This window comes from Schistocerca serialis, chromosome 11, assembly GCF_023864345.2.
Source record: "Schistocerca serialis cubense isolate TAMUIC-IGC-003099 chromosome 11, iqSchSeri2.2, whole genome shotgun sequence".
In the NCBI taxonomy this organism is placed as follows: domain Eukaryota; kingdom Metazoa; phylum Arthropoda; class Insecta; order Orthoptera; family Acrididae; genus Schistocerca; species Schistocerca serialis.
The window spans coordinates 188,214,835-188,338,225 of record NC_064648.1 but is presented as its reverse complement, the minus strand read 5'-3'; the positions used below and the strand labels follow the sequence as shown (position 1 = coordinate 188,338,225).

The 123,391-nt window shown below is 42.8% G+C and overlaps 1 protein-coding gene across 1 annotated transcript; it reads right to left on the bottom strand.

Moving 5' to 3' along the window:
- Positions 1–41,544: 41,544 nt before the first annotated feature.
- Positions 41,545–101,732, bottom strand: LOC126426789 (ankyrin-3-like). Its single transcript, XM_050088785.1, has 6 exons — positions 101,634–101,732; positions 89,510–89,644; positions 89,341–89,388; positions 69,213–69,774; positions 63,227–63,376; positions 41,545–42,207 (listed from the first exon to the last, which is right to left on the bottom strand). The coding sequence occupies exons 2-6, from the start codon at positions 89,595–89,597 to the stop codon at positions 41,700–41,702; spliced, it is 1,356 nt and encodes a 451-aa protein (XP_049944742.1). The 5' UTR covers positions 89,598–89,644; positions 101,634–101,732; the 3' UTR covers positions 41,545–41,699.
- Positions 101,733–123,391: the final 21,659 nt, after the last annotated feature.

Here is a 123,391-nt window from a genome sequence, read left to right as displayed (position 1 = left end):
CATAAAGCAAATGAGCAGCGTTTTAACAGAAAAATATATTGAAATAAGAAGGATTAATAATTTGCAATTAATTTGAATTTTTTATTTTTATTGTTTTCTTATAAAAAGCCATAACTTATATTCTAACCATGCAATTAATCTGAAACTTTTATTGTAGTGTTCTAAGAAGGTTATAAGACCATTGAACCGCAGTTATTAATCTATGGCACAAACTGTGTCATTAAGAAAGTTTTTAATCTTGCACATCCAAAATTAACTTTTTCTACATATAATCATCTAAAATTACGAATGTATTTGGAGGATCTCGAATTTTTTAGTTCCGAGGAGACAGCAGTACGTGGCGAACACTTCACGAAAATTTCAAAGCATTAGAGCATATACTTTTTGATAAAAGGCTTCTAATAAAGTAAAAATTGTGAAACAGAGGAAATGATGTTCAACGTTTATCTTCTCATATTTAAACATGCAATAATCTTACCTCAATTTTAAAATCCTCCATACTGATATTCCTCATCCTTCAGGTTTCTCTTCTCTCCTCTTCGAATCTGCCTGGCCTGCATTTGCAGCTAAGACACTGATCTGTTAGCTTTCTCGATGGTGTAAAATGCTTTTCTTGTAAACACATCAAGATATATACCAACACTCTTCAGAACTTCAATTCTGCCATTATTTCCGTTATTGTGACATATAACTGCATAATAGACACCTATTTTGAGTACTTCAAGTCCACAGAATGTCCCTTTTGAGCATCTAATCCAAATTAAATAATTGAGGCTTTCATTTTCATTTTGTGTCTCTCCATGAAGACACTTCCTAAATAAAGAAGGTTTTACAACAAACCTGAATGTGGGTTTAAATGCATTCATAACATGTTCTGGTTATCAGTGTTTACGTAAATACGTCTCATTTCTGTTGTTTAACTTACACCAATCGCCTTTCGGACACAGATTGTGCATTGGTGCTTGGTCAGTGGATAAGCTGAGAGCTTATATTCTTCATTTCTAGCTATTTATTCTTTTTTGTTGGTGAACCGATTTCCATGAAACTTCCATCAGCTAAACACAATTTTTCCGCCACCCATTGTGCATAAATCTAGACTTCCACATAAAGGTTTGCGAATTCAACTTTCCACCTACTAATATGTGTTAGTATTGTCAAAACGTAAATAAACCACATAAAACCAAGTTTTCAGGCAAAGATATAGATGTCAACCAAAGATATCGAAAGAAAATAGCTTCAACACTGACAAAAATTCCGCTGAAGCCACCAATTCCCCAATTGTCGGGAGAGGTGGGAGTGGCCTGCAGTGCAGATTTAATCAGTTTAACAGTATAAAGGCATTTCTAAAACTGCTATCACGATAAAATTCGCACACAACATAGATTAAAGTGTGTAGATCAACAGAATGATATTTTTGAAAAATCGATTTTTTGGACCAAAATCTCCCCTTAAAACTTCCCTATTTGCTAGTACAAAAAGCCCCAGAAGGAATAGAGACCTCTTATCGTTAGTCTCTTTCTACAATTATTTGCTCAGAATATCAAAATGGAGATCTATCAGATTACTAAGAGCGTCAGAAAGTACTGAATTCGTAATTTATTCAACACAAAGTTCCGATTTCTAAAGTTATTTAAGAAAAAAATGATATTTTACGCCTGAAATCTGTATCACACTGTCCTTAACCGCCAATCCAGCATGTTTCTCTGCAGGAACTGATACCCACAGGGGATCAACTAACTGCTATCACAGTCTGGAATGACTTTCTAGAAACATTACATCAAGGTGGCGGCATTGCTGGATGGCAGCTTCTGACATAGTCCAATATCACAACACACAACGTCGTGTACAGTAGTGGCATTGTTACACCCCATACCCCCACCCACAATGCATAAAATTAAATTTCGTGAGGGATAAAGACAAATGTGTCTATCTGTGTTTCGATAACAATACTAAATTATTTAAAAAAAACGTCGCGCTTATTCTTACTGCTTCATAAAAGTATAATAGTTATTACATAGGTTACCATTAATAAACTTTTACTTTCAAATAATAGCATTAACGAATGACACAATGTGGTGAAGATAGAGCTAGTCAAATGAATGTATGAACCTCATCTTCCACACATAATCCTCCTGTTATACAGAATAGTTTGTACTTTTTACCATGCACCTGTGATAGATAAATCGAGACATATAAATCATGTATGCTTAAATATCTCATAAAGGTTCTTGCAATACACCAGAAATTTCTTCATTTCTCACTTCATCCGAAAAGCATTGGCAAGTTGAAATCGTTCGATTTCTAACAGTTCAGAAGTAAGGTTTCCCGCAATCATGTGCTTTAGAAGCAGTAAGTATAGTGCGCGGATTTTAGCTTCATCCATTTTAAGTAAGGCTGCAGCGAGAGGGTGAAGCAACTGTCATGAGAGAGAGAAGTGGTGTAGAGGAAACATGTTTTCTAACAAGTGTATACCGTCAGTGCAGACCGTTAGTTAACTTTCGTTTTTGAGGAGTAGTAAATGCAGTGAGAAAGGCTACATCAGTCTATGAAAAATGGTTGTTACAAATAAGAAGTGCAAATTGTGTCATTGACTCATTAGTCTGAGGTTTAATAAAGCGTCTACAAAAGCTGAGTATAATTTATGTTTCATCATTTGGGAAACAAAAATTACCAAAGAAAATATTCTTCGTTGTAAAGTTCAGTTAATCGGTAAAGATGATGATTTGGTGTGTGTGTATGTGTTTGCAAGTCCTAGCTAGTATCTGGTTGCACTATGGTACTATGGTTGGAAGCTATTACTGCAGGGCGATATGTCAGGGCCAGTTATGGAGAATATGCCACCTTTTCAACTAACATATTTGCCATCATTTCATAACTGATGTCATGCTACCACATTGTTCCAGGTGGTATTGATAACTAATCTTTCTTGATATAAGTTCTTTATTACACGGTATAATTAGTGCTGAAGATAGTCATAGTTCCAGTTACTACATTAGACGATCAGGTTGATCCTTTAAATGACATGTTAAATGATTATTATTTATTGCAGTTATTTTGTATCAACTAGCTCTGAGAATCCTGAGAAACAAGAAAGCACAAGGGAAAGACAACATTCCTGCTGAATTTCTCGAACCCGGAGGAATCGAAATCAGAAGTGTGTTATATACTCCTAAGTGTAACATATGTGAAGAGGGAAAACTGTCCTTAGATTCTAGAGAAACATCATAATATTAATCCTAAAAGGAGGAATGTCTTAAAATACTAAAATTGCCGAAGTCTTAGCTTAGTGGTAAGTGCCTCATAAAATAAAGGCTTCCATTGTCATCGAATCTTCGAACAGTTGACATAATATTATCAGAGTCAGTTTGGATTCAGGAAAACCCGAAGTATCGAAGGAGGAATAATATCTTTAAACTTAATTTTAAAATGTAAATAGGCAGCTTATTTAGGTATGCAGAAAATGTTTCATAACGTAAAATGGCTAAATAAACTTTGAGTTATAGAAGAATGTAGGAATATGCACAGACACTGATATGTTCTGTGGAAGCTGTATACAAAAAGAAAGGACTTTTATTGGTGTGCGCTCTACACAGGTTATACACATGTTCAGAAATGAGTCTAGCGAGGAAGTGTGCTATAAACAATTATTCTTAATCTATTCAACGAATAGGTAGAAAGTGAGAGTGGTTTTACATGTACAAGTAAGCATGACACAGCTGTTTTATCTGAAAGTGAATCCAATCGAGGCCCACGCCAGTTGAATCTGAGTGCCCCAGAGCCAGAATGCAGTCTCCAAAGTGCTTCTCGAGGACATCAAACGCTCTACTGCTTCGATATGGGTCGAGCCCATTCTTGCACAAATCACATCTCGTCGAAATCACTGGCACTTTCGATAATGGGGATGAAATAATTTTTCAACACCTCCATGTATCATTCCGTAGTCACCAAAGGAATATCCACCGATTATTCGGTGAATGGAAATTGCAAACCACACAATCTCCTGTTGAGAGTGAAGAAACTTTTCGACCGCCAAATGTAGACTCTCAGTCACCCAATTGCGCCAATTACGCTTATTGACGAATCCACCCAACTGGAAGTGAGCTTAGCCGCTAAACCAGACTGTATTCACATCAAAGCACTGTTCGTTAATTCTGTAGACAATCGTGTTGGCGAAACATAACGGCTGTCCAATGGCCCTGGGACCTAAAAATGGCTGATAGGTCTGAATTTTATATGGGAAGAAATGCACGTCTTCAACAACAATTTCTTTCAGTATGTCCCAGTTGATTCAAAGCTGTTACGCAGCTCGTTTCACCGATTTCCTGGGGCTAGTTTGAAACAATGCAAGCGTCTTCTTGGTGTTTTCAGGCGTTTTCATCCTATTTCGACGACCGACATTGCGAACTCAGTCAGCACGAACGCTACCCGTCTCTCAAACTTGCGAATCATATTCTCGATCGTTAGCACACTTGGACCGGTTGTCTTCAGCTTGAACTCGGTCGCAACACTTCCTCTGAGCCGCAGTTGGGCTGTTATTGCTAGCACAGCAGGCCTTCACAAGCGCTCCATGTTCAGGTACGCTGTACCGTGACGTTTTCTCGCGCAAATAGACGACAACAAAAAGGCGCGCGCGCATACACGTACCAATTACAATCACGCCCCGCGGCTAACCGTACAGTTTGAACGTCATAACGCAAAGCATTCAGAAGCTATGACGATTTCTTTTCAAGGTTCAAATGGCTCTGAGCACTATGGGACTTAACATCTGTGGTCATCAGTCCCCTAGAGCTTAGAACTACTTAAACCTAACTAACCTAAGGAAATCACACACATCCATGCCCGAGGCAGGATTCGAACATGCGACCGTAGCAGTTGCGCGGTTCCGGAGTGAGCGCCTAGAACCGCGAGACCACCGCGGCTGGCTTCTTTTCATGTAGATCAAAAATTGTCATCCGGTATGAATAACGTAAATTCCTGATTTCCATCATAAACATGTTGCTGCTGTTGTTGTGGTCTCCAGTCCGGAGACTGCTTTGATGCAGCTCTCCATAATACTCTATCCTGAGCAAGTTTCTTCATCTCCAACTACCTACCGCAAACTACTATATTGGTGATGCCTTGATGCCTGAGAACATGTCCTACCAACCGATCCCTTATTCTAGTCAAGTTGTGTCATAAATTTCTCTTCTCAACAATTCTATTCAGTACCTCCTCATTAGTCACGTGATCTATCTAATCTTCAGCATTCTTCTGTAGCACCACATTTCGACACCTTCTATTCTCTTCTTGTCTAAAATATTTATTACCATGTTTCACCTCCATACATTGCTACACTCCATACAAATACTTTCAGAAACGACTCCCTGACACTTAAATCTGTACTCGATGTTAACAAATTTCTCTTCTTCAGAAACGCTTTCGTCTCCACCGCCAGTGTACATTTTATATCCTCTCGACCATCATCAGTTATTTTGCTCCCCAAGTTACAAACTAATTTACTACTTTAAGTGTCTCATTCCCTAATCTAATTCCCTCAGCATCACCCGATTTATTCGACTACATTCCATTATTCTCGGTTTGATTTTCTTGAGGTTCATCTTATATCCTCCTTCAAGACACTGTGAATTCCATTCAACTGCTCTTTCAGGTCCTTTGCTGTCTCTGACAGAATTAGAATGTGATCGGCAAACCTCAAAGTTTTTATTTCTTCTCCATGGATTTTCATTCCTACTCCGAATTTTTCTTTTGTTTTCTTTACTGCTTGCTCAATATATAGATTGAATGACATCGGGGATAGGCTGCAACCCTGTCTCGCTCCCCTCGTCACCACTGTTTCCCTTTTATGCCCTGGAGTTCTATAACTGGCATCTGGTTTCTGTACAAATTGTAAATAGCCTTTCGCTCCCTGTATTTGACCCCTGCCAGGTTCAGAATTTGAAGGAGAGTATGCCAGCCAACATAGTCTAGAGCTTTCTCTAAGTCTACAAATGCTAGAAACGTAGGTTTTGCCTTTCGTTAATAAACCATATAATCATAAACATACGCCAGTGTCTTGCTCTTACATCATTCACCTTAGGGAAATACACTTTCTTCAACTTTGGAAGGCAAGACACAACTATAAATGAAAAACGAACGTAGGGTTGTGAGTGCAGGACAGGAGACCATAAGTCTGCCGGAAAAACAGGTTACCACAACTACCCAGTGGTAGCAGGAGCAGCCTTGACGCAACCATTGTCTGTCTTACTTCCATGGATAGTGTTCCTTTGTTAACTACAGAGCTATCGCATACAGATACCTTTGAAACAGGCTCACAGAATTGACAGCCAGGGTGTAGTTCGTAAGAAACACAAGGGGTGAGGGAGGCAGATCGTGTCACTACCTGTGGGTCCTTTTGGAGGGAGCCACCTGGCTTGCAATGGCGATGCCTGGAACCTAGAACAAATGGGCGATGGAAGGATGCATGGGGCTGGTCGTTAATTCTTGCTGCTGCAAGGTCCATGTCTACATCAAAATTTGCGTGATTACTATGCTACTCACAACAAACTGCCTGGCAGAGGATTCAATGAACCACCTTCAAGCTGTCTCTCTCCCGTTCCACTCTCGAAAGGCGCGGGGGAAAAACGAGCACTTAAATTTCTCTGTGCAAGCCATGATTTATCTTATTTTATCTTGATGATAATTTCTCCCTATGTAGGTGGGCACCAACAGAATGTTTTAGCAATCGGGGGAGAAAACTGATGACTGAAATTTCATGAGATCCCGTCGCAACAAAAAACGCCTTTGATTTAATGATTGCCACTCCAATTCACGTATCACGTCTGTGACACTATCTCCCCTATTTCTCGATAATACAAACCAAACTGTCCTTCTATGAACTTTTTCGATGTTATCCGTCAGTTCCACCTGATGTCCAACCCACACAACACAGCAATACTCCAGAACAGGGGGGACAATCGTGGTGTAAGCAGTCTCTTTAGTAGACCTATTGCAATTTCTAAGTGTTCTGCCAATGAATGGCAGTCTTTGGTTTGCTCTACTCACAACATTATCTATGTCATCGTTCCAATTTAGGTTATTTGTAATTTTAATCACTAAGTATTTAGTTGAATTTACTTACTTGAGTTTTGTGTGACTTATCGCGTAATCGAAATTTAGCGGATTTCTTTTAGTACTCATGTAAATAACTTCACTCTTCTTTATTCAGGGTCAATTGTCACTTTTCACACCATACAGCTATCTTATCTAAATCATTTTGCAATTCGCTTTGGTCATCTGATAACTTTACAAGACGGTAAATGACAGTATCATCTGCAAATAATCTAAAGACGGCTACTCGGACTGTCTCCTAAATCGTTAATATAGATCAGAAACAATAGAGGGCTTATAACACTTCCTTGGGGAACGCCAGGTATAACTTCTGTTTTACTCGATGACTTTCAGTCTATTACTACGAACTGTTACCTTTCTGACAGGAAATCAAGAAACCAGTAGCACAACTCAGGAGATATTCCATAAGCATGTAGTTTGGTTAGAAGACACTTACGAGGAATGCTACCGAAAGTCTTCTGGAAATCTAAAAGTATAGAATCAATTTGCCATCCCCTGTCACTTGCCCCCATTACTCATTACTTCATGAGTATAAAGAGCTAGTTGTGTTTCATAAGAACAATATTGTCAGAATCCAAGGTGACTATGTGTCAATAAATCGTTTTCTTTGAGATAATTCATAATGTTCGAACACATATATGTTCCAAAACCCTACTGGAAATCGACGTTACTGATATGGTCCTGTAATTCAACGGATTACTCCTACTTCCGTTTTGGGGTATTGGTGTGACCTGAGCAATTTTCCAGCTTTTCGGTACGGAACTCCCTGTGAAAGAGAGGCTGTATATAATTCCTAAATATGGAGGAATAGCATGAGCATAATCTGATGGGAACCTGACTGCTATACAATCTGGACCGGAAGCCTTGCATTTATTAATTAATTTAAGCTGCTTTGCTACAACCTGGATGTCTACTTCTATGTTTATCATCTTGGCAGTTGTTATTTATTGGAATTCAGGAATATTTACTTCGTCTTCTTTGGTGAAGTTTCGGAAAACCGTGTTTAATAACTCCGCTTTAGTGGCACTGTCATCAATGACATCCCCGTTGTTATCGTGCAGTGAAGGTATTGATTACGTCTCGCCACTGGCGTGCTTTATGTATGACCTGTCGCTGTCCTTGATCACCGTCAACTGTCTTCAGTGCCAACGATTGGCCGCACTGCTGCTGGAGGAACACCTGTTTCTGGAGCTGATCCGTGCGCGAAGTCTACGACCATGGAAAGGGGTTGCTTGGACGAAATATGCACTCGCGTCTACCTGTCGCTAAAGGGTTAATAAAGGTGGTGTTTGGACATTTAAGCTGCTGATTCAGAACAGCTTATACCATGGACTTCCTTTTCACATATAGGCAATTTTGAAACAGGTATACAGAATCACTGCATACACACATACACATCTTTCGTGCATTGCCTGTTAGCTTTTCCTTTCACACATTTGTAACCACACGCAGAACGTTTATATTTTGTGTTCTGTCAAACATTTAGGTGGTTATGTCACTTTGTACGAATATCCACACACAACGGACAGTGCCTAGTCATTAAATGTTATTCTCTTATGTCTCCCTACGGCCGCCACACCTACAGGACAGGTGATACACTACTCCCTACTGAGAACGTGGATCTATAGTGCACCACGATCGTCGTATTGCATGTCAAAACAATTTGGTCGCCGCGGAATCAAGGTTGGAGAGTTGTTTTGCTCTCTATGCAAGTCTGTCTGGAGACTACAGATCGTGTTCCTCGATGCTCAAAATGCACTCACAATTCTTCTCTTACGTTCCTCCTTTGGGGTTTCTGCACCGGGGGGGGGGGTCAGCACAGATCAGGCGATTGCATCAGTCTACGCCTTTCATTCGTCAGTGAACACTATATTGTTATATGCATTTTATTAATTCTCTAGGATTTATCTATAATATCTGGTCTCATTCCTGAATAACGACGGATGTCTCTGCTGTATACATATTACCTCTGTTTGTTGCCAGATTTTTCTGACACAATGTTAAGGATTTCTGACACAGAATTTAAAGATTAATAGGATTAACGTTACTTGTATAGGCATTTAAGTATTTAGGAACCATGTCTAGATTTTTATATATTTTACGTACTGCACCATCGTAATTGTACCTCAAAGTGGACTACCCCTGTCGCTACAAACTTTCTTTTCGCCTCTATGCATCCACACTTCAGCACCTGACCTACTGACCACAGGAAGGTACATTTTTAATGACTTGCTTGTGCCATCCGTACTTGCAAATGCTAACAGGTATAAAAACATACGCTCTGTAACAGCTATAATTATAAGTCTGCAAATGGTGTAAGTACTGATATAGTATTGTTTAGTAGACTGTTCTCACTCACCGACAGAAATATCTGTACTTATACACCTTGCACGATGTGTGTCTGTCTATATGTAGGAAGTTAAATGGCTCTGAGCACTATGCGATTTAACTTCTGAGGTCATCAGTCGCCTAGAACTTAGAACTAATTAAACCTAACTAACCTAAGGACATCACACACATCCATGCCCGAGGCAGGATTCGAACCTGCGACCGTAGCGATCGCTCGGTTCCAGACTATAGAGCCTAGAACCGCACGGCCACTCCGGCCGGCTGTAGGAAGTTATATGATTTGGACGTATAACTAACTACACACACTAAGCATTTGCATGTTATATACACTGAAGAACCAAAGGAATTTCGTATAGCGCCCCCCCCTCCCGCCCCCCTCCCGATCATGCAGGAGTGCCGCAAGACAAGACGACGTGGCACGGCCTCGACTAATGTCTGAAGTAGTGCTGGAGGGTACTGACACCATGAATCCTGCAGGGCTGTCCATAAGTCCGTAAGAGTACGAAGGGGTTGGAGACCTCTTCTGAAAAGCACAATGCAAGGTATCCCAGATATGCTCAGTAATGTTCATGTCTGGTGAGTCTGGTGACCAGTGGAAGTGATTAAATTCTGAAGACTGCTCCTGGAGCCACTCTGTAGCAATTCTGGACGTGTGGCGTGGTGCATTGTCCTGCTGGAATTGCCCAAGTCCGTCGGAATGCACAGTGGACACGAATGGATGCAGGTGATCAGGCAGCATGCTTATGTTTGCGTCATCTGTCGGAGTCGTATCTGGACGGATCAGGGGACCCATATCACTCCAACAGCATACGCCCCACACCATTACAGAGCCTTCACCAGGTTGACCCGTCTCCTGCCGACATGCAGCATCCACAGATTGATGAGGTTGTTTCCATACTCGTACTCCTCCATCCACTCGATACAATTTGAAACGACTCACCCGGCCCGGCAATATGTTTCCAGTCATCAACAGTCCAACGTCAGTGTTGACGGGCCCAGGCGAGGCGTGAAGATTTGGGTCATGCAGCCATCAAGGGTACACGAGTGGGCCTTCGGCTCCGAAAGCCGATATCGATGATGTTTCCTTGAATGGTTTGCATCCTGATTCTTGTTGATGGCCCAGCATTAAAATATATAGCAATTTGCGGAAGCGTTGCACTTCTGTCACTTTCAACGAAATGGTTGTACGGGAAAGTCCCCACTTCATCGCTACTTCGGAGATGCTGTGTCCTGTCGCTCCTGAGCCGACAGTAACACCACGTTCAGACTGATTTACCTCTTGATAACCTGCCATTGTAGCAGTAGGAACCGATTTATCAAGTGTGCCAGACACTTGTTGCCTTTGTAGGCGTTGCCGACCACATCGTCGTGTTCTGCCAGTTTATATGTCTCTGTATTAGATTACGCAGGACTATATCAATTTCTTTGGTACTCCAGTACGTTCTTTGCGTATTGCCCGTTGGCTTTTCCTTTCATACACTTGTAACAACGCGAAAAACGTTCCGGTGGTTATGTAGCTTCGTATTTATATCCAGACATAACTTACCAGGCTTAGTCATTAAATGTTCTTCTCATATGTCTTCCTGTGAACACACACGTACTCCTTTAAAAGTACTGATCACAGACAATCGTCTTCTTTTCATATTTATCGTTTGATATACACAGACCAACGCAATACTTTTATTTCAGCCACGTTAATTACTTAAGACTGAATTTTCGAGTTATACCGAGTACTGGGCATGTGATTCATGCCGCTCAAAACAGAGGAAGTATTTCTGTTTAAATTCTGTGCAGTCAAATATTTTGGTCACTGAATTTTTTCTCCTTTTCTGTCTGGTGCACACACGAATAAATCAGAACACATTCCAACGTCTCATCAGGCCACCTGCAGCATTTGAGAAGCATGGATTCGCCAAAATTTAGTACTCAGACTTGTAGCGAACATCCCTGTGCTTTGTTGGTGGTCTCTGAAAATGTGAGACGCATCGGGAACAGCAAACCTTTCAGCTTGAACGGCATATCTGCTGGGATCATTGGGATGCGTCGTAGCAGTATATCTTTTCCTGCCATGCTCCCATTTAACATAGTGGCTTCAATGATATTATCATCGTTTTTTGCAGAAAACGTGGTGCCGCAGCAAAATCGTAGTTTCTTTATGTTTCGAAGAGGAATGACAGCCAAGCAAATTTTCAGATTTAAGCCGTGCAGCGAAAGGCCTGGCAAATCAATAAATTCAGGAACTTGATTGAATTTTTAAGAACTTAATTCTGATTCATTGCAGTATCAATACATAGAAATACAGTCGCTTCGCCTGATACTTTGTTTTAAACGCGGAAGTTGACGGCACTGACATCGATGAATAGGTATGTTTAGGGATCCGTAGTTCATGAAAGAACTAGTTAAAATGAACTATTCTGAGAAAGGATCTGTTAGAAGTGTCCTTTCTCTTACTAACATGTAGTTCGTTTACTTCTGCCTTCCCCTACATATTGGAAATTAGAATCCGTGAGAACGAATTTCCCCTCCCTCGATACTGAGCGCAGCCGACTCCCAGGACCTAGGTGTCCTTAGTCCTGACATCCTAATGGTGGACTGTGCGGACGGCATCTGACTGGAAGACTGAAACCATTCCGTCAGTTTGCAATCTCACCCCTCCTTTCCCTTTCCCTTTCCATTTATTATCCACATTAAGCAAAGTTTTTTATCAGGAGTTGAGACGTGCGTAGTTTACAATAATCTTTCTAGTATGCTTAGCGTGCCATGTTGAGTTGGCTCCAGTTCTTCTTGTCTTGGGGTCTGATTCTTTAAGATGTAAATGTCAAATCAGATCCTCTCGGTTGGTTTAAACCAAATAAATTTGAATATTGTTGTTGGAAAAATTTTTGTATGTAGATGTATTTTCTCACATTTAAGTATATCATACAGTATTTTGAGTTTTCGCCTTAACAAAGCCGAAATTAAATTGTTCGCACAAAAATACCTCCCATCACGTCATAGGCATGCTTACGACTCTCTTACCCTGAGGAAATAACAATATTTCAAATGTTTTACTACTTTTCTTAACAAATGAATCCCTTGTAGTTTTATTTACATTATTAATTTGTATTATTATTTCATAAATGAATCCAGAAACAAATACAGTAAAAAGTACAGGGCTATGTAATTAAGTATAGAAATTTTAAGTGTGCCAATAATTATCAATTTGAAGTGTTTGCAAAAAAATTATTTTAACTATATATCCAGAAGTAGTACGTATCGGTTATAACATCGAAACTAAAATATCGTATGAAAATAGTTACTTTTCGTAAATTTTAGCTCGAAATATAACATACTGTATATAAAATTATCTGAAAGTTTTCAGAAAACCAACTGAGATAATACTGACCTGTCCTAAATTCGGAAAATAATACTGGTATCGACAAATACTGTTGAGGAAAACGAAATGCTAGAGGAGGACACGGTTAGAAGTTCTGTTACTTAAGTTCAGGCTCCATTTCCGAACTGTGCCAACTGTGTAGGATAGAAGAGAGAAACTGTTCCCTTAGTTCACTTAGTTCACCTCAGTCTACAGTACCTGTATGTAAACATTTCTTTCCTGTGTTAAGACTTATATATTTAATAAGAGCTAGTTTTTTCTATTTCTAGGGCTTGTTAGATAAGAAAATTAGAAAGCAGATACTCACTCTTGGTGGCAAGGAGAATACTTCCATCTTCAATGCCTCCCACATCCCCGGTTCCCAAGTAAAGGCCTAGGTTAAAACTAAAAACGCTCAGCCATGTGTGTGAAAAAGATTGCATGTAAAAAAGTCGTAGAAATGTGCACTCTGGTTTGTTTCTGAAAGTCATTCAGTTTGGTACCCCGCCTCTATCGCTGAGTTCGGCTCGCGCAGCCGTGTGATGCGGACGTCTGCTCGCGCCCCGCCTGTTCTGGAGTGCACACGCGCCATTTCCTTGTTTACCTCTTGCCGCGGTTTCGAGTACTGCGTCCCTCTTATGGGCGAGCCATGGCGCACACATAACACTGGGTAGCGATCAAAATAACATTTCAAGTTGAATATGCATAATTACGACCTTTTGAATCGAGAACTTTGCTCGGGATGATGTTTGCCTGGACCCACGGGACGTGACTGGCATTCACTTTCCCATTATCGGAAACGTTGTAGGTATCATAATTGTGTACCGATATTGAGAATCAGCACGTGCAACACCTCAACCTGACGGACATGTAGAGGCCTCCATTCGATCAGTGTCTTTGACCTTCCATTTGAGGTCCCACCAGACATCGTCATGTTGGTTTCCAAGTCATATGCCAATGTACTCAATCACCAGGTCGACAAATGGAAAATCTTTGATACCTATACTTCTCTCTATAGTGTCCATTAACTGAAAACTGAATTAGTGAAACATGTGCCATTATACCTGGTTATAGGACGACGGAGGGTCATCATCACATATGATAGGCTGTAACTAGGAAGGACATTCCGCCATAACTGTCTCTGACGCCAGCTTAGAGAGACACCACTCAACGACTCTGCCCCCATTGCGACGTCCACTGTCCATCCCGCGACCTATGCCGTGGTCACCACACGATCTTCAGCACAACTTACGTGATCCATTACAAACAAAGACTGCCATCACAGTGACTGATCCGGCACTTGTAACATCACTGTTACCAGAGTTTTCAATGAGGGGAGAACTCTCCTGCCTAGTACTGATGGCAACAATACAGAAAGAGCACCTAGTGTTGTAGCGACTTCTGCCTTCCTTCCATTGGGCAATGAGTCAACAAACAATTGCTACCATTTTAAATCTGAGCTGCATGTTCGAAACAAAGGTTGCCATGGAAGCGCCAGAAGTGGAAACGTGACACTTAGATGATTACCTTCAACAAATGGCTGTATGATGGCAATAAAATGTTCGATGACGCAAATTCCTCTGTCACCTTGGCCCACAAATGCTTCATGTAATAGTAACACAGTGGCTCATCCCACATGACTTCCGTCTTGTGACACCAACTCCACTTGTGTGTACAGTAGACGACCCACCAAACGACAGAATATCTGTACTAATGAGCTTCTGGGCATATAAGGTATAGGATGACACCATACTACCACCTTGTACCACAAAAGATAATGTCCTGAAGGAGGTACTGGGCAGAGCAACGACAGAGTTACTGACCACACTGTGGATGCCACAGCTGGTACACCCGAGACAGCTACTGACAGAGTGCATTATCACATTCCAGGTAGACATGGGAACTCAGCAGTACCGACAGGCCATGCTCAACGTCAATAACATCCATGTGGAGCATAAACTGACGAGGTTACATAATACACTGAACACAGCAGATATAGACATAGCCATCCTTCAGGAGGTATATGTCAGGGATTTTATAGAGCGTTTCGAATACGACACACACATCACCCACACATCTGGCACTGGCAGTGGCATGGGGTTCTTCTATTGATGGCTTAAGTGCCAAATACATCACTATTCTCCTTGGCAGGAGCATCATTGCGTACACTCTTCATAGCACCAAATCCATAAACATCTACACACCCTCCGGATTAGGCCATCATGGAGAATGGTCTCCTTATTTCAGGATGCCTTCATGCCACTCTTGATGGGTGTCAGGATTTCATTTTCGGTGGTGATTTTAACTACATCCAGGTAGCTAAGGGCCAACTGCCACACTACACTCTATGTGTAGCCCTCTCCACCATCGGAATCACCCTACAATTCACTGATGTGTGTGAAAATGTACATGTCGATAGGGAGGGTTTCACACACCATATCAGCCACTCCTCCAGCCACATAGATCGTAACTATCTCACATGCTCCAATGTTTGGGGCAAACAAGTCACTTAAACATGGCTCATTGGCTTTTCCTATCATGCAGCCTGTATAGGTACTTTCACCTTTCAGTGCCAGATGGTATGGCATGGGCGAGGCCACTGGAACTTGAATGTGTCTCAACTACATTTTCTTGAATGTCAACAGCTAATGGGAGCCTAGTGGACATCCTGCATCCTCCTGGCTTCCTTTTAGGGTTGCTTGATTCTGTTGATAAACCAAACAGAGGATCTAGTGTCAGTGACTATTGGCTCTGTCTTCCATGAACTCTGACATGAAGATCTTCACTGGCCTTTGGCAGCCAATTTGAAAAGTGTTACCTGCTTAGTGGTACACCACAACTAGGCATCATCATGAGGTAATTACAACTTCTGGACTTCTTTAAGTCGATACTGTGACAGGACTGCATTTATGCAGACATGGTGCATGATGGTACTCTCGGCCTCATTTTACTCCAGCGAGGACTTTGATGGGGTTGATCACTCTTATCTGGCAGTGAAGATCCAGAACATGGAATTCCCAGACAGCTCTGGGATACGACATCTTGGATTATGTACCATGGTCGTCGGTCGTCTTATACCATCTATCCTGGTCCAAGGACTGGTATGGAATGGATGCCCTGTTTCCCCAGTCCTGTACGTTGGCACCATAGATCTGTTACTTTGCTGCGTCTGCCGACACTTTATTGACTCTTGGCACCGACACTTCTCGTTCCATGGCCTAGGGGGGTGGCCTGGTCGTCCACCTACGCAACAGCAACGTTGTTGAAGCAGCAATGGGGTGGGTGGGGAGGTATCATACTCCTTCAGTAGCGTCATTACATTCACCAAATCTTGTGCACTACCTATAGTACATGGGCTGCCTACTGATTGTGTCACACCCGTGCAGGTCTGTGGCATGACAACATATCTAGGTATTGATCTATGGACCTTAACAGTAGGCATGTATTATGTTAGATCCGGCCAGAGCTCTTTGACCATCAACTCTGAACTGTGGGCTTGCTGCAAAGGACGTGCTATGCAAACATTTATGTCACATTACAAATCCTGCACATGGCCCAGACTTTCCAATTCTGCCATCAATTGTGAGTCGAGGCATGTTGTTTAAGGTCAGCTATGAGTTCCTCATACTTGTGAAGGGCAAAGGAGGCCTCAATATCTGTCAGCTCCTAGATCAAAGAACAATCTTGCATGTCAAGATGCGGCTACGTATTCTGACTTGCCTCACCAGTCTATTGAGAGGACCCTTACCCCAATCTCTCTCATTGCTACAGAGCCACTGACAGATGTCGCAGCACCTTTTTCCTACTTATGCTATTTCTTTCTTGAATACAGCTACATCCAGATCCTGCTTCCCCCTCCACAGCCTAGCGTAGTGTATGCGTTGCTGCAATCGCACCTTTCACCAAATATACCTGAGAAAACATATGACCTCTTCTGGTGGAATTCAGTGTGGAGGAAAGTGCAGACCCCTATGCTCATGTCAGATGTTCAGTCCACCTGATACATGACTGTCAGTGGAAAGCAAGTATGAAAGACGCGTCTCTACCAGATACATCTGGTAGCATCGCCATTATGTACCACATGTGGAGTACAACGACGGCCATCTAAGCGAGGCGAGTGATGTTTAGCCTTTGGTCCACCAGATGTTGATATCATCTCATGCATGAATCTTGACATCATTACAGCACAAATGATTCTCATCCCTGGCACGGACTATTATTTGTGGACTAAGATCTACTCAGTAATTTGGATTCGTGGACACACTGTCCACTACCTGTCAGGTGGTGGTGAAAAATGATCTCTCAGTATCTGGAAATACCTTAACGACCAACAGTGTGAAGTTTTGAACAACCGTAAGTACCAACGATATTAATCGAAATTTCTTCAGAGCACTTCCTGCAACAACCCTTGTAGCTGGATCACCCATACTACAAGCATCTGACATACCTTTCTTTCCTCCATTGTACAGAGATTCCCACAGCAGTTATTTATACACACTTGTGAAGAGATAAGCATCAGTGACCTATAAATACATCTCCCAGTGATGTTCAAGGTGATGTCTTTGTGAGGATGTGTTGGTGCGACAGAGATGACTAAAAAAAAGAGATGGTAGATGTTAATGGTGTCTTACTGATTGGGGCCTACACATGAAGTGGTGGATATTATTTGGTTTTGGGGGGGGGGATGCTTCTTATTAAGTTTAAGGTAACAGTGGCGATACCATTGGCTTCTTTTCCTTTGTAGGCCTAGGTGTAGTAAGGAATGTGAGGAATGTGGTAAAAAATGTGGTCAGTACAGCGTAGCTGATATTTTCTCCACTCAGAGATTGGTTGTTGTGTTGACTTCACCATCATTTCATCCACATTGACACGCAGTCGCCAAAGTGGCTTCAGCTGAAATACCTTGCAACAAGTCGCTGTACTCTGCCAAGTGGGTCTCCTGGCCTGGCCACATGCATCATCATTTTATTCAGTTTTGTAGGCAATGAAATTATTAAATTTTGCTTTCAAATTATTAGTTTGTAGGCATTTATTAGTGCTCTTGTTTCTTGACCCCTTTACATAAAAATTAATTATGTAACTAATTTGAAATGGTTGATCGAACTAATTCAATAGGAAGAAATATCTCTAAAGGAGTATTTGCGTACAAAATGTCTAACGATCTTTTTAAAATTCTGTGGGATATTTCGAGAAATTGGAGGATCATTTTGTATGTGATTGCTCTGACTTTGTGGACGTTTGTTGGCAATGTGATACAGTGTGATGATTTATCGGTTGTTATTCTCCCATTCCAAATATAAAACAACTGTGCAGCACAACGTTCAACAAATGCATCATGTTGCAGTCGCTCATTCATATTCATCTCCAAAGTCAGATTTGTACCTCTTGCCGTAATACTGATGGTTGAGAAGTGCTTTCACTTCATCAGTGGCTGCTGAATACGGTAACATTTAGAAATGTTTCACCAAACGTCTTGTCTCGCCCACCTCTTACAGAACTGTCATTTTGCCAATTGACTGTTGCACAATTAACATCTACTTCAGCAATGAGAGTATGACTTGGAAACTTATGTACTAGTGAACTTAGGTTTTCTCTATAACTTTTTGGTTGCATCTGGAGTAAGTCTAGAAAATGATACAAGGACCAGATTCGAAATTAATACCCGCCCTTGATACTTTCTCAGACAGAGAAGTTAAAAAATGGTCACTACTCAGTTACTGACGAACACTGTTTCAACTCCCTCACTTGAAAGTCGAATCGAAGACATTACTCGTACCGACCGCCGTGTGACTGTGGAAACTATAGTCGATGAGGTTCCAGTTACTACTGGTACAGTTCATAACATTATCGGTAACAAGCTGAAGTACCGTAAAACATGTGCAAGATGGGCCCCAGAGGAGTTGACGCGGCTACGCAAGAAAACAAGGTTGAGAGTGTGGACAGAGCTAAAGGAACGTTATGAAAGAGAAGGTGAGCACTTCCTCAACAAAGTTTTAACTTGTGATGAAACTTGGGTTCACTGTTGTGAGCCAGAATCAAAAAGACAAAGCACGGATTGGAAGAACATCAACTCACCTGTCAAGAAAAAATTAAAAACCAAAGCATCAGCAGGAAAAGTCGTGTTGACGGAGTTTTGGGATGCTGAAGGTCCAGTTTTTTGTGATTATCTCAACGATTAGCGTACAATCAACAGCTAATACTACTCGGATTTGCTTTTAAATGAGGTGAAGCCAGCCATGAGAGAGAGAGGTCGTGGATCTCAAAGGAGAGGTGTGATTCTCCAGTAAGACAACGCACGTCCTCATATTGCTCAACTAACACATGAAACCATCGACAAAATAGGCTGGGAAGTACAGCCTCACCCCCCTTACAGTTCTGATTTAGGACCTAGTGATTAGTGATTTCCATTTGTTGGGTGCACTGAATCAGGCATTACATGGGAAGATGTTCGAGGACAACGAGGACATGAAAAAGTTTTTGGGAGATTGGTTGAAACATGTAGGTAAATAGTTCTTGGGAGCCGGCATGAAAAAGCTTGTAGCCCAATGGCACATGTGCTTAGATTTTCTAGGGAATTATATTTGAAAAGTAGAAAAAGTATTGTTGCGAAAAAATAAACGTTATTTTCTCCAGACCAATTTGTCTCTATAATTATTGAATGACCCTCGTTTAATGCGTCGTCAAAAGAAACTGTTGTTTTGTCACATATGGCTGGACTGACTATATTTATTGCTAGATTGGGATTGCGATCTATAGCAGTCTAGCTACATGTGGTGATTTATGGTGAGGTTTGTGGTGGTACTGCGCACCCGATAATAATATCCGATCTATTTGCGTATTTAATTACATTCTCAAAGTGTTTTACTACACTTGCACCTTCCAAAACTGAATAAAATGCAGAGTATGATGAGCTATTCCTGCCAAATAAAGAGACTCAAGCACAGAAAATTGTTATGAAAATTGAATTTTGTAAATAAAAACTATAGCCTCTGCACTGTAACTGACACTATTGGATGATACGGAAAGTCATCCTGCTGCATGACCATTATTACTGAACGGTATTCTCCTTCTTATTCTCGTCCATTATCTAGCCTTTCCAATCGCCATGTAGGGCACTATGAAGATAGTCTTCAGTTGAATGGTGGGTTAGAGCGTAAGGACTGATTGCTTTAAACTAACGTTGACATTTGTAGCAAGTACTGTGCATTGCGTGTTACAAGCTTGGTGACAGTTTTTGTGACTTTATGCCAACACATGAAACATATGTTTTCCAAAGTGCTTACTTCAGTTACTTAGTGAATCTAAATCCGACATGTGAAACAAACCTACAGCAGATCAACACTCAATATTATACAGTTTTATGACACGAATGCTTCAGTTGATTTTTCTACATCTTTTCTTGACCGAATTAATGTTCGTCGCCCTAGACGAGAGACTGTATTTGTGGAACGCACAGGCCTAAATAAGCACAGTTACAGGAAGCTTAATACAGCCACCATGCCACAGGTTACCATCCACATGTCTAAAGTGGTCCTATTGCTTCAGTTGTTTCTTTCATATAATCAGGAAAATTTTTTATGGGGGGGGGGGGGGGGGTGCCATCAGTCTTCTGACTGCTTTGATGCGGCCGTCACGAATTCCTCTCCTCTGCAACCGTTTTATCTCAGAGTAGCACTTGCAACCTACGTCTGGGCGTATTCCAGTCTCTGGCTTCCTCTACAGTTTTTGCTCTTCACAGTACCATGGAAGTCATTCCTTCATGTCTTAACGGATGTCCTATAATCCCGTCCTCTCTTTTTGTCAGTGTTTTCTACCTATTCCTTTCCTCTCCGATTTTGCGCAGAACCTCCTCTTTTCTTACCCTATCAGTCTACCTAATTTTCAACATTCGTCTGTAGCACCACATCTGAAATGCTTCGATTCTCTTCTGTTCCGGTTTTCCCAAAGTCAATCTTTCAGTACCATACAGTGCTGTGCTTCAGACATACATTCTCAAAAATTTCTTCCTCAAATGAAGGCATATGCTTGATACCAGTAGACTTCACTTAGCCAGGAATGCCCCTTTTGCCAGTGCTGGTCTGCTTTTGATGTCCTCCTTGCTAGAGCCATCATTGGTTATTTTGCTGCCTAGCTAACAGATTTCCTTAACTTCATCAGCTTCATCAATCCTGATGTTAAGTTTCACGCTGTTCCCTTTTCTGCTGTTTGTCATTACTTTCGTTTTTCTTCGATTTACTCTCAGTCTATATTCTGTACTCATCAGATTGTTCATTGCATTCAGCATACCTTGTAATTCTTCTTCAATTTCACTGAGGGTAGCAGTGTCGTCAGCGATTCGTGTCGTCGATACCCTTTCACACTGAATTTTAATACCACTCCTCAACCCTTCTTTTATTTTCATCATTGCTTCTTCGATGTACAGATTGAACAGTCGTGGGGCAAGTCTACATCCCTGTCTTACATCCGTTTCGGTTAGAACGCTTCGTTCTTGTTCGTCCACTCTAATTTTTCCCTCTTGGCTCTTTTATATATTGTATATTACCCGTCTCTCCCTATACCTTACCCCAATTTTTCTCAGAATTTCCCACATCTTGCACCATTTTACATTGTCGAACGCTTTTTATAGGTCGACAAATCCTATGAATGTGTCTTGATATTCCTTTAATCTTCCTTCCAGAACCAATCGCAATGTCAGAATTACCTGTCATTTACCTTTACCTTTTACAAGGCCAAATAGATCGTCATTTAGCGCATGCTCAATTTTCTTTTCCATTCTTCTATGTACTATCCTTGTTAGCAACTTGGATGCATGAGCTGTTAGGCTGATCGTACGATAATTCTCACACTTGTCAGCTCTTGCTGTCTTCGAAATTATGTGTATGATGTTTTTCCGAAAGCCAGATGGCATGTCCCCACACTCATACATTCTGCACACCAACGTCAAGAGTCGTTTTGTTGATGGTGATTTTAGAAATTCTGATGGAATGTTATCTACCCTTTCTACCTTAGCTCTCTTAAATTCTTTTTCTGGTACTGGATCCCCTATCTCTTCTAAATCGACTCCTGATTCTTCTTCTATCACATCAGACGAATCTTTCCCCTCTGCATTTAACTGTGGAATTCTCATTGCACTGTTAAATGCAGAGGGGAAAGATTCGTCTAATGTGATAGAAGAAGAATCAGGAGTCGATTTAGAAGAGATAGGGGATTCTCATTGCCCCGTGTGGAGTTTGCTGGTCTCCCATCGGGCGCCTCCCCAGGTGGCGGATAGGGGAATGCTCACCAGATATGGTGGGTACCGGGGAAATAAAATACCCGGGGTGGACCAAAACTAGCAACTGCTGCCTTGTAGTATGATATTGGCTTATCAAAGGCTAAAGGAAGAAAACCTTGAGTAAAAATTACCTGGTCCTCTGGGTTGGGGGTTGTGCAGTGGGCCAGCTCCTCACTCACATAAAAACATAAAAATGCTAAAAAACCTAATAATATGCCTCGGAAAAATTGGAACTTTGGACGACGAACTGGCGATGAGAAACGGAAAATTATGTTTGGATGCTGGAATGTGCAAATGTTTCCACTAAAATAAATTTACTACTTGCAGAACTTGACATGTTCAACATGGATGTTGTCGTACTCTCTGAAACAAAGAAGAAAGGCCAAGGAGAAGAAGAACTGGATAATTATTTACATATCTGGAGTGAGGTATCAAAAGCAGTAAGAGCCAAAGCAGGAGTCTCCATTATGATAAAGAAATCATGGAAAGAAAGAATCACAAATTGGACATTCATCAATCAACGTATTATAACCGTTGAAATGGCATTATTTGCTAGGGAAGTTGTGATTATTGGCGTATATGCACCCACGAACGACACAAAAGATAAGGAGAAAGATACATTTTGGGACACCCTCAGGGAGACTATTGAAAAAATCCCAAGAAGAAAGGAACTGATTATCATGGGAGATCTGAATGGAAGGGTAGGAATTAGAGAATCTTGTAGAATAGTAGGAAAACATGGAGAGGACGAATGTAATGACAATGGGGAACGATTGATTGCAATTTGTGAACAATTTGATCTAAAAATTACCAACACATTTTTCAAACATAAGGACATTCATAAATATACTTGGCAACAGAACACCAAAGACCTTCGTTCTATAATAGATTATATTATCATTAGGCAAACAAGTAGTTTCAAAGCAGTAGACGTCAGATCTTATAGGGGAGCCCAGTGTGGATCAGACCACTATCTAGTTAAAATGAAGTCTTTCTGGCCATGGAAGAATGCAAGGAGTGACACAAGTAACATAAATAAAACAAACCACATTGAGAAAGATGAAAATTTACCTTTTAATATTGACAGCCTACAAGACGAAAGTATCAGAACACTCTTTGCGGCCAGGATGGAAAGGAAACTGGTTGAATCATTTGAAGGAAGTACAGAGGAAATATATGACTATATAAAAGCTAATGTGAAAATCATAGCAACGGAGGTGTTGGGTAAAAAAGATAGCAACCACAACCGTGCAGCATAGTGGTGGTCAGAGGAACTAGAGGTCCTAGTTAGAGAAAAACGAAATGCGTTCCTTCAGTGGTTGAATGATAAATCAGAAGAAACAAGATCAATATACAAGGAAAAGAAGAATGAAGTGATGAAAAAAATAAGGATGGCAAAAAATGAAGCATGGGAAAGAACATGTGCCAAGGTGAATAGCAAATTAGGATTTGGGAGAGCAAAAGAAGCGTGGTCAGTATTGAAAGGGCTTCGACAGGATACAAAAAGCAAAACTAATCTCCAACTGATAACACAAAAGGAATGGGAAGAGTATTTCCAAAAATTATTAAATGAGGACAGAGAAGAATATCTAGGAGAAGGAACAGGGGAAGATAAAGGACATGAAGATGATGAGATCCAGATTTTAGAAAGTGAAGTACTTCAGGCGTTGAGAACAGGAAAGAATGGTAAATCACCGGGACCAGGCAATATCAATCTGGAGTGTCTGAAATATGGTGGTGACAAAATTGTGAAACTGATAACACAGCTCTTCAACAAAATGATACATGGAGATTCAATACCCAACGAGATAAAGCTAGGTTACATTAATACAATATTTAAGAAAGGGGATCGCAAAATTTGTTCAAACTATCGAGGAATTTGTGTTACAAACACATTAATGAGAATTTTTGCGAAAGTAATTAAAAACAAACTGGAAAAAAATTTTAGAACCCAAGAAGAACAATGTGGATTCACGGCTGGGAGATCATGTGTAGACCATATTTTCACATTACGACAGATTTTGGAGAAACATAGGGAAAAATCAAAAAATATAGGATTAATTTTCATAGATCTAGAAAAAGCATATGATACTGTTCCAAGAAAATTACTTTGGAGAGCACTACATATGGCAAACATAAACCCTCCCTTGATTAAAATAATACAACAGATGTATAAAGATAACATTTGCCAAATGAAAGTTGGTAATAAACTTTCACAGAAATTTAGAACAAGCAAAGGCCTTTTACAAGGCTGTCCCATGTCACCATCATTATTTAAAATCTATATAGATATTAGCCTTAGAACATGGTCTCGTAAATGTAATAGTATGGGATTAGAAATAAGAGATGGAGTTTACCTACATCATTTATTATTTGCTGATGATCAAGTAGTCGTAGCACAAGATGGGGAGGATGCTAACTATATGTGCAATCAACTAGCAGTAGCATACAAAACTTGGGGTTTGAAGATTAATTACGAAAAAACAGAATACTTGACTAATGATTCAGATGAGCTATACATTGAAGGAAAGAAAATCAAAAAGATAAACACTTTCTGTTATTTAGGATCCATTTTAGAAATCGAGGGAAAATCAGAGTCAGAAATCAATAAAAGAATTAGTAGCGGACGGAGGGTCATTGGGATGCTTAACTCAGTCTTATGGAGCAGGAATGTAATGAGCAGAACTAAAAAACTAATATACAAATCCATATTAGAGAGTGTGGTTCTGTACGGAATGGAGACCTGGACAATTAACATGAAGCACATTAAAAAATTACAAGCTCTAGAGATGGACTTTTGGAGAAGATCGGCAAGAATCTCCAGGAAAGAAAAGATAAAGAACACCGAAGTAATAAGGAGAATGGAAATAAAAGAAAGAATATATGACGTAATGGATAGGAAGAAATTACAGTTGTACGGGCATATACGACGAATGGAGAAAACCAGAATACCAAAATTGATACTGGAGTGGGAACCGGAGGGGAGAAGAAGAAGAGGACGACCTATGACAGCCTGGCTCCAAAATCTACAAATGGGCGCAGAGGAAGAGGACGCACAAGATCGAAACACCTGGAGAAATATTTTGAGATTATAGTTTAAGAACGTTTATTGTTTGTGTTGTAATTTCCAAGTAAATTATTATGTTGGAGATAAGCCTCTGTAATGAGGAAAAGCTCAAAATAATAATAATTCTCATTGCACTCTTTATGCTATCACCCTTGCTTTTAAGGTCACCGAAAGTTGTTTTGATGTTCCTACATTCTGAGTTAGTCCTTCCAACAACCATTTCTTTTTCGATTTCTTCGCATTTTTCATGCATCCATTTCGTCTTAACTTTCCTGGACTTTCTGTTTATTTCATTCCTCAGCAACTTGTATTTCTGTATTCTTGAATTTTTCTGAACATTTTTGTACTTCCTTCTTTCATGAAGTATTTTCTCTGTTACCCATGGTTTCTTCGCACTTACCTTCTTTGAATCTACATTTTTCATTCCAACTTCTGTGCTTATCCGTTTTAGAGACGTGCATCCGTGTTCAACTGTACTGCCTACTGAGCTATTCCTTATTGCTGTATCTGTAGTCTTAAAGAACTTCAAGAGTGTTTCGTCATCCCTTAGTACTTCCGTATCCCACTTCTTGGTGTATTGGTTCTTCCTTACTAATCTCTTGAACTTCAGCTTCCTCTTAATCACTAGTATACTGTGATCTAGTCTATATCTGCGCCTGGGTACGCCTTACAATCCAGTATCTGACTTCGGAATCTCTGTCTATGATGCAATCTAGCTGAAATATTCCTGTATCACACATTCTTTTCCAAGTACACTGCCTCCTCCTGTGGTTATTGGACATAGTATTCGCTATTACTAGCTGAAATTTAATACAGATGTCAGTTTGTCTTCCCACCCCCTCATTATTTGTCCCAAGTCCCTATTCTCCTTTAACCTTTTCTTCTACTCCTTCCCCTACAACTGAATTCCAGTCCCCAATGACTATTATATTTCCATCTCCGTGTATATACTGCATTACACTTTCAGAATCTTCATATCTTACTCTATCTTCATCTTCAACTTGCGATGTCGGCATGTATACCTCAACTATCGTTGTCAATATTCGTTTGCTATCGATTCTGATAAGAACAGCCCTATCACTGATATGTTGATTGTAACACACTCTTTCCCATACCTTCCTACTCATAACAGATCCTACTCCCGTTATACCATTTGTTGCTGGTGATATTGCTCTATACCCATCTGACCAGAAATTCTTGTCTTCTTTCCATTTAACTTCACTGATACCATCTATATCTAGATTGAGACTTTATATTTCCCTTTTCTGATTTTCTAGCATTCTACCACAATAAAGCTCCTGACATTCCTTTCCAAGCCTCGTGGAACGTTATCGTTTACTTGCTTATTCAGTATTTCCCTCATAGTCACCTCCCCCTTGGCAGTCCGCCTCCCCTCCCTTACTTACTACTTACTTACTACTCGTGTTGGCGTATTAGTCCCGCCACGTTAGACGAGTAACCGCCGAGGACATTTTAGTTCGGGTCCTCTACCGCACATCTCATACTGCCTGAGTCGCCCGTTGCCCTGGATAAACGCGATACCCAGGGATGAGGTAGAAAACAAGCAGTTTTACGGGTAACTGCCGTGCGGTCTGCCAAGGGGCTCATCGTATCTCCCGTAGGAGAACTCGGATACTAGTTCACGCGTGAACCGACACCTCAGACGACTACCCCAGCAGCTACCCCATAGCTCCCCTTTAAAGGGTACTCGTTTCAACAAGATTTCTCTTGTCACATTGACGAGTTACTGTCCGAGGTCGCTTCGCGATCGCGAAACTCTACCACACCTCTCCTACATACCAGAGAGCGCCCGTTGCCCGTGGGTTCTACCTTTTGAGGCGCGGGATTGGGTAGCTTCCGGCAGTTTTGTGAGTAAACGCCGTGTGGTCTGCCAAGGGACATCGCCGTTACCACACAGGGTTCGGATACTAGTTCACGCCACCACGTGAACCGACACCTCAGACGGCTATCCCAGCGTTTACCGCTTGTTCGCATGGTATTTTACCACCACGCTACTCGTGTTAGCAAGACTCCTCTTGCAGCGCGTGACGAGTTACCGCCGAGGTCGCCGACGCGATCCTCTACTGCACTGACGATCTGCCAGTCTCGCCCGTTACGACCTAACTCATGTGAGCTAGGGATTGGGTAGAAACATGACAGTTCTAAGGGTAGTTGCCATGCAGTTGACAGGGTAACATCGTGGCCAAAAGGCTCTCGGTTACTAGTGATTCCCACGTTAAAGAACGTGGCCCGACCCCTCTGACGATGGCCCTGGCCAACAACCCTCTTTACCATGGACTATTCCGGCACCACCTATTCAGCATATTCGGTAGCAACCCTCCACTACAGAGGGCCCCATAACAGTCACTTATTCAGTATATTCCCCACACCCCCGTCCTAGAGATCCAAATGGGGGACTATTATGAATTATTTTGCCAATGGAGAGATCATCACGACACTTTATCAATTACAGTTCACAAGTTCTATACCTTCTGCATCCTCATGCCGTTGATCATTGCTGATTGTTCCGCCTTTAGGGGCAGTTTCCCACATCAAGGACAAGAGAGTACCATGAACCTCTGTCCACTCCTGCGCCCTCTTTGACAAGGCCGTTGGCAGAATGAGGTTGACTTCTTATGCCAGAAGTCTTTGGCCGCCAATGCTGATCATTAATCAAAACTAGAGTGATGGCGTGTTTCTAACCAGGGACCGACGACAGTTTGATTACTAATCATAGATGCTATCCCAAGAGTATGGGTGCATCAGTATACATACTAATCTCTTTCCATAACTTGTCTGATATCCTCATCACATGGTCTGTTCTCTTTTTCTGTCTACAACAACACCTCATCAAACATATCATTTGTACTGAGTGGACCCTTTCTTTTATTCACATTGTCAGTGTCCATTCTTCTGCCTTGTGTGTCACAATGTTTTGTACAAATAACTGGTACAGCCACTTCCTTGGAATTTTGGATGTATTTTCACTTCCCACCTTTCAAATTTTTAGTCGTCAAAACTGTGACACTACTTTGGGCTGCAAATTAATGTCACACTATCTGTTATCAACTTCGTCATTGTATACACACCATGCGGCGTGGGTCGATTACGTTTGTTTGGAAGGTTCCTTCAAAGTGTTGTGCATATCAATAATAATTCGCATACAACAGACTATTGCAACCTAGCCCGCCGATGTGGCCAAGTGGTTCTAGGCACTGCTGCTATGGTCGCAGGTTCGAATCCTGCCTCAGGCATGGATATGTGTGACGTCCTTAGGTTAGTTAGATTCAAGTAGTTCTAAGTCTAGGGGACTGATGACCTCAGATGTTAAGTCCCATAGTGCTTAGAGCCATTTGAACTATTTGAACTGCAACTTACTCGTATTCTAGGGCAGTGAACCACTGGTTGGAGTCATTATCAGGCAGACGTGTCGGTAGGCAGGAAACGAGTTTTAGGGAAGTTCGATGGCACTATTTGTAAAAAAATCCGCAGTTCTTGGTGTTAACGTTGCTGTCCTTGGATCACGGAGTCTTGGGTTCGATTCCCAGCCAGGTCGGGGATTTTCTTTGGCCCGGTACTGGTTGTTTGTGTTGTCCTCATCATTTCATCATCATCCGGGAAATAGCGCGACCAAACAGCGAAAAGATTGGGCGCTCATAGCTATGCCGTTGAGAACCTCACTACACAAATTTTCCGTAAACCCAATTTGGATAAATATAAAAACCGGTATTGAAGGTAAATTGTGCTACACTTCATGTGGCTGCTTTCTTTATCAGTGCAGAGATCCCTGGAATACGATAGTGGGACTATTTTCTTTTTGCTGTCCTCTCATGATACCGGTAGTAAAGGCTACTGCAGTTACAGCATGATAAACTGATAGTAACCATACAATAACGCTGATACGTCTGCTAAATATGCTGTCAGATAATTGTTACTCAGAAGTGGAAGACAATTGGAAAATTGCGTCAGATAATAATTCACATCTAGTACAACCGACCGGTATTACTCCAAGAGCACTAATGGAATATAATTAAAACCAAGAGACAGTGATAGAAATACGATAATTTATGGTTGTCAAACCTCTCTGACGTATGCAAAAATAATTATAATAATGTATTCTAGTTAATATTTACCTGTAATTCTAGGAGCATTGTACCAAAACTATGTACCAGGTACTTGCAGATAATCTGACGATAGCTATTTATCATAGCAGGCCTATTGTGACGAATAAAACGATCTCCTGTAGCATCGCTTTTAGAAATATAATTACATATTGTCCTTGAATGACATACTCAATGCAGCAGGTACAAAAGGCTATAAATTGAATCAGTACTTGTATGGTGTTTTACTATACATTGTGCTTTTGGGATTATCAACATTTCTCCAGCAATATCCGCACTCTAAAAAATGTTGAACTACATGGCAGTATATGCTTCCCATTGTACGACATCGTGCGGCCGTTAATCCATTGCTGTCGGGGTATTCTGGGAGAAATGCGTGATGGAAATCCGTTCTGGTTGCCATGTATGAGGTCTTACTTCGTTGATAATCATTCAATGAGAATACACTGAGGCGACAAGTGTCATGGGATAGCGATATGCATATATTAGGTGGCGGTAGTATCGCGTACACAAAGTACACTATGTGATCAAAAGTATCCGGACACCTAGCTGAAAATGACTTAAAAGTTAGTGGATCCCTCCATCGGTAATGCTGGAATTCAATATGGTATTGCACCAACCTTAGCCTTGATGACACCTTCCACTGTTCAATCAGGTGCTGGAAGGTTACTTCGGGAATGGTAGCCTATTCTTCATGGAGTGCTGCACTGGGCAGAGGTCGGTGGGTGAGGCCTGGCACGAAGTCGGCTTTCCAAACCATCCCAATGGTGTTCTATAGGGTTCAGGTCAGGACTCTGTGCAGGCCACTCAATTACGGGGATGTTTCTTGGTGTAATCACTCCGACACAGGCCGTGCGTTAGGAACAGGTGCTCAATCGTGTTGAAAGGTGCAATCGCCATCCCCGAATTTCTCTTTAACAGTGGGAAACAAGAAGGTACTTAAAACACCAATCTGGAAAAGTGCTATGGTAGTGCCACGCAAAATAAGAAGGTGTGCAAACGCCATCCATGAAATTCACGACCACACCATATCAGCACCACCTCCAAATTTTACTGTTGGCACTACAGATGATGCAGATGTTCACTGAGGCATCCGCCATACCCACACCCTGCCATCGGACTATCACATCGGAAAAAGTGGACCTAGGGATAATTGGGAGTGTGGAACTCCCGCTTACAGACGTATGACACAAGTGACAGCCAATCACCTGACCACGTTCGAAGTCTGTGAGTTTCGCGGGGCGCCCCATTCTGCTCTCTCACGATGTCTAATGACTACTGAGGTCGCTGATATGGAGTACCTGGCAGTAGGTGGCAGCACAATGCGCCTAATATGAAAAACGATTGGTTTTGGGGGTGTCCGGACACATATGATCACACAGTGTATGACAGGACAGCGCATTGTCAGAGCTGTCTTTTATACTCAGGTGATTCATGTGGAAAGGTTCTTGTCGTGATTGGCCCCACGGCGTTAATTAACAGACTTTGAATGCGGAATAGTAGTTGCAGCTAGAGTCATGGGACATTATATTTCGGAAATCGTTAGGTGATTCAATATGGCGAAATCCAAATCGTCAAGACTGGGCCGAGAATACCAAATTTTAGGCATTATCTCTCACCACGGACAACGCAGTGGTCGCGGCCTTCACTTAACGACCGAGAACAACAGCGTTTGTCAGCAGCAGCCTAGAGTTGTCAGTATTATCAGCCAAGCTAACCTGCGTTAAACGACTGCAGAAGTCATTGTGAGACGTACGATGAACGTATCTGTTAGGACAGGGGAGCAGAATTTAGCGTGAATGGGCTGTACCAGTAGACGACCGACGCAGGTACCTCTGTAAACAACTCGATATCGCCTGCACCACCTCTGTTGGAATATTGACATTAGACTTCTGGAAATCCGCGAATTGATCACATGAGTCCAGATTTCAGTTGCTAAGAGCGAACCCTACGTAATTATGGGCCCAGGTTGACAGCAAGCCGCTGTCCAAGTCGGGGACGGCTCCACAATGTTGTGGGCTGTGTTTGCATAGAGCGTATTGGCTCCTCTCGTCCAACTGAGCCGATCGTTGCCTGGAAACTGCTATGTTGTGCTGTTTGCAGACCATTTGCAGCCATTCACGAACTTCATGTTGCCTAACAACAACGGAATTTTTATGGATGACGGTGTCCCATGTCACCGGGCCACAAAAGTTCACGACTGGTTTTAAGAATTTTCTGCACAGTTCGCGCGATTAACTGCCCTCCCAGATCGGCCGACATGAGTGGAAAAAAATATGGAACATAATCGAGACGTCACTTTGTCATAAAATCTTCCAATGGCAACATTTCTGAAGTTTGTAACGTATATTCAACTAATATATGTAACGTAGCTATAGCCAAAATTGCCTATGTTCATCTGTGAAACTGGACTCGGTAAGCAACGTGGGCTATCAGTAAGCGGAATCTAACCTTCATTACGCTGTGTGCGTGTTGTATGAGTGTCATATTCACTGTCATATCAGCCCTCAGCAGATCGTTACATAAAACCTTAAAACTAACATTTGGATAAGCTATCTGTATGCGTATTTTAATATGAAAAACTACAGGAACAAATGAACCTGAAACAGTACCCAAATTATCTGACTGCGTTTTTGAACCAGAATTTACAGGTGATACAGAATCTGACTTGTGCAACGGAACTCACTGGATTAGAGTACATGACATGTTGTGGTGAGTCAGTGTCTCTGTTTTGGCCCTAAGTTCTGCACTCACCTCTTTAGATGACTGTCTTTTTCCATGTCGTTTACAGCAATTCTCAGCAGTATGCAGCAGCAGCGGCTAAAGCTTATTGTTACTAAGAGTAAATTTAATAAAAAGTAGTTTGCTCGGGCCCTGTTGACTACTAAATAACTTGTGAGAACAGATTTTATCAATTAACTCTATTGTAAACTTCAGAATCATCATGAACAAGTATTAATAGTGACAATGACAAATGACGTATGTGTCAATAATGGCTGAGTGCCAGATTAACTAATTATTTCAGTTTCATAATTGCGTTAACATTTAGTAACCACAGCATATTATTTATATGTGGAGAATATTTATTATTATTTGGAAGATAAGGAGCCTTCTTTCACTGACAAGCGAAACATGGGATTATTGCAAACTCGGACTAACAATCACGAGTCTAACCTTGTAATTGCTTTTGCGCTAGGCTTGCGAATTTTACCTGGAATTCCATCTCCAAGCATAGTTAAGCCATCTAAATCTCTCCTGGCTGTATAAATGACATCAGGCCTCGAGTTTGGTGAGATCCGCCGTCACAGCCATGAGGGCACCGTGACACGCCTTCTGTCTCCGAGGTCTCGACCGACACCACTGCTTCCACTCCTGCAGACACACCTCGTCCCACAACAATGCGCTCCCATCTTTCGTCCTCATATTGTTACTACCGATATCTGAGTGCTTACACAATGGGAAGAATAGCGTTGAGTTGGATATATTGTTTCTTGTAGTGGAGAGTTCTGACCCACTCCTTACAAGTTAGTGACGGCTGTAGAGGGAGCATGGTTCAGTATTTCGGCAGGGGCCTTCCAGCGACTTGTTGAGTCAATGCGACGTCGAGTTGCTACGCGCCGGCGAGCAAATGGTGGTTTGACACGGTATTAGCAGGTATCTCAAGACTTTTGTTACCTCATAGTGTTAAATCGTGTAAAAGTGTACATTCTGTCCTAGTGACCTGTACACTGTAGGTACAAAATATTGGATGTAGAACGTAAACCATTAAGAGGTTAAGCCTTAGGTCTGTTCAGTCTGGGCAACTTATGCCTACAAATCAGACTGATGAGCTGTCTATGACCGTGGTCCTTGTCATCGCCATACAGCCAATAATTCCACCTGCTACTGCCACAGATGTATCCTGATGGTATCACCAGTTCTTCATTCGAGCAGCTACTCCACTGGCCCCACAGGGCTGGGTGGAACCTTCTCCAGACTTCCTGGCCGCATAGAAAAGATGAGGTGGTTCCAGAATTCGAACTCTCGTCCTCCCACACTGAAGGCAATGACGATAACTATTCGGCTATGCTGGCGGCCAAAAAAAAAAAAAAAAAAAAATTCTAACTCGTCTACGCTAAAACAACTCATGTGTAGGTTTTAAATGAAATCGCACTGAGGATTGAATATGCAGCAGGATTTTGGAACATGTATTGTATTCGAACATTATGAATTACCTCGAAGCAAAGAGTCTATTGACACACAGTCAACAATGATTTACAAAACATCGTTCTTGTTAAACACAACTAGCTCTTTATTGGCATGAAGAGGTGAGTGCTATTCACAAGGGATTTGAGATTGATTCCCTATTTCTGGATTTCCGGAAGGCTTTTGACACTGTACCACACAAGCGGCTCGTAGTAAAATTGCGTGCTTAGGGAATATCGTCTCAGTTATGTGACTGGATTTGTGATTTTCTGTCAAAGAGGTCACCGTTCGTAGTAACTGACGGAAAGTCATCGAGTAAAACAGAAGTGATATCTGGCGTTCCCCAAGGTAGTGTTATAGACCCTTTGCTGTTCCTTATCTATATAGACATTTGGGAGATAATCTGAGCAGGCATGCTAGGTTGTTTGCAGACGACGCTGTCGTTTATCGACTAATAAAGTCATCAGAAGATCAACACAAATCGCAAAACACTTTAGAAGAAACATCTGAATGCTTCGAAAATTGGCAGTTGACCCTAAATAAAGAAAAGTGGGAAGTTATCCACATGAGTGCTAAAAGAAATCCGTTAAACTTCGGTTACACGATAAATCAGTGAAATCTAAAGGCCGTAAATTCAGCTAAATATCTAGGAATTACAATTACGAAAAACTGAAATTGCAAGGAACATACAGAAAATATTGTGGGGAAGGCTAACTGAAGACTGCGTTTTATTGGCAGGACACTTAGAAAATGTAACAGACCTACTAAGGAGACGGCCTACACTACGCTTGTCCGTCCCCTTTTAGAACACTGCTGCACGGTGTTGGATCCTTACCAGATAGGATTGATGGAGTACATCGAAACAATTGAAAGAAGGACAGCACGTTTTATATTACACTCCTGGAAATGGAAAAAAGAACACATTGACACCGGTGTGTCAGACCCACCATACTTGCTCCGGACACTGCGAGAGGGCTGTACAAGCAATGATCACACGCACGGCACAGCAGACACACCAGGAACCGCGGTGTTGGCCGTCGAATGGCGCTAGCTGCGCAGCATTTGTGCACCGCCGCCGTCAGTGTCAGCCAGTTTGCCGTGGCATACGGAGCTCCATCGCAGTCTTTAACACTGGTAGCATGCCGCGACAGCGTGGACGTGAACCGTATGTGCAGTTGACGGACTTTGAGCGAGGGCGTATAGTGGGCATGCGGGAGGCCGGGTGGACGTACCGCCGAATTGCTCAACACGTGGGGCGTGAGGTCTCCACAGTACATCGATGTTGTCGCCAGTGGTCGGCGGAAGGTGCACGTGCCCGTCGACCTGGGACCGGACCGCAGCGACGCACGGATGCACGCCAAGACCGTAGGATCCTACGCAGTGCCGTAGGGGACCGCACCGCCACTTCCCAGCAAATTAGGGACACTGTTGCTCCTGGGGTATCGGCGAGGACCATTCGCAACCGTCTCCATGAAGCTGGGCTACGGTCCCGCACACCGTTAGGCCGTCTTCCGCTCACGCCCCAACATCATGCAGCCCGCCTCCAGTGGTGTCGCGACAGGCGTGAATGGAGGGACGAATGGAGACGTGTCGTCTTCAGCGATGAGAGTCGCTTCTGCCTTGGTGCCAATGATGGTCGTATGCGTGTTTGGCGCCGTGCAGGTGAGCGCCACAATCAGGACTGCATACGACCGAGGCACACAGGGCCAACACCCGGCATCATGGTGTGGGGAGCGATCTCCTACACTGGCCGTACACCACTGGTGATCGTCGAGGGGACACTGAATAGTGCACGGTACATCCAAACCGTCATCGAACCCATCGTTCTACCATTCCTAGACCGGGAAGGGAACTTGCTGTTCCAACAGGACAATGCACGTCCGCATGTATCCCGTGCCACCCAACGTGCTCTAGAAGGTGTAAGTCAACTACCCTGGCCAGCAAGATCTCCGGATCTGTCCCCCATTGAGCATGTTTGGGACTGGATGAAGCGTCGTCTCACGCGGTCTGCACGTCCAGCACGAACGCTGGTCCAGCTGAGGCGCCAGGTGGAAATGGCATGGCAAGCCGTTCCACAGGACTACATCCAGCATCTCTACGATCGTCTCCATGGGAGAACAGCAGCCTGCATTGCTGCGAAAGGTGGATATACACTGTACTAGTGCCGACATTGTGCATGCTCTGTTGCCTGTGTCTATGTGCCTGTGGTTCTGTCAGTGTGATCATGTGATGTATCTGACCCCAGGAATGTGTCAATAAAGTTTCCCCTTCCTGGGACAATGAATTCACGGTGTTCTTATTTCAATTTTCAGGAGTGTATCTCGAGATATGGGAGAGAGTGTCACTGAAATGATGCAGGATTTGGGCTGGACATCATTGAAACAAGGGCATTTTTCTATGCGACGGAATATTCTAACGAAATTTCAATCACCAACTTTTCCTCCGAATGCGAAATTATTTTGTTGATACAGACCTACATAGGGAGAAACGATGATCACGACAAAATAAGGGTACTTAGAGCTCGTACAGAGAGATACAGTTGCTCGTTCATTACACGTTATACGAGATTGGAATAATAGAGAATTGTGAAGGTGGCTCGATGAACCCTCTGCCAGGCACTTAAATGTCATTTGCAGAGAATTCATGTAGATGTATATGTTGTTGATACTCCCCAAGTGAAGGTCAATAGCTGTGCAGCTGAAGTATGAATTCCTCATTATCTATAGGTACTGATAGCTTAACATTTACAAACGTTTGATAGACATATTATGCTTTATCATTCACGGAGAGTCAAAGAAGCTGTTTAGCTTCCATCAATATGGATATCAGCAACTCAGCTGACGATCACTAACTTAATCACAATTATTTACTTGAATTATAGAAAAAGTAGTAAATTATTCCCTGTACTTGTGTTATTTGAATTACCACCTCAGTTGCACCATTCTGCCTAGGGTGGGTTCCATTTCATGTCTATCTTTGTGAAATTTGTTTGACTGTCTTGTGTTCATAGGTCGCAGTTTCACTTTTGTCAGCATGGGAACGTCTACCCTTTTGACAACTTTATTTGGATGATGAAATGAGTGCATGATGCAATGAAGATGCTATCAATTTCATTTTTGGTGTGTAATATATTCCATTTCCCATCCATGGACCATAGACCTTGCCGTTGGCGCGGAGGTTTGCTTGCCTCAGCGATACAGATAGCAGTACCGTAGTTGCCACCACGATGGAGGGGTATCTGTTGAGAGGCCAGACAATCGTGTGGTTCCTGAAGACGGGCAGCAGCTTTTTCAGTAGTTGCACGGGCAACAGTCTGGATGATTGACTGACCTGGCCTTGTAAAATTAACCACAACGGCCTTGTTGCTCTGGCACTGCGAACGGCTGGAAGCAAGGGGAAACTACAGCCGTAATTTTTCCGAGGGCACCGCTTTACTGTATGGTTAAATGATTATGGCGCCCTCTTGGGTAAAATATTCTGTAGGTAAAAAAGTCCCCCGTTCGGATCTCTAGACAGGAACTACTTAGGAGGACATTTTTATCAGGAGACAGAAAACTGGCGTTCTGCAGATCGGTGCGTGGAATGTCAGATCCATTAATCGGGCTGGTAGATTAGAAAATTTAGAAAGGGAAATGGACAGGTTAAAGCTGGATATAGTGGGAATTAACGACGTTCTTTGGCAGGAGAAACAAAACTTCTGGTAAGGTGAATACAGGGTTATAGAGGTAATGCAGGAATAGGATTAATGATGATTTAAAGAAAAGGAGTGCGGGTAAGCAACTACGAAAAGCATATTGAATTCATTATTGTAGCCAAGATACACACAAAGCCCTCGCAGTGGTTGAGAAGGGAGTGAGACAGGGTTGTAGTCTATCCCAAATGTTATTCAATCTGCATATTGAACAAGCGGTACATTTTCTGCAGTTCATCACACTGCTGACTAGGGCACCCGCCCTGCCAGAGTTTCGGCACCTGCAGGCGCTCTGCCGCTGTGACGCCTGGTGCAGGGAGATGCACAGACGACTGATGGAAGGCAAAAATTGAAAAAGGGAAAATATGCTGCAGCACCCTGTAATGTCACCGTGAAGGTCTATTTTACCCCACACATCGTAATGTGTTGTGGAACTACAGTTTTACAGCTCTGTTGGGACATGTGTTACTAACGGTTTTCTACAATTCATTGTAAATAAACGTAATCCTATTATATTGTGTCATATCATGCGCAAACGATATGGTGCAAATATTGGTACTAACGCCATGCTATAAACACACTAGCTTTCAAACCATCTCTACTGCTGACACATGAGTAAATTTAGTCTGGGATCAGAACTAAGTGGTGTGAATATTGCTATTAATGTCATATTATAACAGAGGTCGCCAATTAATGCATCGTCTGCACACACAGAAGCAGTCTTAGATTTGAAGTGAAAATGCATTCTATCCCTAGAGTTCATATGCCAGTAATATGGATCTGCCACACACGTGTTCTGTTTCCTTGGTACCAGTGTGTATCAGTAGCTCACGCGCACTCTTTGGTTCCAGCGAAGCTAAGAGTTCCTAGCTCCGCCGGTCAGCTGTAGGTGCCCGAGCACAGGGTATTTTGGGCACATGAAGGACAATTTTACATGGCCGATGGAGAATTTCGTGGTCAGAGTCATAGGCGCTGACAGGGACCTATTATTGCTGTGTTTGCGGTTGTTGGACTTTGCAGAGTCTTGGATTGTAGATGACCAATGGAGCTGCGTGATTAATAAATCAGGCCTTAGGCGGAAGGAAAATGGTTTGGACTGCCCGATACTGCGATTCTTGTAATTAACCGTGACACTTGATATGTCTCACCAAGTACTGGCTTCACATCGCAGTAATCCATCGCATTCTGGTTCCACCTCTATCTTTGTTCAGTTAATGTTCTCCTCTATGATTTTGCTGGCACCTTTACCTGGTCAATTTGTACAGAGTTGGGCAGTTATATATTGCGTGCAGTGGTGGAACTTCAGATACATTTCTGTGTGGTCAATTCATGGGCTGTGAGAGTAACTGATCTTCGGTGTTAACTGCAGATTTCGTTAGTTGTGATTGATTTGTGTTAGTATTCCGCGCTTCTCTTACAGACCTATGCTCTGTTTTAGTGTGACTCAACTGATGGACTCTTCTGAGAAAACTACTGATTTGGCTGCTTGTTATTTATTTTTGTTGTTGTGTACTAATTCCTACTATTCTTGCCAGTGACTTAAGATCTAGTATAAATGTCCATTATTAGATAAAAATACGAATAGTACAGGCCAAAGCCAGGTTTTGTGACCAAGGTCACTACTTGTCTTAAAGGGGAGTCTGGCTAAGTTCAAAATTGTACTAATCCACGTAACACTGTTTATCCATCGTCACTCATTCTTCGTTCGTATCGTTTATTGAGGTATTTGGATATGTTACGTTTCCTTTAATAGTAACCGTAGGCCAGTGTGTATTAATTGCAAGGTAAGCTTATTTACTCTTCCTCGTGAGCCTCCTACAGGTATCCAGCGTAGTGTTAACTTTACTCTGTTTGTAACCTGTGGAACGCTGTTGGCTGTTGGGCACTACTCTGCCCAACAAGACTTCTGCTAAGTCGTTCCAGTTAGAGCAATTGGTTACTTAAGTTCATTTTCGTCTTCTTTTTATCTACTAGTTTCACACAATAGGTAGAAGTTTATTCCAAATTATATGTATGGTCACATTTGACCGACATATATGAAGTTCCTTTTCATACATTCATTTATTTACAAAGAGAAGTTAAGCAAGAGCGCCTTATCTGATGCCTCTTGACCAGCTAAAACGCACACATCAAGAAAAGTTTTGCATCAACTCGGTTCGGAGAGTTTCGCAATATGTACAGAATCTGGAATAGAGCTCAACATAAACATCATTTCCTCCCTTTTTATTGCCCATAAAAACTACACACTGCATGTTGAACCACCATAGAGCGAGACGTTCAGAGATGGTGATCCAGATTGCTGTACACACCGGTACCTCTCATCCCCAGTAGCACGTCCTCTTGCATTGATGCGTGCCTGTATTCGTCGTGGCACACTACCCACAAGTTCATCAAGGCACTGTTGCTCCAGATTGTCCCACTCCTCAATGGCGATTCGGCGTAGATGCCTCAGAGTGGTTCAAGGGTCACGTCGTCCATAAACCGCACTACCTATCCCAGGCATGAGCGATTGGGTTCATATCTGGAGAACATGCTGGCCACTCTAGTCAAGCGATGTCGTTATGCTGAAGGAAATCGTTACAAGATGTGCACGATGGGAGCGCAAATTATGGTCCATGAAGACGAATGCCTCGCTAATACGCTGCCAATATAGTTGCACTATTGTTCAGAGGATGGAATTCACGTATCGTGCTGCCATAATGGCCCCTTCCATGACCACCAGTGGCGTACGTCGGCCCCACATAATGCCACCCCAAAAGAGCAGGGAACTTCCATCTTGCTGCACTCGCTGGGCAGTGTATCTAATGCGTTCATCCTGACTGGGTCACCTCCAAACACATCTCTGACAGTTGTCTGACTGATGGCATATACGACTGTTATCGGTGAAGAGAACTTGATGCCAGTCCTGAGGGATGCATTCACATATTGTTGGGCCCACCTGTACCACACTGCATGGTGTTGTGGTTGCAAAGATGGACCTCACCATCGACATCTGGAGTGAGGTTGTGCATCATGCAGCCTATTCCACACAGTTTATGTTGTAATACGATGTCCTGTGGCTCCACAAAAAGCATTGTGCAACATGATGGCGTTGCTGTCAGGGTTACTCCGAGCCATAATCCGTGGGAAGCGATCATCCACTGCATTACTGGCCCTTGGGCAGCCTGAGCGAGGGATGTCATCGACAGTTCCTCTCACTCTTTATCTCCTCCATGTCTGAACAACATCACTTTGATTCACTCTGAGACGCCAGGACACTTCCCTTCTTGAGAGCCCTTCCTGACACAAACAATGCGAACGCAATCAGACCGTAGTACTGACCGTCTAGGCAGGGTTGAACTACAGACAACACTAGCCATGCACCTCCTTCTTGGTGGAATGACTGGAACTGATCAGCTGTCGGACTCCCTCCATCTAATAGGCGCTGCTCATACATGGTTATTTACATCTTTGGGTGGGTATAGACAACTCTGAACAGTAAAATAGACTGTTTCCGTGGTACAGTAGCCAAAGTCAACATCTATTTTCAGGAGTTCTGGGAACTGGGGTGATGCAAAACTGTTTTTCATGTATGTAATTGGCTTAGAATAACATGTAAACATAATCTTAAATTACTCTAGATGAGATACAGCTCTGAGCATTGTTTGATAGATTGTTACACTGACTCTTAAGGCCAGATTAATAATATTTTACCCTTTATTTCTTTAAGTTGTCGTTATCTTACGGCTTCCACTTTGTGCAGCATACTACACGGAAGAACCAGTCAGTAATTGTTTTACCAAAGATGATTTATTTTCATGTACATGGACTCCTTCAATGAAAATTTCTGTGGGTGTATGCCTTATCATAAATTTTGGAAATTGTTGCATTGTGAACACATTTGCATCTCCGCAAGACATGGACATAATTAGTGAGTGTGTTTCTCTTGTAAATGCTTATCCTTCGCAAGTAAGAAAATTCTTGATGTTTTTAAGAAGTGCTGTAATATCTTTATGGTATTGTAAGAGGAATGGTTTGTTTTAGTAATCATTGTTATTTTTTCCACAGCTAATGTGATACTGTATCACAGTATTCTGAGACACAAACTAAGCTTCTATGGTTTCCTTGGGGATGACTGATGTTCCTGCTCAATACAACGTGCTCTTTTTCTGTTCAGATGACTGTCTTTGGACTTTCATCATAACTGTTTACTTAAAGTCATACTTGACGGACACTCACTGGCAGTGTTTGCAAACTGTGCAGTTGGCTGAATAAATAAATTGTTGTTGATTAAATTGAAGATTTATTGTTACTGTAGTCCAGCAACTTACCGCAACAGTACAGCGCCTTACTACCACACTGGCTGTGGTGTTATGTGTAATAGCATATTTTTACCAATTACTTTACAATAATGAATTTAGTTAAAAACATGTTTATTATTAATGATATACGTTTCAATTATTGTTGAGTTTTCATGGAAGGAAACTCGCTTCTTGCTACACACATTAGTGTATATGAATCTCACATTGTCGCTACTGTGGTGATTTTACTAGAGCAGTGTTCTATTTACTTCAGAGGCGTGTATTGTAGTGCCAGTCTCGTGTTATCCTGTCTATCCAGTGTTGGTGGTTGAACTGCCTGGCGCGGTCCACTGGGGTTTTCCCCTTGTGATTCCTGGCCCCGCTGTCAGCCCCTGCATCGAGTAGTGCAGTCGCCTCCTCCGTGCGGCCATGCTCAGCCGCGAAGTGCAGCGGCGTGTCCCCGTCCACGTTCCTGGCATTGGGGTCTGCAGAGAACGCCGCCAGCAGCCGCACCACGGCCGGCCGGCCGCCCCATGCAGCCCAGTGCAGCGGCGTGTTCTGGACCCAGTTCCCGGCGCTCACCTCCGCGCCAGCCCCCACCAGACAGCTCGCCGCTTCCACGTGACCCTCCCAGGCTGCCCAGTGCAGCGCAGTGTTCTTGTTCCCATCCGTCGCACCCACATCAGCCCCAGCTGCCAGCAGCATTTGCAGCTCTTGCACTGTCCCATCGTTAGCTGCCTTGATCAGCCTCCTGCCTTTCTCCGCTGCAGAGAGGGCCCTACACAAAACACAGAAACTCTCATACTCTCCTTCAGACACACACTTCTGATGAAGAAGCGTATCGGAGTGGTACAACTGTAACCAATTCTAAAACTCATATCTCTGACAACTGATAAATCTCCCATCTGTGATACAGAACACTGAGAAAGTTGTTTTATATTAACGTACAGATGCACAGTTACGTCATCCTCTCAAATTCTTCATGCACTCTCCACAAAAAATTCCTACACTCCAACTCTCAAGATACAAAGTTATCACATTTTGTCACTTTAATTCGTGATCGTTAGTTTTTTGACCTTAGAATTCAGTCATTATAGAAGTTGTTGCCTTCCACTTCGTTCAGCCATTACTACGTCTCTGTGTGCAGCAGTCCTCTCTGACACTTGCAAATGTGACAAATAATGCTAATGACGTCTCCTGCTATTTAAAGATAAGTTTCTGTTATTACAGGAGCAAAAGTAAACCCAATTATCAACAAGTTTCTTGACACAAACTCGTCAAACAGAGAAAGCTACTGTTAACCAGGAAACCATTTAGTAGTGACGTTTAGGGTACAGCAATGATACCAAACTGGACTCCTCTACCCCTACACACAATCACACTCATTGACAGATGCACATACACACAAGAACCAACACAAACAAACAAACAAACAAACACAAACACACACACACACACACACACACACACACACACACACACACACACACACGCACAGAAACATACACATAGAGAAAGAGAGAGAGAGAGAGAGAGAGAGAGAGGGAGGGAGGGAGGGAGACAAAGAGAGAGAGAGAGAGAGATAGAGAGAAAGAGAAACTTTCGTCTTATATTCCTCTGGCCGTGATGCGCCTTAAGGCGACAGCGAGATCATGAGAGTAAATTAAAGTTTAATGTACTTGTCTCGATATGACAACCGTTGGAAAGTAAATCTTGTTTCGTGGAAAAGTGCTGCAGTATGTAATTTACATGCGACAATCTCGCTAGGATGGGTCTAAACGAAAATACCTACATGCTGATACACTGTGCGACATGTGTTCAGGAGAAGAATTTCGTAACATTTTCTGAAACTAAAGTCAATTAAGAAGTAATGGTAAATGACGTATTAAATTAATGAATCCAATATCCGCTGATCGATAAAATATATAATTCCTTTTTCTAGAAATATTTTGGGCAGACAGATTTGCAAATGTTGCTGATTCTATTGAAAATCATACAGCTGACATACTCAAAACTCATTTTATAGTTGTGATAACTGCATGAGATAATAATGGTTCTTTTCTATATAGAGAGAAACAAACGTGAATCCTGAATTACTGTACAGGAACCAACAGCTCTGAAGCTCTTTTGACTTCCACAGTGTTTCACTTGGTGTGGTCCCGGTGAAGGCAGTGTATTTATGTTTGCCTCGCACACATGTTTGAGTGTATGTGTGTTTTGTGCGTGTGTGTTTTGTGTGTGTGTGTGTGTAGTCTGGTGAAGGTGTACCCACGGTGTGACACTGAATGTTTGAAATAGTGCTACTTAGTTTTTAAATGCACAGATCACTGACAGAGTCAAAGTCACATCTCCAGATTCAAAAAACTCCTACAGATGAGAGCCAGTCTCTGAGCTGTTTGGGCAATTTAATACGGAGCTATGGAAGCTGCTTCACAAACAGGCGTTAAACTATCATTACTGGTACTTTAATGGTAATCATTTATAACCTGACCAGAATCAGTGACAATTTAAGACACTTGATCTACTACGGTTTCTCATTACGACTGAATATTTTATGGAATCCCCACTTTAATTACAGCTCGTTGCCTCATGAGTACACCCAGTGCATGATCCCCTCTCCTCCAACCGAACAGATTTACTGGGTGGACAAGATGCTGCAAGTCTATATTCTGTTAGATCAGTCGTATGTGGGCTTCTGGGCCACAAAGTTTATCGCTGTTAAAAAATGATCCGCTACTCTGTACTCTAAATCTCTTGCTGAAGCAGCCACACACAATTTCTACAGAGCGATGAGTCTTTGCCTTTCATATGTGTGGTTATTGGGGCTGGTATTGGTACCACCCAGCATGGGCGTGCCTCAACTGTGAACCGATGATAGCCACCTTCTGTACACGAGTGATCTCTGATGGGGTGTGGTGTAGCAGGCAATTTATTGAGTCGTGTTTCTAGCACTGATGTACAATGGATTTGGTGGAGACCTGCAAACCATGCCCAAAATTGCATGCATGAAAATGAAAACTACACGCCATAAGCTTTCCTAGCATTTTCTCCCATATTTTTGACAAATATTACATACATATAAACTTTGTTAGTAATAATGAGTCACTCCCAATTCTTTCAGTATTTAGCAGCAGTCCTTCCACTGCCCAATAAATTTCCTAACAGAACACAGCCAGTGGTGTGTCACTTTCTATGTAATGACAGCATCTTCAAGACTGCCTTTAGTGTCACAATGCTACAGTACATGCAGATGTAGGATCTCAAACCATGGGACTGACTGTGCTCCCATAAATTAAAAGTTCGCTCTCTGCATATGGATTACTGTACGTAAAATACTAACAGGAAATGGGGTAACTTATGATTCACTCTGAAATGTAAGAATGACTTTATAAAATATTTGTTATACTTAACGGACTTTTAGCCGAATGATTCTCAAAACAGTGTTTTTCATTTATAATTTTGGCGCACAATTTTTCCTCTCTAGTGATGAAAAATAATGTTTCACCTCATGAAAGTAGCAGGAACACAAACCTACTATAAAAATATAATTCACTTATAATAAGATGTTTTGAGAGGCCCCCGGCCAGGGTGGCCGAGCGGTTCTAGGCGCTACAGACTGGAACCGCGCGACCGCTACGTTCGCAGGTTCGAATCCTGCCATGGGCATGGATATGTGTGATGTCCTTAGGTTAGATCGGTCTAAGTAGTTCTAAGTTCTAGGGAACTGATGACCTTAGAAGTTAAGTCCCATAGTGCTCAGAGCCATTTGAACCATTTGAGAGACAGTATGTGCCATAAACAATAATTGAAGTGAAATTAATCTAATGCACTAAGAAAGAAGAAGCCAATCACACTGAAAACAATGAACATGCACTGAAGTGAAATGATACCCTGGAAAACCACTCAGAAAAGTTGAATTTGCAAAGTAATGTAATGAACATTAGTGACAGTTTAAATTTTGTTTCACATCACAACCGCAAGTTAGATTTCCTGCTTAGCATGAACAAGGACTTTAACAGATTTTTTAATCTTTCACTTTGAGAGACAGTTAATAGGATTTCTTTTCTTTAAAATAGTGATTTAGTGCATTGGTGATCAGTATATTTCGGTTTAGGAATGCACTTGAATTCCGTGTGTTTGTAAGTTGCTCTGTTGGTGAACATGTTTTTTCCACCATGCAGCTCCATTCATCGTTTGTCTACTATTCAGAATTGCAGGCAAAGTAAACTTGGAGGGATAGGAAACTGTATAATTTATCTGTGATGGGAACATTATCACAAATTACCTCCTACCTGCTGGTTCTGAGTTTTGTGGCCAGCAAGGGATTATTTAGATTATTCCCTGAAAAAAAACTGTGTCCAACTAATACTCGGAAACAGAATCTAGCTTGTGATTTATTAGATCTACATTGATCGAAGTGTATCTGCTAGATGCTTCATATGGAATGAGAATGCATTTGGACATAGCAGTAATTTCTTGCCTTTCGTGACGTTCAGTTCCGTGGCTTGAGATCCAACATCTGCAAGTCCTGTAGCATTGTGACACTAAAGATGGTCTTGAAGGTGCTGTCATTACACATGAAGGAATACACCACTGCCTGTGTTCTGTTTGGAAATGTTGTGAACAGTGGAAATACTACTGCTAAATGCTTTTACCAATGGTATAAGTCTTCATGAAAGTTACCACTTGTATCTTATAAGTAATTTTTGTGTCACAGCCGTCTAGCCTTTGAAGCACTGACATACGGCTATGTTCCTAACTAACTCAAACCATATTGTAAATTGTGGGAAAATACATAAGATCCGCAAGCATTTATGGAGATGATATTTAGGCTAGTTTTATGAGCTGGAACTGTTTCGTAGTCAATTACTGGTCTTGCTGTTCAAACGTGTGCAGTTTTCTGCAAATTTTAGTTCTTGTTGAACTGCAAACTGATTTATGAGCATTTTCCTTTCATATCTTCTTCATCTTGGAAACCTGAAGTCCTTGTCATATTACGAGATGTGATTTAAAATCAGAAGCATGTGATGTTGCTGGCAGCAGCCATCCCATACTAATCTGGGTATAGTGTTGTCATAAGATGCTGACTAACGATGACTGTGGATGCCTCGTTAATTATAACACTGTATATCATGTTAGTCACTCATCCGTTAAATCGCATTTTGCTCACAGTCATATTAAAAATTGTTTTTCACTCAGTCATATGCATTGTCAAACCCAACTATCACTTTCGCTGGATGTGATTTACAAGCTGAGGTCTGATATAAAATATATTTGTACATTCTGGCAATAGATCTGACATGTTCCTAGCTATAGTACTACGAAAACTGCATTGAGCTCGATTCTTTATGAGAAGCAGTTTTAATTGGTTGGTTGGTGTGGTGAGTAAAGGGATCAAACTACGCTGTCATCTGTCCATTACCCAACATTCAAACAGCTCTCAGGTTAAAAACATTACCAAAACGATTTCGGGAAAGTAAAAGGCGAAAGACTGACTCGAAACCACACTGAAGAAGGAAACAAAAAAGGCTAACAAAAGTGGACAACGTAAACTAAAAGAAAAAACAGTGGATGGTATCAGAACAATGCAGCAGATGGCCAGGACTGGGTGATCACGACAGGAATAAAGGATGAGCGAGCCACTCTGCAACACACTAAAACCTCCAGCCTTAAAGACAAGGCTAGACGAACTTGAACAGGGAAAATACGAACACTAAGGCTAAAAAACAGCAAAGAAAGAGTGAGGAAGAGTTAAAATAAAGATAGAAAAAGCCAGACGCTCACCATTAGATTGTGTGATAAAAATTCCCCTCACAAATAAAACGTAAAACGATGTCAACTGTTAAGACATTGACTCCCAACACCGTTAACAGTGTGATGGGTAGGTTAAAAGTCCACTGCAGAGCAACTAAACTAGGGCAGTCCAGTAAGATGAGGACGACAGTCAAGTGGGACCTACAGCAACACTGAGGTACGTCCTAGTGACGGAGGAGGTGTCTATGTGTCAGCCAGGTGCGGCTGATGTGGAGTTAGCAAAGGACAACAGACTCCCTGCGAGTGGCTTGCATGGATAATTATCACAGATTTGTATTCTCCTTGACAACACATAGTTTATTTGGTGTACTGACCGTGTGTCATTAAGCATCCCAGATCCTGAAAACCTTACAGCATAAGACCAACTGGAGATCAGTCTCCAGTGCGAAGATTTCCAGAGTTGGTTTACTGGTAGCATGTTTGGTCAGCCTGCCAGCAAGTTCATTGCCCAGGATCCCAGCATGTCCTGGGGTCCTAATGTAGGTCACCGAATGTCCGCTGTCGCCGAGCGCACAAAGAGACTGCTGGATAGTTAACAGCAAAGGGTGGTGAGGGAAGTACTGATAGAGAGCTTGTACGCTACTTAAACAGTCACTAGAGATGACAAAGGACTCACCTGTGCAAGAATGGATATGCTGAAGAGTGCGCGAGATAGCTACCAACTGTGCAGTGAAAACACTGACGCAATCCAGCTAGGAGCTCTGTTCAGCATCTCCAATGTGAGCGTAAGTGAAGCCAACAAGAGCCATTGAGCCATCTGTGTAGACTGTTTCTGAGTCCTGAAACTCACCAACAATAGAGAAAAACTGCCAGTGGAGGCCACAGGTAGAACTGAGCCTTTTGGGCTTTGCGATAGGTCCAGACGAACCAGTGGCTGTGGTATGGACCACAAAGTGAACACATAGAAAAGTGATTTTTCTGACGTTCCGCCAGCACGAGTGGCTGGCATTGTCAAAGCTTCACCCTCCATTGCCGGTGGTGAACTGGAGCCGAGCTCGCGGCCGCAGACTATATGTACATGGCGCGCCAACGTCCCAGGGCTTCTCCGCCGTCATTTCCGGTGCGGTTCTCCTCTTGCTACCTGCGACGGTCGTTCGCTGCAGTACGGGCAGCCAGGATCCGTTTACCTTAAGGCTTTCCTCTTTCTTGTTGAAACTATCATCGTGTTTTTGTATTTCTACAGCTTCTCTAAACAAGCGCGTGTGGTAGTGCTTCTATACAGCCAGAACTTGCGTGTCGGAGAATTTTATTACGTGGTCGGTCTCATTCAGTGCATGCTCTGCCATGGTCGATTTCTCCACCTGCCCCAACCTGCAATGTCGCTTATGCTCTTTGATCCTGGTGTTAATTGATCGTCCAGTCATTCCGACATAAACTTTTCCGCATGTGCATGGTATACGGTATATTCCCGGCATTGCAAGTGGGTCTCTTTTCTCCTTCGCCGATCTAAGACACTCTTTGATCTTCCTTGTCGGTTTGAAAATCGTCTTTACGCCGTGTTTGCGCAATATACGGCCGATTCTGTCCGTCACTCTGGGAATGTATGGCAGAAAGGCCGTGCCCGACATTTCTTTTTCTGGTTCCTTACTTCGCCGAGTGTTTGGCTCTGTTACACTGCTAATGTAATTTGTGGAGTACCCATTGCTCCGCAGAGCAGTTTCCAGGTGTTGCATTTCTCGTTTGAGGTGTTGAGGTTCACATATTCGTCCTGTTCTCGTTACGAGCGTACTAATCATGCCTCTTCTCTGGCTCGGGTGGTGGTTTGACAGATTGAGTAGGTATCGGTCCGTGTGTGTCGGTTTCCGATACACGCTGTGTCCCAGGTTTTCGCCGTCCCTTGTGACCAGCACATCTAGAAATGGCAGTTTCTTGTCCTTTTCTACTTCCATGGTAAATGTTATGTTGGCATGGAGGCTGTTCAAGTGTCTTAGGAATTCACCGAGTGGTTTCCACACCACGAAAGTATCATCGACGTACCTGTACCACACCTTAGGTTTGCAAGTCGCCGAGTCCAGTGCCTGTGCTTCGAATTGTTCCATGAAGAAGTTGGCCACCACTGGACTGAGAGGACTACCCATGGCGACACCTTCCAGCTGTTCGTAGAAATCGCCATTCCACGTGAAATAGCTCGTGGTGAGACATGCATGGAAGAGCTTTTTGATGTCTTGCGGGAACATGGAACCGATGTGCTCCAGAGCGTCACTGAATGGCACTTTCGTAAATAACGAAACAACATCAAAACTGACCAGGATGTCGTTTGGCGAAAGTTTCAGTTTCTTCAGCTTCTCAATGAAATGTCCTGAGTCCTTAATGTATGTGTCGGTCTTCCCCACGTGTGGCTGGAGCAGAGAGGCCAAGTGTTTCGCCAGTTTATACGTTGGTGAGCCAGGAGCGCTAACAATCGGTCTCAGTGGAACGTTGTTCTTATGAATCTTGGGTAATCCATACAGCCGAGGCGGTTGGGCTTCTGTGTTGCGCAGGTTTCTCTGTATGTCCGCCGGCAGAGAAGACGCCTTGATTAATCGATTCGTATTCCGAGTGATACGCTGCGTTGGATCTGCGCTTAGTTTTCGGTACGTCGTCGGATCTAATAGGTCTCGGATCTTTTGCTCATAATTTTCGGTCTTCATTACGACGGTCGCATTCCCCTTATCGGCAGGCAGTACCAATACACTCTTGTCGGCGATGAGATTCTTAATGGCTTGTACCTCTTCTTTCTTCATGTTGCAAGCTGGTGGTTTTGCTCGGTGCAGTATCCTGGCTGTTACAGTGCGTATTTCCTCTGCCCTTTCACAAGGAAGGGTCCGAATGGCTGCTTCGGTGTTGGCAATGATGTCCTCCATAGGTATAGTTCTCGGGATGATAGCGAAATTCCCTCCTTTTTGAAGAACAGACACTTCCTCTTCGGTCAATTGTCGTTCAGTGAGGTTGACCACTGTGTGTGACATGTCGGGAATCGCCTTGTCGGTCTGCTTCCGGCATCTTTCAAACTTTTTCTTTTGCCGCTCAGTGCAGAGCTCGAGTTCGTTCTGCATGCTCCTGTGAGTGATGCTGTCGATCTTGTCCCAGTCGTCTCGATGCATTCTGCTACTTAGTGGATAGAAAATGTTCAGAAGTTCCCGATCCGTTCTTGCCAAGTCTCTCCGTGTTGTATGTACTCGCTCACGAAGAAAAGCTCGTTCCATTCTGTCGTAGATACGATGTGCTTGGGCGGTGGTGAATAGGCGCTTGCATCTCAAGAACTTCGGTGTAGCACATTCATCTCGGCACCGTGACAGAAAGGCGAGAGAGGACATCAGTCGCGCTTTCTTCTTCCGTCGTACTCAAGGCGTCGGTACAATCTGCAAATCTCCTCCCCGTAGAGGCATAATACAAAATTGTTAAGGCTTTGGTGGTCACTTGTTGACAAACTGCCTATTGGCTTCTGTCTCGGGTTCTTCGGCCGACGTTCATCTAATGATTTTTCTGACGTTTCGCCAGCGCGAGTGGCTGGCATTGTCAAAGCTTCACCCTCCATTGCCGGTGGTGAACTGGGGCCGAGCTCTGGCCGCAGACTATATGTACATGGCGCGCCAACGTCCGAGGGCTTCTCCGCTGTCATTTCCGGTGCGGTTCTCCTCTTACTACCTGCGACGGTCGTTCGCTGCAGTATGGGCAGCCAGGATCCGTTTACCTTAAGACTTTCCTCTTTCTTGTTGAAACTATTAGCGTGTTTTTGTATTTCTACAGCTACTCTGAACAAACGCGTGTGATAGTGCTTCTCTACAGCCAGAACTTGCGTGTCGGAGAATTTTATTACGTGGTCGGCCTCATTCAGTGCATGCTCTGCCACGGCCGATTTCTCCACCTGCCCCAACCTGCAATGTCGCTTATGCTCTTTGATCCTGGTGTTAATTGATCGTCCAGTCATTCCGACATAAACTTTTCCGCATGTGCATGGAATACGGTATATTCCCGACATTGCAAGTGGGTCTCTTTTCTCCTTCGCCGATCTAAGACACTCTTTGATCTTCCTTGTCGGTTTGAAAATCGTCTTTACGCCGTGTTTACATATAGTCTGCGGCCGCGAGCTCGCCTCCAGTTCACCACCGGCAATGGAGGGTGAAGCTTTGACAATGCCAGCCACTCGTGCTGGCGAAACTCCAGAAAAATCATTAGATGAACGTCGGCCGAAGAACCCGAGACAGAAGCCAATAGGCAGTTTGTCAACAAGTGGCCACGAAAGCCTTAACAATTTTGTACATAGAAAAGTGATAGAAGGAAAGTGTCGAGATCAGTAAGAAGCAAACACAAATTGCAATTGGCATCCCCAATGTGCGCTGCTGTTGTCAGGGATGGTTCAAATGGCTCTGAGCACTATGGGACTCAACATCTTAGGTCATAAGTCCCCTAGAACTTAGAACTACTTAAACCTAACCAACCTAAGGACATCACACACACCCATGCCCGAGGCAGGATTCGAACCTGCGACCTAGCAGCCCCGCGGTTCCGGACTACAGCGCCAGAACCGCTAGACCACCGCAGCCGGCTTGTCAGGGATGGTTAGCCATATTAGGGAAAGGAGATCATAATTTGAATGGTAAGGCGAATAATGAATATGGGAAGTATAATTTGCAAGCAACTGCTGTCACCTAATTCGCAATGGAGGAACACCAGCCTTTACAAGGACGCTGGTTTGGGAAGCTCCTGTCGCACAGTGGTGTATAGAGTCCAGCAGCTGGAATGCTGATGGCAAAGCAGAACCACACACCAGGCATCTATATGAAAGAAGGGACTGCAAAGTGCTTTGCACAGCTGCAGCAGTGTAGGGCGATTAGCACCCCATTCGTTGTGGTGCAGGCACTGAATAACATTAACATGCTGCCAGCACATTTCCTTAAGCTGACGAAGATGGGGAAGCCAAGTTAAGCAAGTATCAAAGACCAGTCCCAAAAAGCAGAATGTCTCCACTACATTAAGTAGTTGGTCATCAAGGTAAAGTTACAGATGGAGATGGCAGTACAACAAAAACAGAAGGGCATGACAAGTCTTGGCAGCTGAACACTGAAACCTGTGAGTGAGGACCCACTGCTGCACCTTTTGTATAACTTCCAGCAGTCGACGTTCAGCCACACCAACAGAAGAGGAGCAAAGGGAAATACAAAAATCATAAGGAGATATTGAGGACCATTAACGATGATTAAAAAGATTGGAACGCTCAGGACAGAGCCGTGTGGGACCCCATTCCCTTGGATGTGAGGCAAACAGTGTGAGGCACCAGCTCGAGCTCTGAAATGCGTAGCGACAAAAAGTTCCGTAAAAAAATCGGGAGCGGGCCCCAAAGACACCACTCATGCAGAGTAGAGAAGATGTGATGTCGCCAAGTGATATTGTAGGCTTTCGTCAGACCAAAAAAGGTGGAAATGAGGTGCTGACGCCGGGAAAAGACCATTCAGATCGCAGTCTCCGGGTAGAGTAAGTTGTCAGTGGTAGAGCGAACTCGCCAAAAACCGCCCTGGGAGGGAGCCAGAAGACGCTGAGACTTGAGGAGCCAACACAACGGCCAGCTCACCATACATTCAAGCAGCTTGCCCAGAACGTTGGTGAGGCTGATAGGACGATAATAGTCCAAATCTAGCAAGTTCTTACCAGGCTTTAGCACTGGGATGATCATACTCTCCTGGCACTGCGATGGGGAGTCGCCATCGCTCAAGATTCAGTTGATGATGACAAGGATGTGGCACTGATAATCCACTGACAGACGTTTAAGCTTTTGGGAATTGATGTGGTCTGCCCCAGGGGTTGAGTCAGGAGAATTGGCAAGGGCACTGAGCAATTCCCACTCACTGAAGGGAGCACCATATGTCTCGGATTGGTGTGGAGCGAGAGATAGGAATTGTCGTTTCACCATTGTTTAATTCTCAGATGCTGAGGTGCGAAGATAATGATCCACGAGACATTCTCCAATTATGTGTGGATCGGCATATACAGCTCCATCTCGAAATTCCATGTATACCTGCATGAGTCTCATATCCGTAAAGGCATCTGAACTTGGTCCAGACCTGGGAAGCAGAGGTTCTTGTGCCAATGGTGGAGTTGTATCGTCCCCAATACTACCATCATGCAATGAGCTGACATACCTGGACACGATGCTGTTTGAAGGCAATGACGTGCTCTAGAAATCCATGGTGCTTATGATGTTGAAGGGCCCACCTACAGTCTCTAATGGCCACAGCGATTTTGAGTGACCACCAAGGCACTGACTTCCACTGGGGCAACCTGAGGAATTAGAGATTCAAGATTCAGCTTGGGCAACAATGGTAGTAATGGTGGTCCTATAAAAAGGAGATTCTACAGTTGTAGTGCACTTGAAAGCATCCCATTCAGCCTTGGTAAGAGCCCATATGGGCAAGTGTCCAGGCGATGCTGGGGTAGGGACAGAAAGAGTGGAAAGTGGTCACTACCACACAATTCGTCGTGAGATCTCCAGTGGATATAAAGGAGCAGACCAGGACTGCAAACCAAGGGATCAACGGCTCAGTATGTGTCATATGCCACACTAAAGTGAATGGGGGCACCTGTAATGAGGAGGCAAAAACTGAGGTGAGTTAGTAGATCATTGAAAACCTTACCACAGCAGCAATCTTGGTTCCACCCCAAACAAAGTTAGGGGCATTAAAATCACCCAGAAGTAGGAAAAGTGGGGGTGGGGGTGGGACTTGAGAAATTAGGGCAGCTAATACATGGTGCAAAACTTCATCGTCTGGAGGGACGTATATATTGCTGATGGTAATTTCCTGCATTGTCCTCACAACTCCCAAAAGTGTTTCAAAGAGCATAGGTTCGCTACAGACATAGATAGATGCAGACTCCACCTTGCAGTCTGTCACAGTCAGTACATTTTTTGTAGTACCCATGTCAGGCAGAAAGGGCTGGGGTCGACATCACAGGAAACCACGTTTCCTGAAAAGCAATGCAAAACGCAAATGTAATGCTCAAAAGTTGTCATAATTCAGCGAGGTGGGACAAAAAACCGCCGCAGTTCCACTGGAGCAATAGGTAGTCAGTCATTTGGGAATGCATGAAGGGATCAAGGAGAAAGTTTATGCCTCAGTGTCACCATGAGTGCTGGTATCCAGGACTGTTGCGTCTGAAGCGTCAGCAAGATCTAGGACCTTGAGGGATTCTACGATCTCCACCTCGTCCTCAGACCTGGAACTGCTAGGGACTGGTGGTGTTGGGACCACTGGTGAGCCATAGTAAAGTTAGCTTTGAAAAGCGCGCCACAGCACGTAGCGTGAAGCAGTCGCCCTCCTTTCTCTGACGGTGGTGCTGTTGTCGCAATTGAAGGCTTCGGTGTCTCCCTCTAGAGGGAAAGGGGAAAAGTGGGCTGTTCGCGAGGGTTTATGATTTGGCTGTGTGGGCTCTTGTGGAGAGTTTGCAGTTGCGGCATGAAGAAGCGACTTCTCTGCTGGTGCCAGAGGGACAGCGCGCAGACCGCGGCATCAGCGTAAGCGACGCGAACAGCGGCTCCATGGTATGCGGCATTAACTGCTCGTCGCGAAAGGAGTCTTCCTGAGCGTGGGTCTGCGAGGGGCCTAATTTGCAGTTCGGCAGTATGCTGTCGACCGGCGAGGAGGTTCTGAAAATCGGCGCGCCTTCCTGCGTCCGTTGAAATGCCTGGCAGCGGGCGGCTCGGCAGAGGTGTTGCGTTGGTTCAGCCTGGGAGTCGTAACGCACCAGAAGTTGAGTATTGATTGTTACAGATTTTCTGAAGTTTAATTGAATTCAATGTACTTATTCATGTTAATTATATCAACCGTATATTTTGGGGGTTTCCCGCCATTCATTCTCGTCTGCCCACCTGCGGGAAGGTGGTAATATTAGAAAGGGTGGTCCGTTTGTCCCCTTTTGAGGACCAAAGGGGAGCGAGTCAGAGTACATCTGTGGTTCGGATTGCTTCTTTCCTCTCCCAGCTTACCTACGGGTTTGGTTCAAATGGCTCTGAGCACTATGAGACTTAACATCAGGTCATCAGGCCCCTAGAACATATAACTACTTAAACCTAACTAACCTAAGGACATCACACATCCATGCCCGAGGCAGGATTCAAACCTGCGACTGTAGCAGTCGCGCGGTTCTGGACTGTTAGCCTCTGCTATGTCTGTGAAAGTCTAAGGCACCAATGGTTGTACTGTTTAAAATGCAAGGCACTAAGAGTGATCCATTCTCTCGCCTACCATAACTGGTATTACTAGACTCACATGTAAAAGGTACTCCAAGAAAGAAGAAAAAATTCCTTTTTCCTCGTAGTAAGAACTAGTCAATTGCATAAGGAATTCCTGCTCATCTGGAAGCTCTAACTTACGTAAATTTGTGTTTATGTATATATGGCTATAATCAAGCAAGGTTGTAAATGTATGCCGTAGTGGATTATTTTATATTGTTTATAGCCAGCAAGAACTGTTGTGTGTTTTTTCTATTCAGTACCTTTTAAGGCTTTTACTCAACGTGCTTACGTGTTTTATACAGTTAGTTGGTTATGAGTGTGTTTTCTTACCATGCAAAAGTTTGCCATTTCATTACGGGTAGAAATTGTTGCCTTGAAAGGAGAATGTTGTAACGGTTTGCAAGTCTCAACATGTGGTGCTGGAATTGCTGTGGGAAAACATATTCCCAAATTACCAGCAGTTCAAGCACCATATAGGGGGTAGGACGTATGGTTTTACATCACATCGATATACCATCACCTTGATTTTTTGGGAAATGAACCAACTTCAAAGGGCAAGATGTAGGCACCAGTAGCAACCATATTGTTTTTCAGTCCCGTATAGATATGCTGAATGAGGTGAACACCCCACTGTTCTAAATTGGTGTGGTGCTTGTCGTCAGATTGCAAGAGAAGGTCCTGGTGGAAAATAATCCCCTCGACCATGTTGTGGGGGACCATGTTGATGGGGGATGACAGGAAGAGGAATATGACTGAGCAGGTCACAGGCGAGCAACGCCCAGGGCTGGGCTCAGGATACTGTCTAGTTTAGGACTGCCGCATTTCTCATTTTCGATAATACAGCCACTTCGTCAAACTCGTCCTCCAGGTTCTTGATAAAGAAAATAGAGGCTTTATAGCCAGAAAGCAGTGCCCATCTATTCTGCTGCAGACTAAATAACTTGGCGAACGATGTTCTCTCTTTTCCATACTCCTTTCTTCGTCTCATGGTGTAACTACGGAGGAGAACAATTCAGGATCATATCTGTCAACATTGTAGTTTACCCTGCCCTTCTTAGAGATTGCTGGCGCCAGTCACCAACAAGAGATGACTTGGTGCACTTTATTGCAGGTCGTGCGCCCTGATGCCACGCACTCTGATCAGAGGGTCTCTCCACAGGCGCCACCCAGCCACAGCAAAGGCCACCTGGCATGATGGCTGTGACCAGGAGTCCTGATTCCCCAAGAAGATGGGCATGTAGTGCTTGGCAAATGTGGGGAGTTTGCAGCTCAGACATCAGCAGTGCGATCCCTGTGTTGTTAGGGGGCTAGGACCAAGAGGGTACCTGACAGCTGCCCAAGATGGATGGCTACCATGCTGGATAGTAGATGCAGAGAAATCCTCTATGGTGAGGGGGATGAAAGAGGACAGTGGGGACATGTTGTGTAATTCCTTACTATGCCTGCTGTTGCGTTCCGTCCTCGGCCACTAACTGTTCTGTTGGCACCTACTTTGCTTTGCTTGTAGTGTGCAATGTGTAATGCCAAAGAATCAGATTCAGTGTAGCTGTCACCCTTATTTAGCCTTTCTGTTCATAATTCTGATTAAATTTATGTGTGTGTTATCTCTACATTTACACAACACTGTGCTCTCGAAAATTATGGACTACTGCTTTGTATTCGTGGAGGTGACGTCTGATAGCGAGCTAAATGTGTTCCATCAGGTTCACACGCTGCAAATTATGTGGACGAGACAAGAGGAGTTCAGTATCATTCTCCTCCAGTCACTGTACCACAATCCTGTCTTCGTGACAGGTTCATAGTCGTTGAGGAAGACATAAAGCATGAAAATGTACAGGTTATCCGCATTAGTGTACAGGTAATCCTCAGCTGTCATGGTGGCATCGGTGACAGATGTCATGTAAGCCCAGGTGATAACACCCACCACATACTCCGGCTCTCACTGTGCAGCATATATGGACCTGTGCATCTTTTGGGTAACTGTCCACCTGGACGATGGCATGTCTGGACATGGCCATCAGCATAATGTAACCAAAAGAACATGATTCATCCTACTAGAACATACGTTTCCAGTGATCCACTGTCCAGTCTCGATGAGCCTGCTGCCACTACAGTGGTAGTGACGGTTCTGGCATAACCACGAGCGCCAGAACGAAGAAAAAGAACTCAAGACCAGAGAAGGCAGTGAAACGACATGGGCCAATGGTGCACTGATTAGGGCCGCACCATACCTGCAAGAAGTGTATATAAGCGCCGCTCCTGACAGCCTCGCCTGGACATTTGTGGACAGAATTAGCATGGCATAGCAGAGAGTGCTACGAGAACTGATAGTTGTGATCCACAAACTTTGTCACAGACTTGCCTAAACACTGCATGTTACACAAGACTCTGATTTATATTGCGTGTCCCTCATCGTTTGCGACACCTTTGTACATTAAAATTATGCATTGTCAATCTGCTTTAACGAAGTGAAACTATTAAAGTTATTAACTTGAATTGTTATATAGAATTCCGAGAAGGCAGCAACCTATACGAGGCGAGTGGGCAAGACCCAACAGTGGGCGACAAGGATGGGATGGTCCATCGACTTGGCGCTTGCATGTATCTTTTTTAAGTTCCAGATGCTTTGCAGTGCCGCCATCAAAATCAACTTCGCCACTGTCGTGTACACAACGATTTTTGAGTGTCTCTTCCCCCTGATTCACGGGTCCAGAGAGCAAAGTGGCCACAGCACATCAAGACACTGCAGGACGACCCCATTGAGGTGGAGCCTTCGCCTCCTCCGTCCCCTCTCGTCCTACCTATAGAGCTGGATCCGCCCACAACACAACAGTCGCCGCCTTCTACATGTTCTACACCAGGAGGTGGACGCATACCCTTCTGGTGGTGTCCAGGGGGGCCATTTTTGCCAGAGCACAGGCCGGATGGCGGAGTACGGCTGGAAGCTTGGTGTCCCCTGCAGCCACAGCTTTCGGCCCGTCGTTGCGCCTACACTCATTCATCCCCCACCATGGTCGCACTCAATACAAGACCCCTTTAACCAAGACGAAGAACGCAAGACCAGAGAAGGCAGTGAAACGACATGGGCCAATGGTGCACTGATTAGGACCGCACCATGACTGGATTGACACCTGCGAGAAATGAATATAGGCGCCGCTCCTGCCAGCCGCGGCCAGACATTAGTGGACAGCATTAGCATGGCCTAGCAGAGAGTGCTACGAGAACTGATAGTTGTGATCCACAAACTGAGAGACAGACTTTCTTGAACATTGCATATTGCACTAGACTACTTTATATTGCATGTCGCCCATCGCTTGTGACACCTTTTTACATTAAAGTTAAGTATTGTCAATCTGCTTTATAGAAATAAAACTACTAACGTTTTAAGCTTAAGTTATTGTGTAGAATTCTGAGAATGCAGCATCCATTAGGCACCCTATACGAGACGAGTGGGCAAGATCCAACAATGATGATTTAATCTGTCCACATGCAAACTTGTATCAGATCATGCAGTATGCATATTCACATTCAACAACGTGTGCCAGGTTTTTGCTGTGAACCACTTGTGCTGGCACCAGAATTCTACTGTGCCGCCAGACCACCACCTGCCCTGCTGTACAAAACTCTGACCTCAGTGTTCTGAGATGGGATGTGGGCGCTCAACACATCACTGTCTGCTCGTGGTTTTACTGGTCTCCAGCCACTTTCTCTAGATGCCGACGACACTGGCACGTTCGAAGCCTCTCCGTTTCTGAGGCTATCATTCGTAGGCACTTAGTCTTTCATAACTTGTGATCTTTTATGTAAGTTGTTTTACGCCTTCGCACAGCCGTCAGCGAGGAAGGTCTTAACTTTCTTCTACCTGTACATCGATGTGCTTATTGGAACCATACATAACAAAAGTCTTTCTCGACACACGTTCTGCTCTCTTCTTGTTATCTTTACTAACATAATTCTCGACCAGTCTTTTAAATACTGTCGTAGTTTGTTTTGTGTTCTGTTCTAACATTTATTTCCTTCTCCAGTAGTTCCCTCATCGCTTTTTGATATTTTATTAGGATTGCGTCCCTCAGTTTTCGTAACTCCATAAATTGGTATAATTCCTTTTCTGTCACGTACTTTACTGAGATTCACTAATTTTGAATATACTACATACAATATGTTTTAAACTTTTTCCTCAACAGTATGTACACTGTGCTTAACGATGTCGTATGTTTTGCGGTGTGCATGTTTGCTTGTCACCTCAAGCAGAGAGGTACCTGGCATTTCTACAGATTCCCGCTGTGTTCTGTCTCTTTAATAACTTTTTTGTATACTTTCTACTCGTTGGCTGTTAGCATGCACCTCTTCTTGTGTTACATCACCTGCATTACTTTTATGCACGACACTTGGCAAATGCTTGTCAGTTACCAGTACGTGATATAACTTCAGAATAAGTGTTCTGTTTTCCATGATTATGTATCACTGTGTGTGAATTGTATTGTCCACCTATGGCGTACGAGGCTTTTAAATGTAAATTGAATCTACAGTTTATGCATGCCCATGGCTGACTGTCCTGGTTCACCAAAGCACGAAGTACTGGAATCTCTGTGGAGCAGGCGTTGTGTTTCCTTAAATTCAAGTATGGACTTTGTACCAAAATATAAACTTTACAATTCTTCTTTCCCTCCCATATATCCGCTTGAATAATAAAGAAATTCGTATGTCACACAATAGCTTATTTTATTACGCCTTAATTATATTAAGAAACCATGTTGAATACTGTCATTGTTGCTAATTGAGGGCATGTATACGTATTGTTCACGTGCAAAATACGTAGTCTTTATGACTTTAACAGTAAGTGCATTAGCAATGAAATCACTATATGGTCCTGTGCATTCACTACAAACATATAATGCAGCTCTCTTGGGAGCCTTACTATGCTTCGCAGCAGGTGCATAAACACACTGCCTGTGTCCAGTGGCCTATGGAAGCACAGTGAGGCTAGGACAGAGGAGCATGCTACTCAGAATGCTGCGTGCTTTTGGCACCACGTCAGTAGAGGCCTTGTGTGTGGTTCTGGGGTCTTGCCGCATTGACGTCATTATCCACCACAGAGCGGCGGTGTGCTGGGTCATGAGGGGTACACACTACAAGATTCCACTAATAACAGGGGCAAACTTTGCAGACATGAGTCAATTAAATAACAGCCACCTTGAGACCTGAAAAATGGACTGGGAGATGACCGACAAAGGCCATCGTGTTTTCTCCTTCTTCCACAATTTACAGGTACAGCTTCATCAGAAGCATACGGATCCAAGCCGTGCCGTTGTTCATATTGCGACTGCGCTTGAACAGAGTGGGCCTTAGCTAGAGTACTACACGCACATGTGTGGCGTAAGGGTCTCCTGAACATGTGACATTACATTCAACACCCTCACACATATAAGGTCTGTAACAGAGCATAACGACATCAAAGAAATGCTACGAGACCCAGACAAATAGTGTGCTCTAAGCAGCGCAACTGTTAATGTTTCAAGAACACTGCACGAAATCTACAGACGAGGAAACTCATAAGGCAGATCTCAGACAAGCACATAACAACCACAACAACACGATCCTTGGGAGGACACAAATTCAGACACACCACAGACATTGACGTAGATGCGGGAACAGAAAATGACACAAGCACAGCAACAACATCAGACAAAGACTCATAAGAGGTTCAATACCTAAAACAGACAAAAAAAGATAACTATAAGAAAGGAGGCATCACATGTGATTTTTTCATTTACATGATATGCATTTTCAATGCAACAGTTAAAATGGGGAAGGAAAACGACTAATTGAAGAACTGAGACACTCATTACATCTAAGGAATATGCTATATGGTGAGGCGAATCTTTAGGTACTGTGGTTCCACTCCAGCCTATGACATTGCTTAAAGATAAAAACATCATGCTCAGAGACATACAAGATAACAGCACACATACGACATGTATATGGGTAACTACATCTAGCCATGGCAACACAAATAGTGCAATAGTATGCCCTAGATAAGATCTAATTAGTGTCACTACTCCATAGACAGTATAAACAAATACACTCGCAGTCACTCATGGTGTACTTCATTTAGTAAGGTTTCTGCCAAGGCCCTCCCACAGGGAATGGCAACCACACAAATCATAATTTATATGTTATATTTTGTTTTAACAGTAAAATAATATTTGGAGAGCATTCCTTTCCCATGTTTCTATTTTCTGTTCTAATTACTATTATTTATTAATACTCTATTTCCTACAACTAATTTAATTTACTTTGTAATTCAGTGTTATTACCCTCCTTTTATAGCTCAAAACTAATTTTACTAGTGATGTAGAACAATGCAGTATTATATGTAAAATTGCATAATGCACGACATGCTTTTTGAAATGTCAGGTAGCAGGTCTTTAAATATACAACAAATGTAATGCAATGTGCACTCACAGTTTTTCGTAAAGTCATCAACCATTATCTGCTACCATCGACAATCGATTAGCATAAATATAAGTCGATATCAGGATCCATTTACGCAGAAATTTCCCCATGCTGAGTCAAGATCTGTACCCACAACACCTGTGACACACTGTCAATTGCAGGGATTTGTTTACAGAAGACGTCGTACGCCACTACACACGACTCGACCTGACCACACGTGCAGGAGGATTGCCTGATTAACATGACCAGCCATCTTGACCATTATGTAGTGACCACCGAAAATTTGTTCCATACAGGATGTCGAATACATATTTCTCGCTCATCACAAGCAGTCGCCTTTACTACTAGGCTGCCTCGCCACACGATGCACGTGTGACTCCCAGTTTCGTTGAGGCTGATGTTCCAACAAATGATTTCCAACAACTACTGCTAGACGACCTCATATTCAGCTCTCGTGGCAGACTGAATCTCCGTCTCTTACAGACGCCATTCATTCAATGGTGCTATTCCGGCTCATCCCGTGAAACGTAATTAGAGTGTCTGCAAAACAAACATGGAAATAAAACTGACAGCTGAAAGTTTGAGCCAAGTGAGGTCGTTTGATAGGATGACCTACTAGTTAAGGCCGCTTGTTGCAAATGTTAAACAAGTATTGTACATCCAGTATGGCGCAAGTTTTCAGCTGTTACTAAATACTGAAACGTCAAAAACTAATTTGAAGAAAAAGTGCAGGAAATTACATAAAAATTAAACTTCACTCTACAACATTCCATAACCTTATTCTCCTGATGGATACTATTTTTACATCTTTTCCTTCATAATGACCCATCATCATTTCCTTTTGACGACCATAACGAACTTGTACATAATTATTTATTCGCATTAAAGTAATATTTTAGTTACAATGCATAGATGTAGCTGTAACACCAATTTGATACAAATTTACTTTAGGAGATGGGAAACCACCACTGAAATGATAGCTTTCACCCGACACACCTATTCATTCACTACACTTGGAGAGCAGAAGTTGTTTATGGTACCTTTGTCAAATAACTGCATGAGTGGACCAATTGTGGTCTGAACAGGTTGTAATTCACACTCTGTTCCCACAAAAATATCTCGAGAAACACTATGATACATGCTTACACAAACATCAAAAATTAACAAATAAAATTCCGATCCTTGACAATTATAACTTCTATTTTATCGAGAAATACAATAAAGTGAAATTCTGTGTTTGGATAAGATCACTTGGCTAACGCCCTCATAAGTGGTATAATGAATGTGGAAATCGTGCATGTATAGCGACAGTACTCACCTCAGGAAAGAGACGGAAGCATCGTCAAATGTGGGAGTGGGGCAGGTAGCTGTGTGCTTTGCAGCTGGAACAGGAGCCCTGCTGCAGTTTTTGTGGCCCATGTGCAGCTGACTGGTCGGGGTGACCTCGCTGTCTCCAGTGGCTGGAGTGCTGTGCAGAGACACAGGGTGTGGTCACTCCGTACACACGGAGGACAGAGGGCAGCCCACTGCAGACAATGCTGCTGAGAGTTTGTCCAGACACAACTAATAGAACACACACTTTCAACATCAGTACTGGGTCCTCTGAGACGAAGGACTTACCCCTGTGCTAATCGGTTTAGCCCCCACACTAGTAGCATCGCATAGCAAACAACAGGCTGAATAAATTAAAGTACAAATAAAAGATACATGCTAAGGTCAACATTTAGGTAGAACTGATATGACAACTAGTCATCAGCGTAGTCTAAACACATAAAAACAACATTCCCACAGAAATAAAAATGGAAGTAATCTTTACATGTTCAACTTGTACCATTATCATCAGATAGTATCGGTAGCTGTTAGCGACTTGGCTGTAGGATGCACAGTTGGTAAACTACAGAAGAGTAGATTCTGAACTGTGCACCAAAAGAAATTTAGAGAAGCAAGGGTTACAGAATGTGTGATACTGAGCAGCTATTCCCTTAATACGTTTAACTGTCACCAAAATAGGCAAGTAAATAAATTTGTTTCACATTGGCCAACGAGCATTCTCAATAAACTAGCGAACATTGAGCATTAAGATAAAAAAAGGCAAAGTACTCTATACATACACTTATGCAGGATATGTAATCGGAAGTTGTTATTCGAATGAAAATAGAAATTCTGTTTAATTCTTATATTCTATATATACAGTTCTATGAGACTGTGATAAGGAGATTTGCTGTAGAACGAAGGAAAGAGTTGGATTTAAATTAAGGAGACATGGGTTACATAACACAGGAGACAATGTAATGTTGTGTAAAGACGCATTAAATCATTATTAGTCAGTACATGTGGCTAAAGTAAACTGTGGTTGCTACAAGTGAGGAGAAAATACAGCTTGATAAGTGGAAACTCTATCAGTGATGGAAGCATACATAGGGTGTTCGGAAATTCTCTTTACAAACTACTAGGACTTTTAAAGGGGAGAGAGTACGTAGTATTTTGTACAGGAACCCCGTCTGGAAACGTACTGTATGCATTCTACGACAGTTTGAGTTCACATGTTTAAATCATGCAATTCTGCTTCAGGAACTGAATTAGGCATGATGTAGAACAGTTATTAGGTAACAGTCCGAAAGTAAACATAACGAAGCATCCATTTATCAGTTCCGCACATTTGTTTTCATTAAAACTTAAACATTACCTTCTGCATGTACAGTATGCTAGGTTGATTTCTTGTTTTGGGGTAATGTGAACACACAATATTTAAGTGATAATACAAACAAGAGGCTTAGCTGATAATGGGATCTTTCGCTGTGTTTCTTTCGAATTGTTATCTAATAACTGTAGTGCATCACGCCCAACTCAGCTGCTCAAGCAGGACTGGATGAGTTAAACATCTGAACTGAGACCGCCGTAGGAGGGAAACGGTATGTTTCTGGACATGGATTCCAGTTCTCACTCCCCTCTACAAATCATATAAGTCTCTAAAGGAAATTTCTGAACACACACACACACACACACACACACACACACACACATATATATATATATATATATATATATATATATATATATATATATACTCCTGGAAATGGAAAAAAGAACACATTGACACCGGTGTGTCAGACCCACCATACTTGCTCCGGACACTGCGAGAGGGCTGTACAAGCAATGATCACACGCACGGCACAGCGGACACACCAGGAACCGCTGTGTTGGCCGTCGAATGGCGCTAGCTGCGCAGCATTTGTGCACCGCCGCCGTCAGTGTCAGCCAGTTTGCCGTGGCATACGGAGCTCCATTGCAGTCTTTAACACTGGTAGCATGCCGCGACAGCGTGGACGTGAACCGTATGTGCAGTTGACGTACTTTGAGCGAGGGCGTATAGTGGGCATGCGGGAGGCCGGGTGGACGTACCGCCGAATTGCTCAACACGTGGGGCGTGAGGTCTCCACAGTACATCGATGTTGTCGCCAGTGGTCGGCGGAAGGTGCACGTGCACGTCGACCTGGGACCGGACCGCAGCGACGCACGGATGCACGCCAAGACCGTAGGATCCTACGCAGTGCCATAGGGGATCGCACCGCCACTTCCCAGCAAATTAGGGACACTGTTGCTCCTGGGGTATCGGCGAGGACCATTCGCAACCGTCTCCATGAAGCTGGGCTACGGTCCCGCACACCGTTAGGCCGTCTTCCGCTCACGCCCCAACATCGTGCAGCCCGCCTCCAGTGGTGTCGCGACAGGCGTGAATGGAGGGACGAATGGAGACGTGTCGTCTTCAGCGATGAGAGTCGCTTCTGCCTTGGTGCCAATGATGGTCGTATGCGTGTTTGGCGCCGTGCAGGTGAGCGCCACAATCAGGACTGCATACGACCGAGGCACACAGGGCCAACACCCGGCATCATGGTGTGGGGAGCGATCTCCTACACTGGCCGTACACCACTGGTGATCGTCGAGGGGACACTGAATAGTGCACGGTACATCCAAACCGTCATCGAACCCATCGTTCTACCATTCCTAGACCGGCAAGGGAACTTGCTGTTCCAACAGGACAATGCACGTCCGCATGTATCCCGTGCCACCCAACGTGCTCTAGAAGGTGTAAGTCAACTACCCTGGCCAGCAAGATCTCCGGATCTGTCCCCCATTGAGCATGTTTGAGACTGGATGAAGCGTCGTCTCACGCGGTCTGCACGTCCAGCACGAACGCTGGTCCAACTGAGGCACCAGGTGGAAATGGCATGGCAAGCCGTTCCACAGGACTACATCCAGCATCTCTACGATCGTCTCCATGGGAGAATAGCAGCCTGCATTGCTGCGAAAGGTGGATATACACTATACTAGTGCCGACATTGTGCATGCTCTGTTGCCTGTGTCTATGTGCCTGTGGTTCTGTCAGTGTGATCATGTGATGTATCTGACCCCAGGAATGTGTCAATAAAGTTTCCCCTTCCTGGGACAATGAATTCACGGTGTTCTTATTTCAATTTCCAGGAGTGTATATATATATATATATATATATATATATATATATATATATATATATATATATATATAATTGAAAACTATTGGGCATTAGGATTTAATGGTGCATTTGTTAAGTGATATAGCATATAAAAATGATAATGAGACAAAAGGTCTTATGAATACTCATATTGTGTGAGATGTATCTGTAACTGCAATGTATGGGCTAGGGAAGGTCCTAACACTGTGAAGTTCTTTGGGCAGCCTTTAGAAACAGCATAGAGAAGTACAAGCAAGGCCGGCAGGTTGCTAGACAACCGACAGATGTTCCACCAAGAAGCACATACAGCGTTTTGACTAATAAAACCACCTCTCCTAATATGCTAGAGAATGGGAATGTCCAGATTACAGCATATATCCTTTGGAACAACTGAACAAAATGCGAAAGGAAATGGGAAGCGTTGTGTGGATCTGCGAATTTTGTGGATCTTTCTGAGTTGTAGAGAGTGGTCTGTTGTCTCCTGAAGTGGACGCAGGCTGTTTGAGGAGTAAGTACCTACAGCTTCCTGCAGACGTACATGTGTCACTTCCTGCAACGGAAGTCTTCCTCATGATTCTATTCACCCCGCACCCTTCTTCTTGGAACCTAGCACACATCTTAAGACGTGTATCTTATAACACTGTACTACTTGGGGAGAATAAACAAAGTTTGTTCTGTAACCATAGGTATATTTCAGAAATGAACATAGAAAGTGAAGGAGAAACATAGAAATCAAACTGCAGTAGTAATGTGGAAATAGCGATCAGTCTGACCGTTTTCTGTACAGCACCTATTTTTTCCCAGGGTTTAATATTTATGTCATGACAACATCAGAGATGGAAAGTTTTAAATTCTTTTCTGATCTCTTTGAACTGCGCTGCAGAGTTCCTGGTGTTAATGTCGGACTACACGCTTGTTGATCAACGCTATCTTTCCTTTATGCAGCATATGTCACTTGTAAGTATCTCATTGTGAACACCAGCAGAGACAGCAGAGAACAATATATGTAACACTGAGTAAAGAGATTTATGGTGAATTGCACAGCAAACAGAATAAAGCCTGTAGGCTCGCTACCCTGGCTGCTCGCACTACACATCTTGTGTCCACAGTACATCTGCTGTGAGCAGCACATCACTGTGTCCACCACTGAAATGGCTCCTGCCGTCTTCACAGCAAATTTACCACTTATTCAGATACTTTACACCAGAACCTATAAGGCTGTTCCACATATGCAGTTCAGTACAAGTAATGACCGCAAATAATGTTAAAACCACTTATAAATCAACGAATAATTTAGTTCTAAGATGACTTTTTTAGCCTAACCTATCCGTTAATAAACCCAGTTGGATCTAGTACTTCTCTAAATCAAACAGGTGTGAATATTACAGTTTAACAAGTCAAGACTGCATAATATTAAACACGAATTCTTTACAGACGAATGGAAATGGTAGAAAGCGAGCACGGGAAGACCAGTCTGGATTCCATAGAAATGTTGCAAGACGTGAGGCAATACTGACCCTACGACTTATAAGATAGATTAACGGTAGGTAAACCTACGTTTGTAAGATTTGGGGACATAGAGAAAGCTTTTGAGAATGTTGAGAGGAATACTCTTTTTCAAATTTTGAAGGTGGCAGGGGTCAAATACAGGGAGCGAAAGGCTATTTACAATTAGCACAGAAACCAGATGGCAGCTATAACAATTGACAGGCATGACAGGGAAGCAGTGTTTGGGAAGGGACTGAGACAGAGCTGTAGCCTATCCCTGATGTTATTCAATCTATATATTGAGCAAGCAGTAAAGGGAAAAAAAAAGAAAAATTAGGAGTAGGAATTAAAATCCATGGAGATGAAATAAAGACTCTGAGGTTTGGCGAAAACATTGCAATTTTGTCACAGACAGCAAAGGACCTGGAAGAGCAGTTGAAAGAAATGGACAGTGTCTTGAAAGGAGGATATAAGATGGACATCAACAAAAGCAAAAGGCGGATTATGGAATTTAGTTGAATTAAATCAGGTGATGCTGAAGGAATTAGATTAGGAAATGACAAACTTAAAGTAGTTGAAGAGTTTTGCTATTTGGGGAGCAAAGTAACTGAAGATAGTTGAAGTAGAGGGGATATAAAATGTAGACCAGCAGTGGCAAGGATAGCGTTTCTGAAGAAGAGATATTTGTTAACATCGAGTATAGGTTCAAGCGTCAGGAACCCTTTTCTGAAAGTATTTGTATGGAGTGTAGCCATGTATGGAAGTGAAAGATGGATGATAAATAGTTTAGACAATAGAAGCTTTCGAAATGTGGTGCTACAGAAAAATGCTGGCGATTAGATTGGTACATCACATAACTAATGAGGATGTATTGAATAGAATTGGGGAGAAGAGGAATTTGTAGCACTTGACTAAAGGAAGGGATCCGTTAGTTGGACATATTCTGAGGCATCAAGGGATCACTGATTCAGTATTGCAGGGCAGCGTGGGGGGGGGGGGGGAGGTTAAAAACTGTAGAGGGAGACCCAGACATGAATATATTAAGCTGGTTCAGTAGGATGTTGGTTGCAGTAGGTACTGCACACGATAGAGTAGCATGGAAAGCTCCTTCGAACCAGTCTTTGGACTGAAGACCACAACAACAACATTAATCTAACATGAGAAATCAATGAAAGCATAGCGAGATATCAGAAAATGTCTGTCAGTGATGGTGTATTTTGCAGTACACATACACGTAAAGATATTCAGGGGCTGGAAATACACGCACACAAACAGAACTACACAGGACTGGACAACGTAGGCATGTAGCTTGTCTTGTGCATACCTGGTTTCTGCTGCTGGCTCAGACAGCAGCTTGAGCACTTCAATCAGATCTTCAGGCTGACAATGTAGCGCATCTGTCCAGCCCTTCGTGGCCATCACGTGTAAAATATGAGTCTTTATGAAGGCGGCGGCGGCCTTCTTAAGGCTGCTACAGGAGTTCCGAATAGCGAGCACAGCTGTGGCCACCGCAGTCTCAACAGACAGCTGTGCGGCCAACTGCTGCTCGCACTGTGCCTTCAGGCCTGACAAGCCGTACTTATCAGCCGCGACCAGCAGCTGGGGGGCCATTCTGGCCAGCTGCGGGGCCTGCAGGGTATACATGTAGGCCACGAGGTGGCGCAGCAACTGGCCCCCCACGTCTGGGACTGTGGCCTCCAGCGTGCCGTGGCTGAAAACAGCGGCGAACACGGGACTCCTGGCGGCCAGGACGGCCCTGTGCGCTGCCAGACGGGTGTCGCCCGCCACCAGAGTCACCACGGCGCCGCCTCCAGCGTCCAGCAGGGTGCCCAGGTCCACAGTGGGAGCCTCTTTCCCCTCCTGGACCTGTCCTGCTGTGGGCGATTCTGAAACACAGCGTCACTGAGTAGACCCTTCCCCTTGCAGAGCACCCTCCGTGTGAGAACATGCTTGAGCCACAAGTGGATCTGCGTCAACCACCACTTCCTAACACTAAATGAACTAGACTTCGCCATACCCCTGGTAATACCATGTGGGTCATTTTTACCCGCAGTAGAAAACCACCATTTTGTTCGTATCTGGGTGGTATTATGAGTGTCTTCATGTTGACAATTCGTCTCTAAAATGAATAGTACACGGTCAAATATGAATTTTCTCTAAGTAAACATTTTTTTTATTTTAAATGTTACAGAAGAAATTCCACAATATTTCGTAAATTTGGTAAAGCAATGTTGTAATGTTTTTCTTTATAAAGAGATTGCAACTGAATCAAAACATATTGTTTATGCGAGTATTAATAGTATTTTTCCTTTTGTAGAAGAATAAGATAAGCACCAAATATTAGTGAAACATTCTAAAAAGCAGTAGGTGACTAAAATGCTCTGCATTTTTTGTAGTTATTGCAATGAAGGAAATAAAACATAAGAACAAATTACTTCAGCTTATAATTATAAATATTTAAGTATATTTAAGAAAAAGGACGTGACAGAATTGCCTACTTTGGGATTCAGAAAGCCGACAACAGTTTTTGTTCGGCATCTTTTGCACACATACTTGTTGCACTTGACGTTTTATTTCCCTTTGTAGTTTTGTTGTCTGCAGGAAACCTGAATTTGAGAAGACCTTCGAACTCCTTATTGGCCAATGCCAGTATGGAGTGCCTGTAAGGGGAGACTGAGTTTTGTCTGAAGTGTGTAAGAGGCAGCGAGGTCATCTGCTACTCTGAGGATAAGGTCCCGCCGTGAAATCTTCTTAGAGGTTTTTTTTTTTGGTCATTAGTCTACTGACTGGTTTGATGCAGCCCGCCACGAATACCTTCCCTGTGCTAAACTCTTCATCTCAGAGAAGCACTTGCAACCTACGTCCTCAATTATTTGCTTGACGTATTCCAATCTCTGTCTTCCTCTACAGTTTTTGCCCTCTACAGCTCCCTCTAGTACCATGGAAGTCATTCCCTCATGTCTTAGCAGATGTCCTATCATCCTGTCCCTTCTCCTTATCAGTGTTTTCCACATATTCCTTTCCTCTCCGATTCTGCGTAGAACCTCCTAAATCCTTACCTTATCAGTCCACCTAATTTTCAACATTCGTCTATAACACCACATCTCAAATGCTTCGATTCTATTGTGTTCCGGTTTTCCCACAGTCCATGTTTCACTACCATACAATGCTGTACTGCAGACGTACATCCTCAGACATTTCTTCCTCAAATTAAAGCCGGTATTTGATATTAGTAGAATTCTCTTGGCCAGAAATGCCTTTTTTGCCATAGCGAGTCTGCTTTTGATGTCCTCCTTACTCTGTCCGTCATTGGTTATTTTACTGCCTAGGTAGCAGAATTCCTGAACTTCGTTGACTTCGTGACCATGAGTTCTGATGTTAAGTTTCTCGCTGTTCTCATTTCTACTACTTCTCATTACCTTCGTCTTTCTCCGATTTACTCAGGACAGCAATGTCATCAGCGAATAGTATCATTGATATCGTTTCACCTTGTATTTTAATTCCACTCCTGAACCTTTCTTTTATTTCCATCATTGCTTCCTCGATGTACAGATTGAAGAGTAGGGGCGAAAGGCTACAGCCTTTTCTTACACCCTTCTTAATACGAGCACTTCGTTCTTGCTCGTCCACTCTTATTATTCCCTCTTGGTTGTTGTACATATTGTATATGACCCGTCTCTCCCTATAGCATACCCCTACTTTTTTCAGAATCTCGAACAGCTTGCACCATTTTATATTGTCGAACACTTTTTCCAGGTCGACAAATCCTATGACAGTGTCTTGATTTTTCTTTAGCCTTGCTTCCATTATTAGCCGTAACGTCAGAATTGCCTCTCTCGTCCCTTTACTTTTCCTAAAGCCAAACTGATCGTCACCTAGCGCATTCTCCATTTTCTTTTCCATTCTTCTGTATATTATTTTTGTAAGCAGCTTCGATACATGAGCTGTTAAGCTGATTGTGCGATAATTCTCGCACTTGTCAGCTCTTGCCGTCTTCGGAATTGTGTGGATGATGCTTTTCAGAAAGTCACATGGTATATCGCCAGACTCATATGTTCTACACACCAACGTGAGTAGTCGTTTTAGAAATTCTGACGGAATGTTATCTATCCCTTCTGCCTTATTTGACCGTAAGTCCTCCAAACCTCTTTTAAATTCCGATTCTAATACTGGATCCCCTATCTCTACTAAATCGACTCCTGTTTCTTCTTCTATCACGTCAGACAAATCTTCACCCTCATAGAGGCTCTCTATGTATTCTTTCACCTACCTGCTCTCTCCTCTGCATTTAACAGTGGAATTCGCCTTGCACTCTTAATGTTACCACCGTTGCTTTTAATGTCACCAAGGGTTGTTTTGACTTTCCTGTATGCTGAGTCTGTCCTTCCGACAATCATATCTTTTTCGATGTCTTCACATATTTCCTGCAGCCATTTCGTCTTCCTATTGATTTCATTCCGCAGCTACTTGTATTTCTGCATTCCTGATTTTCCTGGAATATGTTTGTACTTCCTCCTTTCATCAATCAACTGAAGTATATCTTCTGTTACCCATGGTTTCCTCGCAGGTACCTTTTTTGTACCTATGTTTTCCTTCCCAACTTCTATGATGGCCCTTTTTAGAGATGTCCATTCCTCTTCAACTGTACTGCCTACTGCACTATTCCTTATTGCTGTATCTATATCGTTAGAGAACTTCAAACGTATCTCGTCATTCCTTAGTACTTCCGTATCACACTTCTTTGCGTATTGATTCTTCCTGACTAATGTCTAGAATTTCAGCCTATATCTGCTCCTGGGTACGCCTTACAATCCAGTATCTGATTTCGGAATCTCTGTCTGATCATGATGTAATCTAATCCTAGAGGTACGTAACTTAAAAACTGTGCGAGCGTTAATCATGGCGAGGTCAAGGAAAAGACACTTACAGGGCATCGTTGGGTAACAACTCGGAGACTGTAGTATCTAGCGATTTGGTCAAAAACATCTACTCCATCCTTGGTGTCATTATAAAACTTCACTGTTTCTGGAAGTTACTTCTCAGTATTCTCAGTCTTCTGACGTCCAGCATGCATGTTACGCAGGATACGGATATCTTTTACCATTTCCCATCGTAATCTGTGAGGAGATGGTCGCCTGACTTGTGAGTGTGTTGCATACAGTGTGTCGTCTCCACTTCAGCGCTCATCTGCCTGTTTAATGGAGGTGAAGAAGCTGTCAGTCGTGACGTTCCGTAAGGGCGACGCGACTGACATCTGCTGTAGTGTAAGAGAACTGTTAGCAGTGCTCCAGACAGTAGTGTAGGGAGGGGGGACGGTGGGATTCTGCACTGTATAATATGTTGTCTCGAATGAAAAACAGCCCACAGTTGCTCAAAATTTTGTTTATTTTAAATCTAGACCAAGGTTTCTGCTATAATAATATAGCCGCCTTCAAAACTCATACACACAAATAAATGAATAATGTCTTAGACCAGCAGCTGTGTCAAGACCAATAAAATAGTCTCAAGACACATAAGCCTGTTTCGAACATAAATAAAATTACATATGGCAACGTATGTCCTCCGCCCCTACCTGTCGCTGCCACGATAAAAGTAATGAAGTATAATATGTCACATGTTATTCTGTAGTTTTGCAATGTTACTCCGCGTAGTTCTGGATGTCGCCAGTCCATAGAAAACGGAAAGCCTCGCTGATATAATGTATCATTCGACAACCGAATACTTCGTATTTAATGTTCTTTTTGGCCCAAAGTATAATATACTCTAACAGCTCGTGAATAACGTCGAGGCGTGCCCAGATCATATTTAGTGACAGCAAACCGGTGTTACCTCATATCAAACTGTGCGTTAAATAGGTATGGGTCAAAAATGACCCACATCGTACTACTGGTATAACAGATAAATTTTTCATACTTCTAGGTGGGTAAGCTAGGGGGGGATGAAATTTTGGTAAGTTGTACAACCCCATAAATGATGAAAAGTCACGAGAACGTTTCGTCGTGCGATGATTATAGAGGCGGGTAACGGCCTCGTAAATCCATTGTGGGTCAAAAATTACCCACATAGTACTCCTAGTAGAAATATTGTTCTTCACAAGTCTGTACAACAATACGACATTCTTCCTGTGTCAAAATAACAAGTCACGTGAATACCCACATATTCTTAACGACACCATTTGATCCAGCACATCTTAGATTCCACCTTCAATGAAGTGGACAAAGTCATGACGAAACTGTATTACTAATGGTTTATGACAAAACGGCGACAAATCAGCGTCCATGTACCTGTCGTGAATGGCCACGTACTCCGACACTTTGTTGCTGATTTAGGAAATAAAATCGCTGGAGGAGTAAAAAGCGAGGAAAAAGTAATAATCCGAACAAAACATAGAAAAAAGATGTTAGCCTCTAAAACTGACTGCTAACACGCCAGAAAAATGCTTCCAAAAGCGCGTTTGTTGTGTTGCATCTTGTAAATGTGTGACCTGGACTCTGTGATGTAAGGAACTGAAAAACGGAATACTTTTGAAATGCGTTGTTAAAGGCACACCGTGAGAAGTCAAAGGGACTAATAAGATAACAAACAACGAAATCAATAAAATAATGCTGGCTAGAAGGGATTTGTTGATTATCTGTTTAGGTGAAATGGATATACATATATATATCATCAGAAAAATACCAGAGGAAGTCCACGGTTGAAGTTCGAGAATCAAACTACGAGAGATGCCAGCTGCTACAGCCACACACAGGTGGCAAAATCATGGGATAGCGGTATGCACTTTCACATATGGCGGTAGTCCAGCCTACAAAAGGTATGAAGCGGCAGTTTATTGGCCGAGCTGTCGATTGTATTCAGGTGATTCACATGAAAAGGTTTCCAGCTTGATTATAGCCGCACGACGGAGATTAATAAACTTTGAACGCTGATTAGGGGGAGGAGGTAGACAAATGGGTCATTCCATTTCTGAAATCGTTAGACAATTCAACATTTGGAGATCCACGGCGTCAAGAGTACCTCTGACCACAAACAAGGCAGTGGTCGACGGCGTTCATTTAGAGGCCGAGAGCAGCGGCGTTTGTCAGTCAGCACTAACAGGCGAGCAACACTACGCGAAACAACCGCAAAAATCAGTGTGATACGGACGATAAGCGTATCCGTTAGGACAGTGCAGCGAAATTACGTAAATGGGCTATCACAGCACGTGACCAACGTGAGTGCATTTGCATAACGGCGGGACTTCCCCTGTAGCCCTTCTCCTGTGCTCGTGATCCCACTGGTTGGACCCTAGACGACTGGAAGACGGTGGTCTGATTGGATGAGTCCCGATTAAAGTTGGTAAGATCTGATTGTAGAGTTCGAGGATGGTGCAGACCCCGACGAAGTCATGGCGCAAGTTGTCAACAAGACACAGTGCAAGCTGGTGCTAGCTTCATGCTGGTGTGGACTGTGATTACATGGAGTGGACTGGGTCCTCTGGTCCAACTGAGACGATCATTGGCTGGAAATGGTTATGTTTGGCTGCGTGGAGACAATACACGATCGGGCTGTAACTATGAGATAAGTATTTGTTCGCTAAGCATAAAAAAAATTAATTACCACATGAAGCTACAACAATTCCAAAACTTTTCTGTGCCTAATGCAATTTATATATTTCCCCTCACTTTGCAAATTTGCCAATATCGTACATTCAACTTTTTTTAGTATACTCTGCCAAAGAGGACGGTGTCTTCTGTAAGTACTGTTTGTTTTTCGTTATGACGAGTCTGGTAAAGGTAGTAATCAAAATGTTACAGCCCTGGAAAACTCCAGGTTTCTGGTGTGGAAGCATGATCTTCAATATTTCAACATCCAGGCGTGCAGTACTTACTATATAGCTACTCTAATCCATTGTCAAAATTTTGTTCACATGATGATGAACAAGGCAAAAGATAGGAAACATCGCCAGGACTAAGGCTTGGTGGAGCAGGTGGGAAGGAAACAGAAAAGGGCTAGACCCTTTCATCGATGTGGTGATTATCTGTGGATGTCAGGAGATTGCATTAAGGCCCCCTTAATGACTTAGATCCTACTGAAGTTGATAAACAAGATGACAAGTACATGGGTAACTTTCGTGCAATTATAAAGCACGTTTCTGAGGACAGGCCTGTGGCTGTGCTGCATCTATGTGGGGGAATTCCTGTGGGCCTTATGCATTCATACAACAGAACTACCATTTAGCTGTTTATTCTCACTGTGGAGCTCATAATTTCTGCAAAATCCATCTGTTTTTCGTTATTGAGTATCCCAGTTGAAGCAAAAAAATTTCTTAGTTCCATTATTGTCTGTTTGAAAGGAAAATTAACTGTCACAATTTATAATTACAATCAGACTATACCTCCTCTGCGCTTCCGAACAAAATACAATTCAGTGGATTTGGCTCCACCTAGATCCCTGGAGCCGGAACTCAACATTGAAATGACCAACAATCAGTGAGAGCTGTTTTCCAAATCAGAAGCCTACTTCTCACCGCTAAATTGTCGTCATCGATAGCGTAGAGACAGTAGCATGAATCGGCCAACTCTCGTCGATGGGAACTGTCCACAGTGATCCCTGGGTTTCCTTAAATAGTTATTCTCCAGGAAGAACCGTGCTGTCCCACTCTAACTCGTGACCGTATACGGGCATGGTTTGCGATAAGGCCAGCGACCTCTTACTTTTGCCTGTCGAGATAGCTATTGGTCTGTAGTTCTTGGTGCGCCTTCTGAAAATCTTGCGTGGCTGCTATGGACTGCATGAGTGTTACATTCTGTGGCATACATGGTACAACCATAATTCATGTTGCCACTGCCCGCCATTCTCCCCCAAAAGTGCATCTAGGCCACAGCAGTCCCTGGAGGCCTCGACCGTGTTGGAGCATTCACCATTCTGGGGGGGGGGGGGGGGGGACTGGATCCTCTTCTATTCATATGGGATGAGAGCGTGACGAATTGTGGCTGGCCACAGGAGGTCTTGGGTTGGGGGAAATGGTATATGGCGCAAAGAGAGTCGCATTAAAGGCATCTGGAGTGCACCAATTAGTGGTTTGTATCCATGATGGGCCCATACATCATACATATGCCAGCAGCAACAGCCTCTTTGCAGCAACTGGAATTCAAACATTGCCTGCCAAATCAAATGGAGACTAAATGGAGGGCGTCCACAGCTGCACTGGATCCTGCAAAGAAAACCTACACAATCCATTGATACAAGAAGGTATGTGGCTGTTCTGATTCTAGGGAAAATGGTGATTTGTGAGGATGACCATGTGGACTGATGAAATTAAATTGAATAGCAAGAATCAGAATTCTGCTGATGATAATTGGGGCCATTGTCAGTGACAAAGGCTTGTGTGACGCCTTTAAGGGCGAACAACCATGCAACAATCTGGATCGTCTTCGCTGAGGTTGTGAATGGCATGAAAAACACAAAGCAGAACCCATTGCTCACAATCAAAATCAGACGCCACACAGATCCAAGGAATGGGCCAGCAAAGTCCAAATGAAGACAGGACCAATGAGTCACCATAGGAGGCCATGGAAAATACTGACAGGAGGGCACAGCTTGCTTGTTTTGACATGTGAGGCACCATTCTCGCATTAAATGACTCCATACCCTTCCAGTGGATGTATTGCTAGGAGAGTCAAAATGACTTCCCAATGCCATAGGGTTCTGGGAATGAGGATCTGAGCATGGCCCATCGCGACCTTTATCAGCGCAATGTGATGCAAGGATAAAGACTTTTGCTGCGTGCCGGCCGCGGTGGCCGTGCAGTTCTAGGCGCTGCAGTCCGGAACTGTGGGACTGCTATGGTCGCAGGTTGGACTCCTGTCTCGGGCATGGATGTGTGTGATGTCTTTAGGTTAGTTAGGTTTAAGTAGTTCTAAGTTCTAGGGGACTGATGACCTAAGATGTTAAGTCCCATAGTGCTCAGAGCCATTTGAACCATTTTTTTGCTGCATGCTACAGAATGCTTGGAGGTCTGGGTACATGAGACATTACTTTGTCAACAGGCTGTCTTTCTGTTGTATAATGCAAATCCTCCTGGAGGACATGGCCTGTCACTGTGTGATATCCCACAAAGCGTGCATCACTTGGAAGATGGGTCTTTGATGATGACAGTCTCACTGTCGTCATGAAAACAGACTTCTGGATCCTCATGAAATTCTGGGTTGTGACTAAATGAAATCGCGATAGGATATCGGCATTGGCATGGGCGGCATTGGGGTGATATTGGATACAATAGGCATATCCTGAGAGAAACGGGGCCCACAGTAGCAAGTTGCTGAATACTTGAAGAGACGCATTAGAGGCTTATGATATGTCATGAGTGTGAAACGGTGGCTATAGATGCAGGTAGGGAAGCGTTTGCTGCCAAAGATGATGACCAAAGCCTCCTTTTCTATGTAGTTCCGCTATCCTGCTGTAAGTGTCTTGGATACAAATGCAGTGGGTCGCTCCACGATATTCTCAATATGGGACAAAAGTCTGCCAGTCAGCATCGGCCACTAATACCAATGGTTTCGTTGGATTGTATGCCATGAGACAGGTAGGTCGAAGAGGGCCTTCTTCAGGTTTTGGAACAACTTATTACATTAGGATGGCCACTTCCAGGGAACTCTGTTACAGAGCGAGTGGTGCCAGCATCGCTGAAGCATGGGGCATGAATGGTCTATAACAGTTTGGCTGACTTCGGCTGGAATGCATCTATCGAGGCTAGTAATTTTTGGATGGTAGGCACACAATGTGGTGTGAGCCATATGCCTGATGTCCTGAAAATGTGTCCTAAATATTCGATCTGGTGGATGGAAAAATAACATATGCCAAGTTTACAACAAAGGTAAGCTTCTGTGAATGGGGAGAAGAGCAACATCAGCTGTATGCAGAATGAGATTTTCACTCTGCAGCGGAGTGTGCGCTGATATGAAACTTCCTGGCAGATTAAAACTGTGTGCCCGACCGAGACTCGAACTCGGGACCTTTGTCTTTCGCGGGCAAGTGCTCTACCATCTGAGCTACCGAAGCACGACTCACGCCCGGTACTCACAGCTTTACTTCTGCCAGTATCTCGTCTCCTACATTCCAAACTTTACAGAAGCTCTTCTGCGAACCTTGCAGAACTAGCACTCCTGAAAGAAAGGATATAGCGGAGACATGGCTTAGCCACAGCCTGGGGGATGTTTCCAGAATGAGATTTTCACTCTGCAGCGGAGTGTGCGCTGATATGAAACTTCCTGGCAGATTAAAACTGTGTGCCCGACCGAGACTCGAACTCGGGACCTTTGCCTTTCGCGGGCAAGTGCTCTACCATCTGAGCTACCGAAGCACGACTCACGCCCGGTACTCACAGCTTTACTTCTGCCAGTATCTCGTCTCCTACCTTCCAAACTTTACAGAAGCTCTTCTGCGAACCTTGCAGAACTAGCACTCCTGAAAGAAAGGATATAGCGGAGACATGGCTTAGCCACAGCCTGGGGGATGTTTCCAGAATGAGATTCTGCAAGGTTCGCAGAAGAGCTTCTGTAAAGTTTGGAAGGTAGGAGACGAGATACTGGCAGAAGTAAAGCTGTGAGTACCGGGCGTGAGTCGTGCTTCGGTAGCTCAGATGGTAGAGCACTTGCCCGCGAAAGGCAAAGGTCCCGAGTTCGAGTCTCGGTCGGGCACACAGTTTTAATCTGCCAGGAAGTTTCATATCAGCGCACACTCCGCTGCAGAGTGAAAATCTCATTCTGGAAACATCCCCCAGGCTGTGGCTAAGCCATGTCTCCGCTATATCCTTTCTTTCAGGAGTGCTAGTTCTGCAAGGTTCGCAGAAGAGCTTCTGTAAAGTTTGGAAGGTAGGAGACGAGATACTGGCAGAAGTAAAGCTGTGAGTACCGGGCGTGAGTCGTGCTTCGGTAGCTCAGATGGTAGAGCACTTGCCCGCGAAAGGCAAAGGTCCCGAGTTCGAGTCTCGGTCGGGCACACAGTTTTAATCTGCCAGGAAGTTTCATATCAGCACACACTCCGCTGCAGAGTGAAAATCTCATTCTGGAAACATCCCCCAGGCTGTGGCTAAGCCATGTCTCCGCTATATCCTTTCTTTCAGGAGTGCTAGTTCTGCAAGGTTCGCAGAAGAGCTTCTGTAAAGTTTGGAAGGTAGGAGACGAGATACTGGCAGAAGTAAAGCTGTGAGTACCGGGCGTGAGTCGTGCTTCGGTAGCTCAGATGGTAGAGCACTTGCCCGCGAAAGGCAAAGGTCCCGAGTTCGAGTCTCGGTCGGGCACACAGTTTTAATCTGCCAGGAAGTTTCATATCAGCGCACACTCCGCTGCAGAGTGAAAATCTCATTCTGGAAACATCCCCCAGGCTGTGGCTAAGCCATGTCTCCGCTATATCCTTTCTTTCAGGAGTGCTAGTTCTGCAAGGTTCGCAGAAGAGCTTCTGTAAAGTTTGGAAGGTAGGAGACGAGATACTGGCAGAAGTAAAGCTGTGAGTACCGGGCGTGAGTCGTGCTTCGGTAGCTCAGATGGTAGAGCACTTGCCCGCGAAAGGCAAAGGTCCCGAGTTCGAGTCTCGGTCGGGCACACAGTTTTAATCTGCCAGGAAGTTTCATATCAGCTGTATACTTTCCTACAACCAGAAAATTGTCAAGGTAGCTCATGGTCCCTGAGACGTCCTTTAAGTGTTGCTCATCGCCCCCCCCCCCTGAACCATGGACCTTGCTGTTGGTGGGGAGGCATGCGTGACTCAGCAATACAGATGGCCATATCGTAGGTGCAAACACAATGGAGGGGTATCTGTTGAGAGGCCAGACAAATGTGTGGTTCCTGAAGAGGGGCAGCTGCCTTTTCAGTACTTGCAGAGGCCACAATCTGGATGACTGACTGATCTGCCCTTGTAACACTAACCAAAACGGCCTTGCTGTGCTGGTACCGTGAACAGCTGAAAGCAATGGGAAACTACAGCCGTAATTTTGCCCGAGGGCATGCAGCTTTACTGTATGGTTAACGATGATGGCGTCCTCTTGGGTAAAATATTCCAGTGGTAAAATAGTCCCCCATTCGGATCTCCGATCAGGGATTACTCAACAGGCTGTCGGTATCAGAAGAAAGAAAATTGGCGTTCTACAGATCGGAGTGCGGAATGTCAAATCCCTTAAATGGGCAGGTAGATTAGAGAATTTAAATAGGGAAATGGATAGGTTAAAGTTAGATATAGTGGGAATTAGTGAAGTTCGGTGGCAGGAGGATCAAGACTTTTGGTCAACTAAATACAGGGTTATAAATACAAAATCAAAGAGGGGTAATGCAGGAGTAGGTTTAATAATGAATAAAGAAATAGGAGTGCAAGTAAGCTACAACAAACAGTGTAGTGAAAGCCTTATTGTGGCCAAGATAGACATGCAGCCCATGACTACCACAGTAGTACAAGTTTATATGCCCACTAGCTCTGCAGATGATGGAGAAATTGATGAACTGTATGATGAGATAAAAGAAATTATTCAGGTAGTGGAGGGAGACGAATATTTAATAGTCATGGGTGACTGGAATTCGAGAATAGGAAAAGGGAGAGAAGGAAACATAGTAGGTGAATATGGATTGGGGATTAGAAAAGAAAGAGGAAGCTGTCTGGTAGAATTTTGCACAGATCATAACTTAATCATAGCTAACACTTGGTTCAAGAATCATAAAAGAAGGTTATATACATGGAATCATCCGGGAGATACTAGGAGGTATTAGATAGGATATAAAATGGCAAGACAGAGATTTAGGAACCAGGTTTTAAATTGTAAGACATTTCCAGGAGCGGATATGGACTCTGACCGCAATCCATAGGTTATAAACTGTAGATTGAAACTGTAGAAACTGCAAAAAGGTGGGAATTTATGGAGATGGGACCTGGATAAACCGACTAAACCAGAGGTTTTCCAGAGCTTCAGGGACGGCATAAGCGAAGGGTTGACGGGAATGGGGGAAAGAAATACAGTAGAAGAAGAATGGGTAGCTCTGAGGGACGAAGTAGTGAAGCCAGCAGAGAATCAAGTAGGTAAAAAGACGAGGACTAGTAGAAATCCTTGGGTAACAGAAGACATATTGAATTTAATTGATGAAAGGAGAAAATATAAAAATGCAGTAAATGAAGCAGGCAAAAAGGAATACAAAGGTCTCAAAAATGAGATCGACAGGAAGTGCAAAATTGCTAAGCAGGGATGGCTAGAGGACAAATGTAAGGATGTAGAGGCTTATCTCACTAGGGGTAAGATAGATACTGCCTACGGGAAAATTAAAGAGACCTTTGGAGAAAAGAGAGCCACTTGTATGAATATCAAGAGCTCAAATGGAAAGCCAGTTCTAGGCAAAGAAGGGAAAGCAGAAAGGTGGAAGGGGTATATAGAGGGTCTATACAAGGGCGATGTACTTGAGGACAATATTATGGAAATGGAAGAGGATGTAGATGAAGATGAAATGAGAGGTACGATACTGTGTGAAGAGTTTGACAGAGCACTGAAAGACCTGATTCGAAACAAGGCCCCAGGAGTAGCCAACATTCCATTAGAACAACTGACGGCCTTGGGAGAGCCAGTCCTTACAAAACTCTACCATCTGGTGAGCAAGATGTATGAGACAGGCGAAATGCCCTCATACTTAAAGAAGAACATAGTAATTCCAATCCCAAAGAATGCACTTGTTGACAGATGTGAAAATTACCGAACTATCAGTTTAATAAGTCACAGCTGCAAAATACTAACACGAATTCTTTACAGGCGGATGGAAATACTGGTAGAAGCAGACCTCGGGGAAGATGAGTTTGGATTCCATAGAAATGTTGGAACACATGAGGCAATACTGACCTCATGACTTATCTTAGATGAAAAGCAAACCTACTTTTCTAGCATTTGTGGACTTAGAGAAACCTTTTGACAATGTTAACTGGAATACTCTCTATCAAATACTAAAGGTGGCAGGGGTAAAATACAGGGATTGAAAGGCTATTTACAATTTGTACAAAAACCAGAAGGCAGTTATAAGAGTTGAGGGGCACGAAAGGGAAGCAGTGGTTGGGAAGGGAGTGAGACAGGGTTGTAGCCTCTCCCCGATGTTATTCAATCTGTATATTGAGCAAGCAGTAAAGGAAACAAAAGAAAAATTCGAAGTAGGTATTAAAATATATGGAGAAGAAATAGAAACTTTGAGGTTCACCGATGACATTCTAATTCTGTCAGAGACAGCAAAGGATTTGGAAGAGCAGTTGAACAGAATGGATAGTGTCTTGAAAGGAGGATATAAGATGAAAAACAACCAAGCAAAACGAGGATAATGGAATGTAGTCGAATTAAGTCGGGTGATGCTGATGGAATTAGATTAGGCAATGAGACACTTAAAGTAGTAAAGGATTTTGCTATTTGGTGAGCAAAATAACTGATGATGGTCGCAATAGAGAGGATATAAAATGTAGACTGGCAATGGCTAGGAAAGCGTTTGTGAAGAAGAGAAATTTGTTAACATCGAGTATTGATATAAGCGTCAGGAAGTCGTTTCTGAAAGTATTTGTATGGAGTATAGCCATGTATTTAATTGAAACATGAACGATAAATAGTTTGGACAAGAAGAGAACAGAAGTTTTCGAAATGTAGTGCTACAGAAGAATGCTGAAGATTGGTAGATCACATATCTAATGAGGAAGTATAGAATAGAATTGGGGAGAAGAGAAGTTTGTGGCACAACTTGACAAGAAGAAGGGACCGGTTGATAGGACTAGTTCTGTGGCATCAGGGGATCATAAATTTAGCATTGGAGGGCAGTGTGTAGGGTAAAAATCGTAGAGGGAGACCAACAGATGAATACACTAAGCAGATTCAGAAGGATGGAGGTTGCAGTAAGTACTGGGAGATGAAGAAGCTTGCACAGGGTAGAGTAGCATGGAGAGCTGAATCAAACCAGTCTCAGGACTGAAGACCACACCAACAACATAGTACCTCCAAAAAATTGATGTAACTTTGGCGATGCCAAATGGAAGCTATGTATATTGGAGCAATCCAAAAGGAGTGGCTATGGTGTTTATGATTTCAGTCTCCTGGGAGCCGTTACGCAGTGTGAGGTGTAGATACGCATCATGAAGATCATTTTGGGCAAATAAGCATAATGAAGGTCATTTTTGGCAAATACTATAGACCCAGCGAGATGTAAACAGTGTCCTGAAGCATGGGAGTGGTATATCTGACGACTACAGATTGGGCATTCACAGTGTCTGGGAAGTCACCACCAATGCAGCCAGCGCCTGATGGTTTCTCCACAGTCAAATAGGAAGGGCCCTTTGGCTGTGTGTTACTGGGATGAAGACGCCCTCATCCTGAAGATGTTGCAAGTCCTGTTGATACTTATCCTGGTATGCAAACTCGACGCTACGGACCTTAAATAATTTTGGAGTTTGGAGCTGCAGTAGGTGTAAGGGATATATGCGACTGGATCCCCAGGATGCTCGCTGGCAGAACACTGGTCCTAATTTAACCAAGATGTAGGTGGTGTAGGGAGAGGTCCAGTGCTTGGACTGCATCAGAATTGGCGCAGAACTCAAGCCCCAAGGCATGGAATAAGTCTATGCTGGACAGGTTAGAGACCTGAGGGGCCACAACCATCAGAATCTAAGCTGGAGTTACTGTAACGCCACAGTAGCGTTTGCTTTGGAAAAGTCCTCTAAGAGGTATGTCCTGTAACAGAAATGGTGTTTTTACTAAAACTACATAACTATGTTGTGAAGGGGTGCCTGGAGGAGACTTAATGGCTTGTGTAGCCCAGTCGATTACTGTAGCTGATGACACAGTGTTAGTCTGGAAGGTGACTGGCTTGCTTTACAACTTGACTTGTATAGACAGCAACTGAGTGGACTGCAAGAGTATAGATAGGTACCAGCGCCGCTTCTGTAAAATATGGTTGGGAAGAATATTCCTTGGTGTCGCCCAGTCACCAGTCCATAGACATAGAAGTGGAGGTGTGGCAAATTTCAGCTTTGTGGGCACACTAACACCTAGTAACACAATTCACCTTGTGGAAATGGCATTGAGGACTGTCCCAGACTTGTGCTACAACCAATGTTCTTCCAATTTGGGTTATGTGGCAAATACCAGAATTGGGTCTTCGATAAAAGCTGCTGCTGTGGCAGCCTGCTCAGAAGTCGAATGATAGGAAGTCATGAGATGAGCAATGGATCTTTGAGGTTCAGAAGATTCTATTGGAGGTTTTCATCAGGAAAGTGAGCTAAAATCTAGTCACAGATGAGAGCTGATGCACAAGGGATGCATTTTGGCACATGGGGACCAGCATTCCTGGGAGAGACCCCGGACCCTAGCTATTGATTTAGGAATGTAGATTCTGACAGCTAAAGAACTTGCATTGAGCCGCAGCAATGTGTATCTGAGCACTGAAGTTTTATACGGCTTTCATGCATTCATGGCTGGACTATGGGTGCATGGTTTATGCATTGACGAGGCCTTTTGATTTGAATTGACACTGTCCACCTTGAGGGTCTCCAGTTGGCCACAGGTCGCTATAGGACCAGTCCCATACCCAGCCTATGTGCTGAGGCTGGGGGTGGGGGGGGGGGGTCACCAGCAGCTCTACCTACTGCATCAGGCATGCAAGTTCCTCACAGCTCCAACTTCACTCACACTCTATAACGTTGCTCATCCCCCTTATTTCCAACCGTTTAAGAGCCACAATGCCATTTGCGATCCATGTGCACCATGTGCTGGAGTCCCTCAGTGAGGAGCCTGTACTGCCCCAAATCCAGGGTTTTAACTGCCTGCTGCCATGGTTACTGGAGAGACCCAGAGTGATTTTAGATTTGGGGCGCTACAAGAGAGATTACACTCCTGCTTCCGCTTTTAATGACATATTTTCTGACATTTTACCTGGGCACCGCAACAATATAGCTGTTTTTATGCACGTATCGCTACAGGGGGATCCTGTTGGTTGCTATGTTTTTTTGACAGATCCTGTCCTCAAGATCAGACTGCCTTAAGCGTTTACTGTCTTTTATGCAGAATTTTATGCGATCTTGCGGTCATTGGAGTAGGTGAGACGTTCTTCCAGTGATAAATTTCTTGTCTCATCCGATTTTCTATGTTCCCTTCACTCTGTGAGACGCTTGTACTCAGCAGGGAAGCTAGTTCCTGCTCCATCCACAACGACTGGGGATTTAGGTGTCTTTTTGCTGGGTACAAAAACACATCGGAATTGTGAGGAATGAAAGGACAGATCTGGCCGCCAAGAGTATTGTCTCGATCCTCAAGTATTACAGCGTGCCATCCTCCTGTATGCTATCACCTCGATGTTGAGCTTAAGAGTCTTGCATCAGTGGGAGGGTGAGTGGCTGGAGGAGACTTTGGTCCACAAAGAAAGCTCTGTTCTGGAGAACAGATGTAGCGTAAGTGCATAGGAAACACGACAGAACCCAAAACACATGTGCTGCATTCCACTTCGTAATGTGTTCAAGAGTTAATAAGAATCTAGATACTTGTATAGAATTCTTCTACCTAGGAAAAGCGTTCTACAGCGTGAAGTGACTAGAAATACTGGGAAATTTGGGTATACAATAATATATATAGGAACACAAAAGAAGCTATAAGAACGGAAGACTATGAAAAGGAGATGTGCTTAATGAGGGTGTAAATTAATGAAACGGTGTTTCTCCGCCACTGTCTAATCTGTACATTTAGGAAACCGTAATAAAATAAAAGACAAACGTAGGAGTTGGATTAACAGTCATGGTTATAAGTGCCATGGGGAAGATTCGCTGAAAACATTACTGTCAGTGAAGATCAGGAAGAATTATTAGGTCTGTTGTGTGGAATGGGGATTCAAATGAATGCAAATATGTACTTAGTGTGAACAAATGAACGATTAACGTAATGAGGAATACCAGAAACGATATTAGCGTTAAATTTAACGTCAAAGTCTGGGATCACAAAATAGATGAAGGAATTTTGCTTCCTTGAAAGCAAAATTACAGATGAAGGACAAAGTAAGGCGGATTTCAGAGGCAGACATGCAGAGGGAAAGATGGCTTTCCTCCGTCGAAGGTATCTACTACAACCAAACATAAGGAAAATATTTCTAAGATTTTACGTCCTGGTACGAATTTTCAACATGGAACGTGAGATAACCAGTTCTACTCTGAAGGTAAGAGGTTGGCACAGGGAGGAAGTTGCGACAGTGCATCAGACTAGGCAGAAGGTAAATGACACAAACTGAACAGGTACATGAGATGCTCAAATGTCACTGACATTAGACTTGCAGTGTATATCCTACAACAACTAACTCCCAATATTTTACATGAAAGTTATGAGTCACCTGTCTGTAACCACTGGGTAACTCAACCAAACCATCCTGCCTTCCAGAAATATACATCACATGATGTGGCAGTACATCATGTAAACAGCTGAAAACCTACTCTGGGGAACTAGATGGAATACATAGATTTCATTCATGTTTTAATGCAACACTTCACCACAGTATTTGTCTTATCAAAACGAAATACACCATCATATGAACTCTTTAGAAAAAGGTGCCCTACACAAAATTCCAGGGAACTCTAATTGGATGTTACAAATATGGAGAACCTCAAATTATTAAAATAATTAATTCATACAATCAAATGTATTGAATTCTTTGCAATTAGGAATAAAAATAATTTGGCCTTCAGAGGAATATTCCTATCTTTGTATTTGTGTATACCTTAGAGCTTTGACACAGAAATTGTTCTTCTGTAAATAGCTTGCGTGATTTGACTAAAGCCTTTGTGCTGTTCAGCCTGCTATTAGCAATTATAAAATCAGTAACTCATCAGTTAACCGGCTAAAAACTTGTCTCATCACAGGAAGTTTCTGTGACATCAGAACAAGGAGTTACATTTTTGTATAGCCTAGCGTCCCCTTATGCTTCAAATTTCTGGTAACAATCTGCACACAGCAGGCATTAATTATGTGTGAAATTAAATTAATGCTTACAGACGACACCGACGTGGTTACTTAAAATTTATGATCTACAGACATCAATTACGTCCCATTCTAGAATGACATTTTGTTTACCATGTGGTTCCTTTGAAACAGTGTACATATCAACTGGATACTGCCGGCCGCGGTGGTCTCGCGGTTCTAGGCGCTCAGTCCGGAACCGCACCATTGCTACGGTCGCAGGTTCGAATCCTGCCTCGGGCATGGATGTGTGTGATGTCCTTAGGCTAGTTAGGTTTAAGTAGTTCTAAGTTCTAGGGGACTGATGACCACAGATGTTAAGTCCCATAGTGCTCAGAGCCATTTGAACCATTTTTGAACTACATACTGCTTCGAAAATGTAGACCAACTTGTAGTTACTTTCTGTAACGTATTGTTACAGAAAGTAAATAGCAATAATTTGATGGACATTTACTCAGATAGCAATCATAATAGGGAACATGACATATCTCACACTGTGAAGAGGAACATGGTTTATTATTGATTTACTAATGTTACTAACAAGAGAATCATAATGCTACTGGTATAGTTGCAGCATGTGCCATGTAACGGGCTCTTAAGGTCATACCTGTCTTCCTAAAATAACCATTATTTCCAAGAAAAGAGAAACTAGTATGTTGTTCAAAATAAACTGAAGGAGTAAGTGCTACAAATTATCTATATAGATGGGAATACTTAACACTCCTTCAAAATTTACTGTTTGTGTCCATGTGAAGGTTCTATGGAACTATGTTTTACATGAAAGCAAATCTTCAGCTGAACCACAATGATGACATCCACTATTAATTTAAAAACTCTGCCACTGATGAAAGGACACGTTGGAAGCAAACGTACCATAATTTTGAACCCATATCTCAATGAATTTAAACAGATAAGAAACAGGGATATAACGTAGTCAGCACAAGCATTACAATTTCTGATGGATACCTCCTGAGATGATTACCATTATCAGATTTCTGTTTTTAATTGGTTATATAAATATTGTGAACGTGAGAAGGTTTTTCTGTAGTCAATATAAATTTATGGAAGGCGGTGTACAATGTACTACTGTAATCCTGGAAGACATGTCAAATATCTGTATATCACGACTACTTATGTGAAATAGATTCTGTTTAGCTTCGTCTATTCATGTGTTATATTGATCTAGACGGGACAACTAAACCTTTATGAAAATAATTTAGAAAAAGGCCATGATTACCACTCTCAAGGTCTACCAACACGTATGTAACACATATGTAAACTGTATTCCAACTCATACCGACTAAAAAAACAAAAGTAATAATATAGAAACTCAGTGAACTTAGAGATTTTATGCATAATAATCAAATGACCAAAATCAGTTATTAAACCATCAAATACATCTACCAATGAGATAAGTTTACACTGCATGATTTTCTTGAACCATGAAAAGTTTCTGGAAGTAATGGAAAATTATGACACTTACTCATATTGTCAGTTCCAAAGTGGTAGACTGTGACTTCGGGATCTAATCCTGAAAACAAATATATAAAATACTTAATGAAAATATTGGATATGTTTTTCATTACCTACTAAAACTGGTTATTCATTATCATATGCAGACTTACGTCAATTTGTACAAGTAAAATCTTTACCTGTACTGGGATGAGAGTCGCTATAGTTGGCAGCAGTGAGAACTGCGACAAAAATGCAGATGAACCACCTAACGCTTCTGCAGAACATGATGTAAGGACAATGCTGCCAGGCCAAATAAACAACTGCTGGAGAATCTGTAAATTTATGAGTAAATATATCTCCACCATTCATTTACTTTCAACAAACTGGACAGAAAATCTAAATTAATATAATAACCTAATTTGGATTACGATGGTTAATGCGGAAACCACACTAGGAGGTTCGAGAAATCGTTAAGCTAACTATCCAAGAGTACTTTGTCAAAATTTCAAAGCGAAATTCGCATTCGTACAGAAGGAAATTCTTCCCATATAAGATTTATCAGGGGATGAATTACTGGAGAAATGTGTAGGTGGCCACACACAAAATGCTAATGAAACTTTTAATTCCACTATTTGGTGATTAGCTCCCAAACACTTGCACTCCGGACTAAAAGTGGTTGATTTGGCGTCGTATTTAGCAGCTGGCTTATTCAATGAAGGAAATTCATCCCTTCTGATGGCCATGAACGAGGCAGGAATTTTAGGAGACACGTAAAGCTTCAGTTATGCCGAACAAATGGATAACCAGCGCGTATGCTGGCAGAATCGACGTAGCGCATTGAAACGAAGGAAGGTCGGATAGCTCGGAAAGCACTGCTGCAGGCGCAAAACGAAGCCTCTGGGAAAGAAGAAGGATTACTATATGGCTCTGGAATCGCAGATCAATTGGTAAGCATTTTACATTATTGTTGACTTCCTTGAATTTCCAGTTTCCAAGAATTGATTTCTCAAACGCGTTCATCTCCAAATGACTGTTTTGACATTTGCGTCCAGTCTAACTCAAAAAGTATTGAATCGATCATTATTAAATGTGATAATATGATTGTGTATAAAATTACTAATTATATGAACCAACTTATGAGGAGATGTCACGATTGCACGGGTATTTTTCTTCGCCTAAATGGAGAAAAAAACGTGAAAATCGCAGTAAATTGTTCCAACGCCTGCACAGTTTTTAATTTTCATTATTTTCACCTGCATTGAGGCTCATATTCTTGGAAAATAAGTTAGTAATGTAAAATCAAATCTTTTCTGATTTCAGATGAAAATCGGAATGGCTACACTGCACGCAATTGCAGAACTATACTCACAACTTCAGCGGATATCACAGAGCAACTCTGTTATTTTTGGCTGAAATCAATCAAAACATTCACAAAAACTCACGGACTTTGAACATCGTCTGGCGATTAGACGTCACTTTTATAATACGTCTGTATGCGAGATTTCCACACTCCTACACATCCCTAGGTCCACTATTTGACATGTAATGGTGAGATGGAAAATTGAAGCACCAAATACAGCACAAAAGCGTACAGGCCGACCTCGTCTGTTGACTGACAGAGACTGCCGACAGTTGGAGAAGGTCGTAATGTGTAACAAGCAGACATCTATCCAGACGAACACACAGGAATTCCGAACTGCATCAGGATCCACTGTAACTACTATGACAGTTAGGCGGGAGGTGAGAAAACTTGGATTTCACAGTCGAGCGGCTGCTCGTAAGCCACACATCATGCAGGTAAATGCCAAACAAAGCCGCGCTTGCTGTAAGGAGCGTAAACATTGGACGACTGAACAGTGGAAAAACGTTGCGTGGAGTGACGAATCACGGTACACAATGTGGCCAGCCGATGGCAGGTGTGGTTATCGAGAATGTCCAGTGAACGTCATCTGCCAGCGCGTGTACTGCAAACAGTAAAATTCGGAGGCGGTGGTGTTATTGTGTGGTCGTGTTTTTCATGGAGGGAGCTTGCACCCCTTGTTTTTTTGCGTGGTACTATCACAGCAGAGGCCTACACTGATATTTTAAGCATCTTATTGCTTCTCACTGTTGTAGAGCAATTCGGGGATGGCTATTGCATCTTTTAAAACGATCGAGCACCTGTTCATAATGCAGAGTCTAAGGCGTCTGTAGAAGACAATAATATCCCTGTAACGGACTGTACTGCACAGAGTCCTGATATGAGTCCTATGAAGCACCTTTGGGATGCTTTGGAACACCGACATCATGCCAGGTATCACCGAAAAACATCGATATATCTCTTCAGTGCAACACTCCATGAAGAATGTGCTGCCATTCCCCAGGAAACCTTCCACCACCTGATTGAACGTATGCCTGCGAGTATGGAAGCTGTCATCAAGGCAAAGGGTGAGCCAACACCATATTATATTCCAGCATTAGTGATGGAGAGGCCACGAACTTGTAAGTTATTTTCAGCCAGGTGTCTGAATACTTTTGATCGCATTGTGTATTTTCAAGGTCAAAATCTTACATGAGTCATCTCGCATATATTAAGAGAAAATCAGGCACTCCCTCATACATTACTCACTCACTGTCTTTATGTACAACAAAGCATTTACACATCATTACACAGAATGTTACCAGTTTCCTGTATAGTGGTAAAGTCAAAACCAGTTCACAATAATTGTACAAATCGCACCACTTGTGGAAGTGCACTGTGTCAAGAATGCGAGAGAAGAGCACTGGCAGAGAAACCAACATTCTGGTACATTTTGAAAATTACGGGGTACACGAGGTCTTGTCCAGGCTGGACTTGAGGGTCGTTCATCAGTCTGTTAGTGAAGTACTGGTGCAGGAAAGAGAGAAGAAGGTAGCGCACGTTTAGAGAAAGCTGGTTTCTGGTACCAGAGAGCAGAGAAGGGAACAGTCCGCAAAGTGCGGTCAGCTACGACAGAAGGCTGAAAATACAGGAGCGTCTGCTCTGCATGGCGACTGCGTCACAAGAGGGCGACACTTGAGTGTCCTCTGCTCCACAGGACGCGCCCAGTGGCAACATGTGACCCCTTTCTCAAGCTTCCCAAATGGCTGTGGGGTACATTCAGCAGAGGAATGAAATCGTACCCTGTCAACGGATTTTTCTAGATAGAGCCCCATATGCTATGCAGGGTTCTACATCTACATCTACGTGATTACTCAGCTACTCACAATAAAGTGCCTGGCAGAGGGTTCAATGAATCACCTTCAAGATGTCTCTCTACCGTTCCACTCTCGAACGGTGTGCAGGAAAAACCAGTACTTAAATTTTTCTGTGTGAGCCCTAATTTCTCTTGTTTTATAGTGATGATCATTTCTCCCTATGTAGGTGGGAGCCAACTGAATGTTTTCGTAATCGGAGGAAAAAGCTGATGATTGAAATTTCATAAGAAGATCCCATTGCGACGAAAAACACTTTTGTTTTAATGATTCCCACTCCAATTCACATATCATTTCTGTGGCACTATCTCCCCTATTTCGCGATAATATAAAACGAGCAGCCCTTGTTTGAAATTATCAGGTGTCATCTGTCAGTACCACCTGATGGGGATCCCACACCGCGCAGCAATACTCCAGAATAGGGCGGACAAGCGTGGTGTAAGCAGTCTCTTTAGAAGACCTGTTGCGCCTTCTAAGTGTTCTGCCAACGAATCGCAGACTATGGTTTGCTCTACGCACAACCTTATCTATGTGCTCGTTCCAATTTATGTTATTTGTAACTGTAATCCCTAACTATTTACTTGAATTTGCAGCCTTCTGATTTGTGTGAGTCATCGCGTAATCGAAATTTACAGTTTTTTTTTATTCAGTATCGATTCCCATTTTCAACACCACACAGATATCTTATCTAAATCATTTTACAATTCGGTTTGGTCATCTGATGACATTACAAGACGATAAATGACAGCATCATCTGCAAAGATCCTAAGACGGCTACTCAGTTTTTTCCCTATGTCGTTAATATAGATCAGGAACATTAGAGAGCCTATAAAACTTCCTTGTTGGACGCCGGATATTACCTCTGTTACTCGATGTCTTTCCGTCTGTTACTACGAACTGTGACCTTTCTGACAGGAAATCGCGAATCCAGTTGCACAACTCAGGCGATATTCCATAGGCACGCAGTTTGGTTGGAAGAAGCTTGTGAGGAACGGTGTCGAAAGCCTTCTGGATATCTAAAAATAGGAATCCCCTGTCGATAGCACTTATTACTTCGTGAGTAAAAAGAGTTAGTTGTGTTTTAAAATAATGATATTTTCAGAGTCCGTGCTGATTATGTGTCAATAAATCCTTTTCTTCTCGGTGCTTCATAATGTTCGGATGTACCGATTGGTCACATAGGCGCTGCAAAAACTCATGCTAGTTTCCAGGACAGCAGCTTGGCTGCAGATATGTGTGTAAAAGAAAATTTAAAGTATACATACAGGGCGACTAAAATAAAATTAGCACCGAAAATATTGCGGAGATGGAAAGTGCTGTTGATGCGCAGTTATCACAGAACGTGCAGATAGTCAGGGGCTGTTTATTGTTGGCCAATAAACAGTTTGTAATAATATTTATAAAGTGTATTTTTTGTGCAAAAGTACACTTTTTGAATGGAACAATTCTTATTGACATTAAGAAACTAAAAATAGCGTAAATTATGTTAGTTGATTTGTTGCAGGATTCTAGTGCAAGCTGCTTACAATATAAATACTTTGGAAAGTTGCCACACTGTCACTTGTACAATACCTGTAGTAGTACACACCAAAGAACAACACAAATGCATGCACTAGTTATGTGCATTCTGGGCCGTAACGAGGTAACTGTCCATCACAGGTTGTGTTCAAAATGACCACCAGCAGTGACAGAACACGTTTCCTATCTGGTATGGAGCGACTGCTGCACACATGCTAGCGTTTCGTCGAACATCTCCGAGCAGGCTGCAGTTATGCTTCGTTATGTATCATTGGGTGTAGTTGGTATGTCCTTGCAGGCAGCGTCTTTCAGCTTTCCCCACAGAAAAAGTCAACAGGCATCAAATCTGGAAAATGGGGCACCTAACGTACTGGTCCTCTGCATCCAATCTAACGTTTTGGAAACAATTTGTGAAGACATGCTGTAATACTCCACGCACTATGTACTGGACAGCGGTCATATTGGTAACACAGGTTCCTCTATGTGTGCAGAGGAAAGCCTTCTAGTATCTGTGGGAGATGGTTTGTTAGGAGGCTGTGATAGTTGTACGCATTCAGTGTTCTATCTATGAAACTCATGCCTATGATCTGACGGTTTACTATCCCACAGCAATGTTTACACTCCATGGGCGCTGATGTTCCACCTGAGGAAGCCAATGGGGATTGTCAACACACCAATAGCATACGTTTTGGTGGTTTACCTGGCTTCACCACTAAACAAGGTACGTAATACATATGGAGTACTAGTCGCAATTCCCATGTACAGAAGTTAACACGATTCTTATAATTGTTTCCATGGAGCTCTTCATTGAGGTAGATGTAATGGGGATGGAATTTAGGCTGATGGGGAATGTGTAGGACACTTGCCTGACCCATGTCACTTACACATGCGATTGCACAGGAGGTAAAGTGTTGATCAACTGCAACAACAGGAAGAACGTTAATTTCCCGCTCTTCTGTCATCACTTGCTTCATTCTGTTACGTTCCCTAGTTCTTACACTATCACTTTCACACAACTGATTGAGAAGATGGTCGAGATTGGGATCCTGCCGCAAGCACTGTAGAAGAACAAACTGCATTCTTCCTACACTCTCCATGCACCATGAGCATGTCAGCTTTTTCTGCACTGATAAATCCCGTTGTATACACATGAGCTACTGCTTAGACTGTCACATAGAAAACTGATAGCAGTGCTCTCGAGGAACACACAAGCACACTGTAAACGAACATAACAACATCGATCTAACAACTACGCAGGTCGAATGGCACAAAGAAGTGTCAGTGTGGAAACTTCTCACAACGTGGTATTTCACAACTGGCTTGCACTAGACTTCTGCAGCAAACAGCACCGAAATTCTAGTTTACCCTATTTTTAGTTTGTTACTGGCAATAAGATTTTTTCATTAGGAAAATCGCAGGTACAGAAAATACACTTTCTAAGTATTATTACAATCTGTTTATTGGATAACAGTACGAGACCCTGGCTTCGAATTCATTCTGTGAAAACTGCACGTCAATAGCACTTTCCATTTCCATAATATTTGCAGTCCAAGCTTTAGATGGTTCACCCTGCAGACGCCATACAGAGCACAACCACATATATGTCAAGCGAATTAATTGGTTTCAAGCCACCCAGTATTATAGGTGTGTTGTGGGAGTATTATCGGCTTGTTTTGTCGTCACGTTTAATAGGGGCTACATGTCTGGGTGAGCATGGCCGGGGGAGGTTGAAATACATGGAAAAGGGGATGCTAGAGACAAGGGCAGATGGTGATGGATTGGGATAAAGAGGAATGGAAAGAGAGATGGAGCACCAAGAGATGAATAATGAGAACCTTATAGCGTGAAATCACGAGTTCAGTCGCAGATAGGATTGTAATTTTATTAGAAGCTGGTTGTAAGCAACTGTTTCAATAGTTATCGGTAGGCCTAGAATTATGAAATCAACTGCAGGTCCTCTGTCGATAGCAGTAATTACTTTGTGTGAACAAAAATCCACTAGCGTTCCATAAGAAAGATATTTTCCGAGTCAGTGCTGTCCATGTGCCAATAATTCAAGGTACTTTATAAAGTTGGAACAGCCCGTATGCTCCTAAATCGTACTGACTATAATGTCTGTGATATATGTGTACAGTTTAGATGACCAGTTGTATGTCACTGTCCCCACAGTTTCACTTGCGAACCTGTATGGCACATATATTGTATACATCTCTGCCTACTCACTGTCTTCACCCATCTCCACTTCACCCCTCTGTCTGTCCATCTAATACTATGCTCTCATCATTTTCCATCTTACCAATACTCATCTACACTATCCATTTGGCTCCTGCATCCCCCCATCTCATTCTCCCTCTATCTCTGATTATCTCCTCCATTTTCTCTCTCTACATCTCCTCCTCCCCTCTCTCACACTGTCCATATTCTCCACCCCTTCTCTCCATTTTCTCCTTCCCCTTTTCTCACTGTACATATCCGCCACCCCACTTTGTCAACAGCCTCTCCTCACTCTCCCTCTCCCTGCCCCCAGTCTGTTATTCCATTTAAATCAGCCCCCACTCTATATCCATTTCCTCTTGCACCCTCTCCCTTCGCATCTTCCATCCTTCCCTGTCCATATCCTCCTGGCCTCTTTCTCTTATCCATCTCCTTCTGCCACCATTTCTCTTTCCATCATCACCTACACCTCTCTACCTTTCTGTCCTCATCTCCCTCTTCTCCAAACCCATCTCTTCTTCGCTGACCATTGTGGCCGAGCGGTTCTAGGCACTCCATTCTGGAACTACAGGGCTGCTTCGGTCGCAGGTTCGTATCCTGCCTTGGTCATGGATGTGTATGATGTCCTTAGGTTAGTTTTGTTTAAGTAGTTCTATGTCTAAGGGACTGATGACCTCAGATGTTAAGTCCCATACTGCTTAGAGCCATTTTTAACCAACTCTTCTTCCCCATCTTTGTTCCTCTCCTCCTGCCCATCTCTCCCACCTATCTACTGTAGTCCCCTCTCCTCATTCATCTTCTACTCCCAGCCTATCAGTGTTCATTCCCTCCCACACCCATCTCCCTTTATGTTTTCTATTGCCCCTCCTCTCTCGGTCCATCACCTCCTATCATCTCCCCCTGCCTCCACTTACCCTGTCCATCATTTCCTGGTCCCTACCTCAGTCTATCACCTCCTCTATCTACTTCAACATTCCTCAGCCATGCCCACTCACAAATGTAGCCCCCACTAAACATGTCGATAAAGCAGGCTGATAATATTCCCACCACATACGTATTGTGAAGTGCAGCTTACACATCAGGGGCTTGAAACCAATCACTGCTCCTGTCAAATAAGTTGTCATGCAAAGAAGATCGATAAAGCAGGTCGGTTCTACTTGAACCCAACACACTATCGTTCAGTACAGCCTACCCACTGTCAAACCATTTCGTACTCTCGGTTAGTAGGCTTCACAGTAAAGCAGGTTCCTAAGGCCAGCCACTACTACTTAAACACAACTTGCCTATTATACGGCTCAGCCAATATGGCATGGGCTGACAAAATACGATATTGTCCCTATTCCCACTCCTGTCGGGCTGGAAGGCTACAAGACAAGCAGTGATGATGCTCGTACAGTCATGTAGTTTGTTTGTTTGCCATGTTTCGGTGAAATGGGTCCAGTGATTTAATGGGAGATCATAGACATACACTACGTGAACAAAGGTATCGGGACACCCCCATAAACACATGTTTTTCATATTATGTAAATTGTTCTGCTACCTACTGCCAGGAACTCCATATGACCGACCTCTGTAGTCATTAGTCACCGTGAGATAGCAGAATGGGCGCTCTGCGAAACTCATAGACTTCGAATGTGGCCCGGTCATTGGGTGTCACATGTGTCATATGCCTGCACGCAAGATGTCCACAATCCTAAATATCACTAGGTCCACTGTTTCCAATGTGATACAGCACAAAAGCGTACAGGCCGATTTCTTCTGTTGACTGACAGAGAGCGCGTAGAGTTGAAGAGGGTCGTAATGTATAATAAACAGAAATCTTCCCAGATCTTCATACAGGAATTTCAAACTGCAGTACGATCCACTGCAAGTACTATGACTTAGGTGGGCGGTGAGAAAACTTGGGTTTCGTGGTCGAGCGGCTGCTCATAAGCCACACATCACACCGGTAAATGTCTAACGACGCCTCGCTTGGTGTAAGGTGTGTAAACGTTGGAAGATTGAACAGTGGAAAAACGTTGTGTGGAGTGACACTCAAAGTAGATAATGTGGAGATCAGATGTGAGGGTCTGGGTGTGGCAAATTCCTAGTGAACGTCATCTGCCGGCGTGTGTAGTGCCGACAGTAAAATTCTGAGGCGGTGGTGTTATGGTGTGGTCTTGTTTTTCATAGAGGGGGCTGCACCCCTTGTTGTTTTGCGTGGCACTACCACAGCACAGGCCTATATTTATATTTTAAGCATCTCATTGCTTCTCGCTGTTGAAGAGCAATTCGGTAATGGCGACTGCATCTTTCAGCAAGATCGAGCCCCTGTTCATAATGCACTGCCAGTGGCGGAGAGATTAAACGACAATAACATCCCTGTAACGAACTGGCCTACACAGATTCCTGACCTGAATCCTATAGAACACCTTAGCTATGTTTTGGAACGCCGTGGCAGGCCTCACCTACCGACATCGATACCTCTCCTCAGTGCATCACTCCATGAAGAATTGTCTGCCATTCCCAAGAAACCTTCCAGCACCTGATTCAACGTATGTCTGCAGGAGGGTTAGCTGTCATCAAGGCTAAAGGTGGGCCAGCACCATATTGAATTCCAGAATTACAGATGGAGAGGCCACGAACTTGTATGTTATTTTCAGCCAGGTGTCCAGACACTTTTAATCACATTTTACGTTTTGTACAGCAGAATGTCTTCAATATTGCGAGTGTCACATTCACTGCAGTGCATAACGTCTTTGCAGAGAAGTCTGGTGCGCTCTCCCGAGTCCATTAGGCATCTACGGGGGGCAAAACCTTCCTCAGATGCAGCAGGTATCCTGGCGAGAAAAGGTCCAACGTCAGAAACTGGTGGCACATACCCGGGGACTTTGATATGAAGCCTCCTCCCGCACCGTTGTCAAGCTTTAATGACGTCCGACGTTCGAAAACAAAACTCAAGAATTTGCATGTTGGGTCAGTTATCAATACTGAGTGTCTCAAGCTGGGCCACATCGCAAATACATCTTCCATACAGGGTGATTCACGAAGATATGTAAATATTTTAATATGTCGTTCTATATGTAACAATATAGAAAAAAAGGTCTTATAAACATAGGTCCGCAATTGTTCAGTTAAGGAGTTACGGGTAATAAAAGGTTTTACCAGAAATTTAGCAACTTCGATATTATGAAGATATCGCACAACTTTAAGAGGTTAAAGTAAAACACGATTTCGACTTATTTTGTTATTACTGGTGTGCTGAATATAATAAAACATGTCCCAGACGTGTATCTGCAGTGTATCGTCCAGAGGAGGAAAGGTTGTAATACAAGTAAATTTGTTTATTTTTCATTAAGAATGTAGAAACGTGTGTGTCATTGTTGGCTACCTTTAGTGAGTTGTTGCAGACGTTCCCTAACCTTGAAACGAGTTAGTTTTCTGTACTGTTCAGTGAAAGAACACAATAAGAACAGTGTATTTAAGTAAAACCACATAGTAACTGTTGTAGTTTGTAGATTATTTATGAAATAGGAATGCCTTTCAAATTTACGACGTAGGAATACGCCACTATGGTGTTCATTTATGGAAAATGTTATGGCAATGATACAGCTGAAATTAACGAATATGGCGTACGTTATTCAACTCGATGGCTTTCAAATGGACGAATCATTAGTGGAGCATTTCGATGTTACGGGAGACATGTTCTCTACCTAGCTTTCATAATCAGTACGAGAGCTCGATACGTCAAGACGATTATGAGGATATTATGGATGCTGTTCAACTTAGCCTGTGTACAGTACACGGCGTATCTCTCAACTATTAGGCATTTCACAATGTAAGATATGGTGTACAATGAAGTAAAATAATGTGTGTCTCTGCCATAAACAAAAAGTGCATCAGTTATCCGGGAGATCCAGCCCTCCGCTTGGAGTTGTGCAACTGGTTAAAAACTAATTGACAGTTACACAAATACGTTTTATTTTCTGATGAGGCACAGTTTACTCGAGATGGTATAAACACTTTATTGGACCATTCATTTTCCCAGGACGTCTAACTGGCGGGTCGTACTTACAATTCCTTCAAGAAGAAATGCCCCACTTACTCGAAGATACTCTGCTTGCTACGCAAATTCAAATGTATTTTCAACATGACGGCGTGCCTCCACATTTCGCCAACGGAGTTACTGCACAATTAAATGAACATTTTTCCCAGAGATGGATTGGTGGTGGTGCTACACGTCTGTGGCCACCCAGATTTCCCGATATAACACCAACGGATTTTGTGTATGGGGATGGGTGAAAGATAATGATTATAATGACAAAATCAATACACGTGAGGCACGACTCGGTCGCATTATGAATGCAATAGAAGAAATTAAGAACAACCCTGTGAAACTGAAACGAGCAACAAAATCTGTACACGTGCAGCTAAATGCACTGAACTAGGTGGAGACGTTTTTGAACATTTACTGTGATTGTGATTGTATTGCGAAATTGTATGTACTTTGTACAAGTTTCTTAACAGTGAGCTTTCTTTTTTTTTCGGTTTAACACGAATTCACGTGTGCTGTGGTATACATAAAACCAGATTATGTGACACATTCATACGGTTTCAGATAACGCTTTTACCATAAACTTTCCAAAATTAAATTCTCTACACTTCCGTTGAAAACTTTGTGCAGTTGTCTTGAATTTAAAGAACAAATTAGACCAGGTAGTTAATAAATTCAAAATTTTACGAAATTATGCCTTTGCTTCTCTGGATGTTCTGGAAAACTACTGTAGATACGCATATGGGACATGTTTTGCTAGATTCGCCAGACCAATAACAACAAAATAAATTTAAATCATGCTTTACTTTAACCATCTATATATTTGCGATGGCTTCATATTAGCGAAGTTGCTAAATTTCAGGCAAAATCTTTTACTACCCGTAACTCCGTAACTAAACATTAGCGGACCTATGAACTTTTTTCTTTAGTTTTAAACGTAGCGTAACATATTAAAGTATTTTCATATCTTCGTGAATAACCCTGTAAATTAGGCCTGTACAGCCGTATTCCAGCAGATCTCTACTACTTCTATTGTCTGATCTGACAAGTTTGTATCGAAAGTACAATGCTTTCGTGAATCTGTTTCGACGGCATACAACATATACCAATAATTAGTGGGGCTAGTGACGCCATTACGTAGACTACGCCGTAAGAATCAGTAGCTGCTGAAATGCGTAGATGACGTGAACCGATGACGGAATGCATATCAAGAGCTATTGCGCTATAGGTCGTAGGTACCGTTTTTGAGGGGGGTACCATTGAGAGCAGGAGACCGTCAAGTTGAGGAAAGTGATACGCTGAGCACTCCGCCACAGTGCTGGAAGAAACACGTAGAGACTTACCAGATGTGTGAGTTCTGCTCTGTGCCACTGCAGCCAGTGTAGTGGGCTGTCGCGAAGACAGCCTTTTATCCTTATCTTGGCCACTGCTGGACTCGGCTGACACCTCCCACCTACTGTATCCGCAGTCTGCCCTCTGCTCCACAACCCCTCCCCCTCTCACCCCCCCTCCCCCTCAAGCGTCGTCAAACTTTCCTGACATCCGACATTGGAAGCGTTGTTGCGCAACGCCTCGCAGCACTGACCTCAAGGGCACGTGATAACTATGGCAACCGCTCTGCTGCTCATTCTGACCTCGCGGCATCTTCCAAAACGACTCCGTGTTAACCAGGTACCTGCTCACATCAGAGCCCGTTCCAGCCCATTCCCTGAGAGGCACGCCCTGAGGATGCAAATACCGTCAACATTGCGTGTGCCCTTGACAGTGGCCTCCATTCGGCGACTAATGAAGTTCACGGATTTTGTATGATATACACCAAATGATGATTACATCTCTAGAGCTAGTTGTCGGTGATGGGCTGCGATCACACGCTGTCCCAGGAACTCACAGACTCGCATTTTTATGGGACTAAGATCCATTTATTTAGTGGGGCTATTAAGATGTGATCGCGTTCCTGAGCGTTTGTCAAGAGGGGGACGTGTCCATTCAGTCCTGTGAATGTGGCTGTTGGCATCTATCCAAACGGGAGTGTCTACAGCACGGTCAGCAGGAAGTGCAGAAGTAAGTGGTAAGGTGGTACAACACTACGCAGGGCACATGGGCTTCTGGAGTGGAATGCTGATCTCATTTGTGGACACAAGAATTTATTTTCAAAACGATAATTAAAACAGAGCACTGTTAACAACACAGTGTTTAATTAGGATTTGCAAATTGGGATGATCTACAGCGTTTATTCAATTGTATAAAACAATGAGAATAATTCAGAACATAATTTTAAAGAGAAACAACCACATGGCCATAACTTTAAATTCATAAAAAATTACTTTACACAAATATAACCGTATCATAACGACAGATCTGAGTTCACTAGTGACCTGTGAATATGAAAAATTACAATTTGTAAAAGGTATTTGGTCTCAAGAACAATACTCAAACAGCAAGGTCTCATAAATACGTGATTTAACTATTATGGGAAACGTTCTGGAATAGGATGTTATGATAGCCTGAAAGATTTACACATCAATCAGCACATTCTCGATGGCCGCGCGTGTGAATTCCGTGCTCGAGAGCTCAAGTGAGAACGACACGCAGGAGGACCTGCGCACGCCAAAAACGGCTTCTAGAACACACAGGCCCAGTATTAATACACTGTTCACCAAAATACTAAAACTAACAGCCGAGCACTGGATAGCCCCAAACGCAGGAGGAGATGTTAAACGTTGTAGTGTGTCAATTGCAGTTACTGTTAAAGCAATAGTTGATTACACAATCTCGACTGACGTCAAATTTCACTTGATAAATTTACAAACCACAACCAGTTCAAGATGATAATGATCCGACAATCCGCACACAACCTTAAATACCAAAGCGTCGTTTGACGGTGCAAAGTTGAAACTGTTATAATTGAAAGCGACAAGGAAGTTGGCGATTCCGACTTAAATTGGTGGCTGAAGTTTTATACTGACAATAAACTTTGATTCATAAAACTGACCACTTAACGAATTAGCAACCGTAATAAAACAAGGAATCGTCAATTATCGGCCACACTCGTAAGGCAACGGAACCAGGGCAGTTAGATGGACTTGCAGTACCTAATATCCCGAACCCACGTCCAAGTGGTTTAAGGAATGACTAGCGAAAATCAAAGAGGCTACACCGAGCAATGACATTCTAAAGTTCTACAACAAATGGCTCACCATTTAAAGTTAGTCCAGGAGATCGCCGTTAACTTGCACGCCAGGTAAATTCCCGCGCTCTGCTCAGGATTCCAGACAGACCCAGCTCTCAAACAGAGCCTGTGTTGGTCGGTGACTGCTTCTCCATTCCAGTTGCGCTCGCCGCCAGACCCAGGCGCCGGAGTGTCAGCACGGTGCGCCCCCGCAGTACACGCAGCGCCGGCCGGCTGCTCGCGGTGCCCCGCGCGCTGCCTCCTTCCCCCTGTGGCTGCCGCCTCTCCTCCAGAGCCGCGGCCGTCCTAATTAGAGGGCGCTGGCCAACCTGGACGCCGCAAAGTGCGTTACTTCGACAGGGAAACTATCCTGACAAGAGCATCGCAGGCAGGAAATCACGGCTCAGTAACGGCAACACCTGGACACCGAGATTGTACGAAAGTACACACGGTGGTCCACGTTCACGGTAACCTGAATGAACGGGCCTGAGTGACGGTACGCGAAACACCGCAAAAGCTGACTGAGCCGCTTCCACCGTGAACTGCAGCCTCCACACGTACCGGGCAGAACGCCTCGTTGCTTCTTCGGTGCACTCAGGGCCTCGCGTCATCTGACGAGGGAGCAGACCTGTGATACGTCGGGCCAAACGGCACACCTCCAGCCGGCCACTGACCTGTTCCCGTGCTGTCTGACACAGCTGAAGACCTGCAGTCTCGTGTGCTGCTGTCTACTAGCGCTAAATGTCCATTGTATACGGTTCTCTTAGCAAAGTTCACTCGCAAACTTGTCGAAATGGCCAGACACACAGTGACAGCAGCAATTAATAATAGGTTTGATGCCTGCTGTCATTAACGAGGTGTGACACTCGTCTTGCTTCTTACGATCACTGTCCCCACGTCGCATTACATGGAGGTGAACGTTAAGACACGTTGGGCAGTCCGCTTTGGTATACACTCAAATCAGCCACCTTTATTCAAGTTGTAGTCCTACCTCATTATACAACTTCCCTTGATTGTTTCTGATGAGGTCGTCAGTCTTTTAATTTCTGTATAACTACAGCAATCTATATCCATTTCAACGTACTTACTTTATTGAAGCCTCTGTCTCCTTCCACAACTCTTACCACCATTGACCGCGTATCTTTCCACAATGAAATCGACAATTCATTATTGTATCAACACGTCTCCTATCAACCAGCTTCTTCCTTTACTCAAGTTGCGTCATAAATTTCCTTTCCCTCAATTCCGTTAAGTACTTCGTCACCTAATCAAATGAAAGTATATGGTTCCAGAGATCTCTTCAAGTCTGAAACATCTGTGTAATATATATATATATATATATATATATATATATATATATATATATATATATATGTATATATATATATGTGTGTGTGTGTGTGTGTAGACTGGAGCGAGAAATGAAAATTCATACCAAGGCCGTGATCTGAACCTGCCTGGCCTGCACACTAGGCAGATGTGCTGGTTAGTACGGCACCCTGCTACAGTGGGTTTGCAGAACAGTGTGCACTACCCTTGCATGCCTCAATGTTCAATTAAAGTTCCCATTCCTACCAAACGGCCTCAGGTGTGAATATGGATTTGGTTTGGGGAGGGAGGTGCTCTAGGATAGTCTGTGGAGTTGTGCAAAGCCATTGTGCCAGCGTGGCGCAGTGGTTACTGCTTCTCCGTAGTGCGCAGGATCCTCATTTCAAATCCCTGCCTTGGTACAAATTTTTGTCTGTCTCTTCTATCTTCTTCATTTGTTATTCAGTCCATCGTACCTTCAACATTTTTTAAAATAGAACCATGCTGTAAAACCTTATATTCACTTCTTGTCTGATCTGCTAATCATCCACGATTTACTGCCAAACAAATATCTACATGTCATACTCCCTAACACTTAAACTGATATTACACCTTAACAAACACTTCTTCTTCAGTATAGCTATCCTTGCTATTGTCACTCTACACTGAATATCCTCTGCACTACAGTCTTCATCAGTTATTTTGCTCTCCAAACAGTATAAGACATCTATTACTTTTAGTGTCTCATTTCCTAATCGAATTACCATGGCACTGCCTCATGTAATTCTGCCACACTTAATTGTCGTTGATTACTAATCTCGATGTTCATCTTATAATATATCATCAAGTCACTATCCATTTATTCCAAGTGCTCTTCCAAGTCCTTCGCAAGCCTTATAACATTAGGATGTCGTAACCATACTTAAATGTTTTTATTTTTTTACCCTGAACTTTAATTACCTTCCAAAATATCTCCTGATTTTACTTCAAAGCTTGCTCCACGTACAGACTCAATAGAAGCGGCGATTCTTTTCAATCCTGTCTCTCTCCATTTTCGACACTTCTTGTTTCTGTACTTAATGTGAATAACCTTTCACTACGTACAGTCTAGCGTTAAAAGGTTTTTTGGGCTTTTCACATTTAACCAAATATAACATTGATGTTGATAATTCATGGCAATGTTTGCCGACAAGATAAAGAATGCAACCTTTTAACACTAGATTGCGTACTCACGGCAGTTCTCCTTGGCCGTTTCTTGGTACGACTTGGAAAAAGAGAAAAATTAATGAATGATCGATGATGCGTCGGTTCTCGATTGTGTTTGGGAGACGTACGGATTGATTGCGTGAAAATAATTTCTCAAATGACCTCTTAACCCGGATTGCTTTCACGCAATCAGACTCTTCAATGAAATTACCTAAGGGACCTATTTGAATAATAAAAAAAATTGGAAATGAATGCAAAACAGTGAAATTTTGTAAAAAAAAAAGTTGTCAGATCGTAAATTGAACACGTTAATGGTCTCCCAAATATAATCGACACACCGCGATAAAGAGCGAACCTGTAACAAAGTTCATTTAAACATAAACATTATTTGTGGTTAATTTAAAGAAAAGAATAAGCATAGATTTTCTGTACAGTGGAGGAAAAGTATATTCTCAAAGAAGAAAGGCGTTAAACTATAAACATTACCAAATTTACAATGAATACAAAACTTACATTTTTATGTTTTTCTCATACATGGAGCAGTCCAACAATCGCTGCTTTTGTATGTGTGATATTTTGTAAAAATTAAATGTCCTGGCGTGCGCGTAAGTATTTTTTATCGTCACTAGGTTTACAAAAGCGTTTTCTTTCTTGATGATAACGTGGTTTTTCACACTAAATGAAATATAACTTGTAGCGGTGCTACACAACACGTCTTAACAAGTCGGCAACCAAACATCAAAGGTAATGAAGTACATGTTAACATATCGGCGACCAGAAGTACAACCAACTACAAAGACTCTAGAATTTTCCTAACAAATGATAAATTGTTCTTTCTTCTGTTTCGCAGCTTCTTGCTATCAAGCGCTGCGGCAATGATTTTAAATATCTGCGCCCAGCGAGTCATAGTATTTAAAAGTACCTTTTAAACGCTGGCCGCGCGTCTTGGTGTAGGCGAACGTTATAAACAGATTTCGTTTTTTTTTTTTTTTTTTTTTTTACTCTCGTGTTGTCATGCTTAGTATCACTGCAAACTACAGCTTGGTGGCTGTCCTTTTCTCATATGCAAAATGTCTGAAATCCAATAATATCACATTGCTTCCCGCGTGAGGAGCGATGACTCCGTCAGGATCATCGAGACTCACGCGTAGTCGTGATATTATTGCTTTCGTGAAACAAGTTAGTATTACTTGCAAAAATTCTTTACAATAGATTTTACGCATTACATCAAGCAAAGTGGTTAACATACAGAGTATCAGGTAAGTATATTCGTACGACTGAAATTGATAGTAATTTGTCCATAGGGTAACTACATGACAATTGAACTGTGCCCTTTCTAATGTATTGTACAAGGATAGCAAATGTTCATTTCTCGGTAAAAGATAATGAAATTAAGATAAAGAGACACATACATAGATACATTATACATGGCATAATAAATATAAAAAAAACAAAGAAATAAATTACTTGACTTCGCAGGAAGTCTGGGTGCTGTGTGCACTCGTGGGAAAAATATGTTACAAAAAATTGACATTCTTGTTTTACAGTGACATACTACAGGAATATTTTTGTCGTTGTTTCGTCGAAGATTTCTTGCAGTAAATACGTAGCACTTTACTTATTTGTGGCTTTTATGACCTGCAAAAAAAAAAAGTTTCACTACACTTCGGTAGGTATGAGTTGCACTGGGAGTGGTAGAACTTCGGGTATAAATGATAGCACTGCACTTGAGTGGGGAAATTGATTACACTTTCACAGTGGAGGAAAAGTAGGGCATCACTTTCATTGTGGAAGTTGGAGTAGTTGTCGGGGTGTGATGTTGCGTTGGAAATACGTCGTGGGTCAGGAACTGGAAGACTGGTTCTGCAACATGTTGAGCCGTATTGTGGCGGTCTCTATTTCACTTGACACTTGTCCGTGCTTCCATTTATGTTTTCGTACATGAAAAATACAGAAAAAAAATCTGTTTAGAATGTGCTTACTTACTAATAACTTAGTCTAAAAGAAAATTGGATTAGGTAAGGATAACAACTGTTTATGTACATAAGGTCTCATTTTCTTAGGAATGCTTAGTTCTCATATTTATCTATTTTTCTGGTTTTACTTGGTTCGACACGTTTTCGTCATTACTCGGCCTGGTCAGTAAATTCGGTAGCTATTGTCAAAATCGAGCTTAAGACTCTTCCGTTTAGTGTCTTTATAATTTCACAAGGTACATGAGTGCTTAATTCATTGCTTTATCATATTTTATTTTGAATGCATTTCAAACACATTTGGCATCCGCGCTCGTTGTGCAAAGAAAAATTGATTGTTGAGCGCTCAGGGTACACAGTGTTACGTCCGTTGGTCACAATCACGTGATAATAACTTGACAGTTCCACAAAGCTAGCAGCAGTATTCTGCGAGAAGCAGAGCGTTTGGTGTCTACTAGCCGTGGTGTGAGTTTTTACACAGTTTTTCATCGACTCTGGATTACGGAAGCAGCCAGATGCGGCGACTCCCGCAGCTGTTTCGAAGAATGTGTCCGTGGAAAGGCGTACAGTACCGTTTGTGGTAAGTACAACACTTATTCACTTTCAATCTTCGGCTTTCTACATCGTGGTTTCGTGGTACGAGTACTTATAACATTACTTCACACGCGGTATTTCACACGTGCCCTTGGAGTCATCACCTTTTCAGTTCACACTTTATTATTAATTCGTGTTCACATTTATTTGGTCGTCATGTTAAGGTTCACACGCTCCACTTTTATACGTGTCCATTAATTACTTGTCTATAGTCGGTTCACACGCAGCAGCACATACGTGTCCATTTATTACTGACTGCATTATTACTACAAAGTACAGTTAACATTTAGTATACATATCATGTCTAAAAACTATTTACAAAGAAATATTTAGTCTCTGTGACTACAAGGCCTGACGAAAAGCGTGTCTCTTGTTCGTAGTTTGTACTTCCAAGGTACTTTAGGTTTACACTTTGTTCGAAATCTTGTTATTCTTTTCTTTTTACAATGGTTACTTTTTTCTCAAGTTCAGCTCTTTTTATTTTCTCTCTATTACGTCGTTAGTTTGAAGACATAGTCAATGTGGCTTCGTTTACGTGATGAACAGTTCGTGTTCAAACTACCATTAGGGTAATTGGGAAGCTTGGTGTTCCCTGTCGTGCAATTGCACATAACAAATCTTAATTGAACTCGCAATTTGCGAAGAATAAGCATAGCCCGTCGACAACCAATGTGTCACGACTATCCATTCGTATAGCCTGTATGTATCAATCATGCAACCAGCTCGTAAAATTCACTTCTCTACTGGATAAGGTAGGATGGTAAGGATACTGGTTAGAGAAAAACACAAAAGACTTTTATGGAGTGAAGAGATTTGAAGATACAGTGTTAATGACGTATGATATGATGAGCTTAACATAAATTATTATCACCTTAGTTTTTCATGACAAATAGTATAATTAAATCGATACAGTAGTTTCAGTGTCGTCTGATCCAGCTCTCTAAACAATTTTCTATGCATATCTAAAATTACTTCAACCATGCATTAGCAGTGAACTGTTTCTGTTAAGTATCTTCTGTTCCATGTATCATAAAATTGGTTTCCTAAAAAAAAATCATCGTATCTCGAGGACCTGAAATAGATATTTCAAGTACTAAATTAGTTTATTTATAAATGATCTTTGTAGGTATTTCAGCTGCACTGTGCCGTAAAATTGTTATGAGCATATACGGTTTTCTCCGTATTATAATAAAATAATTGAGTTGCGCACTTCTTTCCTGCTACCTGGATCGTTATTGACTTACTTGATTCTTATATGCTTAGCTGCTGCTTTTTGCCTGCAGTGTTTCATATGTGGTCTCATAAAATTTGTTGTCACACACTCCTTATGCATAACATAACATTTACCTCATTAGAGTAAGCGACCTTGATAATTTTTTTTATTTTTTTTTTTTAATTTTTTTTTTTTTTTTACCTACGAGCAATCATTCTGGTCTGAATGATCATTTTAATTTATTTCATTCAAGAGGAGAGAGCTTTGCTATACTTAAAACTAGTGGTAGCAGGTGGCACTTAGCACGTCCCTACTATAATATTTATTTGTCAGCTCTTTCGGCTGTGGCCGTTCATGGCTCAATTAACTTAAAACTAACTTACATCTAAGGCAAATCTTGCTCTCCTACAATAAATGTGTTTTACTTAAGGTGCTCATATAAATTACTTATCTTGTTGTGGCAGGTCGACAGGGTGTTAGTCTTGTCCACTACTCTTACATACGTTGGTACTTCACACATAGTATGACAACTTATAGTGTGTGTGTATGTTTTATTTTAGCAGCTTAACTTAACATATATTTTCAATGGTTGACTCGGTATTTCTTCAAGTCTGCGTGATGAAACAATCCTTTTATTCGTCCAGATACAGGGTCAGCTAATAGATAGCAACCAATGTGCGGCTTTCTTAAGATAATATATGGTCCTTCATACAAGTGCTGCCACTTGCGATTCTTATGATGAATCAAAGATGGTTTGAAGTGGGTCTTTAATAGCACTCGTTCATTTATACGATACGATAAGACTTTGCTAATGTGTTTGCCATGCGCCTTTTTTCTTAGGTTGGCATGAGTTGTTAAAGATATGAGAGCTTGTCTTAACTTGTCGTCTAATGTTACTTCAGGGTGTTGTAATTTCGGTCCGCAGCTTCCCCGTGGAGGCACAAAGAAGCTACCAATAGTTTTCCGACTGGGATGGAGCTGAAATGTCAGTTATTTTTACTTGACTAATATTTTGTGTCATGTTAGGCCGAAAACTTGCGTTCGTATCCCATACGAACTGTGCATCACTTGATTGTGTGTTATTTGACAACGCGTTTGGTGGTTGGTTCGCCTGTGTGTAAAAAATAGTCGGATTTCCTTGGCTATTATAACCGGCGGTGTCAGGAAAAGCATCCGACGAATTGTCCTGACTATTGTTCCTGAACTGTTGGTTGGGTTGGTGAGAAAATGTCGCATTTTTCGGCTGTGAAAAATTTATTTGCTGAGAGGGAGTGAAGTGACTCGGCTGACTGTACTGTGGTGGATTGTTATAATTGTTCCATTTCTTTCCCTTGTGACGATTTCCATTATTCGTCTTGTTGTTCTGGTACTGGTAATTACCGTTATGATTTATCGGTGAATTACCGTATTGTTGCTGTGTGTTTTGATAAATCGGATTGTATCTATTCTGGTGTGGATGTTTGTTATATTGTTTTCCATTACGGCGGTTGAAACTGTTATGATTGCCGTAAGGCTGAGCGTTTGGTTGTCCCGTGTTATGTTGGTACGACATTCCATTGACGCAATTTGTTATGTGCTGCTGCGGAGCGGGCGGTCCGTTATTATAATTATTCCGCGCGCTCGCACGCACATCCTCACAGATCATATCCAAATTGTCAAGAACAGAAAGAAAGGCTTTTAGGTCTTCTTCACTCACATTAACTAATTTTTCTCTTATTGACACAGGAAGTTTTGACTTTAAGATCATGATTACATCTTTGGTTGAAATGGGCGTGTCCCAATACTGAATTTTACGTAGATATTTTTCAAAATAACGTCTCAAACCTCCTCCTTTGGTGTTGAAAGGTTCGGCGTTGTAAACCTCTTTTCGGAGTCTTTGTTGTATACCTGAACTCCAGAATTTATTCAAAAAATGCTTTTCAAAATCTGCATAGGTGTGACATTTGTTTATTATTTCTGTACCCCAAATTGATCCTTCACCGTGTACATAGCCTAAGATGAACTGTATCCGCTGCCTGTCGTTCCATGATTCTGGAAAAGCGCCTGTGAATGATTTTAGAAATACCATTGGATGTATATTTCGTTTTTCAGGTATAAAAGGCTGAAAAACTCTGTGTTTTAGCACACTCTCGTCTCGCATTAGTTCAACGAGTGTTAGTTGATCGGCATGACTACGTGACGTAGAAGTTTCGTCACGCGTGTTATTTACTGTTGGTGAGAATTGTACCTGACACGCGGGATATTGACGACTATCGTGTTCTGGCGGTAGCGAATACTCACTTTGATTGTCACCTTGCAATTCCGTCTCTTGTCGTTTTAGTTGATCTATATCATTGCTTAGCTGACGTTTCCATTCCGGAAGATCGTGGCTAAATGCTCGTCTGATTTCACCTAATTCACTGGTTAAAGTGTCACCAGAAGTACCGGGAGCGGTTAAGATTTCGGCTGTAGCAGATTTAACCGTATCCTTTAGTTCAGCGTGTACCTTGCTGACAATGTACTGTTCTTTGGATTGCATCCACTCTTCAAATTCCCTATTAAGTGTATTGCTTATACCGGTGTTGACATCTGCGATCTTTTTGTCAATATTGACATCGGATATTTGCTGAGCAAGGTCTTCGACTCGCTCGCCAACGTGGTTGACACTGTCTGTCAGTTGGCTTACTCTCTTTGAAACATCACTGTAATGTTTCAAAGAGTCACTCGCAGTTGATTTACACACATCTATTTGGGCCTGCATATCTATGAACTTGCTACCAATATTGGTCTCGGCGGATTCCACCATCGAAAGAACACTATCAATTTTTGCGTGTACGCTTGCGTTTAGCTCGCTTGCGTAAGCAGTGGTAATGGCTTTAATTTTTTCCTCCATGGTGTCATTCGAATTTTTGATTTGTGCTTGGATGTCCTCTATCCTTGATTCTAAACTGCTGAACCTGCTGTCACTTTGATTTGCTAACTGACTGATTTGCGTTCCAAGATTGTCACTTTGGTTTGTTAACTGACTAATTTGCGTTCCAAGATTGTCACTTTGGTTTGTTAACTGACTGATTTGCGTTCCAAGATTATCACTTTGGTTTGTTAACTGACTGATTTGCGTTCCAAGATTACCCATGTTTGCTTCAAAACTGGTTTTCATATCAGCAAACAATTTTAGTATATCGGACAGCGAGCATTCACGTGACTGCGACGCGGTCTGTGGCGCCGACAGCTCACGTGTCGCTTCGTCCTGTGTTGTTCCCTCACTACGAGATTCAGGTTTGTTTACACCCGCGCGCGGTCTAAGTTGCCTTGGTTGCTCATCAGCCATCGTAAATTTAAAGTAGTTACACTGCACGAGCTAGAAAAAATAATTTTTTTTAATGATTTTCACTTGTCAGGTGCGCCAAGGATTTCGCGTCCTGATTTCTCAGATATTGCTTGCACGTTATAAACAATTGAAACTCTGACACACGAAAATGCCAATATGGCAACGAGAGAGATAAAATAAATGAAAAACACTTATAGAGCACTGAAACTGGCGTCCATTGTGATTTACTAAAATGCACAACAATGGAAATTCTTGCTAACTATTTCTAACTATTGTAAGCGAAATGATGTGATGGAGGCGGATCTAATAACAAAAGGAAACAGAAATTTAGAAATTAAATTGCTTGAGGAAAAGGAAAAAAGCGTAGAGAGTGAATGTCACGAGCCGACTGAATGCTCGGTACGCAAAGCTTCAAACGTAATGAAAAATCGTACTCACATTAGTTGTCTTGCGCGCTGCTATTTATTGCTGTTTTGGATTCTTGCTGCGATTTTCTGCATATGCGTCCTTTTTTTATCACTGGTTTTGGCTTCCAATTTTCTCCAGATGGTAGCATGAAAATAAAAAGAACAAATTAATTTTTTAGTTAGGTCCCTGTTCGGGCGCCACATCTAGCGTTAAAAGGTTTTTAGGGCTTTTCACATTTAACCAAATATAACATTGATGTTGATAATTCATGGCAATGTTTGCCGACAAGATAAAGAATGCAACCTTTTAACACTAGATTGCGTACTCACGGCAGTTCTCCTTGGCCGTTTCTTGGTACGACTTGGAAAAAGAGAAAAATTAATGAATGATCGATGATGCGTCGGTTCTCGATTGTGTTTGGGAGACGTACGGATTGATTGCGTGAAAATAATTTCTCAAATGACCTCTTAACCCGGATTGCTTTCACGCAATCAGACTCTTCAATGAAATTACCTAAGGGACCTATTTGAATAATAAAAAAAATTGGAAATGAATGCAAAACAGTGAAATTTTGTAAAAAAAAAGTTGTCAGATCGTAAATTGAACACGTTAATGGTCTCCCAAATATAATCGACACACCGCGATAAAGAGCGAACCTGTAACAAAGTTCATTTAAACATAAACATTATTTGTGGTTAATTTAAAGAAAAGAATAAGCATAGATTTTCTGTACAGTGGAGGAAAAGTATATTCTCAAAGAAGAAAGGCGTTAAACTATAAACATTACCAAATTTACAATGAATACAAAACTTACATTTTTATGTTTTTCTCATACATGGAGCAGTCCAACAATCGCTGCTTTTGTATGTGTGATATTTTGTAAAAATTAAATGTCCTGGCGTGCGCGTAAGTATTTTTTATCGTCACTAGGTTTACAAAAGCGTTTTCTTTCTTGATGATAACGTGGTTTTTCACACTAAATGAAATATAACTTGTAGCGGTGCTACACAACACGTCTTAACAAGTCGGCAACCAAACATCAAAGGTAATGAAGTACATGTTAACATATCGGCGACCAGAAGTACAACCAACTACAAAGACTCTAGAATTTTCCTAACAAATGATAAATTGTTCTTTCTTCTGTTTCGCAGCTTCTTGCTATCAAGCGCTGCGGCAATGATTTTAAATATCTGCGCCCAGCGAGTCATAGTATTTAAAAGTACCTTTTAAACGCTGGCCGCGCGTCTTGGTGTAGGCGAACGTTATAAACAGATTTCGTTTTTTTTTTTTTTTTTTACTCTCGTGTTGTCATGCTTAATATCACTGCAAACTACAACTTGGTGGCTGTCCTTTTATCATATGCAAAATGTCTGAAATCCAATAATATCACAACAGTATCTGATCAAAACTATCCAGACACCCGGTTCATAATGACTTACAAGTTCGCGGCGCCCTCCATCGGTAATGCTGGAATTCCTTTTGGTGTTGGCCCCCCCTTAGCCTTGATGACAGCTTACACTTTCGCGGGCATACCTTCAGTTAGGTGCTAGAAGGTTTCTTGGGGAACAGCAGTTCATACTTCACAGAGTGCTGCACCGAGGAGAGGGGTCGATGTCGATCGCTGAGGCCTCGTACGAAGTCGGCGTTCCAAAACATCTCGACGGTGTTCTATAGGATTCAGGACAGGGCTATGTGCAAGCCAGTTCATCCCGGTTCTTGTCGTGTAACCAATCCGCCACAGGCCGTCAATTATGAACGGCTACTCGATCTTGTTCAAGGATGCAATCAACATCCCGAATTGGTCTTCAACAGTGGGAAGCAAGACGGTGCTTAAAACATCAATTTAGTCCTGTGCTGTGATAGTGCCACGCAAAACAACTAGGGGTGCAAGCCCCCTCCAAGAAAAACACCATCACTCCGCAACACCACCACACTACACATGCTGGCAGATGTCGTTCACTGGGCATTCGCCATTCCCACACCCTGCCATCGGATCTTCACATTGTGTACGGTGATTCGTCACTCCACACAGCGTTTTCCCACTATTCAATGTTTACGCTCCTTAAACCAAGCTAGGCGTCGTTAGTCGTTTACTGGCGTGATGTGTGTCTTACGAGCAGCCGCTCGACCCTGAAATCCAAGTTTTCTCACCTCCCGGCTAACTATCATAGTACTTGAAGTGGATCCTGATGCAGTTTGGAATCCCTGTGTGATGGTCTGGATAAATGTCTGCCTATTACACATTACGACCCTCTTAAACTGTCGTCAGTCTTTGTAACTCAACAGACGAGGTCGGCCTGTACGCTTTTGTGCTTTACGAGTCCCTTCACGCTTCCACTACAGTATCACATGGGAAACAGTGGACCTAGGGACGTTTAGGTGCGTGGAAATCTCGAGTACAGACGTGTGACACAAGTGACACGCTATCACCTGACCACATTCGAAGTTCGTAAGTTCCACGGAGCTCCCCAGTCTGCTCTCTCACGATGTCTAATGACTATTGAGGTCGAAGGTATGGAGTACCTGGCAGTAGGTGACAGCACAATGCACTTAATATGAAAAACGCACGTTTTTGGGGACGTCCGGATATGTTGGATCACAGAGTGTATATTTCATCTCAGTGTCTTTGAGAACTCGAAGAGGTATTTCAATCAACATTGTCAAAAAATTTCCCTAAATCTACAAACGCTATAAAAAATGTTTTCCTTTCTGTTCTAGAGAAAGTTGCAGGGTAAGTGCAGCCTGGTGTATGCCTGCATTTCCTTGGAGCATATGCTTATCTCCCCCGACATGGGTTTTTTGTCACTTTTTCCATTCTTCCGTAAATAGTTCGTCTGAACATATGGCGACTGTACCTCACTAAATTTGTGAGTCTGTAGAAATTTCACTTGTGAGCATCTGCATTATGTGAAATAGGAACTCTCACATTCTTCCAGTGGTCTGAGGATATTTCGCCTGGGCCTGTCAACACTGATATTGACTGTTGATGACTGGAAACATGTTGACTGGTCGGAAGAGTCACGTTTGAAATTGTATCTAGCGTCTAGACGCCGCCTCATGAATCCATGCGGCCTGCATGTCAGAGGAGGTCTGTTCACTGTTCTATAATGGTGTGGGGCGTGTGCTGTTGGAGTGATATGGGACTCCTGATATGTATAGATACGACTCTGACAAGTGACACGTATGTAAGCATCTTGTATGATCACCTGCATTCATTTCTGTCCATTGTGCATTCTGACGCACTTGGGCATTTCTAGCAGGACAATGCGACACCACCACACGTCCAGAATTGCTACAGAGTGGCTGCAGGAACACTCTTCTGAGTGTAAACACTTCCGCTGGCCACTAAACTACCAAGACATGAACATTACTGAGCATATGTGGGATGCCTTGCAGTGTGCTGTTCAGAAAAACTTTCCACCCGTTCGTACCCTTACGGATTTATGGACAGCTCTGCCGGATTCATGGGGTCAGCTCCCTCTAGCACTACTTCAGACAATAGTGGAGTCCATGACACATCGAGTTGTGGCACTTCTGCGTGTTCACTGGGGCCCTCTATGAAAATATGCAGGAGTACCAGTATCTTCAGCTCCTAGAGGATATATGATGCAATTAAGACTTTTTGTAATTTTGCAATAAATGCTGTAGATATGGTAATGTTAATAGCTGATCTTCCCAAAACCCATATATATTTTCAATTAATATGAGAAAAATAAATATAATAGATCATATTTGAGTAAAATAAATTATCTGAAATGAATGGACTTAATAGAATGAGAGAGATGAAATGTAACAACGTGAAATCATACCAGTGCAATGAACACATCATCAGACATTAAGATACAATTATTTTTGAAAGTTTGGTGGAACTCCTTTCGTCGTAGAATGACAGTCGAATTATTTAGTTGTGGTTTCGCAGCTTGCTTGAAACCACTGGCCAGCTGCACTGATGAGTGACTGTCCACCAGGAAAACACTCAGGCGCTCCCTGGACTCGTCGCGGGTCAACAGCGTAGGGGTCGCCAGCGATAGCGCTGGCCTCGTCTTCACCAGAGCGTGCCGTTTTGCGACCAGATAACACGAAGTAAAGGAGAGTTTATTTCTTGTTGCCGTTCTAATGAAAATTCGAATGGAAAAAACCAAAAGAACAGCTTTAAAACAAGAACAAGTGGAGCAACGAAGTAAATGAAAAAAGCACAAGTCATGACATTTTCCAAGAATTAAATTAGAAGCAATCGTTGCTGACGTCAAACTGCTGTTGAGTTATGGAACAAGTTTTATGCTCACGTATCACATACTCTCCTTGAGTGTCACAGCGCTGTAGACATCGGCGGCCAGCTTGATTCCTCCTAGTTTACTGACTTCAGGAAGTCACTTGGGACAGTGCAGGCTCTCCGTTTGCTGAGGAAACAAGACGTCGCCGGTCAGGGAACCAGGCTCAAGCCTTCCCTGCGGCCAGAATTCAGCACGCTGCTCGTAAAGGAACTACATCGTCAAGTGGAAAGGTGATTTCATTCGCATCAGAAGGACGTGTCGAAGGACCGATACTGTTAACATTACTTACCGGGTGTTTCCGTAAGGCCGAACAAAAATTCAACAGGACATAGAGATTGCTCCACTGAACAATTTGAGGTATGGAAGCTGGGGTCTGAGAAACCAGCTTAACAAGATATGGGAGTATACTCGTCCACCGTTCTGTCTAGTGTTACTGTTTTCCAGCTTATTTACAACTAACACGTGTAGAAGTTTACTGTTGGCCCTCTGAATTTTACTGTTGGCACGACACACGCTGGAAAAAGACGTTCACTTCGCATTCGATATACCACACCCTTCCATCGGATTGCCAAACTGTGTACTGTGATTCGTCACTCCACACAGCGTTTTTCCATTGTTCAATCGTCGAGTGTTTACGCTCCTTACAGGAAGCGAATCGTCGTTTGGTATTTACCGGCGTGATGTGTGGCTAATGAGCAGCCGCTCGACCACAAAATCCAAGTTTCAGTCACCTCTCATATACCTGTCGTAGTACTTTCAGTCGATCTTGATGCAGTTTGGAATTCCTGTGTGATGGTCTGGATGAACGTCTGGCTATTACACATTTTGACCCTCTTCAACTGTTGGCGCTCTCTGTCAGTCAAAAGGTCGGCCTGTACGCTCTTCTGCTGTACGTCTCCCTCCTCGTTTCCACTTCACTATCAAATCCATAACAGTGGACCTAGGGATGTTTAGGTATGGGGAAATCTAGCGTACAGACGTATGACACAAGTGACACCCCAATCACCTGACCACATTCGTAGTCTGTGAGTTCGGCAGAGCGCCCCATTCTGCTCTCTCACGATGGTTAATGACTACTGTGGTTTCTGGTATGGAGGACCTGGTAGTACGTTGCAGCACAATGCAGCTAATACCAAAAACATATGTTTTTGCTGGTGTCCGGGTACTTTTGATCACATTGCGAATTTTTTTTCCCTTCCTTTTCCTACACTCGAATACCAGTCCTCTACCAATATTAAATTTTGCTTTCCGTTAACTTATGAATAATTTCTATTGTTTCATATTAAATTGTTTCATTTTATGTATCATTTGCGAAGTTGGTTGACGTATAAAACTTGTACTGCTCTGGTTGGTTTTAGCTTCCTGTTTATCTTCGCCATGATAATGCATTCTCTGCGCTGTTTACAGTGCGTTAGCCACGTTTCCGTTTTCTTCTTCATTCTTAGACCTGCATCTACGAGGTGTGGCTAGAAAAAAACCGGACTAGTACTGGTGAAACAATAAAACGAATGCAATAAGGCTGAAAGTCGCGTGGCCTGTCACGTTACTCTCGCTCCGCCTACTGCTCGAGTTTCATCTGCCTCCTGCACTCAGTCTGCCCGTGGCGTCTGTTTTAAGTAGTTGACGTTTTGTCTGTGCGTCGGAAAATGTTGAGTATACAGAAAGAACAGCGTGTTAACATCAAATTTTGTTTCAAACTAGGAAAATCTGCAAGTGAAACGTTTGTAATGTTACAACAAGTGTACGGCGATGATTGTTTATCGCGAACACAAGTGTTTGAGTGGTTTAAACGATTTAAAGATGGCCGCGAAGACACCAGTGATGACACTCGCACTGGCAGACCATTGTCAGCAAAAACTGATGCAAACATTGAAAAAATCGGTAAACTTGTTCGACAAGTTTCCTTGTCAACTTCTGTTAACTCAGACACTGCTCTGATTGTTAAACGGCGATCTTGTCGAACAATTTTACCGATTTTTTCAATGTTTGCATGAGTTTTTGCTGACAATGGTCTGCCAGTGCGAGTGTCATCACTGGTGTCTTCGCGGCCATCTTTAAATCGTTTAAACCACTCAAACACTTGTGTTCGCGATAAACAATCATCGCCGTACACTTGTTGTAACATTACAAACGTTTCACTTGCAGATTTTCCTAGTTTGAAACAAAATTTGATGTTAACACGCTGTTCTTTCTGTACACTCAACATTTTCCGACGCACAGACAAAACGTCAACTACTTAAAACAGACGCCACGGGCAGACTGAGTGCAGGAGGCAGATGAAACTCGAGCAGTAGGCGGAGCGAGAGTCACGTGACAGGCCACGCGACTTTCAGCCTTATTGCATTCGTTTTATTGTTTCACCAGTACTAGTCCGGTTTTTTTCTAGCCACACCTCGTACATTACCCCATTTGACTTTGTATTGGTAAACCTATATTGACTTCCCCAGAAGTCCTATCCTTCGTCCTACCACACTTCACTACTCCCACTGCAAATAAACTGAACCTGTTCATTTTCTTTTTAAATTCTCTAACCAACTTAAACGGCTAACATATTCCCCTCTGTGACCTCTAGAACGCCAGTTTCGTTTTTTTTTTCTGTTGATGACATCCTCCCGAGTTTCCCCCGCCCAGAGATCCTCATTGAGGACTACCATACCTCCATAACATTTTACCTGACAGTGTGCCCTCATTATTTAACTATACAGCAAAGCTGCAGGGGCCGCGCGGGATTAGCCGAGCGGTCTAAGGCGCTGCAGTCATGGACTGTGCGGCTGGTACCAGTTGAGGTTTGAGTCCTCCCTCGAGCATGGAAGTGTGTGTGTGTGTGTGTGTGTGTGTGTGTGTGTGTGTGTGTGTGTGTCTTTGTCCTTAGGATAATATAGGTTACATAGTGTGCAAGCTTAGGGACTGATGACTTTAGCAGTAAAGTCCCATAAGATTTCACACACATTTCAACAAAGCTGCAGGCGCTCAGAAAAGTGAAGACAACTAGTAATATTTTGTTAATAGCTTTTCTTCCTGATCCTGCAGCGTCAAAAGACGACAAAATATTTAATGAAGTATGTATATACTCTCCACACATCTATGTTCCCTCGACACACAATAGGAATTCTTATAAACTAAAACTGTACTCCGTCCGAACAGGCCATGAAGGTCCAACTGTAACGACCGGCCGCCGTGTCACCGTAAGCCTACATGCGTCACTGAATACGGACATGGAGGGGCATGTGGTCAGCACACAGCTCTCCCGACCGTATGTCAGTTTACGAGACTGGAGCTGCTACTTCTCAGTCAAGTAGCTCCTCAGTTTGCCTCACAAGGCCTGAGTGGAGCCCCCTTGACAACACCAATCAGCCGATCGAATGGTCACCTATCCAAGTGCTAGCCCAGCCCGGCAGTGCTCAACTTCAGTGATCTGACGGGAACCGGTGTTACCACTGTGGCGAGGCCGTTGGCACTAGGGTTTATTGCAGGTCGTTGTTAAGTTCAGCTCTACAGCCTGCCCACTGAATTAGATACGGCCCTCTCTCCCTGATGCAAGAGACATTAAACCCCAGTTTTGGCAATGCTTATTATGGCTAACTTGCTTTAGGTGAAAAGTATACTCGATGCACAGTAACCATGTTCTCGCTTGCCCAGATGGCAAGGCAACTTCCGCTTCGGTATATTGACTGCCTTCCTCTAAAATCGCTACACCAGGAAGAACAGCAATTAACAAAATAGTTGTTGACGGTATGCAATATGACAAGGAACACACATAATTAACTCTGTAAGTGACATAAGGTATGGACCTTGGAGAGGCTGCTACACCGCGCGGTCTCAGGCGTCTAGTCACGGTCCGCGCGGCTCCCCCCCCCCCCCCCCCCCCCCCGTCGGAGGTTCGTGTCCTCCCTCGGGCATGGGTGGGTGTGTTGTCCATAGCGTAAGTTAGTGTAACTTAGGTTAAGTAGTGTGTAAAATTAGGGACCGATGACATCAACAGTTTGATCCCAAAGGAACTTACCACCACCCCATCACCTTAAAACTCTGAACAAAGGTGAAGCCAAAACGAAAATTAGAATTTAATATCACTCCTTAGATAGTTTAACAAATTCGGTATTGTTGTTATTGTTGTGATCTTCAGTCCAGTGACTGGGTTGATGTGGGTCTCCGTGCTACTCTCTCCTGTACAAGCTTCTTCATCTCCTAGTACCTACAGCAACCCACAGCCTTCTGAATCAGCTTAGTGTATTTATCTCATGGTCTCCCTCTACGACTTTTACCCTCCACTCTGCCATCAAATACTAAATTCATGATCCCTTCATGGCTCAGAACATGGCCTACCAACAGATCACTTCTGCTAGTCAACTTACGGAACAAATTACTCTTCTCTCCTATTCTATTCAGTATCTCCTCATTAGTTACGTGATCTATCCATCTAATCTTCAGCATTCTTCTGTAGCACCATATTTTGAAAGCTTCTATTCTCTGCTAGTCCAAACTATTTTTCGTCCATGTTTCACTTCCATACATAGCTACACTCCATACAACTACTTTCAGAAAAGGCTTCACGAGACTAATTCTATACTCGATGTTAACAAATTTCTCCTCTTCAGAAACGATTTCCTTGCTATTGAAAGTCTAGATATTATATCCTCTTTGCTTGGGCCATCATCAGTTATTTTGCCTCCATAATAGAAAAACTCATGGACTACTTTAAACGGTTCAAATGGCTCTGAGCACTATAGGACTTATCTTCTGTGATCATCAGTCCCCTAGAACGTAGAACTACTTAAACCTAACTAACATAAGGACATCACACACATCCATGCCCGATGGAGGATTCGAACCTGCGACCGTAGCGGTCATTCCAGACTGAAGCGCCTAGAACCGCACGGCCACAACGACCGGCGGACTACTTTAAGTGTCTCATTTCCTAATATAATTCCCTCAGCATCACCTGATTTAATTCGACTACATTCCATTACCTTCGTTTTGCTATTGTTGATGCTCAGTTTATATCCTCCTTTCAAGACACTGTCCATTCCGTTCAGCTGCTCTTCCTGTTACTATGCTGTCTCTGACAGAACTACAATGTCATCGGCGAACCTCAATGTCTTTATTTCTTCTCCATGGATTTTAATTCCTACTCCGAATTTTTCTTTCGTTTGCTTTACTGCTTGCTCGCTATACATACTGAATAACATAATATTCCTTATAAATGTCGTGTGGCTAGGGCCTCCCGTCGGGTAGACCGTTCGGCCGGCCGAAGTGGCCGTGCGGTTAAAGGCGCTGCAGTCTCGAACCGCAAGACCACTGCGGTCGCAGGTTCGAATCCTGCCTCGGGCATGGATGTTTGTGATGTCCTTAGGTTAGTTAGGTTTAACTAGTTCTAAGTTCTAGGGGACTAATGACCTCAGCAGTTGAGTCCCATAGTGCTCAGAGCCATTTGAACCATTGAGACCGTTCGCTGGATGCTGGTCTTTCGAGCTGACACCACTTCGGCGACCTGCGAGTTGATGGGGATGAAATAGGGATGATTAGGACAACACAAAACCCAGTCCCCGAGCGGAGAAAAATCTCCGACTCCACCGGGAATCGAACCCGGGCCTTTCGTATTGCCCTTTTTCCGCGCTGATCATTGAGCTACAGGGGGCAGACATAATA

Excerpts from the sequence above, each read along its gene's own strand:
- LOC126426789 (XM_050088785.1), bottom strand. The coding sequence starts at position 89,597 with ATGTTCTGCAGAAGCGTTAGGTGGTTCATCTGCATTTTTGTCGCAGTT. Across the intron at positions 89,389-89,509 it reads CGACTCTCATCCCAGTACAG|GATTAGATCCCGAAGTCACA; the intron begins GTAAAGATTTTA and ends ATTTGTTTTCAG. Across the intron at positions 42,208-63,226 it reads GCTTCCGTCTCTTTCCTGAG|GGCCCTCTCTGCAGCGGAGA; the intron begins GTGAGTACTGTC and ends TGTTTTGTGTAG.